Source organism: Homo sapiens, chromosome 16 (genome assembly GCF_000001405.40).
Source record: "Homo sapiens chromosome 16, GRCh38.p14 Primary Assembly".
NCBI classification, from domain to species: domain Eukaryota; kingdom Metazoa; phylum Chordata; class Mammalia; order Primates; family Hominidae; genus Homo; species Homo sapiens.
The window spans coordinates 32,243,354-32,365,249 of NC_000016.10; the positions used below are offsets into that span (position 1 = coordinate 32,243,354).

At 44.1% G+C, this 121,896-nt stretch overlaps 2 protein-coding genes, 1 long non-coding RNA gene and 2 pseudogenes across 11 annotated transcripts, besides 1 other annotated feature; 1 reads left to right on the plus strand and 4 right to left on the minus strand.

The window, feature by feature from the left end:
• The first annotated feature begins 9,932 nt into the window (after nt 1–9,932).
• On the plus strand, nt 9,933–12,575 carry TP53TG3D (TP53 target 3D). Of its 8 annotated transcripts, none has more exons than NR_158188.2 (4): nt 9,933–10,362; nt 10,468–10,634; nt 11,041–11,330; nt 11,538–12,575. NR_158188.2 is itself a non-coding variant. In XM_017023637.3 (3 exons), the coding sequence occupies exons 1-2, from the start codon at nt 10,001–10,003 to the stop codon at nt 10,502–10,504; spliced, it is 399 nt and encodes a 132-aa protein (XP_016879126.1). In that variant the 5' UTR covers nt 9,933–10,000; the 3' UTR covers nt 10,505–10,634; nt 11,546–12,575. The 8 variants fall into 8 exon arrangements, 3 of the variants coding, with proteins under 3 accessions (XP_016879126.1, XP_016879123.1, NP_001230651.1); NR_158190.2 differs by having other exon boundaries at nt 11,546–12,575; NR_158189.2 differs by lacking the exon at nt 11,041–11,330.
• An 8,100-nt stretch (nt 12,576–20,675) lies between these two features.
• Nucleotides 20,676–37,122, minus strand: LOC100507221 (uncharacterized). The gene is made up of 5 exons (XM_035861134.1): nt 37,106–37,122; nt 36,217–36,293; nt 35,400–36,120; nt 35,080–35,361; nt 20,676–20,856 (listed from the first exon to the last, which is right to left on the minus strand). The coding sequence occupies exons 3-5, from the start codon at nt 36,065–36,067 to the stop codon at nt 20,676–20,678; spliced, it is 1,131 nt and encodes a 376-aa protein (XP_035717027.1). The 5' UTR covers nt 36,068–36,120; nt 36,217–36,293; nt 37,106–37,122.
• A 9,071-nt stretch (nt 37,123–46,193) lies between these two features.
• On the minus strand, nt 46,194–46,628 carry LOC390705 (protein phosphatase 2 regulatory subunit B''beta pseudogene; annotated as a pseudogene). The gene has a single exon (NR_033866.1). The product of NR_033866.1 is annotated as a protein phosphatase 2 regulatory subunit B''beta pseudogene (transcript).
• Nucleotides 46,629–73,713: 27,085 nt separating this feature from the next.
• Nucleotides 73,714–106,012, minus strand: LOC105371191 (translation initiation factor IF-2). Its single transcript, XR_005647012.2, has 7 exons — nt 105,960–106,012; nt 105,618–105,853; nt 105,358–105,549; nt 100,026–100,192; nt 99,035–99,162; nt 80,426–80,532; nt 73,714–75,242 (listed from the first exon to the last, which is right to left on the minus strand). It is a non-coding gene; the product is annotated as a translation initiation factor IF-2 (long non-coding RNA).
• Nucleotides 105,295–105,794: an enhancer, noted in NCBI's record as "H3K4me1 hESC enhancer chr16:32359969-32360468 (GRCh37/hg19 assembly coordinates)". NCBI's record gives its function as "activates a minimal SCP1, AML or CMV promoter by ChIP-STARR-seq in naive H9 embryonic stem cells {active_cell/tissue: H9 hESC(naive)}" and the evidence as "EXISTENCE:reporter gene assay evidence [ECO:0000049][PMID:30033119]".
• Nucleotides 113,628–120,342, minus strand: CHEK2P7 (CHEK2 pseudogene 7; annotated as a pseudogene).

Sequence of the window (121,896 nt, forward strand, 5' to 3'; positions counted from 1 at the left end):
CACTCTGCTCCACCAGCTTCTTGTGGGAGGCTGGATATTATCCAGGCCTGCCCGTAGTCATCCGGAGGCATAAACCCCTCCTTGTGGTGCTGTGCTTCAGTGGTCACGCTCCTTGTCCACTTTCACGTTCCTCCCATTCTCCTGGTTCCTCTTTGAAGTTCTTAGTAGATAGCGGTAGAAGGAATAGTGAAAGTCTTAAAGTCTTTGATCTTTCTTATAAATGCATAGAAGAAAACACTGATGTATGCTGCCTTCCCTCTCTGCTTTGGCTGCCTAAAAGGGAAGGGCCTCCTGTCCCATGATCACATGACTTGCTTGACTTTATCAATCACCTGGACGACTCACCCTCCTTACCCTGCCCCCTTGTCTTGTATGCAATAAATATCAGCGTGCCCAGCCATTCGGGGCCACTACTGGTCTCTGCGTCTTGGTGGTAGTGGTCCCCCAGGCCCAGCTGTTTTCTCTTTATCAGAAAGCTTACTACATTTGAGGTAGACCCATTTTCCTGCTTTTTTCTTGTTACTTCTGCTTTTAATGTCATGTTAAAAAAATTATCAAGACAAATGTCATGATTTTTACCTTATATTTTAAGACTTTTATAGCGATCTTACTTACATTTAAGTGTTTAAGATAGTTTTCTATATGGTGCAAGTGAAAAGTCCAATTTTATTTTCTTCCATTTTGATACTCAATTTTAGAACACTATTCTGTTCTTCCCTGTTGTTCGGTCATGGCAGCCTGATTGAAGATTATTTGATGATATTCATAAAGGTTTATTTCTGGGTTCTCTATTCTGTTCCATCATCTATTTGTCTTTCTGCTTGTATTGCTATAGCTTTATAATATATTTTGGAATCAGGAAGTGTGATACCTCTAACTTTGTTCTTCTCCACAGCTACTTTGGCTACTCATTGTCCCTTGAGATTCCATATGAATTTTAAGACTTAATATTTCTGAAAAAAATGTAACATTGGGATTTTGATAGAAAATACTTTGAATTTGTGCTTCACTGTGAGTAGTATTGACATCTTAATAATATTAAATTTTTTGACCCTTGAACAAGAAGTCAAGAGTGTTCTGTTTTAAGTTTCACATATTTTTTCATTTGCCAGTTTCCTTCTTCTTGTGATTTGCAGCTGAGGTCTTTTTACGCTGCCCATGCTGGTCTCCAACTTTTGGGCTTAAGCTATTCTCCCTCCTCAGCCTCCTGATGTGTTTCAATTACATGGATGAGCCACTGCACCTGGCCTCTTTATTGTTTTTCTGATATTTTTAGGATTTGAAGGTAATTTTTGAAAAGATTGATAAATATGTATCTCTTTAGAAAGTTTTTCACTATTAATGTAGTCAAAACCACATAAAATTTACCATCTTAAATATTTTAAGTACATAGTTAAATAATATTAAATATATTCACATTGTTATGCAACATATCTCTAGAATGTTTTTATGTTGCAAAACTAAAATTCAATAGCCATGAAACAACAACTACCCTTTTATCTCCTCCCCTGAGGCTCTGACTGATACTATTCTACTTTCTGTTTCTAAGAGTTTAACTATTTTAGATATTTAACTGGAATCACACAGTGTCCTTTTATGACTCATTTATTTTATTTACATAATGTCCTCCAGATTTATCCTTAGTGTAAAAATAATCAGATCTCCTGCTTTTAAAAAACTGGATAATATTCCATTATTTGTATATTCCAATTTGTCTTTATTCACTGATTCATTGAGGGACATTTGGGTTGCTTCCACCTATCAGCTGTTGTGAATAATGTTGTGCAATGAATATGGATATACAAATAACTCTTCATTTGGCCATATATATGACAGTTTATTTCTGTGCTCTATTCTGTTCCATTTGTCTGTGTGTCTGCCTTTATGTCAGTACTAAATAGTTTGGTTACTGTAATCTTGTAATACATTATAAAGTCAAGGAGTGTGATGCCTCCAATATTATTTCTTTTTTTGAAGGTTGTTTGGCTCCTGAGAGTCACTTTAGATTCCATATAAGTTTTAGAAATGTTTTTTGTATTTCTGCCAAGTGAAATGACAGTTAAAATTTGATAGAGATCTCATTGAATCTGTAGATCATTTTGGGTAGTGTGGACATCTTCACAATATTGTCTTCCAACCCTTGAACGAGAGCATGCAGAAGAGTGTGTTGTTTAATTTCCACATATTTGTAGATTTTCCATATTTCTTCTGCTATTGATTTCTAATTTTATTCCCTTGTAATAAAAAATGATTGTAATATTTTAATCTTTTTTTTGAAACAGAGTTTTGCTCTGTTGCTCAGGCTGGAGCACAGCGGCTCAATCATGGCTAACCAGAGCCTCGATCTCCCAGGCTCAAGCAATCCTCCCCCGTCAGCCTCCTGAGTAGCTGGACGCACAGGCATGTGCCATTATGCCCAGCTAATTTTTAAATTTTATATTTTCTAAAGAGAGGGTCTCTTTATGTTGCCCAGGCTGGCGCCGAACTCCTAAACTCACTAATCCTCCCACCTCAGCCTCCCAAAATGCTGGAATTATAAGAATGAGCCACAATGCCTAGCCCATATTTTAACATTTTAAAATTTGGTAAAACTTGTTTTGTGTCCTAGTAGGTTATCTACTCAGGAGAATGTTTCATGACCTATTGGAAAAAGTGTGTATTCTGATATTGTTGTGTGAAGTGTTTTTTTTTCTTTTTTTTCACTTCTATTTGTAGCCTACACAGACCTATTGGACTGAACAAAGCAGGGTGAATGCAGGAATAAAAGACAAGAGACAAAGGGGTATATTTGGAAAAAGGGGTCAGGGGCATCTTGCCTCTAGTGAACAAGGTACCTGAGCTTTACACAGCCCTCCATATTTATTAGGTAAGAGAGATAGTGAGAAGCGGGGGGTGGTTTTCCACCAGCAGCTTGATTCACAGCTGACTCGAGAGACTACATTCTTAGAACAATAGGCACTGGATTTCTCAGTAGATAACTTCAAGGAGCCTGGTGCCAGGGAATGAGGCCCTCAGCAAACCTTTTGGTGGCAGGGCAGTGTGAGTTTGCCCACATCCTGCATTCATGATAAACAGTTTGCTGTTTGATCATATAGCCTCCAGTGGAATGCTGAGTTGGTCATGTCCCATGGGCCTTCAGCTTCCTGAATCTATTCACTGTGATGAGTGTTTTCTATATGTCTGTTCGGTTTACAGAGTTTGCTACTGATAGTCGGATAATTATGTCTCTTACTATTTTTGCATAGCTATTTCTTTCTTCATCTGGGTCGATCTTAGCTTTATACATTTGGAAACCCCGATGTGAAGTGTACATATATTTATTATTAACACAGCTTCCCCAGTGAATCAACACTTGTATCATTATATACTATCTTTATTTGTCCTTTAATTCAGTTTTGACTTAATGTGTATTTTGCATAATTATGACCCCTCTTGCTCTCATTTGATTGCAATCTTCCTAGAAGATATTTTTCATACTTGCACTTTTAGCCTATCTGTGTGCTTAGATCTAAAGTGAGTTTCTTATAGACAGCAGAAAACAAATCGTTTTTTCTTTCAATCTCTTTAGCCAATTTACACATTTCTGTTGGAAATTTTACTCTATGTATATATTCATTTTAATTGTGAAAAGAATGGACTACTTCCATTTTGTTAATAGTTCTATTTGTTTCTTGTAGGTATTTTCTCCTCTTTTCTGCTCTTACTGCCTTCCTTTTTATTTAATTGATTTTTATAGTGACATATTTCTATTTAATTTGCCAAGGCCAAGTTGCAAGATAAAAAGTTTGCCTTTAATCTAGTCTCTCCACATCAGATCAAGCCTATGGACAGATCTAAAAACATGAGGTTTCCCTCTTCGGGGGCCCCACTTTTTGGACTGCTGTATGATCTCTGGAGGATTGATGAGTCCACACCAAGCAAAAGTGGACAGCAGTGTTCTACCTGTGAACACTTGTTTCTTGTAGGCCCTACTGTCTCTCAGGGCACCACCTCTCTTATCCTTTAAACAGGAGTGATATTGGCAGAGAAGGGGCATTCACTCCTATCTGGCAGAAAAGGAGGATTCAGGCCCTTTAACCTCCCTAAGGTCAGAAAAGTCAGAGCCCTCAGAGATGCACTTGCAATGTGGCAGCCACTGGGCACAGGGGCTACTGAGCAACTGTATTGTGCCCAGCATGAACTAAGATATGCTGGGGAGAAATACAAGAAAATATTTAAATATTTAGTAACATATACAAATGTGCATAAAAATATATAATGCTGGGTTAAAGAAACATATGTCTATGTGTGTGTACGTATATATGTACACATATATATGTTTCTTTAATTATTTCATTCTGATTATATGTTAAAATATTTTGGATATATTGAGCTATGTTGTTAACATCAATTTCACTCATTTTTCTTTTTCTTTATGCTGCTACTAGTAAATTCTAATTGTCACATGTGGCTCACATTTTACTTCTATTGCACATTGGTGCAATAGAGGATTGCCTAATTTCAAAGCTCAGTTTGCCTCAAAAGCCAAGAGGCCAGAAAGATTGTAAAATCTAAAAATTAAAAATAATTGTAATTGGTTGGGCATGGTGGCTCATGCCTGTTATGCTAGCACTTTGGGAGGCCGAGGCAGGCGGATCACTTGACCTCGGTTCGAAACCAGCCTGGTCAACATGGTGAAACCATGTCTCTACTAAAAATACAAAAATTAGCTGGGCAACATGGTGGGTGCCTGTATCCCAGCTACCTGGGAGGCTGAGGCAGAAGAATCACTTGAACCTGGCAGGCGGAGGTTGCAGTGAGCCAATATCTCATCACTGTACTCGAGCCTGGGTGACAGAGTGAGACTCTGTCTCAAAAAAATGTAAATAAAAATAAAAATAATTGTTATTATTTTGTTTCTATTTTGAATAATACACACACACACCCCTCCCCCTTCACACACACACAAATAAGGCAGAGAAAGAAAGAGAGAATCTTGTTCTGTCACCCAGGCTGCAGTGCAGTGGCCTGATCTCAGCTCACTGCAGCCTCTACCTCCCAGGCTTAAGTGACCCTCCCACCTCTGCCTCCCAAGTAGCTGGGACCACAGACACGTGTGACCATGCCTGGCTAATTTTTTCATTTTTTTGTAGAAAAGTTTTGATGTGGGGCCCTCACATTCTGTTGCCCAGGCTGGTCCCAAACGCCTGGATTCAAGAGCTCCTGTCCCCTCAGCCTACCAAAGTGCTGGTATTAAAGGTGAGATCCACTATGCCTGGCCACATATATACAACTTATAAATAAAAATAACCTTATATACAAGGTTAAATGCAAATATCCCACAGTGAAGGCCGGGCTTCAGCATAAGGAGGAAGTCCTGCCTGAAAAAGGCTGCGGCTTGGAACATTTTACCCTGTTGTCATCTGGCTATGAGTTGGCTCACATCTTCTCTCATTCAGAACCTGAAGGGGTGGGGCCTGGGGCCGTATTATCCAATCACTAGTGCTGGGGTAAAAACTGTCTTAAAACTATTCTTTTAATGCTTAGCAATACTAATTTTTAGTGAGAAACTTAAGATTACTTAATTTAACATAACCAGACTTTAAGATTTTAAATTACTAAAAAAAAAAAAAAAGAAACTTAAAACGATGACAGAGTTACTTCCTCTAATGTTTTTTGGTGAGGGTTTCAAATACCTATGTCATATATTGAAACCTACAGTTCTATAAGCCCTACCCTTAAATCAAAACAACCCTGATGCTATTGTGAACAGGTACTTAGCATAAATCCTACCCTTAGGCAAATTTATATAGTGATTTCAATTGTCCTTCACATTCCCTTTCCTGTGATAAGTGTCTGGGTTTAGGGGGTCACAGTGTGAGGTTCCACCATCTTCAGCTATCTGAGACATAGCTTCTATTAATAAATGTTCCTCTTAAATGTTTCTTTCTGAGAAACTTGATTTGTCAGCCTCATTCTTCAAACTCTCAGCTCCTTTGGCCTTTAAAGGTAGGTATATATATATATATATATATATATATATATATATATATATATACTCACAAGAAAACACCCTCATATATATAGTCTGTCAATTTCTCAAACATTGTTATGTGGTTCATGACTGTAATGTGTGCCACATGTAGTTTTGTACATGAATAGTATATTTTTTATAGCTACTTTCTATTACACATCACTAAAATACATGTTCAGTAAGTGCTCACTTAACATCATTGATAGGTCCCTGGAAACTGACTTTAAGTGAAACAAAATACTATATGCCATGGAAAATTAACTCTTGTTTATATCAATTAGCCAATGGTAAAATTGGTTTTATTATATAGTACATTGTTTTACTTAAAGTCACAGTTTCTGAGAATCTATCAAAAAAGGGAGAACATACTGTCATTAGTATTACAGTATATGGTACATTATAGCATTACACTATTATAGTATGTTATTGTAGTCTTAGCAATTGGTAGTATAATGTGTTTCAGTTTCTCCCAAGGTCACAGAATTATCCAGACCAACCAATAACAACTTCCTGTGGGAACCAGGTGCATCTCACCCTCTTGATACTACAAAGCCTTCCCCAACACCCCCTGTTTGTTCTCTCTGCTCCCAAGTGCAATCCCTGTGTGGGTCTGTATACCTTATATAATTTCCTTCTTCCATGATTATATGTAACGAATAACTGCTGTCAATCTCATTTGTCCAATGATTGGTGCCATGGTTTTAACTGTTCCAGTAGTACAAGGGTGGTAATTTATCCCTCACCAATGGGGTAAAGGGGAGGCTAATCAAACAATTCACAATACAAACTGGATTAACCAACTATGACTGAGGACATCGGCTCAACTTTAACTGCTTTTGGCCTACTGATTTCATGATACATTAAAAGTCACCTCAGTCAGAGCCACCAGTTTCTGGTGGGCTTTTGCTTTGGTCTAAATAGCCATTTGTGGCCTTTATCATGAGTTGCCTTCCCTGACCACATTAAAGCACACTCATCACCTAGACATATATGGTCAGTTGACTCTGCTGCAGCCTGATGTGTCATCATATTTAGCCTTTGTTTGGCATGCAGCTTGCAAGACACTTGCCTTTCAAGGCAGTGAAAACACAGAACCTTAATCAGTGAGTACTTCAGTCCTGATTACCAAGAGTCAGGCTATATCCCTGTGGTCACTTCATCTGGTCTGCTTACCATTACTAAATGCCCGGGTAGTCATATGAACATTGCTTATTATTGCACACTCTCAGGAAAGGCCCAGGGATGGTTTTTTGTAAAATTGCAAAAAACAAAAAGGACTTTTACTTTGGAGAGAATTATGCACGTCACTCAGTTGCTCTAACAAGTGCTACCGTCATGGGAGCAAGAACAGTGACCTTGTCTTTCCTGAGCTGCCGCTTCCTTTGCTCCTGTCACATGCACTCTCACGATGAGGGGCTCATTCCTTGTGCCTTATGGTTCAGGCACTGATGAGAAATAAAAAAGAGAAAGATAACTTAATATTAGTCCCTCCCAAAACTTACTGGGTAATTCTCTCATCCTAAATCCCCTACTCATCGTGTAGGCTTTTAGCACTGCTGCTTACCAGTATGCTAAAGGTGCAGACTTAGGATCAGAAGTTTGATGAACTCAAACAAAAAGACCACAATGCATATGGGTGCTAATCCCAGTGAAATGGAGTGGCAGTAAACACCTTCAACCAAAGAGAAAACAGATCACAAATAAACAAATAATGACACAACTCAAGAAACTAGAGGAGGAAGAACTTATCCCAACGTTCCCAGATAATAAAATTAGTAAAAAAAATCGGAGCAGAAATGAATACACTGAAGATTAGAAAAACAATAGAAAATGTAGAAAAATTGTAAGAGCTTGTTTTATGAAAACATGAAGTTGACATATCTTTAGCTAGACTAAGAAATAAATGCTTAAATAAATAAAATCAGAATTAAAGGGAATACATTACAACTGGTAAAACAGAAATAAAAAAAGGTCATAAGACTGCTATGTACACAGACTCCTATGTACAATGATATCCCACCAAATGGGATAAGGGAGAAGACATGAATATATTTCTAGACAAGTACCACCCACCAAGACTGAAGCATAAAGAAATAGAAAATATGAATAGATCAGTAATGGGTAAGGAGTTTAGATCTGATGACTTTGTTGCTGAATTCTACTAAACATTTAAAAAGAACCAAATCTTTGAAAAAATTGAAGGAGGAGGAATACTTCCAAACTCATTTTATGAAGCCAGCATTACACTGATACAAAAACCAGAGATGGACATTACAAGAAAAACAATTACAGGCCAATATCCCTGATGAACATAGATGAAAAATCATCCACAACGTAGTTGCAAATGAAATTCAAAAGCACTTTAAAAGGATCATTTATTATGATCAAGTTGGATTTATTCCTGGGATGCAATAATATTTTAATATGTGGAAATCAATAAATGCCATACTCCTTATTTACACAACAAAAAGATTAAAAATCATGACTTTTTTATGCATGCCTAAAATTATTTTGACAAAATTTAAAATCCATTCCAAATAAAATCTATAACAAATTAGGTATAGAAAGAATATACCTCAAAATAAAGAGATATGTTCTTTATAAGCTATAGGACAATCCCATGGTTAACATTATTGTCAATGGTGAAATTTTGGAATTATTTTTAAGATTTATTATAAGAAAAAGATGCCCACTCTCACTACTTCTTTCAACACCGTATTGGAAATCCTGCTCAGAATCTAAGACAAGAGAAAAAAGAGCATTTAAATAAGAAACAACAAGTTCTTCTATTCATGGAGATTAACGCTCAGGTTTTTGCAGATTAGATTTAACAGCATGAAATCTGGTACCATCCAGGAATCAAAGGATATAGGACTTTAGGGCATCAATTATTAAGAGGCTATAGGAAAGCAGAAATGCTCCTGGATGTTTCCATTGTCCACACACAAAATTTCAACAGACCAGCCCCAGGAAGTAAAGGCACATTCCTGACTACTGTTAGTTGATGAGCTTTTCACCAAAAGCAGAGATGTGAGACCTGGCAGGTTTCAAAGACCCCTCAAGTGCTCCATACCTTGAAATTCACTTCCACAAAGCTAGAACACCATCTGTTCCTGAGGGATCAGGTTATCGTCTGTTTCTTTTAGGCACTGGCCAGTCAGGCTTTAGTGGACACGAAGCCACAGATTTTTAGTGTAAAATGCCTAATCTATCATAATCTTTAGGTAGATATTTGGAGGCCTGCACACTTAAATGGGTTGGTGAAATGTCATACCAGACACATGGCTGGGAATTGGGTTTTTCTCCTCCGCTCTTAGCAGCACCTTTGTAACCCAGTGATTACCCCCCTCATGGCTCCACGGCCACATCCGCAAAAAGGGTACTGGTGAACGTGACATTTTCACGAAGCCACAGCCCATGGTCACTCCCTGCAAAGCTCTGAACTTGCGCATTCCCAGGCCAGGCCGTGGTTGTCTTTCCAAGGCGGCTCAGCTTGTGCTTTGCTTGGAGAGAGCGGAGGGCAGCAGCACAGTGACAGCGTCTGGGACCTCAGACCAGTTTCCACAGCCACTTATGAAAGCAGACGGCTCCATGGGCTGGAGGAGGTGGGACGCTCTGGAAAGAACTCGGGTGCGAGTGGGAAAGAAAATCGAGCTGAGCAGCGGGAAGTCGAAGTCGCGTGAGTGAGGACCAGACACTCTCGATTTAGGCAAAGGCGGGGTGCACTTCCCAACAACACATCCTCCTCACTGGCGAGACCAGGCCTGCCCTTCAAGTTCCTCTCCTGATTTAATCCCCTTGGCGAGGGTTTGGCATGAAATCAATGGCCAGCAAGCTTGGTAAACGAAGCCGCCTACACCGCCCTCCCCCTCCCTGCACGGCCGCGCCCCGCCTCCGCTCCTGTCTCAATCTGGGATTGTCCTCCTGTAGCCCCACCATCCACCGTGGGGAACGGTGGAGAGACTACAACTCCCAGTATGCACCGCGATGCGCGCCTCACCCTGCATCTCCCAGCCCGCAGCCAGCTGGCATCCTAGACCCTCTGCCCTGCGACCAACAGCCGGGAGCGGACCAGACACCAGAACTCCCGGAACGGTTGAAGACGGTTCCGCTCCCTGTCCCGCCTTTCGCAGCCCAGCAGTTTCGCCCTGCGGAGAGGAGCCTTGCTGTTTCCAAATCTCTCCTGCTGAAGAGACATTGGAGCTAGGGCGGCTAGTTTCACCTGGTAATTGTGACACCCTGTCTCCTCGAGCTGCAGGCTTTTATGCTTGTCATGTTCGAAGTTTGATACCTTGCAGATCAACAAAGGGTCGGTGGCCTCTCACTGCCTCCGCGGCAGGGTTGTCAAGGTAACGCTCCTCAGACAAGGGTGGGGCGCGGCCCGCCCCTTTTCTCACCCCGCCTCCTCCTCAGCCCCACCCTCCTTCGCTCCTCCTCTTGTCACTCCCTTTCAGACATGCGCAGTGCGGCCCGTCCCTAGGGCTGGGTTAAGGGCCGCGGATGTGGCAGTTCTCAGGCCTCTTGGGATCGCCTCAAGAAGCCCCCTCACGAGTGTCTCGATTTCCTGTCAGCCAACAAAGGGCCGTTCGCCTTTCATGGCCTCCACAGCAGCGTTGCCGTGGTAACGATCCTCCGCCGGACGTTGGCCGCACCGCGCCCCTATTCTTGCCCATCTCCCGCTCCGCCCCGTCCCTTCTCGCTCCTCCCTCTTGTCACACCCGTTCAGACATGGGTAGTGTAGCCCGTCCCTAGCGGCGGGATAAAAGTCCTGCCCTTTCACACATGCGCAGTGCACCCATTCCTAGGGGTGGGGCTAAGGGGCCTGCCCTTTCGGAAATGCGCAGTGCAGCCCGTCCCTAGGTGTAGGGTAATGGCGGCCGACCTGGCAGGTCTCAGGCTCCTTGGGATCCCCTCGAGAAGCCCGTTCATGAGTGTCTGAAACTGTCACTTGACTGCCAGAAGTGAAAACATCGTGTCCCTAGTCACCTGCCATTTGCCTTTTCAAAACCATTTCCTCTGTTCTCTAGGCTGTCACAAATTCTCTGCACCCCAGGAGTGCCGCTTGGACCCCCGGGCTCGCTGCGTGGTCCATATCTAGGTCGGGCCTCTCACGGAGACTTTCCCACCAGTGTAATAAAGAGGAGAAAACGTCACAGCGGAAGGGCCTGACCCTGCTGCATCCACTAAGGAAACAGCTACGGGGATGGGACCCTGGAAGCTGCTGTGGGAGCCTCATCCACCGCTTCTCTGACCCCACCCAGGCTGCTTCCCAGGCCTCAGGGTCTTAGTGTGGACCTCCGGGCCGTGATTAATGCAGGTCAGCAGGACCAGAGCGCCCCTTGGTCCCTCCCAACACATGAGGGTAGTTTGTGTGGTGAGGTCAGGGATAGTGTCTGCGCTTCTACCCTGAATAGGGCTCCCTTGGAAAATAATATCTCTTTTTAAATACCCCCTTGGACCACTTTTAATAGTTTTCTGATAGAACTAAACAGTGATCATTCTCTTAATTCATGTTTCCATTAAGTTTTTCAGGTTAAGTACTGCACGACTACTCGCTTCTGAAACTGATAGACACTGCCTCAGCTCCGTGCAGGGCAGACGCACAAGAGCAGAATCTCCGTGGGACATCTCTCTGGAGCATCAATATTACTGCAGTATTTGGAAGAAACAAATTTAAATAAGTTCTAAGGTAAAGAATGGAACATTTAAGACAAGTCTGGAAAGTCATCTGCCTTTAATAACTGTCGTTTGTCCTTAACGTCAGACTTTCTCCAAGACAAAAACTCTAAGAACTTATTTCCATTCTTACAAATAGTAAAAATGATAAATCATATCAAGTCAATTGAAAGTCCTGCCTGCTGCTTTCCTAAATCACAATATGGCCTTGGTATGGTTTTATTTGTACTTTTGTGGGGGATTCGTGGATCTTTAGATTAAAAAAAAAAATAGGTTTTTGAACAATTTTTGCAAGTTTGCAGCTGTTAGTTATTGATTTATTTTTGCAACCCATCTAATTCTTCTGTCTCTCTCCTCTCCTCAGGCTCAATAATTCCATGGGTCTCTAAGGCTGTGTTTATTTTCTTTAAATTTTGTTGATTTACTTTTATACTCCATTTGATTTTTTCTATCTCTCACCTTTTCTCAGACTCAGTCATCCCACAGGTCTGTAAGGCTCTGTTCATTTTCTTTAAACTTTTTTTTTTCCTCTCCTCAGATTGGATAAATTATATTGCTATGTCTCTGTTTCTGAACTATAGAAAAGCTCAAAATTACTATTTTTATTTCTCATTTTTTATATGGCTATTTTTTCTCTGCTGATGTTTCACATCTATTCATTTATGAGAATATTTTCCTTTGCCCTCATGAGCGTGTTTATAATAGCTGCCTTCAAATTCTTGTCTGCCGTTTACATCTTGGACATCTTGGAGATGGCTACTGCCTGCTTTTTATCTTGTGTATTTATTACATTTTCACGTGTCTTCACGCATCTCTTGAATTGGAAATTGTGCCCTGGAGACTGTATACAAGACTGGATTAAAAAGACTGGATTCTGTTTTGTCCCTGTGAAGAGTGTTGTTTTTAAAAGATGGTGTTAAATGGGCTGGATTCTATCTTCAATACTTATCTCTCCTATGGAAGTCATAGCCAAAATATGCATTCAGTTTTTATATACACATATTTCATGTATGTATTGTATATAGAAATGTTTCTATAATGATATATAATAATTTACCCAGGATTCATCATTTTTCTGTGTGAGAGTGTTAGTTCAGTTAGCTACTTCATCATTAGTGGAAGCCAGAACCTCAGTTTTGATTTTTGAGTGTAATATAAAAAATTACACAGTATGGATACTTTTACATCAATTTTTAATGCAATATTATATTTGTGATATTTATGCTGTTACAGATATCTACAGTTTGTTCATTTAAAAAAGTCCTTTTTTACATTGTGGTAAAATATACATAAAATTAACCATTTTAACAATTTTTAAAAGTGCAGGACAGAGGAATTAATCATACTCACATTGTTCTACAACCATCATCCACATTCATAGGGAAATTTGTTCATTTTGCAAAACTCAAACTCTGTTCCCGTTACCTTCCTTTTGGCCTCTAGGAACTACTCTTCTACTTTGAGTTTCTATGAATGGAACTACTGTAAGTACCTCATATGAGTGGAATCATACAATGTAGTAAAGAAATCACGAGGAAGAATAATACACACTGTATAACATGCTTATTAATTTAAATAAACAGAGATCAGTAGTACATGGTGATTATAGAGAAAGACAGATAAAAAAGAAAAAGCAGTTAGAAGGGTGTGTAAAATTTATCACTATGGTGTCTCAAGTTTTAGAGCAGTGAGGCCCCGGCCCCAGACACATTACTGGTCATGGTGAAGCTGGGAGCCCAGTGCAGCTGTCTGACTCCCAAAGCCAACACTCAGGCCAAATGTCACTGAGCCCTGAGGCACTCTGCCCCTGCCAGCCCAGGCACTCAATGGCCCTGAGATTCACCATGGCCTGTTCTTGGTCTTGAGGGTGTTGCTGGCCTGCTGGAATAGGGGCCCGTCTGACAAAACAAGTAGGAGGAGCTTCAGAAAATAGTGGCAGCTGTGAGGCTACCAGGAGCCACACCTCAGGCTTCCCACTGCCTGCCCAGGGTCCCCATGCAGCAGGCCTAATGTTGACCAGGGAGCTATGGCCCCAGGTTCTCTGAAGCTGGCCACAAGATAGAGTCTTCTCCTAGTCTTTGCTAATCTGCTAGGCCCTCATCTTTTATTCTGACTGTGCAGCTTCATGCACTGGAACCAAACCCCAAATTCCTCCTCAGTCAGAAGATGACAATTATCTCTTGTCACTGAAGCAGCTGCATTTCCTGGAGGACTTTGATCTGGAGACAGAAGGAAGGGCAGGATTCTGACAGGTCCTGGGTGGAAGATGACAAAGGGAACTTGTGGGGGTGTGAAGGGGTAGGGACAATTTCTAGGGCCTTTCTTTTAAGGGGTCCTACCCTCCCCTCCAATCCCATGTAGCCCCAACCTGTTCTCAAGAGTTGGATATAAACAGTCCCTCCTCTAGGAGTTTATCATTGATTCTATTCCCCTAATCAAACCCTCCATTGGGATGGGTCTCCTGCTTCTCTGTGTATCAAACCTTCCCAATAAATCTAAGATGCAGAGGATGGAGCCAAGGAGTGTCTTCCTCAGGGTGGTGTCTGACTTTCACATCCCCACCCTCCCTCAAAGCGACAGCGCCAGCTGCTCACCTTCTTCCTTTATTAGTGTTGATTATATGTTCTTAGGAGGTAGACAGCCAAGATTCATGAGAAAGGCTTCCTGACACAGGACTAGACCTCATCCCTTATACTTCCTATGCTGCACCACCACCAGGGCCACCAGGGTCAGAGCATGTGCATAAAACAGGACTTAGACCTGCATCAGGTTCTGGGCTCCACAGAAGGGACACTGAGGCTCAGTGACCTTTCTCCCTGATTCTCTGTGATGATAGACAGGGAGACAAAGGCCTTGGAAACAAAGAAGTTACTCAACAATTTAGGACCTGCCTGTCTTAGGAGGGGCCCAATTTCTCTCTTCTGCAATGGGTACCAGCTAAGGCAGAGGCTGAGACTTAGCTCTGCAGCTTTACTACTCAAGGAACAGGAAATGGTGTCTTTGCTGGAGGCTCCGTCACTCATAGATAAGACGGAACTGACACTGCCATTTACAGGGGCATCTGGTAGGCTCTCAGGAAAGGGGTTTGCTGAGTGCTGCAGTCTCAGGATTCAGTCCAGGACTCTGTCCTCGCAAGCTTCAGGATCCTGGTCCCCACCCTGCCTGCCTGCCCCAGTCTCACTCACATCTATATAATCCTCTATGGCAATTTCCAGCATCTGCAGGTTGTTGAGAAGTGTGCCCGGGGTGGGGGGTGGGGGGGAGGGGAGTGGGGGCACAGCAGCCTGTGTTATCAAGGTGGTAGCAGTGATGAGCACCAATTCTCAGCTAACTGCACAAGACCTCTCCTTTGAACTCTCACCAACCTATTTCTCCTTGACCCCCGTACCCAAGTCTCTCACTCAGAGCATCCAAGGACCTTTCACCTCCTTGCCCAAAATCTTTCCCTCCTCTTTCCACAGCTGACCTCCAAAGACGCTAAGCACTTCTTAGTTACCTCTATGGTGTGATTTTAATAAATCACAAAGTCAGATCGTCCCCACCCTCACTCTTCGTCTAATCTACTCTGAGCCTAGCTCTCCCAGGCCCTTTCTCTAGTCTCTCTAATGAAGGCATTCCAAGCATTGTGGCCACAGGAGGGCAGGGCTGGAGGAGGAAGACACCCAGGTCTCTTGATGTGGAGAACTCCAGCTGGGAGGGAGGAGCCCTGTCCTTGACTCTCTGGAGCCCCTCCCTACCATAGGCCAATTCACCTGCTGCTGCAGCCCCATCTGGACTCTTTAAAAAGGTTCCTACCTAGTAGAGTCAGAAACAGGGTCAGTGAGACTGTGCCTGTCTCACAGTTACACTCCAGCCCCAGCGACCTCAGATCTTGGATAACTGCCTGAGTCAGCCGGTGTAATGCTCCCACCAGCTCCAGTGAGTCCTGATTCTAGATTTACTCCCAGCTTTAACACTCACTGTGTGTGTAACCTTGGGCATGCAGCCAGGCCTTCCTGAAACTGTTTTTTCATCTAGGAAGTGTGATGAGAACAACACCTTCCTCACAGTACCTCCTGAGGACTCAGTTGCATGTGGCTATCACCATTGTTCTCACCATCATCCCTCTCAGGAAGAGGTGGGCACAAGAATTCTGAAGTTTCCTTCATCCTTTGCCCCTTATCATGACCCTGTGAGGCCTGCACAACAGGCTTTCTGCATTTTCCAGTTGAGGAGACAGGCCCAAAGAGGGTGTTGACTTGCCCAGGAGCCCACAGGAGAGGCTGTCTTCTCCTCCCACCTGAAGAGTCTGCCCTACCTGGCTTCACACCACACACCAGCACCATCACTGACCAGGGTCCCATCCTCTGGACTCTGGGATAGATGTTCACATCCCAATCCAGGCCCAGCTGTGGTGGAAAGAAACCTGGTATCTTGGGAGGCCTGGTTGAGCAGTGCCAGCTTGTCCCAGCTTCACTGGAATTGCTATCCCACAAATTGGGTTTGAGGCTATGAAGAAGACTTCACCTCTTCGATGATCCACCGAGAGAGATTCCCACACAGAGCTCTCTCTTTATCCACTCCCTGCAGTTGGCCTGCCAGTGAAATCACACCTGTGCAGTAGTCAGGCCTCCTGGCCCACCCGCCAGCTGCCAGCCTCCAGTGTCTCTGATACCCATGGGTAATCATGCCTTCCTTGGCAAGGCTGCTGAGATTCAGAAGGACCTAAACAGATCTTTGGCTCAGATGGGTTGCTTCAGCCTTGTGTCCTTGGCCATCTTCCCTTGCCTTCCGAAGGGCCCTGCCAGCCTCACTGTACCAAGCCCTGACCCTAGTGGTCTCTCCGTGGGGACCACATCTCACCCACCCTCCATTGCCAGGGCTCCTGCTCAGCTCTTCTCACTTTCCCAGGACAAGCCTGGCTTCACAGACACATCTAGATCCAGCGCTTTTCTCTTCGTGGTGTTCAAAGAAAGAGTATTATTTTTTCTCTAACTTGACCTATAACCTACTTATTTTGAAGATATCCAGGCTGCAGGAGATCTCTACCCATCTACCCAGAAGGCATCAGCCCTTGCTTCAGTACCTTCTCATTCCACTCTGTCACTAAATGTTTATGACCTCAAGAAAATTTGAAGAAGCATAAGCAAGTGCAATTCCATTGGTACCAGGGCTGTAAGGGTGGGGCCAGATGGGTGAACCTCACTGGGGATAAATAGAAATTGTGTACAAGATGGACATTTCAAGGTTGGTTTCAAGAAACACAGGGAAAGCTAACTTTCATAGGTGACAGTATGCACAAGTTAAGCTTCCTAACAGCCACAAGTTCACAGGTTCTTCTATCTAAATGTGGCAATGTGTGACGATGTCTGAATGGCCATAATACACATACATAGAGTAATTTATAGCATTCATTTTTGTATTAGAAATTGTGCATTTCAGCCACAAGTTTTTTGTACATGATGGATAGTCCCACATTGCTTGAAGATTGGAAGAGAGAGCACTTTATGAAATGTCCTTTTGGACACATTTTCATTGACGTTTCTATGTCCCAAGAGGCAATGAGACAAGTCATGATAAACTGGCCGTGTCTTCTGGGGTTACACCTGAACTTCTCGGTGTCAGGACCGAGGAAATCAAGGACACAGATATGCCAAAGGTGAGGTTAGAGCAAAAGTTTAATGGGTGAGAAAAAGAGAACAGCTCTCTGCTGCAGAGAGGGATCCAGAAAAAAAGAGTTGCCATTCTGCAGTGAAATACAAGTGTTTTTATAGATGAGCTAGTGGGAGGGGGTATGTTATCCACATAGGGCATGAAAAACTGGTTAGGACCAGGTGTGTCATCTGCTTAGAGCATGAATCTCTGGCAGCTCACACCCCAACCTTTTATTATGCAGGCAGATTCTCAGCCTGAGCTACTCCAAGTTGCTTATCTCTTTTCTACTGTGCATATGCTACAAAGAGGGGTGGGGCCCCCCATGTTGGATATGTCTGGCCCAAGGTGGTCATTTCTACCCATGCAGCTGCAGGCATCCCTGCCCACACAAGCTTCCAGCTTCCTTTTGTATGATTGCAGCCCAATTTTCCAGGCTGCTCTTTGTTAAAGAGAAGTGAATTCCTGGGTTGCTTTCTGTTAGAAGGGACGTTCTGTTGAGAACTCTTTGCTCTATCTGCCTAGCTAGTTTCTTTCTACATCTGCTCTCAATGACAATTATTCAGTTTTAATGGGGTCCTGGGGGTGGGAACAGATAAATTTGAGACCACAAAGTACCTTAGAATAAGAATTCACCCTTTAGTCAGCTTTAGTGTGAGTTGCACATCTATTATAATATTGGCTTCATGCACTACTGAATATAACAAGAAGGGAAAATGTGTATCTTTTAAAAATCTAGATGACAAATGGACTTTCCACAGATTCTTTGTGTGTTCCTGATTTAGAATTTGTTCATTCCACTGTAGTTTGTTTTCATTGAAATCACCAACTGATGAGGAAGCCTAGGCTGGCAAGCAGGACACTGTGGATTATTTGCAGGAAAGGTGTTTTTGTGGGGACCCTAAAGGGTCAGGCACTGCAGCCCACAGGAAAGCCTCAGCCATGATTCTCTGTGGCACTGCTCTGGTGGGGTAAGGCAGCCATGCAAAGCTCTGATTCCCTGTCCTGAAGGGTGACATTGGCCGGGCAAGCTCCAGCCTTCAGGAAAAAAGGACAGACAAGGGAGTGCTTCACGTTCCGGCCTTGTCATGAGCTCCACCGGCAGCCTGCAGCGGGGCACAGCTTCTAGGTGCCTGGTCAGCTCTGGTCCTTCAGGAGGTGAAAATGACTTTTCTCCTGGATTCTCTGCCCTGTTGGCTGGGCCTGGGAAGGACTCAAGGTCTGCATGGCAGTTTCTGAGTCTCCAGCACCCAGCTGTCTCATTGTGATGATGACAGGGAGAATGACCAGAAGTACCGGGGTGGGGAAAACGAAGAGCCAGCAGGAGAAGGCGAGCTTCCAGAAAGCCCCACCACAAATGCTTAGTGCCTGGGTAGGCACGGGGATCGCTGGGTTTTGCCTGGGAGCAAGTCCATAGGCCCTGCTGGAGATTGCCAAGATAACCACCCCCTGCCAGAGGTCACCAGGGATTGCCTGAAAACCTTCGGAAATGATGCATGCCCCTATTGCTCAAAAACTGGAAGAAGCTGCAGCCTCAGCAGGCTATCCAGGCCACTGAGTGGGGCAGCGGGCCTACACTGAGTGGACTCCTGCATTGGCAGTAGGCAGCTCTCCTGACCCATCCACCAGCTGTCTGCTTCCAGTGAGCAAGATCTTCAAGGCTGATCAGACCTCCAGTTGGCAGGGCTGATGAGATTCAGTGCGACCTGGTCAGATCTTTGGCCCAGATGAGCCACTTGAGTTTCAGTGTCCTGGGCCAACTTTCCTGGCCTTCAGAGGGCCCCTGCCAGCCTGAGTGAGCCAGGCTTGGCTGCATCTTCCTGGGAGCCCCATCTCACCTGCCCTCCATCCCCAGGACTCCTGCTCAGCACTTCTTACTTTCCCAGGACAAGCCTGGCTCCAACAGACATCTCTAGATGCTGTGTTTCTCTTTGTGGTGAGCAAAGAAACAGAATGAGTTCCATTTTTTAATTTTTTTCTAATTTTACCTATAACTTATTTATTGTAAAAAGGTTTGGGCTGCAGGAGACCTGACCCACCCACGCAGGAGGCCTCAGTAGCCTCCCAATCCACCCTGTTACTAAATATTTCCACTCCTAACAATATAGGGGGAAGCAGGAGCAAGTGCAGTTTCACTGCACCAGTGCTGTGAGGATGGGGCCAGAAGGGTCCTACCCAGTAGGATTCAATAGGAATTATATAGAAATAAACATCTCAATGTTTGTTTGGACGGATTGACATGGAGAAATTTAATTTTGATAGGTTCTAGTACACAGAAGTTAAGCTTCCTAACAGCCATGAGTTTACAGCTTCCTCTTTCTGAATTTGGCAGTGTTTTTGATGTCCAAATTGCCACGATGTCTACACATATTTACAATAGTTTATATTATTCATTTTGTATTACTAATTGTGCACTTTGGCCAACAGTGTTTCATACATCATGGTTGGTTTCCAACCTCGCTTGAAAATTGGAAGTGACAGCCCTTTATGGAATGTTGCTTTTGACACTCTTCCATTTAAGGCTCTGTGTCCCCACAGTGTTACGAAGACAAATAGTCATCACTCTTCCATTTTGAGGGGGCCAGGGTAAGCAGATGCAATTTGAGAATACAAAGTACCTTGGAAACAGAATCATCTTTCAATCAGTTTTAGTGTGAATTTCATTTACATTAGAATAGTCTGTTCATGCACTCATAAGATTTCAGGGAGGGACAATTGTCACCTTTGAAGAATCAAAGTGACCAATGGGCTTCCCTCAGTATTTTGTTTATTTGTTTCTGGAACTTAGTCATGCCATTGTAGATCGTTTCTTTTGGAATCACTGGGTGATGAGAAACCCCAGGCTGGAGAGCTGGACACCGTGGAGTCCCTGCGGGAGAAGTGTTATTAGGGTGGCCTAACTTGGAAGGCACTACAGCCTGTGGGAAAGCAGCATCCAAGATTCTCTCTGGCGTGGCCGGGTGCTGGGTGAGGTAGTCAGCCCAACAGCTTATTCTGTGTCTGGAATGGTGACTCCCAGCCTGGGCATGGCTTCAGTTTCCAGGAAACAGGCACGGGCCAGGGAGCGCCTTACCTGTTTACTGCTGCGATGTGTGGGGCCTGTATCCGCCACTGGGCACGCCACCTCTTCAAGTAGGGTCCTGTGCATTCCTTTTGGAGGCTTCAAAAGACTTTCCTCTCTGACTCCCGGCGTCTTCACCTGGACAATGTAGGATCCCAGATCTGTGTGTTTCCCAAGTGTCTATAGCGCCAGGTGCCCCATTGTGACAGGGAAGATGACCAAATTAAGTGATTAGGGCCGTTTGAAAAAAAAGCAGGAGAGATGCTGTATGGAGGAGGCCTGACATGACTGCCTCTAGCCTGCGGCTGCTTGTGCTATGCGCAGGCAGGACTGGTCTCTTCCAGGGTGATGTGATCCGCTGTGCTGAAGATTCTCACCATTTCCTTCCTTTCCCCATCGGGGCACCTGGGTAACCAGCTGAAGCAGTAGTTCCCCATCCGGAACAAAGACTGCAGACCCTCGCATGGGCTCCAGCCTGCAGGACACAAGCGTGAGCCTTGGAGGACCCCACATACCTAGGTGGTTGTGGGCTAGACCTGTGGCCTTCACTGGGTTCTTGACTCATTCCTGGAGTGTGAGGGTTTTGTTCTTTTTTAACTGGAGGTGGCAGATGACTGTCCTTCTGGACTTCCTATATGCTCACCTGACCCCTGCGGGACCTGAGATCATTGGAGTTCCCAGGTCTTTATGGTATCACGCCCCCATTGTGACAACAAGAAGGATGACCAAAAGTATGCCGGTGGTTGAGGAAGAGAAAAAAGAGGAGTGGAGTTGCAGGGAGGAGGCTCGACAAGATCACCTCCAGCCTGGGGCAGCTGGATTGGCAAGTCAGAGGCTGGCTCCTGCCTGGGCAAGACAATAAGCCATGATGAACAATGCCATTATCCTCCTTTTCAGTTGGGGGTACCTGGGCATATCTGAAAACCTTGAAAAAGTGTTTGCATTTTCAGAGCTTAAGAAAAGGAAGAAGCAGCAGCTACAGTGGGTTTTTCATGCCTTCTAGTGGCATTGAAGAACCTGCACTGAATGCCACCTGGAAAACAGCCTGGACCTGCACCTTTGGGCCGGGGCACCCATGGGAGCTCAGCCCTTGCCGCCTCAACCCTTTTTGGATTCTTTTCTCCCCAGACTGTCCCAGAGTTCAGGTCTTCTCGTCTCTTGTCTGCCCAGTGAAGGTACAAGGGTGGAAAGGTGAGGGTGTGGAGTCAGGAGCTTTGTTCCACTGCTGGGCATAGTGAGAAGTCAAAAGAGAGGTTATGATCTCATTGTGCTTGAAGGGGAGAGGCCAAAGCCTAAGACATTCTGCCTTTTTAGGGGAATTACCTTTCAAGGCTTATTTGGTCTTCACTAGCCTTTACATCTGAGGATGAAGGAGTTGAGGCTCTGTTACATGGATGTCTAAAGAGATCATAACTCTCACATTGAATGACACAGAGACTGATAGCTCTAGCACAGTACCTAGGTAATGTGACTCTCTTTTGCTACGTGTGCCCTTCCTACATAAGGAAATGTGACATACCACTGGGCCAAGCACCCAGGAAATGTGACTCTCCCGCCTGTGCCCTGCCTGTATTGGGCAATGTTGTGACACATCTCAGAGCTGAGCACCTAGGTGATGTAACTCCTTTTTTGGGAGCTGTCAATGGAAGGGATTGTGACATATGTTTGGCCAATCACCCAGATGATGTGACTCTCTTGCCTATAACTCAAATTGGGGAGAAATTATATCTTGACAATATTGAGATTTTATGTTCATGCACATTAAATGTCTTTCTATTTATTAAGATCTTCTGTGATCTTTCATGGCTCTTTCATTAGAAATTTGTAGTTTTCATTGTATATAGATCTGTGTGTCACAAAGGTCTATATGACAAAACTGAGACAAAGACAAACTGACGGATTCTTCCAGTTTTTGTGGATGGCTCTGGGCTGGGGCATTCCTTTAACACACATGCATACTGTTGAAAACTTTGCTTCAGTCTTCACTTTCTGCTGAGCTGAGCCTGAAGGTCAGCCAGTGCTGAAAATGAGGGTCTTCTTGGGTCTTTAAGAAAATGTGTTTTTCGTGGTTATGCACAGAGTGCTTTGTCAATTTGCCAGCATACCTGGGTGCTTTTTAATAGCCTAATTTGTAAAACAAAACAAAATCTCACGTTAGCTTTTTATTCTTGGCTTTATGTGACCTATTGCATGTGTCATCTGTAATCTGTTCTCCAGGGGGCTGCTGGCTTTCAGTTTCCTTAAAATACTCCCAAGTAACTCGTGCCAATTTTTTAAACTGATTTTTTTCTGACTTAGAGAAAAAAGAGAGCCTTGTTTCAGACCTTTGGATAGCCCTAATACAGATTTTAATGTAACAACACAATACTTTGCAAGTAAGACCTCCTCTTTTCCCTCTGGAACCACTGAGCAGAGGCCCATACTGGCAACTCAGGATGTTGTTTTTAAGACTGCCATCGAGTAAGGGAAGGATTTGGGCAAGGACGTGTAAAAAGTCCACGAGGCTTTTCTCCTGTTCTTCATTGTTTTTCTTGATTTTGTATTTACATGGTTGCTGTACAACTTGATGGTTTTCAACAGGTTTTACAACATCGTTTCTGACAGTTCTGCTTGTTTTTCCCTGTTTCTGTGGAGGAGCAGGTGTTTGGAGCTGTACATTCTTGCCATTTTGCTGATTTTACTCTCTCTGGGCTCTCAGTTGTACTTCGTTGATCTAAATGACTTTCCTTGTGTCATTACTACACCATCTTGATTAAGGTTGCTTTGAGGCAAATTTTGAAGTTGTAATTTGTGAGTCCTCTTATTTGGCATCTTTTTAAAGATTTTTAAAGATATTCTTAGTCCCTTTTAATTTTATATGAATTTCAGCATCAATGCTTCAGTTTTTACATGGTAGTCACCTTGAATTCTAATTGTACTGAATCTAATTGTACTGGATGTAGACTGTTTGGGGAGTTATTGTCATCATAATGTATTAAACCTACTGATTCATAAACATGGAATGGTTTCTCATTTATTTAGATCTTCAACCTCTTTCGATAAGGTTTGTAGTTTTCAGATTACAAGTTTCTTTCACATTTTTAAAAATTTATTTCTATGTATTTATTATTTAATTGCTATTGTAAATGGATTTGTTTTTGCCTCAACTGCATTATTAGATATTTCGTTGCAAGTGTATAGAAGTATAATTGATTTTTGTATAATAATTTTGTACCACTGACTTTGGTGAATACATGATCTTGGTTGCTTCCAAGTTTTGTGAAAACTACAATTAATATTACTGTAAACTTTTTTGTGCAGGTTTTTGTGTGGACTTACATTTTCAATTCATTTGAGTAAGCTAACCTTTAGGAATTTGTTTGGAGTTCAGAAGACACCACCCTGCCACATAGGATCGAGTTAAGAAAAACTCATTTTGTGCAAATCAAGTTTATGTGGGCCTATGATGAGGTTCATGGAAAAGCACTGTGTATAGTTGTGTGAATTTGAGCCCAGTGATTTATTATGTATTAATCTTGCCCTGTGTAGCAGATGTTCTAGGAGGTGCTGCAATGACTAAAACAAAACAAATAATTCTGCCCACTTGAAGCTGATATTCTAGGAAAGAATAAATATATAATACAAGTAAAATAAACAATGTGTAAGATAGTGGTTACTGCTAATGTGGGAGGAGAGTGTGGTAAAGAGAGCAGAGGTCTAAACTGGGTGTCTCTCTGAGCATTTATTTGTGTGTTTCAGCTGCTAACTCTGACAGTTAGCAAGCTTGTGTGTCTTTGTCTGCATGTATCCACCTTTACGTGCAGTGAAAAGTCTGCTTTTGTATTTATGCCTGGGTGCTATGTGTGTATTTGCTTTGAAATCACTAATACTTTTATGTTCTTGCCTAATTTCCTAGCTAACAGCTTTTTTTTACCATGTTGAATAGATGTCGTGAGAACAGACATCTTTGTCTTATTTCTGATCTTAGGTAGAAAGCATTTTGTCTTTTAACATCAAGTATGATGTTAGCTGTGGGGTTTTTATAGATGTCTTACAATATCTTTTCTATTTCCAGTTTATTTAATGTTTTTATCATGAAGAGTGTTGAAGATTTTCAAACCTTTTTACTTTGTATTTTCCCTATATTAATACCTTGCCAGATGTATTATTAGAGTATTGTTATGGAGTATGTTCTATTATTCAGAGTTGTCCTGTTACTCTATTGATAGTGTCCTCTGAGAGACAAATTCACTATTGATGAAGTCATGTATCTATTTGGTTGTTGACTGAGCTTGCATCATATGCAAGAAATTATTCCCACATCTAATGGTATGAATATTTTGCCCTATCTTTTTTTTAATAGTTGTTCAGGTTTAAGTTTTTCTTTTAGGTTTTCGATGCATTTCGATTTCATTTTGTATACAGTGTAAGGTATAAGTCCAATTTTATACTTCATTATGTGAATATCTAGTTTTCCAAGCAAATTTTTTTTTTCTGAAGACTTTCTTTTCCCACTGAATAACCCTGGCAACTTGTTAAACTATTTTATCATATATGTGAGGATACCTTTCTGGGCTCTATTTTATTTCATTTGTTTGTAGTCTCTATCCCAGTACCACACTGTTTTGAGTAACATGACTGTGAGTAACTTTTGACGTTAGGAAATTTCTCATTATGAAATTAGAGCTTTGAACATTTTTTTCTCTTTTTTTTGCGATCGTTTTGACTATTCTTGGTTCCTTGAGATTTCACTTGAATTTTAGAATGTTAGTTTCTGTTTCCATTTAAAAAAAGTTATTGGGCTTTTGATTGGGATTGCACTGCATTTATAGATAATTTTAGGAGAAATTGCCACATTAGTACTTTTAAGAGAGTTTCCAAGATGGCTTACTGGATGCAGCCAGGAAGTGTTGCTCCCAAAGAGAAAGACCACAATTTTGACTACATCAACATAGTTTGAATAGATATTTGGAGAGAAAATGCATAGTGTGGATGGAGAAAAGGTGCGTTTTCTAAGACTGAAGAGCAAGGAAGCTGGGGTGCCCTTATGGGGTGCCTGAACGCTATGACTGCTTTTTGGCCCTGAGTGGCATCTGGGGAAGAAGTGAGTAAAGGGACTGGGAGGCTGCTCACTCTCGCTGCAGACCACTGGGATCCTGGCTGCAGGAAGCTCCACACCCCCATGGACATGTGAGTTGGCAAGGAGCTCTCCCTGGAGAGTAGATGGAGATGGAGCTGTAGCAGGCACAGAGCCAGGACTTTTTATCATGGGTCAGATCTGGTGGAGCTCAACCATAAAGTCCCACCTCCGTGGCTGCCTATCTCTCTCAGAGGCTTTGGCCCCAGCTAAACTGCAGGGAGAAAGCAAGGCCTGCTTACCCGCAGGATTGGGACATGTCTATCCTGTAGGCATGCCTGTCCACCAGCCTCTTACATGGCCCCTGCCTGGCTTCCTGGGAGAAGCATGTATACATTGTAGTTTCTGCTACCCAACCTGGATGCTTGGCTCCACCTGAATGCATTCTGGCGGCCCAGAAATCCCTCAGATCCCTCACCACACTTGGAACCTGGCCCTAAGCATCAGGAAGAGGGAGTCATAAGCAAGTCGTGGCACTCCAGTGCTGTGGCCTGTGGTTCAGGAGTGCCAAGCTGGGATCTGTGCTGGGCAGTTGAATGGGGGAGGAACCCACACTCTTCAGAAACTGAGAGGCCAGATTCACACAGGTTCACAGGCTGGCGTGGGCCCTAGGCACACCTCCTTCCACAGGGCTGTTATGGTAAAGATGCAGGGTATTTTTCTAGAAGACATCTCCCTGAGGGAGCCCCACAGCTTGAAACACCTAACAACAATGACAATAATGATAATGATAGTAATAGGCCGGGCGCGGTGGCTCACGCCTGTAATCCCAGCACTTTGGGAGGAGGAGGCGGGCGGATCACGAGGTCAGGAGATCGAGACCATCCTGGATAACACGGTGAAACCCCGTCTCTACTAAAAATACAAAAAAATAGTCGGGTGTGGTGGCGGGCGCCTGTAGTCCCAGCTAGCCGGGAGGCTGAGGCAGGAGAATGGCATCAACCGAGGAGGCGGAGCTTGCAGTGAGCCGAGATCCTGCCACTGCACTCCAGTCTCTGGGCGACAGAGCGAGACTCCGTCTCAAAAAAAAAAAAAAAAAAAAGGAGATAATGATAGTAATAATAATGGGCATAGTGCCAGTGATTGGAAGTGAGTCTCTCAAGACTCATGAACAGACCTGTACCACAGAACATAGTTGCAAATAAAGAAGATACACAAAGGAACTGCATGGTAAAGAACCTATCTACATCCCACTGCTCTCAAGTGCTATCTACTGGATCGCAGTAGAGATTACACCACCAAAAATCACTTTACTAATTCTTCCCCTGTGAAACCAAGAGCAAGAATTCAACAACAAAGACACTGTACAGAGTCCTAGTCCTCTGAAAACCTTCAAAAAAAGAAAGCCAATAGACTATACTCAATTTATGCCCCAATTAGAGGTATACCAGTTCTCTCAGATGAGAAAGAATTGGCTCAAAATCTCTGGCAATGCAAAAAGCCAGAGTGTCTCCTTCAAGAGAGCCCACTAGTGCCCCAGTGATGGTTTTTAACAGTCTGAATTGTCTAAAATGACAGACATGGAAAAAAGAGCAGGGAAACTCATTTAAATTGAGAAGAAAGTTGAAACTTAACCCAAGGAAGCCAAGCAATCCGGTTAAATGATTCAAAACCTGAAAGATAAAATAGCAATCTTAAAAAATATCTAAACTAAAAAATTCTTGAGCTGAAAGATTTACTGTGAGGATTTTATAATAAAATCAGAAGTATTTCCAGCAGAATAGACTAAACTGAGAAAAGAATCTCAGAGCTCACTGTTTTATTGAATCAACATAGTCAGACAAAAATAAAGATAAAAGAATTAAGAAAAATCAACATCCCCATTGAGAAATATGAGATTACTTAGAGAACAAATCTACAATTTATCAACATTTCTGAGAGAGAAGGAAAGAGAATAGGCAAGTTGGAAAATATGTATGAAGATATAGTTCATGAAAGTACCTCTAATCTCACTAGCGAGGTTGCCATTCAAATCCAAGAGAACCCCAGTCAGCCCCTAGTCAGATACAATAATATATGACAGTCTGTATTAGTCAGTTCTCACATTGCTATAAAGAAATACTTGACACTGGGTAATTTATAATGAAAAGAAGTTTGGTTGGCTCACAGTTCTGCAGGCTGCAGCGGAAGCATGCAGCATCAGCTTGGCTTATGGGGAGCCCTCAGGAAACTAACAACCATGGCAGAAGGAAGAGGGGGGCAAGTCATCTTACATGGAAGAACAGGAGCAACACAGAGAGCGAGGAGGTGCTACCCATTCTTAAACAGCCAGATCTCATGAGAACGTTATCGCGAGACAGCACAAGGGGCTGGTGTTAAACCATTCACAAGGATCTATCCCCATTATCCAATCACCTCTCAGCAGGCCCCACCTCCAACATTGAAGATTACAGTTCCACATGTGATTGGGGCAGAATCACAGATCCAAACCATATTGCTATTTCCATGTCACATAGTCATCAGATTCACCAAAGTCAGTGCAAAAAAAAATTTAAGATCAGTTAGAGAGAAAGGGCAGGTTACTCACAGAGTGAATTCCATCAGACTAGCAGCAGACCTCTCAGCAGACTCCTTGCAACCAGAAGAGGTTAGGGGCCTATCTGCAGAGTTTTTAAAGGAAAAAAAAATTAACCAATAATTTTATATCCCTCTAAACTAAGCTTCATAGGTGAAAGAGGAAAAAAAAATTCCTTTGACAAGCAAATGCTGACGTGATACATTTAAACTAGACCAGCCTTACAAGAGGTCTTTAAGGTAGTGCTAAACATGGATTCAAGTGAATGATATCTGCTACCAAAAAAGCTCACTTAAGCACATAGCCCACAGGCACTATAAAGCAATAATGCAATCAACTCTACATAACAACCAGCTAACAACATGATGGTGAATTCAAAATCACACATATCAATACTCACCTAACATGTAAGTAAGCTAAACACCACAGTTAAAAGACACAAAGTGGCATCCTGGATAAAAAGACAGTACCCATCCATCTGTTGCTTTCAAGACACACCCTTTGCCTCAGAGTAAAAGGGTGGAGCGTATTCTACCATGCAAACGAAACAAAAACAAGCAGCAGTCACTATTCTTATATTAGATAAAACAAATTTAAACCAAAAAAAAAAAACACTAAGAGGGACAAGAAGAGCATTTTGATAAAGGGTGCAATCTAACAAGAAGCCTTAACTATCTTAAATATATATGTGATTACCACTGGAGCATCCAAATTCATAAAATGACTTCTTCTTTGCCTACCAATGAAAAGAAGAATAACAAGGGCATATTGATAAAGGATAAAATCCTGTGAGAAGCCTTAAATATCTTAAATATATATACACTTAATATTGGAGCACCCAGATTTACAAAATGACTTTTTCTTTCCCCACAAAAAGGCTTAGACAACATCACAATAGTAGTAAGAGTCTTCAACACCCTACTTACAGCATTAGACATATCACTGAGGCCAAAAAAAAAAAAAAAAAAAACTAACAGGAAAACTCTGGAGTTAAACTCCACACTTGACCAATTGGACCTAATAGACATCTATTGAAAACTCCATCGAACAACCACAGAATGTACATTTTTCTCATCTGCACAAAAAAAAATTCTAAGATCAACCACGTGCTCAGTGATAAATAAAGCCTGAATAGATTAAGGAAAAATGAAATCTCACCAAGCACACTGTTGGAGCACAGTACAATAAAAAATACAAATGCATACCAAGATCTCTCAAAACTACAGAAATACATGAAAATTAAACAACTTACTCCTGAATAAATCCTTTGTAAACATCAAAGTAAGGCAGAAATATAAAAATTACTTGAAATTGATAGAAATAGGAACACAACTTACCAAAATTTCTAAGATGCAGCCAAAGCAGTGTTAAGAGAAAACTTTATAGCCCTAAATGCCTTTATCAAGAAGTTAGAAATGTCTCAAATTAACGATGTAACTTTGCACCTAAAGGAACTTGAAAAAAAGAACCAACCAACCCCAAAGCTAGCATGAGAGAAGACATAACAGCAATTAGAGAAGAATTTAATGAAGTTGAGATGCAAAAATGTATACAACAGTCCAAGAAAACAAAAAATTGGTTCTTCAAAAAAAATTGATAAGCTCCTAGCCAAATTAACAAATATAAAAAAGAAAGAGAAGATCCAAATAAGCACAATAAAAATGACAGGTTATATTAGAATGGATCAGATAGAGATACAAAAGATCCTCAGCGAGTACTATGAACAGCTCTGCACGCAAATTAGAAAATCTGGAGAAAATGAATAAATTCCAGGAAGCACACAGTCTCCCAAGATGGAATCAGAAAGAGATCAAAACTCTAAGTAGACTAATATCAACTTCTGACATTGAGTCAGTACTAAAGAACCTACCAACAACAACAACAACAACAAAAAGGCCTGAAACAGGTAGATTGGCTGCTGAGTTTTACCAGACATACTAAGAAGAAATGATATCAATCCTACTAAAATTATTTCAAAATATCGAGGCGGTGGGGCTCCTTCCTAACTCATTCTTTGAAACCAGCAGTAGCATGATATGAAAATCTGGCAGAGACACTGTGAAAAAACAAAACTTCAGACCAAGATCCCTCATGAACAGAAAATGTAAAAATCCTCAACAAAATACTAGCAAACCAAATTCAGCACCACATCAGAAAGGTAATACACCATGGTCAAGTAGGCTTTATTCCTGGGATGCAAGCTGGTTCAACATATGCAAACCAATAAATGTGATTCACCAGCTAAATAGAATCAAAAGTAAAAACCATATGATTTTCTAAACAGATACACAAAGGTCTTCTTAATAAAATCCAACACTACTTCATGGTAAAAATCCTCAATAGACTAGGCATCCAAGGAACATACCTTAAAATAATAAGAGTCATCTATGGGAAACCCACAGTCAACATCATACTCAAAAGGTTAAAAACTTAAAACTATTTCTATGAGAACTGAAACAAGACAAGGATGCTCACTCACAGCACTCCTATTCAGCTTAGTACTGGAAGTCCTATGCAGAGCAATCAGGCAAGAGAAAGAAAAAGTAACGAAACAGGAAAAGAAGTCAAACTATCTCTCTTCGCTGAAAATATGATCCTATGCCTAGAAAATCCTAGAGATTCTGCCAGAAGGCTCCTAGAATTAATAACTTTAGTATAGTCTCAGGATACAAAATCAGTGTAAACAGTACTGATTATGGTGAAATAAGTAGCATTTCCATACACCAACAATGTCCAGGCCAAGAGTGAAATCAAGAACACAATTCCACTTAAAATAGCCACAAAAAAGAGAAATACCTAGGAATACAGATAACCAAGGAAATGAAAGATCTCTTCAAGGAGAACTACAAAACACTGCTGAAAGTCACACACCTACAACCATATGATATTTGACAAGGCTGGCAAGAACAAGCAATGGGGAAAGGACTCCCTAGTCAATACATTCTGGGATAACTGGCTTGCCATAGGCAGAAGATTGAACCTAGACCTTTACCTTGCAACATGCCCCAAAATTAAATTTAAATGGATTAAAAATTTAAGTGTAAGACCTCAAACTATAAAAATTCTGGAAGATAACCTAGGAAATACTTTTTTGACATCAGCCTTGGCAAGTCGTTTTTGGCTAAGTCCCCAAAAGCAATTGCAACCAAAACAAAAATAGACAAGTAGGACTTAATTTGACTAAATAGCTTCTGCACAGCAAAATAAACTATCAACAGGGGAAAGAGGCATCCTCCAGAATGGGAGGAGATATTCACAAACTATGAGTCTAACAAAAGCCTAATATCCAGACTCTATAGGGAACTCAAATCAACAAGCCAAAAAAAAAAAACCATTAAAAAATAAAAAATGGGCAAATGAGATGAACAGATATGCCTGAACAGAAGATATACAAGTGGCCAACAAACATGAAAAATTGCTCAGCATCAGTAATTATCAGATAAATGCAAATCAGAACCACAATGAGGTACCATCTCATGTTAGTCAGAATGGCTATTACTAAAAAGTCAATAAATAACATGTTGGCAAGGCTGTGCAGAAAAGGAAACACTTTACGTCACTGGCAGGATTGTAAATTAGTTCAGCAATCGTGGAGAGCAGTCTCGAGATTTCTGAAAGAACTTAAAACAGAACTACCAATTTACCCAGCAATCCTACAACTGGGTATATACCCAAAAGAAAATAAATCATTCTACCAAAAAGACATATGCACTTGAATGCATCACTGTGCTATTCACAATAGCAAAGATGTGGGATCAATCCAGATGCCCATCAATGGTATATTGGATAAAGAAAACCTGGTATGTATACACCATGGAATACTACACAGCTGTGAAATATAATGAAATCATGTCCTTGGTATGAACATAGGTGGAACCAGAGGCCATAATTTCAAGCAAATTAATGCAGAAACAGAAAGCCAAATACTGCATGTTCTTACTTATAAGAGCTAAACATTGAGCATATATGGACATAAATATGGGAACAGTAAACACGGTGGACTACTAAAGTGTGCAGAGGGGAGGGCAAGTTAATATACTACATATTGGTTGCTGTGCTCACTACCTATGTGCTCCAAACCTGAGCATTATACAATATTCCTACATAACAAATCTGTGCCTGTAACCCCTGAATCTAAAATAAAAGTTGAAATTTTTTAAAAAGTCTTTTCACCTATGAACAGAAGATACTGTTCCATTTATTTGTACCTTTGATTTCTTACAGCAGCATTTTGAAAGTTTTTATTGTACAAATAGTTTGTCATCCTGGTTAAATTGATTCCAGAGCATTTTATTCTTTTTAATACTGTTGTTCATGGTATTGTTTTCTTAATTTCCTTTTCAGATTAATCATTATTGGTGTGCATCAATGCAACTGAGTTTTGTAAGTTAATTTTGTATCCTGCAACATTACTTAATTTGTTTAAACTGTTTTGAGGTGTTTTTCTGTTTGTACAATCTTCAGAATTGTGTGCATACATGATTACTGTGAACAGAGATATTTCTATTTTATTCTTTTTAACATATGCATTTTTGTCTTTATTTTATTTTTGTTATTGCTTAAGCTAAAGTTTTATATACTCTGTTGAGTGGAAGTGGTAAAAAAGAGGAACTATTTTTAGTTCCTGATATTAAGGGAAAACATTTTTTGTATTTCACTGTTGATTATGTTGTGTGTTTGTACCATGAATGAGTAATATCTTGTAGAATGCTTTTTCTGTGTAAATTGAGATATTGTGGTGTTTAACAGTACTAATGCGGTATATTATGATTATTTGTTTATTTATTTATTATTTATTTATTTTTAGAGACAGGATATTATGATGTTGTTTAGACTGCTCTTGAACTCCTGGACTGAAGTGAACCTATCACCTTAGCATCCTGGGTAACTGGGATTACAGGCACAAGCCACTGTGCCTGGCTACATTTATTGATATTTATATGTTAAAGCATCTTTGCACTTCAGTAATAACTCTCAATTAGTCTTGGTAGATAACCCTCTTATTATTCTGCTAAATATATTTTGCTAATATTTATTTTATAGTTTTTATATTATTTATAAAGAACATTTTTCTTCAACTTTCTTTTCTTGTAGTGCTTTTGTTCATTTTTTATGTCACTGTAATTTTGGCCTACCTCATAGAATAAATTTGGAAGTGTTTCTGCATCTTCAGGTTTTTGCAAGAGTTTGAGGATAATTGGTAATTAATTCTTAAAATGTTTGATAGATTCAGCAGCATAACAGTTTTGTACTTTTTTTTTCTGGAGGGGTGATTTTTGCATCAATCTGCAACTATAGGTCTGTTCAGATTTTCTATTTGTTCATGACTCAGTGTCAGTACATTGTGTATTTCTACATATACATGTGTCGACTTTATCAACATTATTCAATTTCCTTGTGGTCTCTTAGAGACTTATTTAACAAGATCTGAGGCATACAGTTCTTTCAGTTGTATTCTGCTACCATGTATTTATTCTGCTGTTGATGTAGTGGTTATGTGAGAGCTTAGGCAAAGCACTCTATTGACTTATGCATTAGCCTCATTAAAACAAATCAAAACAAAACAGTGTATCCCTAGGCTGTGAATTTCATGAGGACTTCTCACTCTTTACCTCTCTTAACTGGATCAAGAAGGTTAGAGGGGGATGGAATTGGGCATTTCTCTTACTCCAGGAAGTCTGGCTCTGGTAAAATCTCAGTTGGTTAGGCTTTTGATACATAGTTTATATTGAAGATAGGAATGTTAAAAAGAAAATTTTCTGGGAATAGTTAAAAATGGCTACATTTCCCTTCCTCCTACTGGAATCAAGAAGCATTTTTTCTATCATCTTCCCTGTAAAAGCCATGTCATGTTTCTGAAAGTAAAGTTCATAAATTTGTATACCCTGAAAATGTTAATTCTCAAACTTTTAGCCATTCATCAACAATGGTTTGTTTTCTTACAACTGTATTTGTTCCCATAGGGGTTTCTTGTGGTTTACTAACCAAGTAAGTTATAATTCTCTGGATGTGTGTGTCCTTCTGTCCAATTTGGGATGGTGATTTGCCCTGTGAACTTATTTTTCTGATACATGTTAGGAGAATTGCTGGCCTATGTTTCCCTTTTTACTTTCGCTGATGCGAATGTCACCTTCTACGTCCTTACTTGCCAGGCTGACCAAAAGGAACTATCTTCATTTTTTGATGGTTGTCTCTATTTTTAATCCTAAACCGTGTGTGTGTGTGTGTGTGTGTGTGTGTGTGTGTGTGTGTATAAAATAATACAGTAAGAGGAAACCTGGGTGGTCCCTTTTCTGGTACCAGCAGCAGATTGAAACCATTCAAACCCCTGTCCATGGGAATAAATTCTCACCCTAGCATGCCACCTACCCTCAATAAAAATCCAGGCCTGGCTCCTTTTCTTGCACATTCAAGCCATGTCAGATCACCTTGAAAGGCCTTCCTACTTACCTCACAAATGTAATTTATGTGAGTAGTAATTTCTTACCCTCTTAAAGCCACATCTTTGCAAGTGACTAACAATTGGTGCCATGAGCAGACTGTTCAGACATTGCCCACCAACCTGAGGATCTGTCTTCTCTTGCTAAGTTGCTCTGCTGCTTAATGTCTGGCATGTACTTTGACCTGCTGCTTCCGGAGGAGTTAGTGCTTTGAGCTGTGCCGCTCTGTTTATTGTTCTGCCAAATTTGTGAACTAAAAACTCAGACTTCCACATTACAGGGGGAAATGACACAAATCGTGGGGTTTGATTCAAACATAATAAATCTTTAAATTTTTATCATGCAATATAGTCACAAACGAATGAATAAAACATTTATCATAAGTTTTAGTGATAATAATGAAAACATTCTTAGAATCATCAAGATTTATTACATATATTTATAATATATATAATTAATATATAATATATAAATATATTTTATTATATATATTTATAATATATAATATATTATATAATATAAATATATATAATAAAATATATATTATATATATTAATTATATTTATATATATAATTATATATATAAATATATATATTTATAATATTTTATATATATATATTTTTTGCCCCCGCCGCCGCATATTTTTGCCCCCGACGCCGAGGCTTTTTGCGGCTTTTTGCCCCCGCCGCCGCCCCTTTTTGCCGCCGCAGATTTTTGCTCCCGCCACCGCGGCTTCTTGCCCCCGCCGCCGCGGCTTTTTGCGGCTTTTTGCCCCTGCGGCATTTTGCTCCCGCCGCCGCCGGTTTTTGCCGCCGTGGCTTTTTGCCCCCGCCACCGAGGCTTTTTGTCCCCGCCGCCCCAGCTTTTTGCCCCCGCCGCCGCCGCTTTTTGCCACCGCTGCCGCGGCTCTGAGGGCGGGAGCAGCACACTCGGCTGCCGGCTCTACCGGCGTCCTTGTTCAGGCGGCGCCGGGGGGCGCTCCTGGTCCAGCTCTCCCGGCTCGGGGGTTCCTTGCCTAGGCGCCCGCGCCCCGGGCTCCCCGCCTTGGCCGCTGCGGCCTGCATAGAGCGGCGCTGCGCGTAGCGGCCAGGGGAGAGAAGAAGGAGGGCGGTGGCGGGGGTGATGTGGCGGCCTCTTTGGGAGGCGCAGGGGCCGCAGCCAGCCAGACGCTGCAGCAGTGTGGGCAGCTCCAGAAGCTTGTGGGCAGCTCCAGAAGCTTATCCGCATCTCCATTGGCAGCCTGCGCCGGTTGCGCAACAAGTGCGCTGTGTCCAAGGACCTCACCCAGCAGGAGATACGGACCCTGGAGGTAAGGGGGTCGTGGACCCAGGCTGGGCTCGAGGAGCGGCCCAGACACCTCCCTCCGTGCCCAAGTTCACTCCTGGCCGAGTTGCATCCTTGAGCCCCAGTCGCCCCGTTGGAGGCTTCCCCTCCCTCCTGCACTCGCTGATGCGGCAGCCGGAGGACCCGGGACCAGCCCTCACCTTGGGCAGGATCTGTGGGGCGGGTGCGTCGTGGGAACTGGCAGGGAGGCTTGAGGGGCCCATGGGCGAGGTGGGCTGCGAGCGGACATCCCCTTACCCCCTGAATTTCCATCTGGTCCAGCCCTCTCATCTTGTGGGTGAGGAAACCGAAGGCCTGAGGGAGAACTGACTTGCCTGGAACCCCTGTTAAGGAGAATTAACAAAGTGTGGTTATTAAAGGAGCACTGAGTTGGGAGTGAGACCTGGAGGCCCACACCCTTGGTTAAGACATAATACCACCTTGAGTCTGGCCTGTTGACTGAGGGTGAGCCACTCCATCCTCATCTGATTGTGGGGTCTTGACCTCAAGGGGTTGCCTGAAGGAAGAAGCACATGGGTTTGCTTTCCTAGCTCTGTCCAGTACCTTAGGGACCCTGAGGACTGGAGAGATTCTTGGAGAGCCATCTGGTGTATATCATGGGTGGGCCTTTTTTGAAGGTCAGTCTGCCCAGTGGGCTGGCTCAGCCCCAATGAACTGTCTTGAATCTTTGGAGTTGTCTGGGTACTTTTAAGGGCTTCTCATCCTTGCACCAAAAGATCCCCTGGAAATTAGGTGGGAAAACCTTAACTTTTGTGGGGCCTTGTGTTTGTCTTAAAAGTTCATGCACATGGCCAGATGTGGTGGCTCACACCTGTTATCCTGTCCTGGATCCCTTGAGTCAAGGAGTTTGAGACTAACCTGGACAATATAGTGAGACCCTGTCTCTACAAAAAATAAAATATTAGCCAGGGGTGGTTGTGCACATCTGTAGTCCCAGCTACTACTGTGGCTGAGGTGGGAGGAGCACTTGAGCCTGCACTGAGCTGTGATCTCACCAGTGTACTCCAGCCTGGGCCACAGAGCAAGACCCTGACTCAAAAAAAAAAAACCAACAAGAAAAATACTTGAAGATTTTTGCATTCTGTCCCACTACCCATTGGTTGTCATGTGAAGATAATGTCAGAAATTCTTTACAATTGCTTCCAGAAGGAGTAGCCTTTTGATCTAGTGCACAGGTGTCTTTTGGCTTCTCAGGGTCACATTGGAAGAAGAATGCTCCTGGGCCACATATAAAATACACTAATGCTAACGATAGCTGATGAGCTTAAAAAAAAAAAAAGGTTTGTGCATAATTTTCATGATACCCACCACCACAGATAGGTGGAAAAGTCCTTGTAGTCAAAGGGTTGGACGCGGCTGACCTAGTGTCTTGTCATCCGTTTTGGCTTCCTCCCTGATTCCAGAATGCAGGTATAGATGTAGAGACGTGCTCTCAGGACAGCTGTTGAGATAAAAAATTCTTTGTCATTTATTCCCAAGCACAGCTGTTTGTCATTTGCATTGAAAAAGTCTCCATTCAAACTGCTGTCACATATAAAATCTATTTATGTAAGTCTGTATTTTTCTGTAGTCTTGGCCTTTTGGGCAGTAGTGTGTTTTAACCGAGCAAACTGTCCTTCCAAATAATGAAGTCGAAGTCAGCCTACCTGCTTGCCATTTTTCTTCCCCTTCCATTTTTCTAACTTCAGGATAATTGTAAGAATGAATTAAACTTTATGTTGAAGGCCGGGCACAGTGTCTCAGGCCTGTAATCCCAGCACTTTGGGAGGCGGAGAGGGATGTATCACTTGAGCTCAGGAGTTGAAGACCAGCCTGGGCAACATACTGAGACTCCGTCTTGTATAATTAAATTAAAATGTTTAAAAAGAAGAGAAAAAGACCTGTGTTTAAATTTTAAAAAAGGGGAAATTGTAATGCAAAATGTGGACTATGCCAGCTATGATTGGGAAAAATAATTTTTCCTACAGCATTATCTGTAGACTTGTATTAGCAGCATACTGGTCATAAGCGTTTTGCTTTCCTCAAACATGATGAGGTAAGCTACTTTAAAGTGTGGTAGGGCTGTCTTCCACGTGGCTCCTGGTGGTGTTGAGTCCCAATTTAGCCAATTAATTTGGGTTTAGTTTTGATGTGGATAAGGGAGACCAGCTTCATTCATGGTGCACACACAGTTTTGCCAATAAGGGAAAAAAAAAGCAACCTGAATGTTCCTACTCATTAGATGCTATCTGGAGAGCTCCTACCCCACCCCCACCAAGGCCCAGACCCTTAAAAAGACTCAGTGCAGCCTTTCTGTATCTCATACTGTATTCTGCAAGATGCTCCTGTGAAAGAAAGTTGTGCTGCATCAGCCGTCTCCCTCCTGAAGATCCCTGCGGATGAGGATTTGTGTTTTAAAGGTTCTGAGAAGTCCTGCAATGACAGTCCTCAAACTTATTTGTCCAGGGGATCTTTTCTTCCACTGAACGTAGTTGGGGAGACACGGCCTTAAGCCTTGAGCAGAGAAAGAGACAAGAAGCTGTTGGCTCACTTACAACCAAGTGTTGTGTTTATGTGTTAGGTTTTCATGAAAGTGAGGTGCTGTTTGAGGTTCTAAATCAAATTGGGTGGTTGAGGAGAGCCTGGTATCCCTGTAGACTTAGCCAGCCATGAGAGGTTGCCTTTTGTTGAAGGAGGTATTTTACAAAGGGAAGTAGGATGTCTCCTGGGCATCACATTAGCACTTAAATATATGTATCACTGAAATGAAATGAAATGATGAAATGAAATGATGAAATGGTGAAATGAAATAATGAAATGAAAGGAAATGATGAAATGAAGAAATGAACTGATGAAATGAAATGATAAAATGATGAAATGAAATGAAATGATGAGATGAATTGAAATGGTGAAATGATGAAATTAAATGATGAAATGATGAAATGATGAAATGAAATGATGAAATGATGAAATGATGAAATGAAATGATGAAATGATGAAATGGAATGATGAAATGATGAAATGGTGAAATGAGATGAGGAAATGAAATGACGAAGTGAAATGATGAAATGAAATGAAATGATAAAATGATGAAATGAAATGAAAAGATGAAATGATGAAGAAATATGAAATGATGAAATGAAATGAGGAAATGAAGTGAAATGATGAAATGATGAAATAATAAAATGAAATGAAATGATGAATTGATGAAATGAAATGATGAAATGAAATGATGAGATGAAAAGATGAAATGAAATGATTAAATGAAATGATGAGATGGAAAGATGAAACGAAATGATGAGATGAAATGATGAGATGAAATGATGAAGTGAGGAGATGAAGTGAAATGATGAAATGAAATGATGAAATGATGAAGTGAAATGATGACATGAAATGATGAAATGAAATAATGAAAGGATGAAATGATGAGATGAAATGATGAAAGGAAATGAAATGAAATGATGAAATGAGGAAATGAAATGAAATGATGAAGTGAAATGATGAAATAATGAAACTAAATGAAAAGATGAAATGATGAAATGAAATGATGAAATGATATGAAATGATGAAATAAAGTGAAATGATGAAATGATGAAATGAAATTAAAAGAAATGATAAAATGAAATGATGAAATTATATGAAATAATGAAATGATGAAGTGAAGTGAAATGATGAAATGATGAAATGATGAAATAATGAAATGAAATGAAATGATAAATTGATGAATTGATAAAATGAAATGAAATGAAATGACGAGATGAAAAGATGAAATGAAATGATGAAATGAAATGACGAGATGAAAAGATGAAATGATGAGATGAAATGAAATGACTAGATGAAATCATGAGATGAAATGGTGTAATGATGAGATGAAGTGAAATGATGAGATGAAATGAAATCATGAGATGAAATGATGAAATGATGAAATGAATGAAATGAAATGAGATGAAATGATGAGATGAAATGATGAAATGAAAGGAAATGATGAAATGATGAAACAAAATGAAATGAAGAAATGAAATGATGAAAGGAAATGATAAAATGATGAAATGAGATGAAATGTAATGGTGAAATGAGGAAATGAAATGAAATGATGAAATGAAATGATGAGATGAAATGAAATGAAATGATGAAATGGTGAAATGGAATGATGAAATGATGAAATGATGAAGTGATGAAATGGTGCAATGAAATGAGGAAATGAAATGAAGAAATGAAATGATGAAGTGAAATGATGAAATGAAATGAAATGATGAAATGATGAAATGAAATGAAAAGATGAAATGAAGAAATGATACGAAATGATGAAATGAAATGAAGTGAAATGAAATGATGAAATGATGAAATGAAATGATGAGATGAAAAGATAAAATGAAATAAAATGATTAAGTGAGATGACGAGATGAAAAGATGAAATGAAATGATATGAAATGAAATGATGAGATGAAATGAAATCATGAGATAAAATGATGAAATGATGAGATGAAGTGAAATGATGAAATGAAATGATGAGATGAAATGATGAGATGAAATAATGAAATGAAAGAATGAAATGAAAGGATGAAATGATGAGATGAAATGAAAGGATGAAATGAAATGATGAAATGAGGAAATGAAATGATGAAACGAAATGATGAAGTGGAATGATGAAATTATGAAATGAAATTAAAAGATGAAATGATGAAATGATATGAAATGAAATGAAATGATGAAATGAAGTGAAATGATGAAATTAAATGATGAAATGAAATGATGAAATAAATGAACTGAAATGATGATGAAATGAAATGATGAAATGAAATGACGAGATGAAAAGACAAAATGAAATGAAATGATGAAATGACGAGATGAAAACATGAAATGATGGGATGTAATGAAATGATGAGATGAAATCATGAGATGAAATGATGAGATGAAGTGAAATGATGAGATGAAATGAAATCATGAGATGAAATGAAATGATGAAATGCAATGATGAAATGAATGAAATGAAATGATGAAATGATGAAATGACATGAAAAGATGAAATGATGAAATGAAATGATATGAAATGATGAAATAAAGTGAAATGATGAAATGAAATTAAAAGAAATGATAAAATGAAATGATGAAATTATATGAAATGATGAAATGAAGTGAAATGACGAAATGATGAAATAAATGAAATGATGAAATGATGAATTGATGAAATGATGAAATGAAGTGAAATGACGAGATGAAAAGATGAAACGGTGAAATGAAATGAAGAGATGAAAAGTTGAAATGAAATGATGAGATGAAATGAAATGACTAGATGAAATCATGAGATGAAATGGTGTAATGATGAGATGAAGTGAAATGAGATGAAATGAAATCATGAGATGAAATGATGAAATGAATGAAATGAAATGAGATGAAATGATGAGATGAAATGATGATGAGATGAAATGATGAAACGAAATGATGAGATGAAATGATGAGATGAAATGATGAAATGAAATGATGAAATGAAAGGAAATGATGAAATGATGAAACGAAATGAAGAAATGAATAAATGAAATGATGAAATGAAATGATAAAATGAAATGATGAGATGAAATGTAATGGTGAAATGAGGAAATGAAATGATGAAATGAAATGATGAGATGAAATGAAATGATGAAATGATGAAATGGAATGATGAAATGAAATGATGAAATGATGAAGTGATGAAATGGTGCAATGAAATGAGGAAATGAAATGAAGAAATGAAGTGAAATCATGAAATGAAATGAAATGATGAAAAGATGAAATGATGAAATGAAATGATATAAAATGATGAAATGAAATGATGAGATGAAGTGAAATGATGAAATGATGAAATAATGAAATGAAATGATGAAATGAATCGATGAAATGAAATGATGAAATGATGAGATGAAAAGATAAAATGAAATAAAATGATTAAATGAAATGATGAGATGAAAAGATGAAATGATGAGATGAAATGAAATCATGAGATGAAATGAAACCATGAGATAAAATGATGAAATGATGAGATGAAGTGAAATGATGAAATGAAATGATGAGATGAAATGATGAAATGAAAGAATGAAATGAAAGGATGAAATGATGAGATGAAATGAAAGGATGAAATGAAATGAAATGATGAAATGAAATGAAATGAAATGATGAAGTGGAATGATGAAGTGGAATGATGAAATTATGGCCTGGCTGGCTGGCTGGCATGGCTGGCTGGATGGCTTTGGCTGGGTGGCTTGGCTGGCTTGGCTGGCTTGGTTGGCTGGCAGGCTTGGCTGGCTGGCTGGCTTGGCTGGCTTGGTTGGCTGTGTGGCTTGGCTGGCTTGGCTGGCTGGCTGGCTTTGGCTGGGTGGCTTGGCTGGCTTGGCTGGCTTGGTTGGCTGGCAGGCTTGGCTGGCTGGCTGGCTTGGCTGGCTTGGTTGGCTGTGTGGCTTGGCTGGCTTGGCTGGCTGGCTGGCTGGGGTGGCTCTGTGGCTTGGCTGGCTGGGCTGCCTGGGTGGCTTGGCTGGCTTGGCTGGCTGGCTGGCTGGGTGGCTTGGATGGCTTGGCTCGCTGGGTGGCTTGGCTGGCTTGGGTGGCTCTGTGGCTTGGCTGGCTGGGCTGCCTGGGTGGCTTGGCTGGCTGGCTGGCTTCGCTGGCTGGGTGGCTGGCTGGTTTGTCTGGCTGGGTGGCTTGGCTGGCTTGGCCGGCTGCGTGGCTTGGGTGGCTTGGGTGGCTTGGATGGCTTGGCTGGCTTGGCTGGCTATGTGGCTTGGCTGGCTTGGCGGCTTGGGTGGCTTGGCTCGCTTTGGTGGCTTTGCTGGCTGGCTTGGCTGGCTTGGCTGGCTTGCCTGGCTGGCTGGCTTGGCTGGCTTGGCCGGCTTGGCTGCCTGGCTGGTTTGGCTGGCTTGCTTGGCTGCCTGGCTGGCTGGCTTGGCTGACTGTGTGGCTTGGCTGACTGTGTGGCTTGGCTGTCTTGGCTGTCTTGGCTGGCTGGCTTGTCTGGCTGGCTGGCTGTCTTGGCTGGCTTGGCTGGGTGGCTTGGCTGGCTGGGTCGCTTGGCTGGCTTGGCTGGCTGGCTGGCTTGGCTGGCTTGGCTGGCTGGCTGGCTTTGACTGGGTGGCTTGGCTGGCTTGCCTGGCTGGGTTGGTTGGCTGGCTTGGATGGCTTGGCCGGCTGGGTGGCTTGGCTGGCTTGGCTGGCTGGGCCGGCCTAGCTGGCTTGGCTGGCTGGCTGGCTTGTTTGTCTTGGCTTGGCTTGGCGTGTGCGGCAGCCGAGGCTGGGGCTGTGACTTCTACAGAGGTTGGTGCGACGGGGGGCATCCCTGCCCTCCCAGGGTCTGCCTGTGGGTCATGGGGAACATGGTTCGAGGCCCCTCCTGTAGCCACACAGCAGTGTGTTGCTGCGTGAGTGGTCTTGTCTGCAGGCTTTAGACTCAGCCGGGTCGTTTGTGCCACGTGGGGTCTGCGCCGCCCCAGGGGCCGCATCTCTTTCAGCCACAGGATGTGCATCTTAGGGTTGCAGCAGATGGGGCTCCTGTGCCATGTGGGGTCCAACCCCTTGGCCTGAGCAAGGCGGCCAGTGGGCATTGTGCTGGTGACGACCTCCGGCCTCTGTTCCTTCCCTGGCTCTGAGTCATAAAGGCCTCCCAGTCCCACCTGGGAGCCGTGTCTCCTCTAGGAACTGCTGGGCATGGCTGGGTCCGGTCTGCCTCATTCCTGCATCTGATGCCCAGCAGTTCTTCCCCAACTCCCCCATTCTCTATCTCCCCCTTCTCCTCCATCTCCTCCATCTCCCCCGTCCCCTCCGTCTTGCCCGTCTCCATTTCCTCCAACTCCCCCTTCTCCATGTCATGGCTGTCTAGGCTCCATCCCTCCGCAGGCTCGGTCCCCCCTTGTTCTGGGCAGGGCTCTGGGTGCCGGTCTGGTGCCAGTGCTGGGAGCCTGTGGTGCCCGTCACCCCTGCTCCACCTTGAGGAGCTGTGTCCTGTCCCACGAGGAGGTGCCCCGGGACCTCAGGGCTGCAAGCCATGGCTGGGTCCGGCTCTGCCTCATTCCTGTATCTGATGCCCCCCAGTTCTCCCCCATTTCCCCCTTCTCCATCTCCTCTGTGTCTCCCGTCTCATGGCTGTCCAAGCCCCATCCTCCACCCAGGCTGGGTCCCCTCATTCTGGGAAGCCCATCTTGCCATGCCCATCCCTGCCGCCCCTCAGGACAGCGCTCTGGATGCCGGTCTGGTGCCAGTGCTGGGAGCCTGTGGTGCCCGTCACCCCTGCTGCACCTTGAGGAGCTGTGTCCTGTCCCACAAGGAGGTGCCCGGGGACCTCAGGGCCATGGCTGGCATCGTTGCTGTGGAGTGGCTGTCACCTTTCATGGTCATCCTGCAACAGAGCTCCTGCTGCTTCTGGGTGAACCTGGGGCTGCCCCCGTGAACACTCTTGGGTCTGACATGAAGGGACCCGTGAACACTCTTGGGTCTGACATGAAGGGACCATGTGAGGGAGGGGTGGGGTGGGCTGGGTCCCTGCATGGGGATCGCCAAGGGGTGATGGCCACGAAATGCCGGGGACCCAAGGTTGTCATTCACAGAGGGTGAGGTGGGGATGCCAGAGGCGCCTCTGCCTGGAACACCCTGGCTTCTGTCCTAGCAGGATGCTGGACGCTGGCCACGGTGAGGGTGATGCAGGTGCTTTTCTTGTGGGGTCCCTGGCCCACCTCACACGTGAGCTCTCAGGGAAATGGACCCCCAGAACACGTGGAGGGCAGGACCGCTGGGCTCTGGGTCTCCCCGCAGTGCTGCCGTCCACGAGGACCCCCCACTTCTCCAGCAAAGGTGTGGGTGTGCATGCCCGGCCCTGGCACAGCCCAGAGCATCTGGGGCCGTGGCTGGGGAAGGACGGGGTGCTTGGGGAATGCAGTGGGTATGGGGATGTCGGAGGACACTCGGGTTGTGCAGGAGCCTCACCAGGGATGTGGGTGGGGGACGCTGTCTTTCGTTTCACAGCCCCAGGGAGGCTTCTGATGTCTCAGCCTTGAACCCTAATTGGGGGGCTCCTAGTGTCAGTGTGGGAAGCTGAGGGTCCCAGTCAGAGGTGAACCCCTCACTTCTGGCCCCTCACTCCCATGACCATGGGCTCCAGCTCATAGGTGTGTGTGAGGGGTGTCCTGAGGTGGTGTGGGGCAGACATGCTCTCCCAGATGGGCTCCCCGGAGCTTGGGGCAGGGTGGGGCCTGCAGGCTGTGGCTCCCAGTGTCACTTCCCTGCAGCAGCCACAGTCAGACTCTCCGGCCCTGCACCTGTCCTGTTGTTGGGGACCCTGACCCTTCGCAGACCCAGGTGGGGGCATCCGGGAATTCAGGGGAGCACCTGGTGACAGAGGACACCTTGGGGGCAGCAGCCATTTCCCTGGGAGGTGCGGCCAGTCTACCCACTGCCTGGAGCCCGCACCGTCTCTCCTCAGGGGTCATGGGACCACCCTGTGCATCCACCTCCTTCACAGCCACAGCTGCCAGTAGATTAACGGGGCGTGTGTGCTGCTCTTGGGGTGGTCCCGGCCCGGCCCGGCCCTGCCCTCCCCACCAAGTGCCCAGGGCCGCCCTGCCCGCCTGTGCCCTGCCCTGTAGATGCTGCCACCTCCCTTTCCTGGGGGAGCATTTTGTCTTGTGTGAGGACGGGGTCATTCCCATGGTCACCACCTGTGACCCTCCCCTGCCTGCAGAGGGAACAGAGCTGGGCCTGGGCTTATCCATGTCGGGTGCCCCTGGGGGACCTGGGGGCTCGTGGCCTCCCCTGCACACAGGGCTCCTCCTGGCGGGGCCTCCGAACACCCTCATTTAGGTGTCGCTGCACGTGGCTCCCAGGTGTGGACGTCCCCACTCTGGCGAGGGCTCCTTCCTTCTGGGGTCGTTTGTGGAATGTGGCCTGGGTCCATGGCTCTGGGAGGGAACAGCCCAAGGGTGGGGACCCCTGGCTGGGGAGGAGGCCCCGCAGAGAGGCCCAGACTGTATCCCGATGCATCTGGCGTGGCCGCGGTCCCCCTCCAGCGCCGACGTTTGTAAATTCTGAAAGGAGCCATGCTGTGGCTGAGGGAGCCAAGCCCGTGACTGAAAAATCCTCCAAACATTCATTCAAAAATACAAGTGTGATCGCCAGAAACGCTTTTGTACATTTACACAAAACATTCATACAGGCCATGGCGGAGGCTCCTGTCTAGGACTGGCAAGGCGCCCGGGAGCCGCCGGTCACCCTTGTGCCTACACAGACCCTTTCCAGAAAGATGCAGGCCCTGGAACTGAGGCCGGGTCAAGTCGGGAATGGCAAGTGCCAGAGGGTGTCAGTGTGGGAACCTGTCCTGTTCACGAGCGGCCCTACATGTCCCCCGGGCACAGAGCTCTAGGCAGGTCCAGCCACGAACCCACAGCGGCAATCAACACGCTTCTGTGAATAAATAAAAATTTATCATTCCATGCAAACACACTCATTTTCCACAAAAGACAACAGTTTTTACACAAGCGGCGGTGTCCCAGTGGTGGCCGTGGCACGTGTGGAGCGGCCCCGCAGCGGCGTTCTCATGGGTGGCGTCACAGTGGCTCCAGGTCCTCATCCCCGCATGCATACTCGTACAGGTCCACGGCGCCCAGGGGTGAGGGCACCTCGAAGAAGGGCCTCTGGGCCAGCGGGGACTGCAGCGCACTCAGCTTCTGCTCCACAGGTCTGAGCTCGGCCTCGAACCTGCAACGAGGGGATGGTGAAGACGTGGACAGCGGCGTGGAGCAGGCCCTGGGCCCTGTTTTCCGAGAAATGCAGGCTGCTCCGCAGCCAACCTCCAGCACGAGAAAGTCCCCTGAGCCGACCTTGAGCTCCAGCCGCTGACCCCGCAACAGGCTCCTGGCTGAGAAAGCCGGCTCCACCAACGCTCCCGGGGGAGGGGCCAGCGGTGCAGGTGAAAACCCACCCAGGACGGGACGGAGCCCCAGGCATGAGGTGCACAGAGAGGAACCGGGCGGGCTCATCTTTTCCCCAAAGCGACACGACGGTGACTCTCAGAGGGCAGCCTCTGAGCTGCAAGGGGCCTGTGTTTACACAACTGGGTCATGGTGTCTACACAGGATTGGAGAACAAACGGGACCACAGTTTGGACAAATTCTCCCAAAGCACAGAAGCTCCTAGTGGAGGCCACCACTTCCATTCTGACCAGAACACACAGCAGTGCGAGGACTGGACGCGCACCTTCCGTTAAGGTCTCGGCAGTGACATCGGGCGCTACTCCGGGGAAACCAGCGCGGCCACCGACAACACAGTCTCATAGAGATCCTGCAGGGACACCTCTGCTTTCCAAGATGCCCCCCACAGCCTGGCACTGAGCTCCCACTGCCGGAGCAGGCATGGACACGGTGAAGGCAGTCAACCCCAGTGTGGTGCTGGCCACTGGTCAGGTGTGGAGCAGAGGTGACAGACGGTGGTGGGGACAGGTGCATACCCATCCAGGCTATGTCTGGGGGACACAGCTGCCTCAGGGTGTCTGGCAGGAGAAGGCAGACTGGGAAGTTCTGGGGGAGTGGGGACCCAGAGGTGGGCTGCCAGGTCAGAGCCACTGTGCAAATAACTGATCACAAGGAGGACAGACACACAGGACAGATGGCCCAGGGTAAGAAATTTCCTCAGGAAAGGCTCTGGTAGAGGAATCACAGTTAGATGAACCAAAGCTTCAAATTCTACATTTTCATACATATATATATATATATATATATACACACACACATATACACAACTTTAGCAATAAAAAACAAGTAGACTTTAATACTCGTATACTTTATAATTCATTTTGGAACTGCCTCATTCTCCCTTTAGCTGGTCACTGTGCACCTCGTGTTCTCAGTCTCTCCACCAAAAAAAAAATTTCCTCAGGAAAGGCTCTGAGAGAGGAATCGTAGTTAGATGAACTAAAGCTTCAAATTCTACATATATATATATATATATTTAGCAGTAAAAACAAGTAGACTTTAATACTCTTATACTTTATAATTCATTTAGGAAAAGAAGGAACACCTTTGCAGCTACTCCTGCTAAGTTACCAAGAGTTTTTTCAATACTAATCTTCACAATTCATATTCAAATACTAAGAATCCCTAATCCCTTTTAAAATACATTTGTATTTCCAATAATTTGATATAGGCTCTCAAAAAGTCATTACATTTTGAGGGTAAAATCGAAACAACCTAAACATTAATGCCAAGTAATGAATATAATAGTTCACACATATTAAACAGTTAATTCATATGTGTAATACATTGTTACATATATACTTATACACAAAAACAAACATGTATGTGTATAAAATCTCAACAAATCCGATAAGAATTATTAGAACTAGTAATTAGACACTGTTGTTCTACTTCTGTAACCCATGATCTTAAACCATTATAGAATAAACCTTAAAAGCAATCATTATTTTCAAAGACAATTTTGAAACTTGCCTTGTGCGAGTTAGTAAATAACTGTGCTCCTTGGTTTCCTCATCTGTTACATGGGTAGAACCTACACTGTTACATAAAGATTAGAGCAGTTAATAGATAGAATATTTTAGTATTTATAGATCTAGAATATAAAAAGGAATTAATAAGTTTTAAGGAGAAAAAATAAGGGAAAAATAGTCTCATTTTCAAGCCTACTAAACATAAAATGTTTCTTACATTTAATTTATACATGCAGGGTAGGTCACTATACTAAAAATAAAGCACATTTAATTTGAAATTTTAGAAAGGGTAGATTGTTCTTATTTAGAGAATTGCAATACATTTTAATTTGTGAGCAGGAGGTCATGGTGTTATTTAGAAACAGTGACAAGAAACTTTTTTTGGCTATTATAAATGGAAATGGAAAAAAAGAAAGAAAAGCCAAGAGTAGTCATTTGACTCCAAGAAGTAGTTTTTAAAAACTATTTCATTTGATTATCAGCTTCAGTTTCAAACGTTATATATCTGATAAACAAAACACAAAGGAAAAGCTTGATAATTAACAAAAAACTCTATAGTATTTCCTTTTTTTCATCTTTTTCCAGGTCAGACTCTTGCAAGCACTGGGAAATTAGTGTTTATTTAAGATTTAATGACAATGTTAATGCCACTGTCAATCTGTATTCTTTATCTAGAAAGGCAAATCTGATTTACATTAACCTGAACACCTTAATAACTAATTAAAATCAGCCTTCTGGCTAAGTTCTTAGACATTTATTCTGTTTAACTCAGCAACAAAATATTATTAGTCACTTTCTTTTGAGAAAGGTGAGTCTAATTTATTGGTACTATTAGGGCATTTTATAATCTGCAACCTAATTAGCCTTAACAAAGTATTTTGTACTCAGCATGACTCAAATATTTTACTGAACTTACTGAAAAAGAATGCTGCCATTGCATTTCCACTCTAATATACTGCAGTGATTTTGTGTTTGCACATATTTGTCCATGTCATATGTTTGCTTGAAAGAATGTAAAACAAAGAATGCATATAGATTATTAAAGAAATCCTCCCAAATTTGTTCACATATATTAGATCCTAAAACTAAATAGGTGCTTTTTTCTGAATTGAAATAGATTAACAGAACATATTAACTGAAATAACTGTCCTATTATTTATAATTCTTACCAGACACATGCAATTGAGCCTATGACTGAGGATGAAGACTCTATAAAGGACATCGCTCAAGTATACAATATGATTTTCTTTAATTTTGATCTGAAAGACTTGTTAATAGAAAGACTGAAGTTCTGTCAAACAAATTGATTACATTTCTACTGGATTTCGGAAATACGTAGCATCTGTGATAAATTAAAGTACTTAATCATCACTTATTGTCTTTAGTGTACAATTTATTATATCTCTATTTTTATACCCCTCAAAGTATTTGCAAAATTAATAGAACTTTCTTAAGAATACAGTGACTGTCCTCAAAATCCACTTAAAATTGGTAGCCTCAAATTTATATTTCATCTACTCTTCCAAAATAATTATTGTATTGTTGGTTTTAAATCTAACATCTCACTATTTTCTATTTTATCATATGCTTTTCTGATGCATTTTTTTTTCTGCTTTATGTTGATTTTTATGATCTTTTTTTTCTTTATTAGGTTTTAGGTGTAACTCTTTTTATTTTTGTAGTTACTTCATAGTTCATAATATGCAGCTTTAACTTATCACAGTCTACCTTCAAATGATATTACATCACTCAGACTGATTTGTGAGTACAGAGAGACTGGGCAGGGACATATATGATGAATCAGAAGCACCTGACTCTTTTAAAAGGCTCACTAATCTTAGTAAAATAAACCCATACAGAAAATTCTTTTATTTTAAGGTGAGTAAACATGCACACACATGGCCCTTCAAGGTCATTCTGTCAGTCAGCCTTAATCCAACCCATGAGATACCAATTTGCTAGTTTATGATCATTGCCATAGAACAGTTTTTTTTATTTTAAATTCTAAGTTTAAACTGAAGATTCAATGGAGGTGGAACTAGTTTTCTTTTTGAGCAAGAAAATAACTCAATTAAATGTACTATGTCTCAAAATATGCAGTATACACACCATCATGAAAACGAGACAAGAGTAAATAAATTATGACATCTAGAAAATTAGGTAAGACACTGTTCAATAATGAGGCAAAATAGGATGTGGATGTCACCTACGCTATCAAATAGAAATGTGGGGTTTCATCGAATAAATCTGAGGTTGAGTGTATAGAACATTATTTCAAATATGTCTTGATTTGTATTTAAACTTATATCCTATAAAATCATGCAGAATATGAGGAGTCATTATCTAATTTTAAGTAGGAAAAATATGAATCAGTACTAATAATAAAAACTAATAATTTACTCAATGCCAGGCAATGTTTCTAGTGTTTTACATTTTCAGAAAACAATTATAACTGTGAAGAAAACAATTCTTCACTTTTCAAGAAAGAAAACCAAAGTAATGAGAAACTAAGTAAGTGGCCCACCCAAGGTCGTATAGTTAAGAAATGACTAAGTTGTAGACCTTATAGACCTTAACATGTTTTATTTGTTTGCTTGTTTTGAGATGGCATCTCACTCTGTCGCCCAGGCTGGAGTGCAGTGGCACGATCTCGGCTCACTGCAAGCTCTGCCTCCTGGGTTCATGCCATTCTCCTGCCTCAGTCTCCCAAGTAGCTGGGACTACAGGCGTCCACCACCATTCTCGGCTAATTTTTTTGTGTTTTTAGTAGAGACAGGGTTTCACCATATTAGCCAGGATGGTCTCGATCTCCTGACCTCGTGATCCATCTGCCTCGGCCTCCCAAAGTGCTGGGATTACAGGCATGAGCCACCACACCCAAGAGACCTTAACATGTTTTTAAGTAAAATGTATTATTTTTCATGTATAATGTTTGCTCTGTCTCTCATATATACATAAAAATATAATCATGAAGAGAATTATAATAGCCAACTTTATATTTCAGAGATATTGGCTTGGCATTGCTTTCAGCAGGTATTTTGACATTAGCCTCTGGAGTGGAGTTGGGGACAGGTTGATTTCAATGTTTCAAAAATATATGAGAACTGTGAACCTATGTTAGTGGATTGCCTATTCGTGACTTCTAGTTGAACACTATCAAAATTGACAACTAAAAAAAAAATGAAATGAGAGAAAATGTTTATAGCACTTAAGAGGATAAATTAGTTTCTTTATGTCTAGATTTTATATTAAATAAAGAGCTTTCAGGAAAAGTAAATGACAGTTAATGATTTTGATTATAATCAGTCAGATTTTTTCCATATTTGAGCAAAAATTGTAATTGACTTATCCACTGCTTTCAGTGTAGATTAGCTGAATCATCTAACTTATGTCATCTCTTATAAAAATATTGATTGAGATGAAAAATGAATAAATGATTTATCTTAAAACAGTTCTATGTTGATAATATAAAAAATACTGACAGTTTCATCTAAAATATGTTTGGATAAGCTACATTATATATGATTCAGATTCATATCTTATGTATAATTTTTATATGATATTTGATTTGGTTCATACACAAAGGAACAAATGTTTCTATGTAAGAAAGTTATTTTGCTTATTACAGAATTTAAAACTAAAATGATTCTTCCACGATGGCCATTTAACAATTTAAATTTAGGAAACATCTGGCATGTTCAACTGAGTATTTACTTTGCATAATTGTGTTCCATATCTTAATGCATTCCCTTTAGCAGTTTCTTTCAGCAAGCAACACATGTAAACTTGTTTCTCGCTAAATATTTTTTATTTAGCAAAGTTTTAGACCTAGAGATTTAAAGAAAAATTGCAAAGATGTTACAAAGATGAACTCTTGAACCGAATCTTTTATTTTTAAGCATGCAAAATGGTGTGGTTTTTTAAAACCCTGAAGACATAAATGTACAACTGAGAACCCAAAGAAAATTGGACTGTTTTGTTTTGTGATTTGATGTCTGAAAAATAAAATCCTTTAGTTTCCTTTCATTTTTCCTGAGAGAATATAAACTGTGTTGTGATGTCAAACTCATTCTGAGTTTAGATGCCCCATGGGCAAATCGTTTCATCTAATTAAAACAAAATGAAGACAAATCTCTTACACATAAATCTTTGATGGTGGGAAATGTAGCTTCATGTTTTTAAAGCCTTCACAGAAGACAAAGTACCTCTCAATCTTGTAACTCTACTTTTTATAGCTACCTAATTATTAAGGCATATTTGATATACTGTAATCAATTTATATTTGTGTTTTGTTTAATAATTGGGATCCTTTGGACTGTTTGCTGCAAATATCCTATATTTAAAAAAAAAACTTTGTCTAAATATATCATGTAGAAAAATATTTATACCTAAAAATATAAACTCCATTAACAAAAATTGTTCAGCAAAACTCTATTAATTCAATACACTGTATGGTTAATTTTTGTAGCCAATTTTTCCTTTTCTTCTCTCTAATGATGTGATGTTCTTCAATGTCTTCTGAAAACTTGAGCATAGGAAGTTGGAAGTGTATAAAGCAAAACAAATAGTAAGGAGATAATTTAGAATGCTAATTTTTGAAGGGGAAATATAAATTTTACAACTCTTAGATTGCATTTTAAATTTATATTATCTGTATTTAAGTATTTAAGTTGATTTTCACCAGTGTGTTAGTGTGTTTGTGTTGTTGTAAAACAAATAACTAAGACTGGGTCATTTATAAAGAAAATAGATTTATTTGGCCCTTGGTTCTGCAGATTGTACACAATGCATAGTGTCAGCATCTGCTTGTGGTGAGGGCCTCAGGAAGATTACAATCATGGCAGAATTTGAAGGGGAGCCAGCATGTCATAGGGCAAGAGAGGGAGCAAGAGAGAGAGAGGGAAGGTGCCACACTCTTAAACAACTAGATCTCCTGTAAACTCTTTACCACTTATTACCCAAGGGAGGGAACCAAACCATTCATGAGGGATTTGCCCCCATGACCTAATACCTCCCACTAGGCCTCACATCCAACAATACAGGTCACATTTTAATATGAGATTTGGAGGGGATAAAACATCCAAACCATATCAACTGTTCACTGCTAACTACTAAATCAAAGAATTAATTTTTTACAGGCAATGTATTTTTTTTCTTCATTCAAAAGAAAAATACTTGACTGGACCTTATGAGGAGAAAATGTTAATCTCTTGCAGTTTTTAATTAAATAAAATAATTTGAGGCTATTTTTGCAAATTAAGGCCATTGAGAAGGACTCTAGACTGTAAAAAGATTCCAGACATTTTCTATAAACATATTTCATTATATATATATATATATATATATATATATATATATAGTTGTTATCATAGTAGATTTACACCATTGCCATCTGGAAGTAATTCCCTTATTCAACACAGAAGGATTTCTCATCCTTCTCCTAAATATTTTCTTCTAGCTCAGAGTGCCTGTGGCCAAAAACAAGAGATTTTAAAACAACAACAAAAACAAAAAATTCTGCTATCCCCATATGGGTTATCTTTCTTTTGTAGTCTTCTTTTTACTTGAGTTAAAATATTTCCTTTGAATTCAGACTGACAAAGATATTGAAGGACATCGAATGTCGTTTAGAGCACTGTTCCTGCGCCTGTTTTCACTAGATCAATAGTGGAGGTGACTGGAGATATTGGAAGAAAGAAATAAACTAGGGTAGCTCATATCACCCATTCCATGTTTTTTGTCTTTAGGATGTCCCAGCCTGCAGTGAAAATGAATTCTGTTCTGCCTCTGCTATGCGGTAAATTTAGCAATAAAGTTTCTGCTCTGTGCCCTGTACTGGAGTGTAGTGTAGGAAAATCCCTGTTGCTAAGCACCACGCCAACAACACCATGAGCTACAGAGCTCACATGTTTATTTCATTATGCTTTACTTCTGTTTTTTTTTTTTTTTTTTTTGTTGTTGTTTTGAGATGGAGTCTGGCTCTGTAGCCCAGGCTGGAGTGCCATGGCGCGATCTCGGCTCACTGCGAGCTCCGCCTACCTGGTTCACGCCATTCTCCTGCCTCAGCCTCCGAAGTAGCTGGGACTACAGGCGCCCACCACCACGCCCAGCTAATTTTGTATATTTTTATTAGAGACGGGGTTTCACCGTGTTAGCCAGAATGGTCTCGATCTCCTGAGCTCATGATCCACCTGCCTCGGCCTCCCAAAGTTCATTATGCTTTATTTCTATGTCTATCTTGAATTGTTTCATATTCAGAGAAAACAGGAAGGTAAGTTGTTAACATTCTTCATTGCAACAAATTTTTAGAACTAATTCTATATTGAGGAATGTCTTACATTTTAACCAAAACCTTTTGATAAATTACAAAGTTGCTGAATATATCTAGATCTAAATCTTAAACTATATCTATAGCTATTATATAGATGTATATGATTTATCAAGAGCTATTATCTGGAATATATACTTGATTCCTTTTACAATTTTCATAATGTAACCAGAAAATGACCCTTGAGATCCTTGAGAGTGATTATATAAACATACCCTTGATTTGCTATCTCCAGCCTAATTATCACAGTTAAAATTTTGGTATCAAAAATGGAGCAAAGATAATAAGACTTGTAAAGCAGCAGACCTTACAAAATGTTAAAAACAATTTTATTTACATAGTGCATCCACACAGACCTAATTATATGTATTAAACCTAATGTTTAACATTATTAGCAAGTCAGAGAATTTAGAAAAATCAGACATAATTTTAGATAAAATAAATATTAATACTAGTCATTAATATAATCCCTGTTTGATAAAATGACTATATGAAAATAACTGCCCTCAAATTATTTTCAGCTCACATATTTTTAATGAAAGGAGATGGTGGCTGGAGGCAGTGGCTCACGCCTATAATGACAACACTTTGGGAGGCCAAGGCCGCGGATCACTTGAGATCAGGAGTTCAAGACCAACCTGGCCAACCTGGTGAAACTTTATCTGTACTAAAAATACAAAAGTTAGCTGGTTGTGGTGGTGGGCGTAATCCTAGCTACTCAGGAGGCTAAGGCAGGAGAATCACTTGAACACAGGAGGTGGAGGTTGTAGTGAGCCAAGATGGTGCTACTGCACTCCAACCTTTGTGAGAGATCAAAACTCTGTCTCAATGAATAAATAAACAAGGAGATGGTATGGAATCATTATTAATTTTGGGCCCCTCATGTTAGCTAATATGTTTAAACCTAGGTCAAGATAGAAACTGACCCAGATTATTACCATGTTTCAGTGCATAATATTTTAAAATAATTCAACACTGACACATAATACTATGCTATTCCACTTAGATATAAAAAAATGGTAAGAGAAGTCTCATGTTCTTGTCCCGGCATGGTCACTTACACCTGTAATCCTAGCACTTTGGGAAGCCAAGTGGGGAGGATCCCTTGAGGCCAGGAGTTTGAAACCAGACTAGGCAACACAGTGAGACCTATCTCTACAGAAAATTTAAAAACTAGCTGGGCATTGTGGCAAGCACCTGTAGTCCCAGCTACTGGGGAGGCTGAGGAGGGAGAATTGCTTTGCTCAGGAGTTCCAGGCTACAGTGAGCTATGATCACATCACTGCACCCCAGCCTGCGTAATACAGTGAGACCCTGTCTCTTAAACAAACAAAAAATAATCCCAGAACTCTAATGTTCTTATATGATATAGGACTTTTAAAAATTAGCCAGGCATGGTGGCGCATGCCTGTAGTCCCAGCTACTTGGAAGGCTGAGGCACGAGAATCACTTGAGCCTTGGAGGTGGAGGTTGCAGTGAGCCGAGATCATGCCACTATACTCCAGCCTGGATGATAGAGCGAAACTGTCTCAAAATAAATAAATAAATGAATGAAAGTACACCGAAAGTTTTAACTTAACAAATTTTATTTATGCCTCACATTGATGGAGTGATAAAAACAAATAAGTAATACTAATGAACGTATAGGATATTTTACAATTTTTTTAAAAATTAGAACTTTATGTATACAAAGTAATTTAATTTTTTTTTTGTTTTTTTGAGATGGAGTCTCGGTCTATCACCAGGCTGGAGTGCAGTGGTGCGATCTCAGCTTGCTGCAACCTTTGCCTCCTGGGTTCAAGCAATTCTCCTGCCTCAGCCTCTCCAGTAGCTGGGACTACAGGCACGCAGCACCACACCCGGCTAATTTTTTGTATTTTTAGTAGAGATGGGGTTTCACCATGTTGGCCAGGATTGTCTCGATCTCTTGACCTCATGATCCACCCGCCTCGGCCTCCCAATGTGCTGAGATTACAGGTGTGAACCACCATGCTCGGCTGCAAAGTGATTTAAATTTATCAACAATTTTATCTTAACGCAAAATTTTTGTCATTTGTGATATTTTCCAATAGCTTATCCGAATTCCTTAGGATCAGATTTCAAAATAAGATTTCCAAGTCAGATTCTTTGAAATTACAATCCAAAAATATTTAGATTTTAGAAAGGTAATGTGGTAAATATTCTGCCTATTATGGAATAACTCTAGTGGCAAATCATATGAATAATCACATGAACTGGGATCAATAAGACTATAAATACCCCTGGTCAGGTGCAGTGGCTCACACCTGTAATCCTAGCACTTGGTGAGGTTAAGGTGGGTGGATCACAAGGTCAGAAGATCGAGACCATCCTGGCTAACACAGTGAAACTCTGTCTCTACTAAAAATACAAAAAATTAGCTGGGCATGGTGGCAGGCACATGTAGTCCCAGCTACTCGGGAGGCTGAGGCAGGAGAATGAATGGCGTGAACCCAGGAGGTGTAGCTTGCAGTGAGCCAAGATTGAGCCACTGCACTCCAGCATGGGTGACAGAGCAAGACTCCGTATCAAAAAAAAAAAAAAAATTAGCTGGGTGTGGGCAGGTGCCTGTCATCCCAGCTACACGGGAGGCTGAGGCAAGAGAATTACTTGAAAACAAGAATTGGATGTTGCAGTGAGCCAAGATCATGCCATTGCACTCCAGCCTGGGCAAGAGCAAAAACTCTGTTTAAAAAAAAAAAAAAAAAAAAAAAAAAACTATAAATACCCCTACATCAGCATAGATCAGATTTTCCAAAACTTAGGTTTAGGTATTCATAACTGTTGAATTTTGTAATTCCACATGAAGAATTGTAGATCTGCATATATTTTCAAATACTAATATTTATAATTACATAGTTTATAATTTATAAGTCCAATTTTTGGTTATTTTCATTATTAATACTTTTCCAGTCATCTACCCTTTCTAAAAGAGAATACAAAATGCTTCTTTTCCTTTTTTTTTGTTTTCAAGGCTAGAACCAAGATGGGGCAAAGGCCGGGGCAGATCTAGGGCACAAGCAGGGCAGGCTAGGGCAGGGCAATGGCAGGGCCAGCCATGGCAGGGCACAGGTGGGGCAGGGTCAGTGCCACGGCTGGGGCAGGACAAGGACGAGGACCGGGGTCCAGGCCAGGGCAAGGGTATGGCCAGGGCAGAGGTAGGGCCAGAGCCAGGGTCTGGGCAGGACCAAGGCAGGTCCATTGCAGGGCCAGGGTTCAGACCAGGGCCAGAGTAGGGCTGGGACAGGGCCAGGGCCAGGACCTGGAAAGGGCAATGTCAGGACAAGGGCCATGGCAGGACCAGCAACGGGGCTAGGGCCAGGACAGGGACAGGGAGAGGGTCAGGGCTAGGGCCAGAATAGCATACCAGGGTAGAGCCAGGCCAAATTAGGGCCAGGACAGGGTCAGGACCAGGGCTGGGTCAGTGTATGGCCTTAAGTATTGAAGGGCCAGGGCCAGGGTCCATGCCAGTGCCAGCGCCGGTCTAGGGCAGAGGCAGGGCTATGGCCAGGTCTAGGACAAGGCTGGGGCAGGGCCAAGTTCTGGGTCAGGGTCAGCACAAGACCAGGACAGAGCCAGGAGAGGGACAAGGCTGTGGTCGGGCCAGGTTAACTCAGGGACAAGACACCTGAAAATCCACTTCAGGGCCAGGGTCAGGGCAGCACCAGTTCAGGGCCAGGGCCAAGACAGGGCCAGGGCCAGAGCTGTCAGGGTTATTGGCAGGGCAAGGGCCATGGCAGGACCAGGGTCAGGAGCAGGGGTCAATGCCAGGCCAAGGCCACAGATAGGACCAGGTCTGTGCTAGGGCCAGTGTGAGAGCCAAGGCAGGGTCAGGGCAGGGCCAAAGGGAGGGCAGGGCCAGGGCAGGGTGGAGCAGGCCCAGGGTAGCACAGGGTTAAGGTAGGGCACGACCAACCAGGGCAGGTCTATGGCTGGGGCTGTGGCAGGGCCACGTCCAGGGCAGGGCCAGAGCCAGGGCAGGGCCAAGACAGTGGCAGCTCCAGGGCAGGGCCAGGGTTAGGACCACGGACATTTCCAAGGCCAGTGCCAGGGCAAGGGCAAGGGCAGGGCAGGGCCAGGTTCATCTAAGAACCAGGGACAAAGCCAGGCCCACAGCAGGGCCAGGACAAGCACCTGGCAGGGCTAGCATCTGGGACAGGGCCATGGCAGGGCCAGGGCCACAAGCAGGTCTGTGCTATGGCCAGGTCCAACACAGTGCCCAAGTAAGGCTAGGGTGAAGGTCAAGGTAGGGCCAGGGCAGGGTCAAAGCCAGGCTAGGGCCAAGGCAGGGGCAGGGCCGGAAGGCAGGGCCAGGAAAGCATAGGGCCAAGGCAGGGCAGGGCCAGGCCAGTGCCAAGACCTGGGCAGGGCCAGGGAACAGCCAGGGCAGGGCCAGGGCCAGGGCCATGGCCATGGCCTGGGCAGGTCCAGGTTTGGGGCAGGAGCAAAACAAGGGCAAGGACAGTGCAGGATCTTGGCACAGCCAGGGTCCAGGATAGTGTCAGGGCAGGGCCAAGGCAGGGTCTGGGCCATGGTAAGACCAGCAACAGGGCTGGGGCTAGGCCAGTGACAGGACCAGAGTCAGAGCAAGGGCCAGAGCAGTGCAAGGCCAGGGTAGGGCCAGGCATTTCAGGGTCAGGGCCAGGGGAGAACCAGGACAAGGTCTCAAGCAGGGAAGGGCCAGGGCCAGGGCCAGGGCCAGGACAGGTCCAGGGCAGGGCCATGACAGGGTCAGGGGCTGCGTTAGGGCAAGGGCAGGGCCAGAGCAAGGTAAGGGTCAGGGCCAAGGCTGGGGTAGGGACAGGGCAAGAAATATGTCAGGACCAGGGGCAATGCCAAGGCCAAGGCTGGGCCAGGGCTGAGCCAGGCCAGAGTCAGGGCAGGGCAGGGCAGGGCATGGTATGACCAGTGCAGGACAGGACAAGAGCCGGTCCACAGAGAGAGCAGGGCTGATGCCAAGAAAAAGCCACGCTAGTGTCAAGGCTGAGGAAGTGTCAGAGCATATCCAGGGCAGGGCTGGGTCCAGGGCCAGAATCGAGCCAGGGCACAGCCAAGGCAGGGTAGGGCAGGGAAATAGCAGCAGGGCCTAGCGAAGACTAGGGTGAGGGCTAAGGTAAGGCCAGGGCAGGGTCAAAGGCAGAGTAGGGCCAGGGCAGCATGATGACACATCCAGAGCACAGCAGGGCAGGGTGATGGCAAGACCAGGGGCAGACCACTGCCAGCTCAGGGCCAGGGAAAGGCCAGTGCAGGGCCAGGAAAGGGTCTGGGTCTGGGTCAGGGCCAGGAACAAGGCAGAGGAGGGCCAGGGCCATGGCAGAGTCAGGGCAGGTCCTTGACAGGACCAGGTTCCAGGCCAGGGCCAGGGCAGCAGCAGGGGCAGGGCCTGGATAAGGGTAGGGCCAGGGATATGCCAGGACCAGGGCTAGGGCCAGGGACAGGCCATAGTGAGGGCAGGGCAAAAGCCAAGGCAGGGTCAGGGCAGGTCCAGGGAGCGGCCAGCACCAAGCGGGGCCAAGGCACAACCATTGGGTAAGGCAGGGCAATGGCACCACTGGGCCATGACAGGGCAAGGTCAGTGCCAGGAGAGGGCAGAACAGGCAGGCCCATGGTGGGGCCAGGGCAGGGATGGGCCAAAGCAGGGCCAGGACATGTCCAAGGCCAGGTCAGGGCCAGAACAGGAGCAGGACCATGACCATTGGCAGGGCCAGTGCCACGACAGGACAAGGGTCAGGACAAGGGGCAGGGCCAGAGCCAGGGCCAGAGCCAAGGTCAGGCCAGTGCAGGTTCAGGGCAGGGCCAGTGTCAGGGCAAGACCAGGGCAGGGACAGGGTATCACAGGGCCAAGACAGGGTCAGGATGGGACCAGAGCAGGACTTGGCCGAAACAGTCCAGGTAATAGTAGGGCAGGTACACGGCAAGGCAGGGCAGTACAGGGCCAGATCCATGGCAGGGGCAGGACAAAGCCAGGCCTATTGCCAATGCACCAGTCCTCCCTACAAGGCTCCTACCACCTGGCCACTGCTGCAGCCCGTCCATCACTGCAAGCCTGACCCCCAACCCTGGCTGCAGCCGCCTGCCCTCCTAGCGCGGCCGCTCTCCTACCGCTCCGGCGCACTGCAGTCTCCGTTGCTGCCACCCACCTGCAGCGAGGCGAGCCATGGTGTCGCAGGCTCTAGGTGTCTCCTCCTCCTCCTGGCATGGAGCAGCTGGGCGGGCAAAGCCAGAAAAGCCTAGAGGAAGATGTGAGGGGCGGAAGGGTTAGAGCCTCAACTTGTCATGCTGGCCACTGGGTGGCAGGGGCCAGTTTCAGCAAAGGCACTCACACCCACCCTCCAAAGTCCAGCCTCTCCTTTTGGTCCAAGCTGGCCCGGAACTGGAGTCTGGGGTGGGTGCTGGAGATACCACAGCACCCAGCTCCCCACTCCACAGGAATCATTGGGCCCACTGGGGCTGCACTCCTCGGGGAGCAGGAGAAGCAGAAAAATTCAGACCCAGCCAACCCTCCGCACCTAGGTGCCAATTCCTGTTCCAGACGCCTCCACACACAGGGCCCTGTCCCCCGTGGTGTCCCCAGGGGTGCCTGGCAGCCTCTGAGGCACAGACCCAGAGTGCACAGGCCCAGGAACCACGGTGGGTGTGGGGGCTCTGCCATGCTCAGGATTCCCACGCAAACGCTGCATGCCTGCTGCACTCCAGTATGACCAAGAGTGGGTCGCCCTCTGGAATGTGGAGTCAGGGAGAGGAGAACCACTCCTTCCTTGGATGCCAACTCTCCTGACCGCCGTCAGCAGTGCAGCCACTGATAGCACCGAACTCGCCCCCCCTCCACGGCTAGTCCTGCCCTCAATAGCGCCCCCCACCTCCGTCCCCCAATGCCACCAGTAGCGTATACCCTATAGTGCCCTAACGTGTCCTCCTCCATGGGCATTGCAGCCCCAGAAAGTGCCCATAACCCACCCTCCCTGCCGTGGGAAGTGCAGCCCTGTACAGTGCTACCAACCAGTACCCCTAATGCAGGCAATGACACCCTGCATAGCGCCCCCAACCCACCCCACACTGCAAAAGGTGCAGCCCTGGATAGCCCCTGTCCTACCACTCTGGTCGTGCTGCACACTCTGTCACCGCCACCACCAACCACAGTGAGGCAAGCCAGTGGTCCACAAGCTCTAGCACCCAGCAGCCAGGCATGGAGCAGCTCTCACCGATGGCCAGCTCCTACCACTCTGACCACGCTGCTGTCTCCCTGGCCATCTTCTTTGACTACAAAGGAATAAAACTAGGTATCAGTAAGAAGAGTAATTTTGGAAACAATACAATCACATGGAAGTTAAACACTACCCTCCTGAATAAATGACTAGCGGGTCAATGAAGATACTAAGACAGAAATTCAAAAATTTCATGAAACAAAGGGTAATGAAAACACAGTATACCAAAACTTGTTACGCAGAAAACAGTACAAAGGCAGAGATTTACACTATAAGTGCCTACCATCCAAACAAAAGAAAAACTTCAAATAAACAATACATCTTAAAGAACTAGTAAAGTAAGAACAAACTAAACCGAAATTAAGAAAATAACTAAGATCGTAGCAGAAATAAAATTGAAATAAGAAACACACAAGATTAAATGAAAAGTTGGTTTTCTGGAAAGCTAAACAAAATTGACAAACTTTTAACCAGGCTAACTAAGAAAAAAGAGACAAGATTCAAATAAAATCAACAGATTAAAAAAAAGGAGACACTACAACTAATAACTTCAGAAATTCAAAGGATCATAACTGGCTATTACATGCCAATAAATTGGAAAGCCTAGTAGAAATTGGCAAATTCCTAGATGCATAAAACCTACTTAGGTTGAATAATGAAAATATCCAAGACCAGAACAGATTGGTAACAAGTAATGAGATTGAAGCCATCAGAAAAAGTCTCCCAGTAAAGAAAAGCCCAGGAACTGATGTCTTCACTGCTGATGGCTTCACACCAAACAATTTAAAGACCTTGTACGAATCCTACTCAAACTATTTTGAAAAACAGGAGGGAATACTTCCAAACTTATTCTATGAGACCATTATTACTGTGATACCAAAATCAGACAAAGGCATCAAAGAAGGAAACTACAGGCCAGTATCTCTAATATTGATGCAAAAATCCTCAACGGAATACCAGTGAATCAAATTCAGTAATACATTAAAAAGATAATTCATCATGATCAAGTGGAATGTATCCCTGGGATGCAAGGGTCACTCAACATACAATGTGATGCATCATATCAACTAAATAAATGACAAAAACAGTATGATCATGTCAACTGAAACTGAAAAAGCATTCGATGAAATTCAACATCCCTTCATGCTATTAATCCTCAAATAAACGGGTACAGAAGAAACATACCACAACATAATAAAAACTACAGGAAAGACACCCACAGCTAGAATCATATGGAGGGAGGTCCAGGCTGCAGTGATCTGTGATCCCACCAATGCACTCCAGCCTGGGCAACAGAGTGAAACCCTGTCTTAAAAAAATATGTAAAAAGAGGTATGAGCCTCTTTTATAGGTGCAGTGACTCACATCTGTAATGCTAACACTTTCTGGGAGTCTGAGGTGAGAGGATCTCTTGAGGCCAGGAGTTCAATATCAGCCTGGGCAACATAGCGAGACCCTTCATCTACAAAAAAATTTAAATATTTGCCAGGTGTGGTTGCATGTGCCTGTATTCTTAAACAATTATCAGATGACCCAGATAGTCTATTCCTTAGGGATATACCCAAGGGAAATGAAAATATACATCCACACTAAAATTTGTACACAAATGTTCATAGCAGCATTGTTCATAATAGCCAAAAATTGGAAAAAAAACTCAAGTGCCTATCAACAGAGGAACTGATAAAATATGGTATATCCATTCAAAAGATTACTCAGCATTAGAAAAGAGTGAAGTGCTGATATACGCTACAGCATGGATAAACCTTGAAAACACTGTGCCAAGTGAAATAAGTCAATCACAAAAGACCATATGTAGTAAGATTTCATTCTGTGAAATCTCCAGAAGAGCTAAACTCAGAGACAGAAAGTAAGCTAGTTATTGCCAGGGACGAGAGGAAAAGGGAATAAGGATGACTGCTAATGGGTATGGGATTTCTTGTGGACTGATGAAAATGGTCTGAAAGTATCTAGACACCTGTCTTGTTTGTGTGATTCTGTGAACATATTATAAACCATAAAATTCTGCACTCAAGGGGTTGATTTCATGGTAGGTGAATTTATCTCATTTATCTTTATCTCAATAAAGCTTTCTAAAGAAACTTTAAAAAGACATCTGTATAACCTACAAAAATAACACACTGAGAGACTAAAATGCCTAATTTTTCCATTTTTCTTCTTCAGCGCAATCTGAAGTCAAAAAGTCTTTCCTTCCTATGTATGCATATTTTGTCCAGTGAAACAAGAAACTCTATTAATTTTTTTATTAGAAATAAAAAAAAGCCATGTGTGCTGGCTCACAGCTGTGCTTCCAGCTACTCAGAAGGCTGAGGCAGAAGGATCACTTGAGGCCAAGACTGGGAGTTCAAGACCAGCTGAGGCAACATAGCTAGATCCTGTCTTTAAAAATATTTTTTAGGCCAGGCACGGGGGCTCACGCCTGTAATCCCAGCACTTTGGGAGGCCAAGGAGGGCAGATCATTTGAGATCAGGAGTTCAAAACCAGCCTGGACAACATGGTGAAACCCCATCTCTACTAAAAATATAAAAATTAGCCAGATGTGGTGGTGGGCACCTGTAGTCCCAGCTACTTGGGAGGCTAAGGCAGGAGAATTGCTTGAGCCAGGAGGGTGGAGGCTGCAGTGAGGCCAAGATCATGCCAATGCACTCCAGCCTGGGTGACAGAGCAAGACTCTGTCTCAGGAAAAAAAAAAAAAAAAAATATATATATATATATATATATATGTATATACACACACACACACATATACATATATATGTATATATATATTTTTAAGTTAAAACCCTCCTGAAATGAAATAAAATAAAATTCGACTTAATTAAAAAATAGTTCCTGAAATATTAATTTTCAAACAATTCTATTTTAGCTTTGACTCTGAACAAAATATAAACGTCAATTTCAAAATATCACAAAGATTGGCTGGGGGCAGTGGCTCATGCCTGTAATTCCAGCACTTTGGGAGGACGAATCAGGTGGATAATTAGAGGCCAGGAGTTCCAGAGCAGCCTGGCCAACATAGGGAAACCCAGTCTCTACTAAAAAAATACAACAAAAATTACCCGGGTCTAGTAACCCCAGCTACTCAGGAGGCCGAGGCATTAGAATCGCTGGAATCTGGGAGGTGGAGGTTGTAGTGAGTGGAGATCATGCCACAGCACTCCAACCTGGGCGACAGACTGAGTCTGTCTCAAAAAAATAAAAATAAGGCCAGGTGCCGTGGTTCACGCCTGTAATCCCAGCACTTTGGGAGGCCAAGGTGGGCAGATCACTTGAGGTCAAGGAGTTTGGGACCAGCCTGGGCAACATAGTGAAACCTCCTCTCTACTGAAAATACATAAATTAGCTGGGCATCGTGGCACACACTTGTAATGCCAGCTACACCAGAGGCTGAGGCAGGGGAATCGTTTGAATTCGGGAGGTGGAGGTTGCAGTGACCTGAGATTGTGCTACTGCACTCCAGCCTGGACGACAGAGTGAGACTCCATCTCAAAAAAAAAGAAAAAAAAAGAAAAATTTAAATTTAAAATTTAAAAAAATCACAAAGACTACAAATACTCAGGTTTAAGCAAATTCCCGCCTTTCTCGAATTAACAGTAATTCATATTTGCTTTGTCAAAAATGTTGATATTTACCTGCCTCAACAGAATGAAATCCTAAAAGCCTAGTGTTCTCAAATGATGAAGAGAAAGACACATGCATATTTTAATTTAGAATTTTGATTCAGAATTAATTTTAATCTAGCTGGAGTATACATAATCGTTTATGTATTTATTTACTTATTTAAGAGACTGGGTTTCACTGTGTTATCCAGGATGGAATGCAGTGGCACAAGTTGGCTCACTGCAACTTGTACGTCCTGAGCTCAAGCGATCCTCCCACCTCAGTCTCCAGAGTAGCTGGGACTTCAAGTGCACGCTACCACACCCAGCTAATTTTTGCGGAGACGAACCTCGCTATGTTTCCCACACTGGTCTCTAAGTCCTTGGCTCACTACAGCCTCAAGCCCCTGGGCTCAAGCAATCTGCCTCCCAAAGTGATGAGATTACAGGAGTGAGCCACCGCAATCGGCCTAGTGGATAGTGTATACTAAGCAACATATACCCTGCTTTTGCCTAGAACATACTGAAAACATGGCATTAAAACAATCACAAAAGTTGGGAGCTGAGAAAAATCATATACTGTAAAACAAATCTGACAGATATTAATCTCAGGAAGCTCCTGAAAATGTCTCAAGAACTCCTATGCTGCACTCTCCCTAATAATTTAGACTTTCTACAGATATTTTCTGATCATCTACCGTGTGTCAGGCACCATGCCAGGTACCAAGATGCCATGGTGAGGAATACACAAAACCGGCTCCTGCTTGCAGGACACCTACTCTCTCAAACAGTGCTTGCCAAGCTCGACTGATCACAACTTGGGAGCTTGTTTAAGTTCCAAATCGGCTTCCCTGCTTAGGTGAGCCACAATCCGTGGCATTTTTATCAGGTGCTCCCAATGATTCCTACGCTCTAACGGGTTTGGGAGGAAAGGGTGGGGGTTAGCTCGAGAGCCCAGACCCATCCCGTCCAGCGGGGGCCCCACCTCTAAAGTCCATGTCGCTCAGCATCCTTCCCCCTGACTAGTGGCCCAAACACAGCAGGAAGCTGAGGTGGGTGGAACGCTTTCCAAAACAGCACTCTGTGATGAGCCACCGACAGACTTGCTCACCTCCGGGGACGAAGAGCTCCCTCCTCACAAACCCCACCCAGGAAAGGTAGCACCTGAGCCTCCCGGGCTGCACTGACACCTGTCTCCCCGCGGGTGCCGCCTACTGCTCCAGTGGACTCCAGTCCCCAGGTTCCGACCCACGGGGACTGGGGAGAGTGGGGGAGGCGCCGCGAGCATTAGGCGCCGACTGTATACCGACACCCCCTCTCCGGTGTGCGCAGGCCAACACCCATACACACCCTCACACACCCACACCCACTCTAGTGGAAACTGAGGCAGGCAGGCTTTGGACCAGGTCCCGCCGCCTGAAGGCTCGCAGCTGGGATGGAACCCGGACTGCGAGACGCCTTCCGCCTCACAGGCGCTCCTCAGCCTCAGGCCCGGCCTGGCTCCCACCGCCGGAGTTTCACAAAGAAAGTCTCCCGGCCCGAGCCCCTCACGCACTCACCGGCACCGACGCCGGCGGCGACTCGGGCTCCCGCCGCCTTCAGCTCCTTGTGGTGGTTGGCCCTTGGGTGGGCTCCGGCGCCAGCGGCGGCGATTGCTCCATATCCACGGGGTCCGGGCCGCATCCGCCTCGATCTAACGGTCCCGCCAGCTAGGCGCGCGCGCCGGTTCCGCGCGCCATGTTCCCGCCGTGCTGCGCACCGCCCAGGTGACCCTCGCTGCCCGCTAACCGCGCGCGCGCCCCCGCGGGCCCACACATGAACCGCGCACGCGCGCGTTAGCCGCACCCCCTCCCCGTGCGCCCCGCCTCACGCCCTCTAGAGCTGGCGGCTGTTCCCAATGCCTTGCCCACCCCTGCCGGGCCCGTCGGACTCGGCGGGTGAGTGCGTGGTTCCCCGCTCCGCACCGCCGCCTGCCTCTCTGCAGACCACCCCGGACCCAACCCCTCAGCCACTTCCCCACACTGCCCCTTTCGCTTCCCCCACCACGCGGGGCCTAGGAAGAGGGTCTGGGCCAAGAGGAACTTCCCCGCAAGAAGTACCGAGCTAAGGACGCTACTAAGGGGGCGGGATCGCCACCGTGGAGGTGTGCGAGCACATGCCTGCGTCAGGGAGACAGCCAGAGTCAACGGAGAAGCTGAGTTCAAGTCCCACATCTCCACTAACCCTTGCGTGTTAGGGTCAGGGCTTCGGGACTTGTTTCTCCTAAATCTTTTTTTTTTTTTTTTTTTTTTTGAGACAGTCTCGCTCTGTCACCCAGGCTGGAGTGCTGTGGCGCGATCTCGGCTCACTGCAAGCTCCGCCTCCTGGGTTCACGCCATTCTCCTGCCTCAGTCTCCCGAGCAGCTGAGAATACAGGCGCCTGCCACCACGCCTGCTAATTTTTGTATTTTTAGTAGAGACAGGGTTTCACGGTGTTAGCCAGGATAGTCTCCATCTCCTGACCTCGTGATCCTCCCACCTCAGCCTCCCAAAGTGCTGAGATTACAGGCGTGAGCCAGCACGCTCAGCCTGTTTCTCCTAAATCTAAAGACTCAATATAATAATCAAGAGAACGCCTCAGCACCGCGCCTAGCACTTAGTAGGTAGTGATCAAGAGAGAAGACCTCTTAAGTGGTTTTAATGGTTAAGGACCACAGGTTCTCAAGAAAGGGAAATCTCAATTCAAGTCCCACCTCCATCTCTTGGAAACTGAGAAACCTTGAACTAGTCACTCAGAGGAGCCAAAGATCCTTGATTTCTACATGTGCAAAAGGGGAGTGTGGCAGTAGCACTGCAGAGGGTTGACTGAGCTTTCAGGGTGATGATGACTATATGATCATGCCTCTCTTAATCATGGGATGGTTCTGAGAAATGCCTCCTTAGGTGACTGCAGCATTGTGCAAACAGCAAAGTGCATTTACCCAAACCTTGTATAGCCTACTACACACCTAGGCTGTATGGCGTAGCCTATTGCTCCTAGGCTACACACCCTTACAGCCTGATACTTTACTGAATATACCATAAGCAGTTGTAACACAATGTAAGTACTTGTGTACCTGAACATAGAGAAAATACAGTAAGAATAGAGTATAAGAGATTTTAAAATGGTACTCCTGTATAGGGCACTTACCATGAAATGAGCTTGCAGGACTGGAAGATGCTGTGGATGAGTCAGTGAGTGTGAAGGCATAGGACCTTACTGTACACTACTGTAGACTTTATAAACACCATATGCTTAGGCTACACCAAAAATTTTTAAAGCTTTTCTTCAATAAATTCACCTTAGCTTACTGAAATGTATCTTAAAAAATTTTGCCGGTCATGGTGTCTCACACCTGCAATCCCAGCACTTTGGGAGGCCAAGGCAGGAAGATCATTTGAGGTCGGGAATTCAAGACCATCCTGGCCAACGTAGTGAAACACTCATGTCTACTAAAAATACAAAACTTAGCCAGGCATGGTGGTGTGCACCTGTAATCCCAGCTACTCAGGAGACTGACACAGGAGAATCACTTGAACCCAGGAGGTGGAGGTTGCAGTGAGCCGAGATCGTGCCACTGCACTCCCGCCTGGGCAATTACACGCATGGAGATGTCATCTCCTGTGATAAGAATGCCTTCTTCTTCCAGAATACTTCCTGAAGGACCTACCTGAGGCTGTTTTATAGTTAACTATTTTTTAATGTAAGTAGAAGACATACATTCTAAAATTATGAAAAACACTAAATACACCAGGGCTGGGCACAGTGTCTCATGTGGGTAATCCCAGCACTTCAGGAGGCTGAGGCGGGCAGATGATTTGAGGTCAGGAGTTTGAGACCAGCCTGGGCAGTGTGGTGAAACCCCATCTCTGCTAAAAATACAAAGATTAGCTGGCCGTGGTGGTGGGTGCCTGTATTCCCTGCTACTCAGGAGGCTGAGGCAGAAGAATCGCTTCAACCTGTGAGGCAGAAGTTGCAGTGAGCCAAGATCGCGCCACTGCACTCCAGCCTGTGCAACAGAGCAAGACTCTGTCTCAAAAAAATAAAATAAACCAGTAACATAGTTGTTCATTATCAAGTATTATATATTGTATGTAATTGTACATGCTATGCTTTTATAGAACTGGCAGCACAGATTTGTTTACACCAGCATCACCAGAAACACAGAAATGCATTACCCTAACATTACAATGGCTATGTCACTGAGCAATAGGAATTTTTCAGCTCCATAATCGTCTTATGGTACCAGTGACTTACATGTGGTTTGTCATTGACTAAAATGTCATTATACAACACATGACTGCATATCCCAGGGCCCAATGCCTGGCACACACAAAGCTGAGTTTCACTGGTGTAATTCCCACCCTATCCATCCAAGAATCCTAAAAGTTTAATGAAAGGGGCTCTGCTCCCAAAACCCTGTGGTATAAGTAGCTGGGAGGAGTTCGCCCGACTTGGGGCTGCAAGGACTCTTTCTTCCCACCTGTTTGCTTTCCTTTCTCTCCCCCAAACTTCTCTGAAAACCCTAAAGTTGGCAGAAAAATGGAGAATGTTTTCCCTACTAACAAAAAGAATCTTCAAGAGTCTCTTGGGATTTGTAAATGGTTGCATTTACTAGTCTGTTTTTTTTGTTTTGTTTCTTTGTTTTTGTTTTTGTTTTTTTTTTGAGATGGAGTCTTGCTCTGTCACCTAGGCTGGAGTGCAGTGGCACGATCTCAGCTCACTGCAACCTCCGCCTCCCAGATGCAAGCAATTCTCCTGCCTCAGCCTCCTGAGTAGCTGGGATTAAAGGCACGCACCACCACGCCTGGCTAATTTTTTTGTATTTTTAGTAGAGACAGGATTTCACCATGTTGGTCAGGCTGATCTCAAACTCCTGACCTCATGATCCACCTGCCTTGGCCTCCCAAAGTACTGGGATTACAGGCATGAACCACTGCACCCAGCCTTCTAGTTTGGTATTTTTCTTATTCAAGTAACAAGGAAAAAAAAAATAACTCCACCAAGAGTAAAACAGAAAAAAGGAACAAAACTGATAGCATGACTGAAAAGGCCTGGGGTGGTACCTCACTTCAGGCATAGCTGGATACAGGCACTTATACAAGATAAGTCTCTCTAATCTCTCACTGCTTGCTTCCCTTTGATTACTTCATTCTCACGCAATTCTTTCCACATAGTGGCCTGAGCAGCTCCTAACTCACATCTGCGCAAGAAAGCAGAGGCTGTTCCCCAATAGTTCCAGCCAAAGTCCCAGGACTGACTTTCACTGGACCCGTTTGGGCCACATGCCCCTGCCTGAGCCAACCACCACATCCAGCCTGGCCAGACCTGGCTTTCATGAAGCTCCTTCAGGAAGCGGTTGGGGTCATCCCCTCCAGAAGGACATGGGGAAAACCAGAAAGTGGGAGGAGGGATGCTTCCTTCTGGAAAATAGGGATGCAATTACCACAAGAGGTATCAGGTACAGGGCTGGCACAAACAAGAGCTATCCACGGCACCATCATGTAGGCATGCAGCAGGTCCACCATGAAGCAACCTGGCTGCTCCGCAAAACGGAGTCACAGTTAATTCAGCCAATGAGAAATATCCCTCTACTTGGGTTCCCACCATTCACCCCAGGCCTGGCACGTCCCAAATTTCCTTGGTCAAAGGCAAGCAAATTACCCGCCTTTTATGCTGCACAAAAAGCTGAAAAGATTGTCTTACTTCTCTGGCTCAAGAACTTTCTATGACTCCCTCTGGCTACTTATGTGGCTCCCCCACCCTTAATGATAGAAGCCAACATTCATGAATCCCTTACCACATGCCAGGTACCTAATGGACCTGCCTCCTCCAAACAGCATAGAAGAGGTTGGTACTCTTACTGCACCTATTTTATAAATATGGAAACAAAGGCTCAGCAATTTGAGGTAATTTACCCAGAGACAAAGTTAGGAAGTGCAGAGTTCAGATTAGCACAATATTGTTCCCGCCATTACCATCCCAGCTCCATTTGTTCATGTTTCAAAGTCTTACACCCACCTCTAGCTAGGGGCCAGTGGGAACCGCTCCACGGCAGAAGAAGCCTCTAGGAACCCCTTCAGCTTCTGCAGTGGTGGGGCTGGGGAGTAGGTGCAAAAGATACTTAGCTTTACCATCCTCTCCCATGACTTTTTTTTTTTTTTTTTGAGATAGATTCTCACTCTGTCACCCAGGCTAGAGTGCAGTGGTGCGATCTCAGCTCACTGCAACCTCTGCTTCCTGGGTTCAAGCAATTCTCATGCCACAGCCTCTGGAGTAGCTGGGATTACAGGTGCCCACCACCACACCTGGCTAATTTTTGTATTTTTAGTAGAGATGTGGTTTCACTATGTTGGCCAGGCTAGTCTCAAACTCTGGACCTCAAGTGATCCACCCACCTCAGCCTCCCAAAGTGCTGGGATTGCTAAGCCACCATGCCTGGCCCCATCTCCCATAACTTAATGGGATAGGGAAAAGAATTCCTCCAAGATAAAATTAAAGTGAGGTTAGGAAAGGAAGTAGGTGTTTGTTAGCCTTAAGTCAGCAGCTGATTTCTCCCATTGGTGAGTCAATTAGTTTTCTATGGCTGCTGTAACAAATTACCACGATCTGATTGGCTTACAACAACACAGACTTAATATCTTATTGTTCTATAGGTCAGAAGCCTCAAATCAGTTTCACTTGGCTAAAGTCAAGTTGTAAAGTACTGATTTCTTCAGGAGGCTCTGAAGGGAAAACCCATTTTCTTGCCTTTTTCTGCTTTTAGTGGTTACCTATATTCCCTGGATTGTGGCCCTTTCCTCCATTTTTAATGCACACCACTCCAATCTCTGCACAGTGCTATGGTTTGAATGTGTTCCCCAAAGTTCATGTGTTGGAAATTTAATCCCCAATGCAAGTGTTGAGAGGTGGGACTTTTAAGAGGAGATTAGGTCATGAAAGATCTGCCCTCATTAATAGAGTAATGATGTTATCTCAGCAGAGGGTTAATTATCATGCGGATGGGTTCCTAATAAAAGGATTGAGTTCAGCCCCCTTTCTCTCTTGATGTGATACCTTCCATCATGGGATGACACAGCAAGAAGACCCTCACCAGAAGCAGGCCCTTTGATCTTGACCTTCCCAGCCTCCAGAACTGTAAGAAATAAACTTGTTCTTTATAAATTACCCAGTCTCAGATATTGCATAGCAATACAAAAAAGACTAAGACACTCAGTCACCATCGCATTGGAATCTCCCCTGACTGCTGAGTCCCTCTTAAAAGAGCACTGTAGGCTGGATGTGGTGGCTCATGCCTGTAATCCCAGCACTTTGGGAGGTCAAGGTGGGCAGATCACGAGGTCAGGAGTTCGAGACTAGCCTGGCCAACATGGTGAAACCCCATCTCTACTGGAAAAACAAAAATTAGCTGGACATGTTGGCGAGCACCTGTAATCCAGCTACTCGGGAGGCTGAGGCAAGAGAATCGCTTGAATCTTCGGAGGTGGAGTTGCAGTGAGGCAAGATTGTGCCATTGCACTCCAGCCTGGGCACCAAGAGCAAGAAACTCCGTCTCAAAAAAAAAAAAAAAAAAGCACTGTGATGGGACACTGGGCCCACAGGCAACATAGGATAAGTTCCCATCTCAAGATGCTTAATCACATCTGCAAAGTCCCTTTTGTCATGGAAAGGAACATAGTCACAGATTCTGGGGATTAAGTTGAGGACACTTTGGAGGGGCCATTATTCAGCCTATCATGGAAGATATCATGAGAGGGAGTTAATACAAAATGCTCTGGAAACAGAGAAGGGCGGCCGGGCATGGTAGCTCATGCCTCTAATCCCAGTACTTTGGGAGGGAGGCGGGCAGATTGCCTGAGGTCAGGGGTTCAAGAACAGCCTGACCAACATGGTGAAATCCCATCTGTACTAAAAATACAAAAATTAGCTGGGCATGGTGGCAGGTGCCTGTAATCCCAGCTACTCGAGAGGCTGAGTCAGGAGAATCGCTTGAACCCAGGAGGCGGAGGTTGCAGTGAGCTGAGATTGCACCATTGCAGTCCAGCCTGGGTGACAAGCATGAGACTTCATCTCAATCAAAAAAGAAAAAAAAGAAAAGAAACGGGTTCCGTTGGCCAAAAGGGGGTCTGCTAAGTCGGGTGGGGGGCTTAGGATTTTATTTTTAGTTCTCAAGGGAGATAAAATAATTTAATCCATTGGCCCCTGTGACTGTGGGACTAACATGGCTATGATCTGTCGGACAGACTTCAGGCTGGCACCCAGGCAAAATTGTATGCTGTAGTAAATGCATCATGCACATTTGTAACAACACGTACATAACAATGTCACAAAATACTTTCATGGTGACACCTAGATTAGTGTTTTATTGAATAGCTGATGATATAAACTGGCTCATTTGGTGCCAAGACTGACCATCACCACCATACCAAGGTCATCACCGATCAGAGGCCTAACCCAAGGAGGGGGTCATGTGCAGGCCCAGCGGTAGGGAGGAAAGATGCCGCAGAGGAGACGGATGCCCACAGAGGCCCCTGAGCGGATACCATGCTCACTAAGTGGTAAGTATAGACTCAATGTAGGCTGTAAGCTCTCCCCCTGTGCAAATGGGACCCCATCCACTTGAGAGTCAAGGGTCTGTTTGGGTGGCAGGGTTAGCTACTTCTGAAGGTAGAAAGGAAAATAAGCCACCAAATTGGTACCTTTCTGTGAAATGGACATCGTGCTCAGAATCTCCATTTTCCCCACAACCTGGAGGAATAAGTACTGTCATCTGCATTTTATAGCTGAGGAATCTGACTGAACAAAATTGAATTACTCGCCTAAGCAATTAGCAATTAACCAAGTCTTTCTGACTCAGAAACCCAGCTGTTGCCTGTTCATATCCAGCCCCCTGTATTGGTGTCAAGATCTGGCCTGTTCTCAATGCAGCAAGATCCAGGCAGATCACACTGGACTCCCAGCACTGAATCTGGCTCAAGGGGACATCAAATTTGACTGGGTCATGGGGCTCAGGAGCATCACTCTCAAAAATAGCAGTACAGGAAGAGGCGATGGCCCTAAACAGCACTTGCAGGCAGATCCCATGTTAATTGTAAGGGTCAGGACTCTCTCACTTTTCTGTCTCTCTCTCTGTCTCTCCTCTAGGGCTGACCCCACATTGGACACCACTGCTTCCATGTCCATCACACACCACAGCTGCCTTTTCTTCTGCCTGCTTATGGGAAAGTCCCCTCCTCTCCTCCGTTTTCTTCTCTTCCTGCCCTATCACACCGTGCACTTCTCCCTTTCCTTAAAGAACCACCATCAACTTTAGGAGGAGGGAAAGGGGTGGCTCTGGCAGGAAAAGCCAGAATCCCCTCTAGCCAACAGAGAGAGAGAGGAATGGCTGCATGTTTTCTCCCTCAATCCAAGGCACTGGGTCTTGGCTGAGTTGCAGGTTCCAAGCTGCTCTCCTGCTGTGTCGGTGAGTTCTGGTCAACCTGCAACCTCCTGACGTGGCCACTGCAGTTCATCGAGTCTTCAGGGACTCCCCATGGCCTAGAGTACTTTGCCTTGCTTACACGGGAGAGGAGAATGGATTTATAGAGAACATCATCTAAATCCAACTTGACCATTGTGTGGCCACACTTGCTAGATTGCTATAGTCTAAATCTAGCATTGTAGAAAGACGGGGGAGCTTGGAGCTGCACAAACCCAGGTCTGGAAATGGCTCCTTACCTTGGAAGGTGAATGATCCTGGCAGGACTTAGCCTCCCTGGGCCTCAGTTTCTTTATCTGTTTCATGGGAATGAGGATCTCTGCTGGTTGGTTGGGTGATGCGGGGGCTGTGTGAAAACAGCTTGTCAATACAAGCCGAAATAGAAATATTTCTCCACAGAGTATGAAGGTCAAATGAGAGAATACATTTAAATTAAATGGAAAATTAAAATGGCAAAAAAGGCAAAGCTGTATTCAAAGTTCCGAGCTTCTCTATAAGGAGCTTTTTGACTATGTAAGAATCCTGTACTCGTTCCCCCTAAATACAAAAAAAAAAAAAAAAGTTGAAGGAGGCAGAAGGGAGAGTGATGCACGATGGGCGAGGACTTCACCTGCTGTTGCTGGCTTTGAGGATAGAGAAAGAAGGCCACAAACCTAGAAGCTGGAGCCCCTAGAAGCTAGAAAAGGCAGGGAGCCGATTCATCCCTTAAGCCTCCAGAAGGGACATAGCCCCGCTGGCACCTTGATTTTAGCCCAGTGAGATCCTCTTAGGAATTTTGGCAACCAGAACTATAAGACAGAAATGGAAGCCACTGAGTCTGTAGCTGTTTGTTGCAGCAGCAATAGAAAACTAATGCAGAGCCCAAGAAATCACTGGTGATGAGATGGGGAAAGTGGGCTCAGGAGGTCTGGATCTGTGATGAGATGGGGAAAGTGGGCTCAGGAGGTCTGGATCTGTGATGAGATGGGGGAAGTGGGCTCAGGAGGTCTGGATCTGAGGTGCGGATCTGGAGTGGAAGGGGAATTCATTTGTTCATTGTCTATCCTTTTGCATTGATTGAGTTTTTTTCTATATATATGTGTGAATTTTCACAATAACAGTTTTTTCCAAAATAAAATAAAAGAACAAAAGGGGCTTTTTGCAACCCAAATCCTATCTATGTCTGAGTCCACTTGTATTGAATGAGTCTTTCTGCTAACGTCCTTATATTTGGGTGACAATCTGAATGGCAGTGACCAATCAGAGCAGAGGCAAACCTTGGAGTGGGCAGGGCATCCTGAGGGCCCTGATTCCTGCCATGAGTCATAACTCTTTAGGTGCCAGACCATGGGGAGGTCCAGGGGTTGCAGGGGAGGGCTGTGCATCTGCAATGACTCTCAGGGGGCTCCTGGTGGTGGCAATTGGTGAATCTGCACAGTGGTGTTTCAATATTGTCACAACCCTGCTGTCTCTCATGCTCTCAAAAAGCATTCCTCTTACCTGTGACAGACTTCCTACACCTAACAGCTTGCAAAAGTGTTCCAGGTTAATGAGAATAATCTCTCGGAGCCATACCTCCCTGCTTGGGGTCTCAGTTTCCCCAACTGTCTCCAGACAAGTTAGGCTAGAAGGCCCCTGAGCCTCAGCCCCTCTATACCCCTCCTGTCACCCAGACCTGATCTGGGTCTTGCACCCTGGGTGCAGCATGACAGGGGTGGGCAGGGGCTGGCTCTGGGCCAGAGGACCCTTTCTGATGGACTTCAGCTGTTGGCCTTGCATGGGAGACAGATCAACCGCACAAGAGTCATACGGTGAGTAGCCGTGGGCAAATCCATCCCCCTCGTCTTAGATTTATGGGGAGACAGACAAAGAGGAGACACTCCAGGAAGACCTGCAGGTGGGAGTACCAGGTTGAAACCAAGGACACCTTCCTGGAGGAGCTGCTGCTTGAGCCAGCTCTGAGAACAGGTGGGGACAGGACTGGAGAGGAGGAGGGGGTCCCCTATGAGCAAAGACTGGCCACCACCCCACCTAACACCCCCACAGGGCCCCTGTGGCATCCCTGTCCAGTCCCTGTCACCACCCAGTTTTTCCCTCTGGACCCAGGAATTCAAAGTAAGCAAGGAGGTCCGCTGCTCCAGTTGGCTGCAAATAATTACAACCTTAAGCCCAAGCAGCACTTTGGGTCCTGGTTTGGGACCATGAAGCGACTCGGTGAGACTGAGAGGTAAGGCCAGGGCAGGAATTGGGACAGTAGGATTGAACTCTCCCTGGGGGCCAGCCTCAGAAAGCCTGTGGCCATAGCCTCTTGGCCAACATCAGATCCTGTGGTCTGGCAATGCCTGGGGTACCCAGACCTCACTCTGGACAGGCCCTGGGAGGGGGCCCTGGTGAGATTCCTGGCAGCCTCACAGCCACTCTTCTGTCCGTAGCTACAACCTATCATGCCAGCTGGAGGCTCCATCCCAGTTGGCTGGGAGCACAAAGGCCAGGAAGATAGACATCACCCACCACAGGGGCCAGTCGGGGCCTGAGCCAGGGCGGGCAGAGGTTGGCTGCCTTGGGATATGGGTGGGCTCAGGGAGTCAGACAGCAAGGGACTAGCCTCCCATCCTACTCCTGACCAGACCTGTGACTGGGGAGAGTCACCTTACTTCTCTGGGCCTCAGTTTCCCCCTCTGTGGAGTGACGCTAAATGATCTCTCTGGAGACGGGGATCAATAGGGCACTGGTGATTGACCAGGCACTCAGCACATGCCTGGAACACACAGTGCAGGACTGTGGTGGGGAGGTGGCCTGAGATCCTGGGGAGTCACCCATGTGTGCCTGCCCTTCCGACCAGCCACCAGGCCCTCAGGGCAGAGCCCACTACCAGCAGCAGCTCACACCCCGAGACCAGCTCAGAGGCGGCCCCTACCTCAGCAGCAGGGACATCACGGACACTTTAAGCTGGTACTAGGGTGGCTTCTCCAGCTCCCACGTGGAGAGGGGTCCCAGCTGAGTCCCACTCACGTGGAGTCTCATGCCCATGAAAGCGCCATTCACCACTGGCCAGGCTCATGAGGCCGCATGAGGGGGGTCACTGGGGAGGAGATATCGGGGGAACAGAGAGGATGGCTGAATTTTTGTATAATAGGCAGTGCAAGTGTTTACCGTTTGGGAGGGGAAAGGTTTGTTATTATTAGCAATGCTACACTTGAATATTATACTAAAATCCAGTCTCTCTATAACCTGGGAGTTGCTCTTTTGTTCTTTCTTTTCCTGTCTTAATTAAAATGAGATGCAGACTCTCACGGTCCACAGTCAATTAAGAAATCTTGCACGGCCATCAGGTTATGTCTTGGAGAGCAGAGTTTCAGTACCATCAGCCTGGCAAGGAGCTGGGCCTGCTCCTCAGAGCTCCCGGGACTGCGAGATTTGGCGTGTTCACAGGGCACCGTCACAGCCTCTGAAACATGCTGTCTTTAAAGACTTTTGCCGTGGCTCACTCACTCACAGTGGGACACGGTGGCTCACTCCTGTAATCCCAGCACTTTGGGAGGCAGAAGCGGGTGGCTCACTTGAGGTCAGGAGTTAAGAGACCAACATGGCCAACATGGCAAAACCCCATCTCTACTAAAAATACAAAAAATTAGCCAGGTGTGGTGTCAGGTGCCTGTAATTCCAGCTACTCAGGAGGCTGAGGTAGGAGAATTGCTTGAACCCAGGAGGCGGAGGTTGCAATGAGCAGAGGTCACACCACTGCACTCCAGTCTGGGCAACAAGAGCAAAACTTCATCTCAAAATAAAAAAACAAAACAAAACACAAAGACATTTGCAAGGACCATGTCCTCACCCAGAATGGTGCCTGCCTTTCTACAGTTTTTCAGGAAGAGGAAACATTTTCTGCTTCTCTCGCTGAGGTTTTTTTTAACCACCCATTAGGAACCTATAGATTTCAGGATCGAACACTGGGATTCCCTCAGCACTAAAGGAGGAAAATTGCAAACAGAGCTGGAAGTGCAATGTGGAAAGGTCAGGCTGAGGAAGGTTCTTAGCCAGTAGACCAAGGGCAGGAAGGACACTGCCTCCTCAGTCTCCCACTAGGGAACTTGTGATTCTTGTCCCCTGATGTCAGAATTCCTTGTCATGTTTGTTTTGTCTCCAAGGGAAGGGTTTGAATTTCAGAATTTAAGGCTAGAGTGGGCCTCGTGCAGTTAACATTAACCCTCTCTCTCCTTCGCTGGCCGAGGTGAGGTCCAGGACCATGTAGTTCTGACGTCCACTCTCTCGGGGGATCACCAGTTCACCCATCTCACCCGGCAAGCTGGGCCCTAGTTTGGCGACAGGCATCTTCCACCCACCTGGGAGGCAGGGTTCAACACTCTGCCTCTGACCTTGTTTCCTTCTTCTGCCACCTGCTTAGGCAACCAGAAGGGGTTGTCCAGCCAGCACCTGGGCTTTAGCGCTCCTCAACCAGGTGGAGGAAGTTTCAGGCACCTGGCTCCTCAGGTGTCTGCCATCCAGGTGCTCTTCAGGCTTGCCCAGCAGAGCTCTCTTGATCCAGCTAGAACTGGCCAGAACTGACTCACTCAGGAATGTGTAGACTTTGGCATCAGGGGCTGCTTTAATTTGCACAATTTCCAAATACCTCTTTTTTCTTCTTTTTCTGATGAGTCATCTCCCTAGACTTGCATTTTAAAGAGATAGATAGTTATCAGGTTCCAGAGAAGACGTGGTAGAACATTTATATCTCAAAGACACAGAGCTGAGACTTCAGGTTGAGATATGATAATTTGCCTAAACCAAAAAGGAAGGTGTAGGTAAAGTTCTAGTCAAGACAGGATGGCCAGGAAAAACACCTTAAACCAAAGGATGGCTTGCTTTGCTGATTTAAGCCAATGGCTTCTTTATCATAAGACTTCCCAGTGATTTAGTCCTCCCTCTCTTCCAGTGCACAGAGACATACCCCTCCTTACAAATTAAAAATGTTCTTTATAGATGGAAATTTATTTTACAAAAATGTTTCAAAATAACCAGATGAAAATCATCCTTATGCCAGAAAGACTTTATTTTTTTATTACTAGAAATGAAACACTAAGTATTTGTTGTATTGACATACTTAGGCTTAGACCTATGTTTAACAAGAAAGCCTTAATAATAGCACTGTGGTTAGACTCTAGCCTATTTTTCCAAACCATCATTTTATTATTAAGGAAACAAAGGATCAAATACCTTTCATTCATCTGATATGATCCTTTAAAACACATTCCACCAATAAGTCCTATTTGGAACAGCTGAAAATCTTTTAATAAAACTTTTTAAAGATGAACTCATGGCTTAGTGTAAATTTCACAAGCTTAATTAGGTCAAGTGGAAGGAACTCAGATGAGTAGTTGCCCAATCAGAGCCCATTATTTGTAAGTCATCAGCCCCCTCCATGACCTTAAAACTCCACTCTGACCTAATTATTGCAAACCTATACACAACAAAGTGAAAGGATTAATTTTCATTCATCAACCTCTCAATCCCAGATTTTCAAAGAAAAAAACCTGTGTAAGGAATACTTACCAAAACCAGACAGGAAAATTAGAGCCTGCATACTTAAGAGTCAAATTTGTTCCACTACAGCCAGGTCGCATACAGTTACATCATTTGGTTCTTCATACACTCTAGAACTGACCAGGACAGAGTTTAGCATAGAAAAACTGTAAGAAATAGGTTCTGAAACATAGAAATTGCAAAGTTCAAAAGGCTATGAAAAAAACGAATGTAAATGAGACTTCCCTCCCTTTGTTTTAAATAAATAGACCCATCAGAGAAATGCAAATCAAAACCACAATGAGATACCATCTCACACCAGTTAGAATGGCGATCATTAAAAAGTCAGGAAACAACAGGTGCTGCCGAGGATGTGGAGAAATAGGAACACTTTTACACTGTTGGTGGGACTGTAAACTAGTTCAACCATTGTGGAAGACAGTGTGGCCATTCCTCAGGGATCTAGAACTAGAAATACCATTTGACCCAGCCATCCCACTACTGGGTATATACCCAAAGGATTATAAATCATGCTGCTATAAAGACACATGCACACGTATGTTTATTGTGGCACTACTCACAATAGCAAAGACTTGGAACAAACCCAAATGTCCAAAAACGATAGACTGGATTAAGAAAATGTGGCACATATACACCATGGAATACTATGCAGCCATAAAAAATGATGAGTTCATATCCTTTGCAGGGACATGGATGAAGCTGGAAACCATCATTCTTAGCAAACTATCACAAGGACAAAAAACCAAACACCGCATGTTCTCACTCATAGATGGGAATTGAACAATGAGAACACTTGGACACAGGAAGGGGAACATCACACACCAGGGCCTGTTGTGGGGTGGGGGGAGGGGGGAGGGATAGCATTAGGAGATATGCCTAATATAAATGATGAGTTAATGGGTGCAGCACACCAACATGGCACATGTATTCATATGCAACAAACCTGCACATTGTGCATGTGTACCCTAGAATTTAAAGTATAATAAAAAAATAAAAAAAGAAAGAAATAGATGTTCTGTAAAAATATACACAATTTTTACAGACAAATACATTTATAAGTTGTTTTTATCTTAAAAATTGGGGATATTTCATATTTATAACTAATTATTGAGCCTTAAGTTTTCTTGGCCATTTCTAGGCTAATAAACTAAGAATCATGTAAACTAAGCCAAAGTAGAATAGTCATAAAAGTCCTGAACACTTCAACTTCCTATTCTTCAAGAAGTATACTTGGCAAATCTCATTTGAGAGAGGAAAAGCTTTCCTCCACCCTCTGTTTTACAGCGCTGAGGCTTCTCATCACATTTCTATGACTTGTAGCTTAATCCATGTTACATGGTCACTGGCATTATTAGTGCTTCTCTTTTAACACTGTAGGAATTAATCAATTTGGTGGTGTATTTAATTAATTCTATCACTAGAGGATTGTAAAATTACATATATGAATACCTCACTTTAGAGGCCACTTAATTTTTTTCCAAGGGGATATTTGACTATATTTCACTTGTGTCTTAATGATTTTATAATTTAAACCCTAAATTATAAATCTAGAATTTAGAAAGTATATTTCCTCACTGGATTACATTTTTGGAAATATTATTTTATATGTGCACAAATATTACAAAATCACCGTAGACACCTGAAAACTATATTATCTTTTAAAGGCAATATTCTACATTAAACTGCTATAACAAAATTGTTTGGTGCATTTTTTCTAGTACATTTTGTATATATTACATGTTTAACCTTTTTTTTATCCAGCAAATAATTTTTGAGTATCCACTAAGTGCTAGGTTCTGCATGACTAACTGAATTTAAAGAGTGAAATAACAGACATGGTCTCAGACAATACAAATTAACATTAGGTCACCTATTTATATATTTTTAAATGGTAATTATGAAAACTTTTTGAGATTTTTAACTAGATAACATTATAATAACACACTTGATGTTGTTAATATTTGCCAGTGAGCAAAAAAGAAAATAAAAAGATGGTTTTATTCAATATACACTTTAAAATTGCAGGAAATAGTCAAGTTTCTCTGCTTTGCAGTTGAATGTCTATGTGTTTTTCTCTGCAACTTGGCTTTTGTGGAGTGAGAGAAACAATTATTCTTCCAGCCCAATGAAGGCAGAAGAGTAACAATAAATCTAATATTTTAAATGCTTATCAAAAGGTAGTAAACATATTATTTCAGAATACTGAGATCAATAAGTTGACCTAGAAAAAAAGCCAAACTGACAGTATTACTGAATAAGGAAAGGCCCAAAGAGACAAAATACTTATTATTTTGTAACCTCGATATGACACAACTTACCCTAACTATAAAGACCCTAAATTACCAAGATGGGTGCTTATAATATGGAGAGTAAAAAAAGTCATTTCACTTTTAGCTTTTTTATTTCTCTCAGAATAAAAAGTGTATAAGGAGTTGATAAAGAAGTTGATACTATAAGTTAGTACTACAATGACAGCACTTTTCAAGAAAAGACTTTTTTCTCTCTTACAAATATCATGTTAGCAGTATTTGTTTTCTCCAGAAATAATGAGGAAATAAAAACATAAGTATGTGGGTAATTAGTGTAGTTTCTTAAAGAAATGAGTTAGGCAACAGGCTAATAATGTATACTTCGCTGGCTTTTGAATGCCAACAATCATATTCTTTATAAGGCACAGGGAAGATTTTTCTAAAGAACAAGTATGTGAACCTGAAAAGTAATCACCACTTGGTAGTGACAATATGGATAGGGTGAAGGGCGTCACCAAGAAGCAATGAAAAGATACATTTGCAGTTAAATTTGAAAACCATGATGTTTAATACATATAGTAATAAAGAATACTTTCTCCTGTTTCAAAATTATTTTAGAATTTAAGATAGAAGCTAAAATACCTAGGGATAATGATATGACTATCGAAAATTAAAAATTAAAGGACATTTTGAGTATTAGAAGTTAAGAATGAGAACTTATTACCCAATGAACAGGGGATAATTCATTATGCTCCATATCCATTGAATTAAAAGACAGGCCCGGCCGGGCGCGGTGGCTCACGCCTGTAATCCCAGCACTTTGGGAGGCCGAGGCAGGCGGATCACGAGGTCAGGAGATCGAGACCATCCCGGCTAAAACGGTGAAACCCCGTCTCTACTAAAAATAGAAAAAATTAGCCGGGCGTAGTGGCGGGCGCCTGTAGTCCCAGCTACTTGGGAGGCTGAGGCAGGAGAATGGCGTGAACCCGGGAGGCGGAGCTTGCAGTGAGCCGAGATCCCGCCACTGCACTCCAGCCTGGGCGACAGAGCGAGACTCCGTCTCAAAAAAAAAAAAAAAAAAAAAAAGACAGGCCCATTACCTGGATAATTTGAAAGTTTAATTTTATTTAAAAGTCTTGTTTCATTCATCAAGCTAAAGGATTAGCTCCCAGAAATATTCTAGGATTGCATATCCCCAACTCTGTAGGAAGTATAGAAAGAATGTTATAAGGGCCACCACCTAAACATTATTATGTAAATAATTTAGTACCATTCCATTTGCCTTTGTAGATTTAAAAATGTAAATGGCTTTCTCATATTAGGAAACATCATTTTTCAAAACCCAGATAAACGTAGTATATTGCAAGAGAATAATTATTTTCTTTATTAAAAAAGAAATACTGGATGCTAAGTCCAAAAGACATAAATTATTTTATACTAATAACTACCAACATTTTATTCATTAAAATATAAAGGTCAAAGATTTTAAAATGATCTTTAAATGATTAATAACATGTTGATCTTTTTCTTCTTTCTGTAAACCTTTTTGAGTCTTAAAAATACTAAACTATACAAGCAATATTAAATAGTATATAAACTTGGATTAAAATATTCAAATTTACTAGAATGTGGACATTGGAAAGAATGAAAATAAACAGAAGCATAAAGCAGCAGATATAAAATTACGAAAGCAACTAAGAGTGTTTAAAGTACATATTCATCTGTAGTCTAATGTCTACCATAAACAATGACTCTTCTCAGTAAAACACAAGTCGTTCATGAAGGGAAAAAGCATGTTGTATTAGAGAATATTCAACATAACTTTTTTAGTACTAACTTGTGCCTGGAGTATTATTGGCTTTTCTATTATGAACTTATGCACTTGATATTTTTTTTCATAAAGATTGTATGTACAACTCCATTCAAAAGCAGTTTTTGGTGGTTTTTTTTTTTTTTTTTTTTTTTTGAGACAGAGTTTTGCTCTTTTCACCCAGGCTGGAGTGCAATGGTGCGAACTTGGCTCACAGCAACCTAGCAACCTTTGCCTCCCAGGTTCAGGTGATTGTCTTGCCTCAGCCTCCTGAGTGGTTAGGACTACAAGCATGTACCACCATGCCTGGCTAATTTTGTGTTTTCAGTAGAGACATGGTTTTGCCATGTTGACCAGGCTGGTCTTGAACTCCTGACCTGAGGTAATCCGCCCACCTTGGCCTCCCAAAGTGCTGGGTATGGGCAAGAGCCACCATACCCGGCCTCAAAAGCAGTTTTTAAAAGCAAACACAATATAACACCAAAGTTGAAAAATCCAGGCTCACCCAAGGATGCCAGGTTTAATAAATTATTTATAGAACACTGCATCAAAAATAAGACAATAACCCAAAATATACCATTAAAGATGTATCCACTCCTACAACTAGAGATAATTAATCTATCTGGTAGCAAATGATACTTCAATCAGTTTCAGCATGTCTGAAATCTTTAAGGACAAAAGTGATAAAACATGACTTCATTCTTCATTAGACTCTTAGAACACTTGAAGGAAGATAATTTCTGAAGCACAAAGAGGTAAAGAGGTGTAATCTCTCAAAAAGATATTCAGTGTTCAAAATCCAAGAGTGCAATATCAGGCTGGGTGCGGTGGCTTATGCCTGTAATCCCAGCACTTTGGGAGACCATGGTGGGTGGATCACCTGAGGTCAGGAGTTCGAGACCAGCCTGGACAACAGGGTGAAACTCTGACTGTACTAAAAATACAAAAATTAGCCAGGCATGGTGGTGTGCACCTGTAGTCCTAGCTACTTGGGGGGCTGAGACAGGAGAATCGCTTGAACCTGGGAGGTGGAGGTTGCAGATCATGCCACCTCACTCCAGCATCAGTAACAGAATGAGATTCCATCTCAAAAAAAAAAAAAAAAAGAGTGTAATATCATATCGGTATACACAGATAATACACTGAATGAAAGAAATAGAATAATTTGAAGAGGTATCTTGATGAACGAGGAGTCATTAGAAAGGTTGTATTCATGTCTTTGAAGCAACTTTGCAATGTGAGAAATTAATACTTTGACTACTATACTAAAAGTTTATTGCTAACATGTATTGAGTTATTAACGTGTGTTAGGCAGAGTACCATATAATTTGCAAGTGTTATCTCATTTATTGTAGGTAAAATGTAATTTCGAACTCTGGGAGTATAAACGAATTAGATAGAATAAAATTCTATTTAAATTGCTATCAGTAAATCGGTATCTAGGAACAGGGTGATACAGTGCCCAAGTTTTCTATTCTTACTAAACGTTGTGTTTCATTTTCAATGTTTTCTTGGATATTGCTCTTTTTTGGCGACTTTGATTTTTTTTATTTTAGAAAACTAATAAATTGACTCTTCTTGGTACTGACTCTTGGGTTTTATAGAAGAAAAAGTAATTAAATTCTGTACATTTACCTTTACCTCATTTTTTCTCTTTTAAATTTACTTTGACATATAATAAATGTACATGTTATGGGGTACAGAGTGATATTTTGATATATTTATGCAATGCATAAAGATCAAGTCACAGTCATTATCACATCCATTACCTAAATCATGTATTATTTCTTTTCAGTGAGAATATTCAAAATCTTTTATTTTAGTTATTTGAAAACACACAATAAATTCCCGTTAACTACAGTCACCCAACAGTGCTGTAGAGAACTAGAACTTCTTCCTTCTCTCCACCTGTAATTTTGTATGTATTAACCACATTTTTCTTATACTCTTCTTTCTCCTACTCTTTCCAGGATATGGTAACCAAAACTCTACTATCTACTTCTACGAGATTAAAAATTTTAGCTTCCATACATAAGTGAGAACACGTAGTTATGTGGTGTTTATGTTTCTATGCCAGGCTTATTTCACCTAACATAGTGCCCTCCACTTGCATTCTTGTTGCCACAAATAACAGGATTTTGTTCTTTATTATGACTAAATAATATTCCATTATATATGTATGTCACATTTCTTTATCCATTCATCTGTTGATGGACACTTTTGTTGATTCCATATCTTGGCTATTGTGAATAGTGTTGTAATAAACATGCAGGTGCAGGTAACTCTTTGATATACTGATTTTCTTTCCTTTGGATATATACTGAAAACCATATGATCAAATTAATAAACACAATAAAAGCATTTGGCAAAATTAAATATTCTTACATGACAAAAAACCTCTTAACAATTTAGTATAGAAAATATATGCCTTAACACAGAAGGACATAAAGGACAAATCTACAGCTAAGATCATACTGAGTGTGGAAAAGGTGAAAGATTTTACTGTGAACAAGAAAAAGATTTTACTGTAACAAGAAAAGGATGCCTATTTTCACCAATCATATTTCACATAGTGAAAGTCTTAGCCAGGACAATTAGGTGAGAGAAAGAAATACAGGATATCTGAATTGGAAAGGAGACAGTCAAATTGTCCTTGTTTAAAGACAATGTGATCTTATACACGGAAAAAAATAAGATGCTACCAAAAGCTTCTTAGGGTGATACATGAAATTAATAAAGTTGCAGGATATAAATCAACATACAAAAATCAGTAGCATTTCTATATATTGATAGTAAACTAGCTGAAACAAGAAATTAAGAAAGCAATTCCTTTTACAATAGCTACAAAAATGTACTTAGAAATAAATTTAACCAAGGAAGTAAAAGATTTCTACAACAAAAATGACGAATATTAATGAAAGAAATTAAAGAAAACACAAAAAAGACATCCACGTTTATAGATTGAAATAACTAATATTCTTAAAATGACCCACTATCCTATGTAATTTACAAATTTAGTACAATCACTAGCTTGTATTTTTAAAAGCACCTTTGCTGCATATTCTTAAGATATTCAATGACAATGCCTGGATTTATGTTTGAGGTATTATTATATCTATTTTATATTGGGCACAATATAATGTTATCAGAGGTAACGGTTTTGATTGGTCCTAGGTCATACAGTAATATATACATTGTGATTTATAGACGTTATCTTTTAATACTCAGGCATTTAGAAAGTTCATTTAGACAAAGTTATAAAAACTTGCCTTCCTTTCTGCCTATATCACCTAAAAATCCTAATTTAAGAGGTAATAACATTTTTTATTTGATATACAATTTATCAACACAATAAAAATCTAACAATTATCATGTGCAGAGTGTGAAAATCTCATCAGATTAAGGAACGCAAAGACATCTTTTTCATATTTCGAATGTAAAACTCTTTTGGAAACTTATTTTTAGAAACAGTTAAAAACACTTTTTCATTAGTTTTTCATGTAAAATTGTGACAACCAGCATGAAATAACTGTCATCACAGAAGCATGGTATATTTGATTCCAAAACATATTCTTTGTAAGTTTTAATATATTTATGTATTATTTATACTTAGATTGTAACCCATAATGTAGATATTATTTTTCCTTCAACTCTTAAGAATATTCTTAAATAATAAAATTAAAATGAATTGTAATTTTTGTTGGTTGGGAAAAAGAATAGACACACACGTGACAGTGCATCACTTCACCTCATCATTTCATCTCATCATTTCATCTCATTTCATCATTTCATCTCATCATTTCATCTCATTTTATCTCATCATATCATCTCATCATTTCATCAAATCTCATCTCATTTCCATTTCATTTTCATTATTTCATTTCACTATTTCATTTAATTTCATCTAATTTCATTATGTCACTTCATATCATCTCATTTCATCTCATCATTTTTCATATCATTTTTCATCTCATCATTTCATCTCAATTCATTTCATCTCATCATTTCATCTCATCTCATCATTTCCTCCTTTCAACATTTCATCTCATCATTTCTTCTCATCTCATTTCAATTTCATTATTTCATTTCATCTCATTTCATTATTTCACCTAATCTCATTATTTCATCTCATCTCATCTCAATTCATCTCATCTCATTTCATCTCATCATTTCATCTCATCATTTTTCATCTCATTTAATCTCATTTCATTTCGTCTCATCATTTCAGCTCATCATTTCATCTCACCACATCTCTTCATTTCATCATTTCATCTCATCTCATCTTTCAATTTCATTTCAATATCATTTCCTCATTTCATCTCATTTCATTATTTCATTATTTCATTTCATCTCATTTCAATTCATCTCATTTCATCTCATCATTTTTATCTCATCATTTCATCTCATCATATCTCATCATTTCATCATTTCATCTCATTTCTTCTCATCATTTCATCTCATCAGTTTAACTCATTTCGTCTCATCTCAATTTCATTATTTCATTTCATTTCACTTTATTTCATTTCATCTCATCTCATCATTTCATCTCATCTTACCTCATTTCATCTCATCATTTCATCATTTCATCTCATTTCATCTCATCTCACCTCATCTCATTTCATCTCATCTCATCATTTCATCTCATCCTTTCATTTCATCTCCTTTCACCTCATCTCACCTCAGCATTTCATCATTTCATCTCATTTCATCTCATCTCACCTCATCTCATTTCATCTCATCTCATCATTTCATCTCATCCTTTCATTTCATCTCCTTTCACCTCATCTCACCTCAGCATTTCATCATTTCATCTCATCATTTCTTATTTCATCTCATTTTATCTCATTTCATCTCATTTCAATTTCCTTCATTATTTCATTTCATCTCATTCATTTCATCTCATTTCATTACATCTCATCATTACATCTCATCTCATCTCATCATTTCATCTCATCATTGCATCTCATCATTCATCTCATCATTTCATCTCATCTCATCATTTCCATTTCCATTTCATTATTTCATTTCATCATTTAATTTCATCATCTCATTTAATTTCACCTCATTTCATTATTTCATTTCATTATGTCATTTCATTTCATCTCATTACATTTCATCTAATTTCATTTCATCTAATTTCATCTCATTTCATCTCTTTTCATCTCATCATTTCATCTCATCATCTCATCAACTCATTTCATCTTATCATTTCATCATTTCATCTCATCTTATATCTTCTCATCTCATTTCAATTTCATTTCATTATTTCATTTCATTATTTCATGTCATGTCATCTCATCATTTCATCTCATCACATCTCATCATTTCATCATTTTATTTCATTTCATCTTATTATTTCATCTCATCTCATTTCAATTTTATTTCAATTTCATTTTATTTCATTATTTCATATCATTTCATCTCATTATTTCATTATTTCATTTCATTTCATCTCATCATTTCATCTCATCATTTCATCTCATCGTCTCCTCTTATCTCATTTCATCTCATTCACCTCATCATTTCATCTCATTATTTTATCTCACCATTTCATTTCATCTCATCTCATCATTTCATCTCATTTCATCATTACATCTTATTTCATCTCATTTTATGTCATTTCATGTCATCATTTCATCACATCTCGTCTCATCTCATCTTTTCATCTCATCATTTCATCTCATTTCAACTCATTGCATCTCATCTCATGATTTCCATTTCATCATTCCATTTCATCATTTCATTTCATTATTTCATTTCATTATGTCATTTCATCTCATCACATTTCATCTCATCTCATCATTTCATCTTTCATCTCATTATTTCATCTGATTTCATGTCATCATATCATGTCATCATTTCATCTTTCATCACATCTCATCATTTAATCTCATTTCATCTCATCATTTCATCTCATCTCATCATTTCTTATTTCATCTCATTTTATCTCATCATTTCATCTCATCTCATCTCAATTCAATTTCCTTTCATTATTTCATTTCATCTCATTCATTTCATCTCATTTCATTACATCTCATCATTACATCTCACCTCATCATTTCATCTCATCATTGCATCTCATCATTCATCTCATCATTTCATCTCATCTCATCATTTCCATTTCATTTCCATTTCATTATTTCATCACTTAATTTCATCATCTCATTTAATTTCACCTCATTTCATTATTTCATTTCATTTTTTCATTTCATTATGTCATTTCATTTCATCTCATTACATTTCATCTAATTTCATTTCATCTAATTTCATCTCATCATTTCATCTCATCATCTCATCAACTCATTTCATCTTATCATTTCATCATTTCATCTCATCATTTCATCTCATCTCATATCTTCTCATCTCAATTTCATTTCATTATTTCATTTCATTATTTCATGTCATGTCATCTCATCATTTCATCTCATCACATCTCATCATTTCATCATTTTATTTCATCATTTCATCTTATTTCATCTCATCTCATTTCAATTTTATTTCAATTTCATTTTATTTCATTATTTCATATCATTCATCTCATTATTTCATTTCATTTCATTTCATCTCATCATTTCATCTCATCATCTCCTCTTATCATTCATCTGATCATTTCATATCATCATTTCATATCATCACTTTATCTCACCATTTCATCTCATCTCATCATTTCATCTCATTTCATTCATTACATCTTATTTCATCTCATTTTATGTCATTTCATGTCATCATTTCATCACATCTCGTCTCCTCATCTTTTCATCTCATCATTTCATCTCATTTCATCTCATCATTTCAACTCATTGCATCTCATCTCATCATTTCCATTTCATTATTCCATTTCATCATTTCATTTCATTATTTCATTTCATTATGTCATTTCATCTCATCACATTTCATCTCATCTCATTTCATCTCATCATTTCATCTCATCATTTCATCTCATTATTTCATCTGATTTCATGTCATCATTTCATCTCATTTCATCACATCTCATCATTTAATCTCATCATTTAATCTCATTTCATCTCATCATTTCATCATTTCATCTCATCATTTCTTCTCATCTCATCATTGCCATTTCATTATTTCATCATTACATTTCATAATTTCCTTTCATTATTTGATTTCATCTCATTTCATTATTTCATCTCATTTTTCATCTCATTTCATCTCATCATTTCGTCTTATCATCTCATCTTATTTCATCATTTCATCTTATCGTTCATCTCATTTCATCTCATCATTTTATCTCATTATATCATCTCATCTCATCTCAATTTCATTATTTCATATCATTTCATTTCATTATTTCATTTCATTTCTTCTCATCATTTCATCTCGTTTCATCTCATCATTTCATCCATCATCTCATTTCATGTCATCTCATCTCCTTTCAATTTCTTTTCAATTTTGTCATTTTATCTCATCATTTCATCTCATCATTTCTACTCATCATTTCATCTCAAAATTTCATCTCATCATTTCATCTCATCATTTCATCATTTCATCTCATCATTTCATCTCATCTCAAGTAACCTTATCACTTCATCTAAGTGAAATGATGTAATGGAATCATGAAATGAAATGGATAGGATGCCCTCAGTGATGTTAAATTTAAAAATTGTTTTCATGTATTCATTTTTATATTTATATGTATTTATATTTATATTTACTTATATTTCTTTTTACTTATTTTTATTTATATTTTTACTTATTTATTGGTAGACAAGGTCCTGTTCTGTGGCCTAGGCTGGAATGCAGTGGTGCATTCACAGTTCACTGCAGCCTCAAGCAAACCTCCCACCTTAGCCTCCCAGGTAGCTGGGACCCCAGGTGCGCACCACCACACCTGGTTAATATTTTATTATTTGTAGAGATGGAGTCTTGCTATGCTGCCCAGGCTGGTCTCAAACTCCTGGGCTCAAGCAATCCTCCTGCCTTCGCAACCCAAAATGCTGGGATCACAGATATGAGCCACAGTGCCCATCCTATTTATTTACTTATTTATTTATTTAATAAAGAAAAGGTCTCAATATGTTGCCCAGGCTGGTCAACTCCTGGACTCAAATGATTCTCCAAACTTGGCCTCTCAAAATGTTGGGATTACAGGTATGAGCCACCATGCCTGGCCTAAAAATAGTATTATATTTTTGCATTATATAATTTTCAATTAAGTAATATGAATATTCTGTACAGGAAATATGCCCTTAATTACATAGGAATAAACATTTGTTACACTGAGAAAAAATCTAATAGAGCTAAAAATAAAAATTAGTTTGGAGAGGTCATTAGATACTCATACATTCTTACGTTTATATATTCTTTCATATATTCATATATTCTTTTAACAGTATCAATGGTTTGGAGTTATGTGTACAAAACCATGACCTACATGTAATACAACTAATAACAAGCACTTACAATTCAAGGCATATTATATACAAAGCTTTAACTTCTCATCTTCAGATTTTGTTTTTTTTCTTTCTGTTTTGGCAGATACTATGAACACAACATTCAACTCACAGACACTATGGAGCCCTTACTAAGCATAAAGTACTGTGAAAGGCCAGGGCTAGGACAGAACTGAGACAGGGCCAGGGATAGGACAGAACCGGGGCAGGGTCATGGCCAGAGAAAAACCAGGGGCAGGGTCACAGCCAGGGACATAAGAGGACCAAGGCCAGGGCCAGAAGTAGGGCAGAACCAGGGCCAGGGCAGGGACATGGCAGGGGCAGGGCCAGGGCCATGGCAGGATCAGGGCCAGCAGAAGGCCAGGGCAGGGCTAGGGTAGCACAGGGCCAAGGCAGGGCAGGGTCAGTGTAGAGCAAGAAACGGGCCAGGGTATGGCAGGGCAGGGACAGGGAGGTCCAGGGCCAGAGTCAGGTCCAGGACATGGACAGGGCAGGGCCAGAAACATGGCAGGACCAGAAAGGGGAAAGGGCAAGGGCAAGGCCAGAGAAGGACCACAGTAAAAACATGGCCAGGGAGGGTCCAGGGCAAGGGCAAGGCCATGGCAGAACCAGAGCCAGGGCAGTCCAAAGGCAGGGCCAGGGCAGGGCCAGTGTAGGGTGAGGGTAGGGCCAGGGCAAGTTCAGGGCCAGGGCAGGACTAAGATAGCACAGGGCCAAGGCCAAGGCCCTGTACTAAGATAGCACAGGGCCAGGGCAGGGCCAAAGGAGGGGCCAGGGCCAAGCATGGCCAGTGTGCGGCCTGGGGATTGTCAGGGCCAGGGCCAGGGTCAAGGCTGAGCCAGGAACAGGGCCAGAGCAAGGGCAGGGCCAGGGAGAAGGCAGAACCAGAGAGGATCCAGAGAAAGGGCAGGGCCAGGGCAGAACCAGGACCAGGATAAGGCAAAGCCAAGGCCAGGGCAGGGCAAGGCCAGGGCAGGGCAAGACCAGGGAAGGGCAAGGCCAGGGTAGAAATGGCCAGTGTACGGCCAGGCCAGGGTAGGAAAAGGCCACGGTAGGGCCAAGGCCAAGGCGGGGCAGGGCTAGGGTAGCACAGGTCATGGCCAAAAACAGGGCAGGGCCATAGCAGTGGCAGGACTAGCAACAGGGCCAGGGTAAGCGCTGGACCAGAGCATGGTGGGGACAATACAGGGCCAGGACAGATGATGGCAAGGCAGGTCCAGGGTCATTTCATGGACTCGGTAGGCCTGGGGTCAGGCCAGGGCAGGGAAAGGGCAAGGCCAGGGAGAAGGCAGGGCCAGGGCCAAGGCACTGCCAGGGCAGGGCAGGACCAGTGCAGGGTGAGGGAAAGGCCAGGGCATGGAAGGGCAGGGCAGGACCAAGGAAGGGCCAGGAGAATGCCACGGCAGGGTCAAGGCCAGAACAAGGGTACGGGTGGGGTCAGAAATATGGTAGGGCAAGGGCTGGGCCCAGGCTGGGACATGCAGGGCAGAGCATGGCCTGTGCAAGGCAGGGCCAGAGCCAGGCCATAGAGATGGGAGGGCAACACCAAGGCAGAGTCAGGGTAGATCCAGGGCTGAGCAGAGTCAGGGCAGGTCCAGAGTCGAGGCAGAGCTAGGGCCCAAGCAGGGCCATGGCAGCACCAGGGCAGAAAAGGGCAGGGCAATGCAGGACTGGGCCATGGCAGTGCCTGGTCAACTCTGGGGCAGGGCCAGAAGCAGGACAGGGCCAGGGCCAATGCTCAGACCAGGGACAGGGCATGACAGGAAGTGCCAGAGCAGGGCTGGGCCAACGTTGGGACAGGGCAAATCAGACCAGGACACCTCCAAGTCCAGCTCTGGCCCTGCCTTGGCCCTGGCCCCTTCCTGACCTGACCTTGTCCCTGGCCCTGCCCTATCCATGCCCTGTGTGTTTGACCAGTGTTTTATAACCAGAATCCTATAAGAAACTTAAATCAGCTCTTTTTGTGCATTTTTAGTAGAGATGGGGTTTCACAATGTTGCCCAGGCTGGTTCCAAACTCCTGAGCTCAAGCCATTTGCCTGCCTTGGCCTCCCAAAGTGCTGGGATTACAGGAGTAATCTGGCCAAGTATTTAACTTCTTTATGCCTGTTTCCTACATTTGGAAAATGGGGATGCTTTAAGTACCTAGCACCTAGAATTATTGTGAGAATCAATGCCTCACATATTTACATATTGATAAAATTGTACTCATAGAACACTACTGGAAGCAAAGATAGTATTAGTTAAAATTTAGTGATTATTTACTGCAAATATTATTACTATTACAAACAACATAGTATAGACATTATTACCACTACTATAGTTATCTTAAAAATCTAAAATAAAAATTTTATGTGATAGCCTAATGTAATCTCTCCTGCTCTGCCCCGGCTCAGCCCTAGTGCCGGCTCTGCCCCTAGTCCTACCACATCACTGGCCCTGACCCTTCCCTGGTCCTGCCGCTGCCCCGGCCCTTCCCATCTTCAGGCCTTACCATGGCCCTACCCTGGTCCTGACCCTGGCCCTACCCCAGAGAAGGGGTATGGCAGAGCCAGGGAAGGGCCGGGGCAAATAAGGGACAGGACACATCCAAATCCAGGAAAGGGCCAGGGCCATGACAGAGCCAGGGCGAGTCCTTGGCAGGGCCAAGTTCCAGGCCAGGGCCAGGAAAGGGTCATGGCAGGGTCACTGTACGGCCAAGGTCCAGGCCAAAGCCAAGGCAGGGGCAGGGGCAGGCCTGCATAAGGGCAGGACCAGAGCCAGTGATACGGCAGGGCCAGGGCTGTGCCAGGACAGAACAAGAGCAGAGCAGGGCAGGACCAGAGCCAGGCCATAGAGAGAGTAGGGCAAATGCCAAGCCAAGGCCAGGGTAGTGCCAGGGCTGAGGCAAGGTCAGGGAAGGTCCAGGGCTGAGTCAAGGCTGGAACCAAGACAGGGGCAAAGGCCGGGGCAGATCTAGGGCACAAGCAGGGCAGGCTAGGGCAGGCCAATGGCAAGACCAGGCCATGGCAGGGCCAGCCCAGGATAGAACAGGGCACAGGCAGGGCGGGGCCGGGGCCACGGCTGGGGCAGGACAAGGACCAGTACTGGGGTCCAGGCCAGGGCAAAGGTATAGCCAGGGCAGAGGTAGGGCCAGAACCAGGGTCTGGGTAGGACCAAGGAGGGTCCATTGCAGGGCCAGGGTTCAGACCAGGGCCAGAACAGGGCTGGGACAGGGCCAGGGCCAGGACCAGGAAAGGGCAATGTCAGGATAAGAGCCATGGCAGGACCAGCAATGGGGCTAGGGCCAGGACAGGGACAGGGTCAGGGCTAGGGCCAGAATAGCATGCCAGGGTAGAGCCAGGCCAAATTAGGGCCAGGACAGGGTCAGGACCAGGGCTGGGACAGGGTATGGCCTTAAGTAGCAAAGGGCCAGGGCCAGGGTCCATGCCAGTGACAGCGCTGGTCCAGGGCAGAGGCAGGGCCATGGCCAGGTCAAGGACAAGGCTGGGGCAGGGCCAAGGTCTGGGTCAGGGTCAGCACGAGACCAGGACAGAGCCAGGAGAGGGACAGGGCCATGGTAGGGCCAGGTTAAATCAGGGACAAGACACCTGCAAATCCAATTCAGGGCCGGGGTCAGGGCAGGGCCAGTTCAGGGCCAGGGCCAAGACAGGGCCAGGGCCAGGGCTGTCAGGGTCATTGGCAGGGCAAGGGCCATGGCAGGAGTAGGGTCAGGAGCAGGGGTCAATGCCAGGCCAACGCCACAGATAGGACCAGGTATGTGCTAGGGCCAAGGCGGGGTCAGGGCAGGGCCAAAGGGAGGGCAGGGCCAGGGCAGGTCTATGGCTGGGGCCGGGGCAGGGCCAGGGCCGGGGCAGGGCCACGACAGTGGCAGCTCCAGGACAGGGCCAGGGTTAGGACCACGGACATGTCCAAGGCCAGTGCCAGGGCAAGGACAAGGGCAGGGGCAGGGCCAGGGTCATCTAAGAACCAGGGACAAAGCCAGGCCCAGAGCAGGGCCAGGACAGGTACCTGGCAGGGCTAGGGTCTGGGGCAGGGCCATGGCAGGGCCAGGGCCACAACCAGGTCTGCGCTATGGCCAGGTACAACACAGTGCCCAGGTAAGGCTAGGATGAAGGCCAAGGTAGGGCCAGGGCAGGGTCAAAGCCAGGCTAGGGCCAAGGCAGGACCAGGGCCGTCAAGGAAGGGCCAGGAAAGCATAGGGCCAAGGCAGGGCAGGGCCAGGCCAGTGCCAAGACCTGGGCAGGGCCAGGGAACAGCCAGGGGAGGGCCAGGGCCAGGGCCTGGGCAGGACCAGGTTTGGGGCAGGAGCAAAACAAGGGCAAGGACAGTGCAGGATCTTGGCACAGCCAGGGTCCAGGACAGTGTCAGGGCAGGGCCAAGGCAGGGTCTGGGCCATGATAAGACCAGCAACAGGGCTGGGGCTAGGCCAGTGACAGGACCAGAGTCAGGGCAAGGGCCAGAGCAGTGCAAGGCCAGGGTAGGGCCAGGCATTTCAGGGTCAGGGCCAGAGGAGAACCAGGGCAAGGTCTCAAGCAGGGAAGGGCCAGGGCCAGGCCAGGGCCAGGACAGGGCCAGGACAGGTCCAGGGCAGGGCCATGACAGGGCCAGGGGCTGTGTTAGGGCAAGGGCAGGGCCAGAGCAAGGTAAGGGTCAGGGCCAAGGCCAGGGTAGGGACAGGGCAAGAAATATGGCAGGACCAGGGGCAATGCCAAGGCCAAGGCTGGGCCAGGGCTGAGCCAGGGCTGAGTCAGGGCAGGGCAGGGCAGGGCATGGTATGGCCAGTGCAGGACAGGACAAGAGCCGGTCCACAGAGAGAGCAGGACTGATGCCAAGAAAGAGCCAGGCTAGTGCCAAGGCTGAGGCAGTGTCAGAACATGTCCAGGGCAGGGCCGGGCCCAGGGCCAGAACTGAGCCAGGGCACAGCCAAGGCAGGGTACGGCAGGGAAATAGCATGGCCGGGTCAGTACTGGGACAGGGCAGAGCAGGGCAAGGCAATGGTAGGGGCAGGGCAGGGACAGGCCAATGCAGAGCCATGTTACGCCGGGGCCAGGACACCTCCAAGTCCACTTCAGGGCCAGGGCTATGGCAGGACAAAGACCAGGGCCAGGGTCAGGGCCAGGTCTGTGCTAGGGCCAGCTCCAGAGCAGGGCCTAGCGAAGACTAGGGTGAGGGCCAAGGTAAGGCCAGGGCAGGGTCAAAGGCAGAGTAGGGCCAGGGCAGGGTGATGACACATCCAGAGCACAGCAGGGCAGGGTGATGGCCAGACCAGGGGCAGACCACTGCCAGCTCAGGGCCAGGGAAAGGCCAGTGCAGAGCCAGGAGAGGGTCAGGGCCAGGAACAAGGCAGAGCAGGGCCAGGGCCATGGCAGAGTCAGGGCAGGTCCTTGACAGGACCAGGTTCCAGGCCAGGGCCAGGGCAGCAGCAGGGGCAGGGCCTGGATAAGGGCAGGGCCAGGGGTATGGCAGGACCAGGGCTAGGGCCAGGGCCAGGCCGTAGTGAGGGCAGGGCAAAAGTCGAGGCAGGGTCTGGGCAGGTCCAGGGAGTGGCCAGCACCAAGCGGGGCCGAGGTACAACCAGTGCAGGGTAAAGCAGGGCAATGGCACCACTGGGCCATGACAGGGCAAGGTCAGTGCCAGGAGAAGGCAGAAAAGGCAGGCCCATGGTAGGGCCAGGGCAGGGATGGGCCAAAGCAAGACCAGGACATGTCCAAGGCCAGGTCAGGGCCAGAACAGGAGTAGGACCATGACCACTGGCAGGGCCAGTGCCATGACATGACCAGGGTCAGGACAAGGGGTAGGGCCAGAGCCAGGGCCAGAGCCAAGGTCAGGCCAGTGCAGGTTCAGGGCAGGGCCAGTGCCGGTTCAGGGCAGGGCCAGTGCCAGGGCAAGACCAGGGCAGGGACAGGGTAGCACAGGGCCAAGACAGGGTCAGGATGGGACCAGAGCAGGACAGGGCCGAGACAGTCCATGTAACAGTAGGGCAGGTACAGGGCAATGCAGGGCAAAGCCAGGCCCATTGCCAATGCACCAGCCTTCCCTACAAGGCTCCTACCACCTGGCCACTGCTGCAGCCCGTCCATCGCTGTAAGCCTGAGCCCCAACCCTGGCTGCAGCCGCCTGCCCTCCTAGCGCGGCCGCTCTCCTACCGCTCTGGCGCACTGCAGTCTCTGTCGCTGCCACCCACCCGCAGTGAGGCAAGTCGTGGTGTCGCAGGCTCTAGGTGTCTCCTCCTCCTCCTGGCATGGAGCAGCTGGGTGGGCAAAGCCAGAAAAGCCTAGAGGAAGATGTGAGGGGTGGAAGGGTTAGAGCCTCAACTTGTCATGCTGGCCACTGGGTGGCAGGGGCCAGTTTCAGCAAAGGCACTCACACCCACCCTCCAAAGTCCAGCCTCTCCTTTTGGTCCAAGCTGGCCAGGAACTGGGGTCTGGGGAGGGTGCTGGAGACACCACAGCACCCAGCTCCCCACTCCACAGGAACCATTGGGCCCACCGGGGCTGCACTCCTCGGGGAGCAGGAGAAGCAGAAAAATTCAGACCCAGCCAGCCCTCTGCACCCAGGTGCCAATTCCTGTTCCAGACGCCTCCACACACAGGGCCCTGTCCCCCGTGGTGTCCCCAGGGGTGCCTGGCAGCCTCTGAGGCACAGACCCAGAGTGCACAGGCCCAGGAACCATGGTGGGTGTGGGGGCTCTGCCGTGCTCAGGATTCCCACGCAAATGCTGCGTGCCTGCCGCATTCCAGTATGACCAAGAGTGGGTCGCCCTCTGGAGTGTGGAGTCAGGGAGAGGAGAACCACTCCTTCCTTGGATGCCAACTCTGCTGACCACTGCCAGCAGTGCAGCCCCTGATAGCACTGAACTCGCCCCCACTCCACGGCTAGTCCTGCCCTCAATAGCGCCCCCCACCTCCATCCCCCAATGCCGCCAGTAGCGTATACCTGATAGTGCCCTAACCTGTCCTCCTCCATGGGCATTGCAGCCCCAGAAAGTGCCCATAACCCACCCTCCCTGCCATGGGAAGTGCAGCCCTGTACAGTGCTACCAACCAGTACCCCTAATGCAGGCAATGACACCCTGGATAGCACCCCCAACCCACCCCACACTGTGAAAGGTGCAGCCCTGGATAGCCCCTGTCCTACCACTCTGGTCGTGCTGCAGTCTCTGTCACCGCCACCACCAACCATAGTGAGGCAAGCCAGTGGGCCACAGGCTCTAGCACTCAGCAGCCAGACATGGAGCAGCTCTCGCCGATGACCAGCTCCTACCACTCTGACCACGCTGCTATCTCCGTGGCCATCTTCTTTGACTACAAAGGAATAAAACTAGATATCAATAAGAAGAGTAATTTTGGAAACAATACAATCACATGGAAGTTAAACACTACCCACCTGAATAAATGACTAGCGGGTCAATGAAGATACTAAGACAGAAATTCAAAAATTTCATGAAACAAAGGGTAACGAAAACACAGTATACCAAAACTTGTTATGCAGAAAGCAGTACAAAGGCAGAGATTTACAGCTATAAGTGCCTACCATCCAAACAAAAGAAAAACTTCAAATAAACAATACATCTTAAATAACTAGTAAAGTAAGAACAAACTAAACCAAAAATAAGAAAAATAAATAAGATCATAGCAGAAATAAAATTGAAAGAAAAAACACACAAGATGAAATGAAAAGTTGGTTTTCTGGAAAGCAAAACAAAATTGACAAACTTTTAACCAGGCTAACTAAGAAAAAAGAGACAAGATTCAAATAAATAAAATCAACAGATTAAAAAAGGCAGACATTACAACTAATACTTCAGAAATTCAAAGGATCATAACTGGCTATTATATGCCAATAAATTGGAAAGCCTAGTAGAAATTGGCAAATTCCTAGATGCATACAACCTACTTAGGTTGAACAATGAAAACATCCAAGACCAGAACAGATTGGTAACAAGTAATGAGATTGAAGCCATCAGAAAAAGTCTCCCAGTAAAGAAAAGCCCAGGAACTGATGTCTTCACTGCTGATGGCTTCACACCAAACAATTTAATGACCTAGTACAAATCCTACTCAAACTATTTTGAAAAACAGGAGGGAATACTTCCAAACTTGTTCTATGAGACCATTATTACTGTGATACCAAAATCAGACAAAGGCATCAAAGAAGGAAACTACAGGCCAGTATCTCGAATATTGATGCAAAAATCCTCAACGAAATACCAGTGAATCAAATTCAGTAAAACATTAAAAAGATAATTCATCATGATCAAGTGGGATGTATCCCTGGGATGCAAGGGTCACTCAACATACAATGTGATACATCATATCAACCAAATAAACGACAAAAACAGTATGATCATGTCAACTGAAACTGAAAAAGCATTTGATGAAATTCAATATCCCTTCATGCTATTAATCCTCAAATAAACGGGTACAGAAGAAACATACCACAACATAATAGAAACTACAGGAAAGACACCCAAAGCTAGAATCATATGGAGAGAGGTCCAGGCTGCAGTGGGCTGTGATCCCACCACTGCACTCCAGCCTGGGCAACAGAGTGAAAGCCTGTCTCAAAAAAAAAAAATACATAAAAAGAGGTATGAGCCCCTTTTATAGGTGCAGTGACTCACATCTGTAATGCTAACACTTTCTGGGAGGCTGAGGTGAGAGGATCTCTTGAGGCCAGGAGTTCAAGATCAGCCTGGGCAAAATAGCGAGACCCTTTATCTACAAAAAAATTTTAAATATTTGCCAGGTGTGGTGGCACGTGCCTGTAGTCTCAAACAATTATCATATGACCCGGATAGTGTATTCCTTAGGGATATACCCAAGGGAAATGAAAATATACATCCACACTAAAATTTGTACACAAATGTTCATAGCAGCATTGTTCATAATAGCCAAAAATTGGAAAAAAAACTCAAGTGCCTATCAACAGAGGAACTGATAAAATATGGTATATCCATTCAAAAGATTACTCAGCATTAGAAAAGAGTGAAGTGCTGATATACGCTACAGCATGGATAAACCTTGAAAACACTGTGCCAAGTGAAATAAGTCAATCACAAAAGACCATATGTAGTAAGATTTCATTCTGTGAAATCTCCAGAACAGCTAAACTCAGAGACAGAAAGTAAGCTAGTTATTGCCAGGGACTAGGGGAAAAGGGAATAAGGATGACTGCTAATGGGTATGGGATTTCTTGTGGACTGATGAAAATGGTCTGAAAGTATCTAGATACCTGTCTTGTTTGTGCGATTCTGTGAACATATTATAAACCACAAAATTCTGCACTCAAGGGGTTGATTTCATGGTAGGTGCATTTATCTCATTTATCTTTATCTCAATAAAGCTTTTTAAAGACACTTTAAAAAGACATATCTGTATAAGCTACAAAAATAACACACTGAGACTAAAATGCTTAATTTTTCCATTTTTCTTCTTCAGCACAATCTCAAGTCCAAAAGTCTTTCCTTCCTATATATGCATATTTTGTCCAGTGAAACAAGAAACTCTATTAACTTTTTTATTAGAAATAAAAAAAAGCCATGTGTGCTGGCTCACAGCTGTGCTTCCAGCTATTCAGAAGGCTGAGGAAGAAGGATCACTTGAGGCCAAGACTGGGAGTTCAAGACCAGCTGAGGCAACATAGCTAGATCCTGCCTTTAAAAATATTTTTTAGGCCAGGCACGGGGGCTCACGCCTGTAATCCCAGCACTTTGGGAGGCCAAGGAGGGCAGATCATTTGAGATCAGGAGTTCAAAACCAGCCTGGACAACATGGTGAAACCCCATCTCTTCTAAAAATATAAAAATTAGCCAGGTGTAGTGGTGGGCACCTGTAGTTCCAGCTACTTGGGAGGCTGAGGCAGGAGAATTGCTTGAGCCGGGAGGGTGGAGGCTGCAGTGAGGCCAAGATCATTCCACTGCACTCCACCCTGGGTGACAGAGCAAGACTCTGTCTCAGGAAAAAAAAAAAAAAAAAAATATATATATATATATATATATATATGTATATACACACATATACGCATATATGCGTATATGTATATACGCATATATGTGTGTATGTATATATATATTTTTTAGGTTAAAACCCTACTGAAATGAAACTAATAAAATAAAATTCAACTTAATTAAAAAATAGTTCCTGAAATATTAATTTTCAAACAATTCTATTTTAGCTTTGACTCTGAATAAAATATAAACGTCAATTTCAAAATATCACAAAGATTGGCTGGGGGCAGTGGCTCATGCCTGTAATTCCAGCACTTTGGGAGGACGAGGCAGGTGGATCACTAGAGGCCAGGAGTTCCAGAGCAGCCTGGTCAACATAGGGAAACCCAGTCTCTACGAAAAAAATACAACAAAAATTACCCGGGTCTAGTAACCCCAGCTACTCAGGAGGCTGAGGCATTAGAATCGCTGGAATCTGGGAGGTGGAGGTTGCAGTGAGTGGAGATCATGCCACAGCACTCCAACCTGGGCGACAGACTGAGAGTCTGTCTCAAAAAAATAAAAATAAGGCCAGGTGCTGTGGCTCACACCTGTAATCCCAGCACTTTGGGAGGCCAAGGTGGGCAGATCACTTGAGGTCAAGGAGTTTGGGACCAGCCTGGGCAACACAGTGAAACCTCCTCTCTACTAAAAATACATAAATTAGCTGGGCGTGGTGGCACACACTTGTAATGCCAGCTACACCAGAGGCTGAGGCAGGGGAATTGTTTGAATTCGGGAGGTGCAGGTTGTAGTGACCTGAGATTGTGCTACTGCACTCCAGCCTGGACGACAGAGTGAGACTCCATCTCAAAAAAAATAGAAAAAAAAAAGAAAATTTAAATTTAAAATTTAAAAAAGTCACAGAGACTACAAATACTCAGGTTTAAGCAAATTCCCACCTTTCTTGAATTAACAGTAATTCATATTTGCTTTGTCAAAAATGTAGATATTTACCTGCCTCAACGGAATGAAATCCTAAAAGCCTAGTGTTCTCAAATGATGAAGACAAAGAAACATGCATATTTTAATTTAGAATTTTGATTCAGAATTAATTTTAACCTAGCTGGAGTATACATAATCATCTATGTATTTATTTACTTATTTAAGAGACTGGGTTTCGCTGTGTTATCCAGGATGGAATGCAGTGGCACAACCTTGGCTCACTGCAACTTGTACTTCCTGAGCTCAAGCGATCCTCCCACCTCAGTCTCCAGAGTAGCTGGGACTGCAAGTGCACGTTACCACACCCAGCTAATTTTTGCGGAGACGAGCCTCACTATGTTTCCCACACTGGTCTCTAACTCCTTGGCTCACTACAGCCTCAAGCCCCTGGGCTCAAGCAATCTGCCTCCCAAAGTGCTGAGATTACAGGAGTGAGCCACCACAACCGGCCTAGTCGATAGTGTATACTAAGCAACATATACCCTGCTTTTGCCTAGAACATACTGAAAACATGGCATTAAAAACAATCACAAAAGTTGGGAGCTGAGAAAAATATACTGTAAAACAAATCTGACAGATATTAATCTCAAGAAGCTCCTGAAAATGTCTCAAGAACTCCTATGCTGCACTCTCCCTAATAATTTAGACTTTCTACAGATATTTTCTGATCATCTACCATGTGCCAGGCACCATGCCAGGTACCAAGATGCCATGGTGAGGTATACACAAAACCGGCTCCTGCTTGCGGGAAGCCTACTCTCTCAAACAGTGCTTGCCAAGCTCGACTGATCACAACTTGGGAGCTTGTTTAAGTTCCAAATCGGCTTCCCTGCTTAGGTGAGCCACAATCCGTGGCATTTTTATCAGGTGCTCCCAATGATTCCTACGCTCTAACGGGTTTGGGAGGAAAGGGTGGGGGTAAGCTCGAGAGCCCAGACCCATCCCGTCCAGCGGGGGCCCCACCTCTAAAGTCCATGTCGCTCAGCATCCTTCCCCCTGACTAGTGGCCCAAACACAGCACGAAGCTGAGGTGGGTGGAACGCTGTCCAAAACAGCGCTCTGTGATGAGCCACCGACAGACTTGCTCGCCTCTGGGAACGAAGAGCTCACTCCTCACAAACCCCACCAGGGAAAGGTAGCACCTGAGCCTCCCGGGCTGCGCGGACACCTGTCTCCCCGCGGGTGCCGCCTACTACTCCGGTGGACTCCAGTCCCCAGGTTCCGCCCCACGGGGACTGGGGGGAGGGGGGAGGCGCCGCGCGCATTAGGCGCTGACAGTATACCGACCCCCCCTCCGGTGTGCACAGGCCAACACCCATACACACCCTCACACACCCGCACACACTCCCGTGGAAACTGAGGCAGGCAGGCGGCGGACCAGGTCCCGCCGCCTGACGGCTAGCGGCTGGGATGGAACCCGGACTGCCAGACGCCTTCCGCCTCACAGGCACTCCTCAGCCGCTGAGGCCCGGCCCGGCTCCCACCGCCGGAGTTTCACAAAGAAAGTCTCCCGGCCCGAGCCCCTCACGCACTCACCGGCGCCGACGCCCGCGGCGACTGGGGCTCCCACCTCCTTCAGCTCCTTGCGGGGGTCGGCCCTGGGGTCGGCTTGGGCGCCGGCAGCGGCGACTGCTCCACATCCACCGGGTCCGGGCCGCGTCCGCCTCGAGCTAACGGTCCCGCCAGCTAGGCGCGCGCGCCAGTTCCGGGCGCCATGTTCCCGCCGTGCTGCTCGCCGCCGAGGCGACCCTCACTGCCCCCCAGCCGCGCGCGCCCCCGCGGGCCCACACACGAACCGCGCACGCGCGCGTTCGCCGCGCCCCCCTCCCTCCCCGCGCGCCCCGCCTCGCCCCTCTGGAGCTGGCCGCTGTTCCCAGTGTCTCGCCCACCCCCGCCGGGCCCGTCCGACTCCGCGGGTGAGCGCGTGGTTCCCGGCTGGGCACCGCCGCCTGCCTCTCTGCAGACCACCCCGGACCCGACCCCTCGGCCACTTCCCCACACTGCCCCTTTCGCTTCCCCCACCACGTGGGGCCTAGGAAGAGGGTCTGGGCCAAGAGGAGCTTCCCTGCAAGAAGTGCCCAGCTAAGGACGCTACTAAGGGGGCGGGATCGCCACCGTGGAGGTGTGCAAGCAGGTGCCTGCGTCCCGGAGACAGCCGACTCAACGGAGAAGCTGAGTTGAAGTCCCACATCTCCACTAACACTTGCGTGTTAGGGTCAGGGCTTCGGAACTTGTTTCTCCTAAATCTTTTTTTTTTTTTTTGAGACAGTCTCGCTCTGTCACCGAGGCTGGAGTGCTGTGACGCGATCTCGGCTCACTGCAAGCTCCACCTCCCGGGTTCACGCCATTCTCCTGCCTCAGCCTCCCGAGCAGCTGAGACTACAGGCGCCTGCCACCACCTGCTGATTTTTGTATTTTTAGTAGAGGTGGGGTTTCACCGTGTTAGCCAGGATGGTCTCCATCTCCTGACCTCGTGATCCTCCCACCTTGGCCTCCCAAAGTGCTGAGATTACAGGCGTGAGCCAGCGCGCTCGGCCTGTTTCTCCGAAATCTAAAGACTCAATATCATAATCAAGAGAACGCCTCAGCACCGCGCCTAGCACTTAGTAGGTAGTGATCAAGAGAGAAGATCTCTTAAGTGGTTTTAATGGTTAAGGACCACAGGTTCTCAAGAAAGGGAAATCTCAATTCAAGTCCCGCCTCCATCTCTTGGAAACTGAGAAACCTTGAACAAGTCACTCAGAGGAGCCAAAGATCCTTGATTTCTACATGTGCAAAAGGGGAGTGTGGCAGTAGCACTGCACAGGGTTGACTGAGCTTTCAGGGAGATGATGACTGTACGATCATGCCTCTCTTAATCACGGGATGGTTCTGAGACATGCCTCCTTAGGTGACTGCAGCATTGTGCAAACAGCAAAGTGCATTTGCACAAACCTTGTATAGCCTTGTATAGCCTACTAAACACCTAGGCTGTATGGCCTATTGCTCCTAGGCTACACACCTGTACAGCCTGATACTTTACTGAATGTACCATAAGCAGTTGTAACGCAATGTAAGTACTTGTGTACCTGAACATAGAGAAGGTACAATAAGAATAGAGTATAAGAGAATTTAAAATGGTACTCCTGTATAGGGCACTTACCACGAAAGGAGCTTGCAGGACTGGAAGATGCTGTGGATGAGTCAATGAGTGTGAAGGCATAGGACCTTACTGTACACTACTGTAGACTTTATAAACACCATATGCTTAGGCTACACCAAAATTTTTTAAAGCTTTTCTTCAATAAATTCACCTTAGCTTACTGAAATGTATCTTAAAAATTTTGCCAGTCGTGGTGTCTCACGCCTGTAATCCCAGCACTTTGGGAGGCCGAGGCAGGCAGATCATTTGAGGTCAGGAGTTCAAGACCATCCTGGCCAACGTGGTGAAACCCTCATCTCTACTAAAAATACAAAACTTAGCCAGGCATGGTGGTGTGCACCTGCAATCCCAGCTACTCAGGAGACTGACGCAGGAGAATCGCTTGAACCTAGGAGGCGGAGGTTGCAGTGAGCCGAGATCGTGCCACTGCACTCCCGCCTGGGCAATTACATGCATGGAGATGTCCTCTCCTGTGATAACAATGCCTTCTTCTTCCAGAATACTTCCTGAAGGACCTGCCTGAGGCTGTTTTATAGTTAATTATTTTTTAATGTAAGTAGAAGACATACATTCTAAAATTATGAAAAACACTAAATACACCAGGGCTGGGCACAGTGTCTCATGTGGGTAATCCCAGCACTTCAGGTGGCTGAGGTGGGAAGATCATTTGAGGTCAGGAGTTTGAGACCAGCCTGGGCAGTGTGGTGAAACCCCATCTCTGCTAAAAATACAAAGATTAGCTGGCCGTGGTGGTGGGTGCCTGTATTCCCTGCTACTCAGGAGGCTGAGGCAGAAGAATCGCTTCAACCTGTGAGGCAGAAGTTGCAGTGAGCCAAGATTGCGCCACTGCACTCCAGCCTGTGCGACAGAGCAAGACTCTGTCTCAAAAACATAAAATAAACCAGTAACATAGTTGTTCATTATCAAGTATTATATATTGTATGTAATTGTACATGCTATGCTTTTATAGAACTGGCAGCACAGATTTGTTTACACCAGCATCACCAGAAACACAGAAATGCATTACCCTAACATTACAATGGCTATGTCACTAAGCAATAGGAATTTTTCAGCTCCATAATCGTCTTATGGTACCAGTGACTTACATGTGGTTTGTCATTGACTAAAATGTCATTATACAACACATGACTGCATATCCCAGGGCCCAATGCCTGGCACACACAAAGCTGAGTTTCACTGGTGTAATTCCCACCCTATCCATCCAAGAATCCTGAAAGTTTAATGAAAGGGGCTCTGCTCCCAAAACCCTGTGGTATAAGTAGCTGGGAGGAGTTCGCCCAACTTGGGGTTGCAAGGACTCTTTCTTCCCACCTCTTTGCTTTCCTTTCTCTCCCCCAAACTTCTCTGAAAACCCTAAAGTTGGCAGAAAAATGGAGAATGTTTTCCCTACTAACAAAAAGAATCTTCAAGAGTCTCTTGGGATTTGTAAATGGTTGCATTTACTAGTCTGGTTTTTTTTTGTTTTGTTTTTTTGTTTTTGTTTTTGTTTTTTTTGAGATGGAGTCTTGCTCTGTCACCTAGGCTGGAGTGCAGTGGCACGATCTCGGCTCACTGCAACCTCCGCCTCCCAGATGCAAGCAATTCTCTTGCCTCAGCCTCCTGAGTAGCTGGGATTAAAGGCACGCACCACCACGCCTGGCTAATTTTTTTGTATTTTTAGTAGAGACAGGATTTCACCATGTTGGTCAGGCTGATCTCAAACTCCTGACCTCATGATCCACCTGCCTTGGCCTTCCAAAGTACTGGGATTACAGGCGTGAGCCACTGCACCCAGCCTTCTAGTTTCGTATTTTTCTTATTCAAGTAACAAGGAAAAAATAAATAACTCCACCAAGAGGAAAACAGAAAAAAGGAACAAAACTGATAGCATGACTGAAAAGGCCTGGGGTGGTACCTCACTTCAGGCATAGCTGGATACAGGCACTTATACAAGATAAGTCTCTCTAATCTCTCTGTGCTTGCTTCCCTTTGATTACTTCATTCTCATGCAATTCTTTCCACATAGTGGCCTGAGCAGCTCCTAACTCACATCTGCGCAAGAAAGCAGAGGCTGTTCCCCAATAGTCCCAGCCAAAGTCCCAGGACTGACTTTCACTGGACCCGTTTGGGCCACATGCCCTGCCTGAGCCAATCACCACATCCAGCCTGGCCAGACCTGGCTTTCATGAAGCCCCTTCAGGAAGCAGTTGGGGTCATCCCCTCCAGAAGGACATGGGGAAAACCAGAAAGTGGGAGGAGGGATGCTTCCTTCTGAAAAATAGGGATGCAATTACCACAAGAGGTATCAGACACAGGGCTGGCACAAACAAGAGCTATCCACGGCACCATCATGTAGGCATGCAGCTGGTCCACCATGAAGCAACCTGGCTGCTCCGCAAAATGGAATCACAGTTAATTCAGCCAATGAGAAATATCCCTCTACTTGGGTTCCCACCATTCACCCCAGGCCTGGCACGTCCCACATTTCCTTGGTCAAAGGCAAGCAAATTACCCGCCTTTTATGCTGCACAAAAAGCTGAAAAGATTATCTTACTTCTCTGGCTCAAGAACTTTCTATGACTCCCTCTGGCTACTTATGTGGCTCCCCCACCCTTAATGATAGAAGCCAACATTCATGAATCCCCTACCACATGCCAGGTACCTTATGACCTGCCTCCTCCAAACAGCATAGAAGAGGTTGGTACTCTTACCGCACCCATTTTATTAATATGGAAACAAAGGCTCAGCAATTTGAGGTAATTTACCAAGAGCCAAAGTTAGGAAGTGCAGAGTTCAGATTAGCACAATATTGTTCCCGCCATTGCCATCCCAGCTCCATTTGTTCATGTTTCAAAGTCCTACACCCACCTCTAGCTAGGGGCCAGTGGGAACAGCTCCATGGCAGAAGAAGCCTCTAGGAACCCCTTCAGCTTCTGCAGTGGTGGGGCTGGGGAGTAGGTGCAAAAGATACTTAGCTTTACCATCCTCTCCCATAACATTTTTTTTTTTTTTTGAGATGGAGTCTCACTCTGTCACACAAGCTGGAGTGCAGTGGTGCGATCTCAGCTCACTGCAACCTCTGCCTCCTAGGTTCAAGCAATTCTCATGCCACAGCCTCTGGAGTAGCTGGGATTACAGGTGCCCACCACCACACCTGGCTAATTTTTGTATTTTTAGTAAAGATGGGGTTTCACTATGTTGTCCAGGCTAGTCTCAAACTCCAGACCTCAAGTGATCCACCCGCCTCAGCCTCCCAAAGTGCTGGGATTGCTAAGCCACCATGCCTGGCCCCATCTCCCATAACTTAATGGGGTAGGGAAAAGAATTCCTCCAAGATAAAATTAAAGTGACGTTAGGAAAGGAAGTAGATGTTTGGTAACCTTCAATCAGCAGCTGATTTCTCCCATTGGTGAGTCAGTTAGTTTTCTATGGCCGCTGTAACAAATTACCACGAACTGATTGGCTTACAACAACACAGACTTAATATCTTATTGTTCTATAGTTCAGAAGCCTCAAATCAGTTTCACTTGGCTAAAGTCAAGTTGTAAAGGACTGATTCCTTCAGGAGGTTCTGAAGGGAAAACCCGTTTTCTTGCCTTTTTCTGCTTTTAGTGGTTACCTATATTCCCTGGATTGTGGCCCTTTCCTCCATTTTTAAAGCGTATCACTCCAATCTCTGCACAGTGCTATGGTTTGAATGTGTCCCCCAAAGTTCATGTGTTGGAAATTTAATCCCCAATGCAACACTGTTGAGAGGTGGGACCTTTAAGAGGAGATTAGGTCATGAAAGATCTTCCCTCATTAATAGAGTAATAATGTTATCTCAGCAGAGGGTTAATTATCATGGGGATGGGTTCCTAATAAAAGTATTGAGTTCAGCCCCCTTTCTCTCTTGATGTGATACCTTCCATCATGGGATGACACAGCAAGAAGACCCTCACCAGAAGCAGGCCCCTTGATCTTGACCTTCCCAGCCTCCAGAACTCTAAGAAATAAACCTGTTCTTTATAAATTACCCAGCCTCAGATATTGCATAGCAATACAAAAAAGACTAAGACACTCAGTCACCATCGCATTGCCATCTCCCCTGACTGCTGAGTCCCTCTTAAAAGAGCACTGTAGGCTGGATGTGGTGGCTCACGCCTATAATCCCAGCACTTTGGGATGCCAAGGTGGGCAGATCACGAGGTCAGGAGTTCGAGACTAGCCTGGCCAACATGGTGAAACCCCATCTCTACTGGAAAAACAAAAATTAGCTGGACATGTTGGCGAGCACCTGTAATCCAGCTGCTCGGAAGGCTGAGGCAAGAGAATCGCTTGAACCTTGGGAGGTGGAGTTGCAGTGATCCGAGATTGCATCATTGCACTCCAGCCTGGGCACCAAGAGCAAAAAACTCCATCTCAAAAAAAAAAAAAAAAAGCACTGTGATGGGACACTGGGCCCACAGGCAACATAGGATAAGTTCCCATCTCAAGATGCTTAATCACATCTGCAAAGTCCCTTTTGTCATGGAAAGGAACATAGTCACAGATTCCGGGGATTAAGTTGAGGACACTTTGGAGGGGCCATTATTCAGCCTGCCATGGAAGATATCATGAGAGGGAGTTAATACAAAATGCTCTGGAAACAGAGAAGGGCGGCCGGGCATGGTAGCTCATGCCTCTAATCCCAGTACTTTGGGAGGGAGGTGGGTGGATTGCCTGAGGTCAGGGGTTCAAGACCAGTCTGACCAACATGGTGAAAACCCATCTCTACTAAAAATACAAAAATTAGCTGGGCATGGTGGCAGGTGGCTGTAATCCCAGCTACTCAGGAGGCTGAGTCAGGAGAATCGCTTGAACCCAGGAGGCGTAGGTTGCAGTGAGCTGAGATTGCACCATTGCACTCCAGCCTGGGTGACAAGCATAAGATGATTGTCACCTTCATCTCGATTAAAAAAAGAAAAAAGAAAAAAGCAACAGAGAAAAGCTGGCTAACTCTCCACAGTGGGAAAAATGTCCCAGGAAACCACAGCCTCCACATTAAATATTCAAATGAGCTAAAACCCATCTAATTGGCAATCTCAGTCTTATTCCTTTAAACATGCAAACCACCTAAATTCCCAACAAACCCCCTACACCTGGCCAGCCAAGTCTCAGAATGCTTATATACCCTTTAATAGAAATTTTCAACCACCATCCCCATTTCCTAAGGAAATGGCTGTGTGCCCTCGAGCCTGCCTTGACTGAATCACCAGTGGCCTTTGAACCACGGCACTCAATTCATGGCATGGCCAGTGAGCTACAAAGTGTCCTAGCATCGACCAAGCAAAGTTATAAAAGCAGATTCAGTGGACAATAAGGAACATTAGCTTTAGAGTCAAAAAGACCTGGGTTGGGTCCCAGCTCTGCCATTTACCAGCTGCGCGACATCAGAAAAGTTACCTTCATCCTCCAACTTTGGTTTCCTCACCTGTGACATGACAGTGGCTAGAGGACCTCATAGAATCACTGTGAGGACAAGAGCAGCCAAGGGTAAGTCTTTGCACAGGGCCTCCCCGGTCATTATTGGGTCATCAAGACATAACCGTGCCTTATCTCCACTTCAAAAACCCAAACAGCTCTCAAAAATGAGTCATTGTAGCTCATTTGGAAGAAAAGACTGATATGAATCAATATGCAACTACCTATAATCTTTCTCTATCCCTCTTACTGTGAATATTTGCTGTGGAAATATTAACATGTTTGGTCTCCACTGGGGTAGGACTCCACATGTGTAGGACTCCACTGGGGTGCTACACATACACATAGTAGATATGCCTTACCACCTTCCGAAAATTGGGTAATTAAATTTCACAACTTATCTAGCCCAAAGGTTTCAGAGACTGTAGACCTGTATCTTTATGAGGGCAAGGATGAGAATATAACCTGGCCTGTTATTATGCACCAAGGTACCTGCTGTTCTCATGAAGATGTCAGCAGCCAGCCAGCCAGTCTCTACAAACTCCACCCCCAACCTCGCTATGCTCCTTTCCCTGGAACTTTCCAAGGGGCCCTTAGAATTTGCATTCAGCTCTCACAGGCTGAGACCAGGGTGACATCCTGGGAAACCTGCCTAGTGATAGCCAAGGTGTAGCTCCAGATGAAAGGCACACAACAACTTTAAATATAAAAAAACCATTCAGGCTAGGCATAGTGGCTCACGTGTGTAATCCCAGCACTTTAAGAGACCGAGGCAGGCGGATCACCTGAGGTCAGAAGTTCAAGACCAGGCTGGCCAACGTGGCAAAACCCTGTCTCTACAAAAAAATATAAAAATTAGCTTGGCATGGTGGCGCATACCTGTAATCCCAGCTACTCAGGAGGCTGAGGCACGAGAATCGCTTGAACCTGGGAAGCAGAGGTTGCAGTGAGCCAAGCTTGCACCACTACACTTCAGGCTGGGCAACAGAGTGAGACTCCGTCTCAAATAAATAAATAATAAAGCCATTCAACTAAAGAACCGATTATCAAGCAGAAGCACAAAGCCCAGGTTCCATCAGGTTTTTTATTGTACATCAGTGACTGTGAAAAAACAATTATTTCCATAATTAATATACAAACTATAAAAAAACAGACTCAAAGAAAAGAAAGATGACAGAGTGAAAGAAGGTACATTTCTTTCATGTTCAAACCACGGAGTTCACAACACAGCAGCACACACAGCCAGGCGCTTTGTGGTCTCGGCACCCTCGGCTTCCCCTTCACGAGGCCGCTTTTGACTAGTAGAAGGCTGAAAATAAAGGAAAATGGAGAAATATTCAAAAGAAAATCACTGGCTTCTTTAAGATTATCAAAGTTCCTCAATGTACTTCCAGTAAAGTGGGGGCATTTGATGTGAAATTCTAGTACCAAAAATTACTGGTTTTCATCATTGACAACTGAGTCCTCATCACAGCCCACAACTCAGACATGCTTATCTAATGGATATTTCTCTCCCTTATGGCTTCTGACCTCTGAATGATGTATACTGAAAGCAAGTAGCATAACCAACTTCCTCTTGATCATCCTCTTCTAAATATCAAGTTTAAAAGGACTACAATACCTCTCAGTTGAAGCCCCAAGTCTTGGTCTTTTGCGGGAAGACAACCTTTGTGCCTTAGTTGTTTTCCCATATACAAAATTGGGAGGAAGGCTGGGTGTGGTGACTCACACCTGTAATCCAAGCACTTTGGGAAGCCGAGGTGGGTAGGTCACTTCAGGTCAAAAGTTCGAGACAAGCCTGACCAACATGGCAAAACCCCATCTCACCTAAAAATACAAAAATTAACTGGGCACAGTGGCAGACACCTGTAGTCCCAGACACTCAGGAGACTGAGGCAGGAGAACTGCTTGAACCCAGGAGGCAGAGGTTGCAGTGAGCTGAGATTGCACCACTGCACTCTGGCCTGAGTGACAGACTAAGAGTCTGTCTCAAGAAAATAAAAATCGGGGGGGGGAGAAAACAGTGGGAAAAAGGACAGCTACCATTCAACAACAACAACAACAACAAAAAAGCAGGACTGGAATTAACTTATACTCACAAAGAACTTTAAAGAACAAAATTGTAATCAAGGAATCAACTACTGACCCAAATTTTAATTTTCCAACAAATTTATATTTGAGCCTCTAATAGAGTCTTTTGAAATTGCCTTGCAGGTGACCTTTTGGATGACAATCCCTAGCTGTGCTTATCTGTCTATTATGTGTTAGATATTAAACATATCCTGCAATTTTAAATCTAAGGGTGCTGGAGTGAATCAAGTTCAAACAGAGTTTCTACTACATTATAACTGAAACAATGTTAAGCAATTGCTACTCAGGAAAATCTTGAATTTCATCATCTTTGCTAATCAGCTCCTTAAGCCCAGACTATATTTAGTGATCATCAGGAATACGAATACCTGGGCTAGAACCTGAGATAGAGCTGTGGATTCATTTTCCTCAGACAGAAGATCTTGAAACTTTCTCTTCATGTCTTCATTCTGTGAGGGAATTAAAAACATAAGTAGCTGTGTCTGAAGGATAATAAACTCCTAGAATGACAGGGCTAGCATGCCCCTGTGGAAAGAGGGAGGAAAAGATGTCCTTCCAAGAATCATCCCCTTGATGAAGCTCCCACAGCGAAGGCATTATGTGTTGCCCCCCTCTACCTTCCCAGAGGAGTCCAATTAGCAGTCAATGCTCCATCAATCCTGGCTGACTCACATCCACATGCCTAAAAGCTCTCAGTGGGTCAATCACAGCCTCCAGCAGTCAAGAGTTTCTGAATTAACATCCCAGATCCTGAGAAAGGTGACAATCAGGGGGCCAGGGGCTGGGCCTGACTCCGTGCAGCTCCTCAAATCCTTCCGGGACCACTCTCCACCTGCTGCCCCTGCCATGAATGAGGCCAGTCACCCAGGCTGTCCTAACAACCAGCCCAGCACCCTAGGAAAATTCACCCAGCAGATGCCATACAAATTTTCAGAAGTACTTAAGGCCACAATATCCCAGAGCTCAGGTCTAATGAGAAAGGGAGACAATAAACATAACAAAGCATTACAGCTGTTTCATGCTGCAGGAGCGGGAGATGAGGAGGGCACAGACAGTGTGTATACGAGTAGCTCCCACCTCTCTGGATGCTTACTTCTGCAGGGTTCAAGGATTTGCATTAGGAAACCCTGAGAGGTGGTCTGGTGCAGCTCTCCCCATCTTCAGCAAGGTGAAAGGAACATCTATAAATAGGAATGTGGCCTTTGAGTGTTGGCCAGAAGCCCAGCTCAGCCACTCACAGGTGGCATGTGTGGAATACAGACCCAGAGTTATCTGATTCCAATGCCTCATGTACTTTCCCACCCAACTCCAGCCCCTCCTCCCACTGAGCCAAGCATACCACAGTGGGGAAAGGGAGAGGATACAGCAAAGTCCTCCACCATTTGGCAATTTGATGGATATGGAACTTTTACAACACTAGGTTGGGCATGGTGGCTCATGCCTATAATCCCAGCACTTTGGGAGGACAAAGTGGGAGAATTGCTTGAGGCCAGGAATTTGAGACCAGCCTGGGCAATATAGTGGGACTTTGTCACTACAAAAAAAAAAAATTAAAAATTAGGCCAGGCACGGAGGCTCACGCCTGTAATCCCAGCACTTTGGGAGGCCAAGGCGGGCAAATCACCTGAGGTCAGAAGTTTGAGATCAGCCTGGCTAACATGGTGAAACCCCGTCTCTACTAAAAATACAAAATTAGCCAGGTGTGGTAGTGCATGCCTGTAATCCCAGCTACTCAGGAGGCTGAGGCAGGAGAACCACTTGAATTCGAGAGGCGGAGGTTGCAGTAAGACAGGATCACACCACTGCACTCCAGCCTGGACAAAAGACTACGACTCTGTCTCAAAAAAAAAAAAAAATTAAATTAGCCAGACATGGTGGCATGCACCTGTAGTCTCAGCTACTTGGGAGGCTGGGGCAGGAGGATCACTTGAGCCTGAAAGTCATGGTGCAGTGATCATGCCGCTGCACTCCAGCCTAGGTGAGACAGCAAGACCCTGAGGAAGGAAGAAAGGAAAGAAGCAAGGAATTTAAAAGGGGGGGGATGAAAGAGGGGAGGGGGAAGGAAGGAGGAAGAAAGAAAGAAGGAAAGAAGGACCAGGCACAGTGGCTCACGCCTGTAATCCCAGCACTTTGGGAGGCCAAGGCGGGCAAATCACCTGAGGTCAGAAGTTTGAGATCAGCCTGGCTAACATGGTGAAACCCCGTCTCTACTAAAAATACAAAATTAGCCAGGTGTGGTAGTGCATGCCTGTAATCCCAGCTACTCAGGAGGCTGAGGCAGGAGAATCACTTGAATTCGAGAGGCGGAGGTTGCAGTAAGACAGGATCACACCACTGCACTCCAGCCTGGGCAAAAGACTACGACTCTGCCTCAAAAAAAAAAAAAAAAAAAAATTTAAATTAGCCAGACACGGTGGCATGCACCTGTAGTCTCAGCTACCTGGGAGGCTGGGGCAGGAGGATCACTTGAGCCTGAAAGTCATGGTGCAGTGATCATGCCACTGCACTCCAGCCTAGGTGAGAGAGCAAGACCCTGAGGAAGGAAGGAAGGAAAGAAGCAAGGAAGGAAAAAGGGAGGGGGGATGAAAGAGGGGAGGGGAAAGGAATGGAGGAGAGGGGAGGGGGAAGGAAAGAGGAAGAAAGAAAGAAGGAAAGGAGGACCAGGCACAGTGGTTCACACCTGTAATCCCAGCACTTTGGGAGGCCAAGGCAGGGCAGATCACTTGAGGTCACTCTGTTTTGAGTTACTCAGTGTAGCTCCCCATTGCCATTTGACAGCAGCAAGCTCATCTGGATTCCTCTCCGCACCCTCTCACAGCCTTACTTAGGATCTCAATTATCTTGCAGTGTCACTCTCAAAAGTCCATCTCTTGGAAGCCCTTCAGTGAAGCCAAACAGAGTGGTCACAAGCCTAATCAGGCCTATATTTAAAACAAGTAATCAGGACAGGCGCAGTGGCTCATGCCTGGAATCCCAGCACTTTGGGAGGCCAAGGTGGGTGGATCACCTGAGGTCAGGAGTTTGAGACTAGTCTGACCAACATGGTGAAACCCCATCTCTACTAAAAATACAAAAATGGGCTGGGCATTGTGGCAGGCACCTGTAATCCCAGCCACTTGGGAGTCTGATGCAGGAGAATCACTTGAACCCAGAGGTGGAGGTTGCAGTGAGTTGAGATCACACCATTGCACTCCAGCCTGGTAGGCAAAAGCGAGACTCCATCTCAAAAAAGGCAATAAATAAATAAACATTGATTTTCTTCATGATGTCTACAATTATTCCAAAATATTAAATTAGCCAGGAACAGTGGCTCGTGCCTATTATCCAAGCACTTTATGAGGCTGAGGCGGGAGGATCCCTTAAGGCCAGGAGGTCGAGGCTGCCGTGAGCTATAATTGCACCAGTGCACTCCAGTTTGGGCAACAGAAGAAGACCTTGTCTCCAACAATAAATAAAATAAAAATTAAATTATAATATCCCTTGAAAGCAAACAGAAGTAATCCTCTATTTCAGGCAGTAAATACGAGGCAGACAGTAGATGTAAGGGATGCTCCCAAAACTGGGCACTCTGTTAATGACAAAACAGAGACCAGAATCCACATTCCCAACACTCAGTCCAGCGCCAGACCCACAAAACCATTTGGTTTTTGTGAAAACACTGAATTTTCCCAAAATAAAACCCAAACTATCACTAACAGATGTTTTAGATGGTCAGTCTTCATCCTCGTCTTCATTCAATGCTCATTCCTCCTTTTACTGCAAAAACAAAAGGTGGCTAGAAGAGTATTCCAGGGAGATCCTGCAACAGAGATGAACTACACCTTCTCCTTGGTTGTTAATAAGTTTTCTTTGAGATGAAGAAGTACAAGAAAAATGGGCTGTGCTTGCTCATAAATTTCAGGCAGATGCAAACCCTGTTCCCAGGCTCAACAGGCCAGCTCTGTTTTTTTTGCTGGAGATGAACACAGCTCCTGTACCTCTACATTTAGACCCAAGAGTTTCCCTATTAGGACACATGAAAAGAGCCAAAAGACATGTTTCTCTTTTTCATCAAAATTAAAATCCCCACATGCAAAGGCACCCTTTGTTTCCAAACCCCTTTCCTCCAGGGTCCCACTGTTTCAAATCTGTGTGGTCTATTAAATGCTAAATCATCTGACAGATTTCTTCTGGGGAGACTATAGTTTCCAGCGCAACATCCAAAACACATATATCTGTCTTTTTTTTTTTTTTTAAGTTTTTCTTGTTCTCAACCTGAGCTGGCCTGAGCAAAACTGTTAGGTGTAGAGTATTAGAACAGAGAATGGGGACAGTCTTCCCAGAGTCCCAGAAGTACGGGGCTGAGGCTGGATTGCCCAAGGAGTTCCTGGACCAGTAATCCCCAGAGAAACAGCATTTAGCTCAAGTAACAGCCTTTAGCTCAAGCTACGAGTTCTGTCCCCCATCTCCACAGAAAACGGATTGATACAGTTTGGCTTTATGTCCCTACCCAAATCTCATCTCAAATTGTATTATCCTGGTGGTGAGAAAGGGAACTGTTGAGAGGTGATTGTCTCATGGGGGCAGTTCCCCCCAGGCTATTCTCATGATAGTGAGTTCTCATGAGATCTGACAGTTTCATAAAAGGCTCTTCGCCCTTCACTTCCTTCACAAGCTCTCTCACCTGCTGCCATTAAGACACGCCTTCTTCCCCTTCCACCATGATTGTAAGTTTCCTGAGGCCTCCCCAGCCATGTGGAGCTGTGAGTCAATTAAACCTCCTTTCTTTATAAATTACCCAGTCTTGGGCAGTTCTTTATAGCAGTGTGAGAACAGACTAATACACAGACCAAAAGAAAATTAATAGAAAGGGGCATGGCTGTGTTGAATGGAACTGCTCATTACAGAAGACCAGACATCTATCAGAACACCTGCCCAATGCCGTAGCTAATTCCAAAACTAAAGATTAATCCAGCAAAGCCAAAACGTACTTCCAACTCTTGGCAGTTCCAAATGAGGTCAGCATTTAATAATGGCAGCCCCAACCCCTAGCAGGAGCAGAGCAGTAACACAGATGAAAAGTGCAGGTGACGGCCTTCACTAAGGACACATTTACTCACCTGAATGAACAAGCAGTGGGACCCTTTATACCCAGTCACTTGGGCTCAAGAAATAGCTGGATTCTCCCCATGGAGGCTGCCCTCCTCCCCCTCCCCCACTTCCCCGATTTAAGGTTGAAGATGGTTGGAATGCACCGCACCTATGAAGACCAGTGGACATGGCTGGGGTTAGAGCCAGAACAAGCCCTCAAAAGAACACAGGCCATACTGGAGACTTGGGACAGCCAAGTGGAACCAGAACAGGACATAAAGTGAGCTTGTACATCCAACAGCCATGAGTAACATCGAAAAGGTTGTAGCCTAGCCAACACGGCGAAACCCCATCTCTACAAAAAATACAAAAAGTAGTTGGGCTTGGTAGCATGCACCTTTAATCCCAGCTGCTTGGGAGGCTGAGGCAGGAGAATCACTTGAACCCAGGGGGCAGAGGTTGCAGTGAGCTGAGATCATGCCACTGCACTCCAGCCAGGGTGACAGAATGAGAACCTGTCTGAAAAAAGAAAAAAAAAAGACAGGTTGTAACCCATCCTCCAAGATACCCCCCATACATCTAAAACAATTAGATTAAACAGACTAAACATGTTTCTGTCCTCTGTCTCATGTCTCTCAGGCAGCAGGGCTTCCCATGTATTTTATGCTAGCAGGCACTGTCCCACACCCTCCTGAAGCCACGGTGTCTTAAGGCTTCTTCTGTCATAAAACGTGCCTTTGGATCCACTACCAACAACTTCTTGACAAGGTCCAGAGCTAAAGCAACAATTGGGCAAATCACAGTGAAAAGTATAAATATATTATCAGTAATAGTATGCCAGAATTAACAGGTCACCATCCAGAAAGAGCAGAGAGGGTCTGAGATCATCAGGGAGTCAGCAGACAGGGCCCCCTAATCTTCCTCATTCTCTGTATTCAGAGTACTGTGAGAAGGCCAGGAATGATAATGACACTCCCTGTCTCCTGCTGCTGGGACATCATTCACGACCTCTTCACCGCCTGTTCCCTCTCCTGTTGCTAGACTCAAGGTCAAACTAATTAAAGCTAAACTTCTACCCAATTCTAAGATACTTGGGATGCACAGCAAACTCTCCCTGACAGATGGATGGGTGAGAGTTACTCAGCCAGGGAGAGGCTCCCTGGAACTGCAGACTTGTCAGAAATAAAACTTGACTACTCCAGCAAGCAACAAATGCACGCTGGCCTGTAAATTACAACATAATTATTCCTTAAATATTCTGACATTTAACACAATCACCTATGTTATGTTATTTAACATTCAAGACCTAGAATATTATATAGGCTAGTGAATATTATCCTTCATCTCTGGAGTATGAAAAGGAGCGTAACTGGTGAAATTGCTGGTTTTTTGTTATCTGACTAAGTGTATTAACCAAATCCAGTGAACGTTTCTGTCTGCATCGTATTCAAGATCTTTGCAGCTTTTGACGCCAATGATCACTCTCTTATTGAAACACTTGTCTTTTTTTTTTCTAATTCTGAGGCACTACTTACTGGTTTTCTTCTTCCCTCACTGCTTCTTCCTTTCTTGTCTTCCATATTCCATTCTTCTTTTCCTAACTTCTAAATATGAAATATCACTCAGGACTTAGACCTGAGCCTTTTCCTCTTTTCCTTTTATATAGTTTGTCTATGTGGTCTCTTCAATATCCAAGATATCATATTTATGCATGCAACATTCTAATTCAAACATTATCTGGCCAGGCACAGTAGTTCACGCCTGTAATCCCAGCACTTTGGGGGCTGAGGCGGGCAGATCACCTGAGGTTGGGTGTTTAAACCAGCCTGGCCAACATGGTGAAACCCCATCTCTACTAAAAAATACAAAATTAACCAGACATCATGACATGCACCTGTAGTCCCAGCTACTCAAGAGGCTTAGGCAGGAGAATCGCTTGAACCCAGGAGGCAGAGGTCGCAGTGAGCCAAGATTGTGCCACTGCACTCCAGCCTCAAAATATAAATATATATATATATATAAAATCATTATAGATATAGTTGAAGCTTCCTATGTACTATTTTCCAACCTCATTCCTCTCCTTTTCCTGGAGGTACCAGCTATGCAGATAAAAGCAGAAATTAATGTCAGTAGCAGTGTGTTCATCATGTGTCTATGCCTTCATGACAAAGGAAGTTTAAAAACTTGTGTTCCTGGCTTCTGCATTGGGAAAGTAGTATTAATAATGTTAGAAATTCTCCAAACATGGGGTGACTTATTAAAACCTGCTCAGGCCAGGTGCCATGACTGATGCCTGTAATCCCAACACTTCGGGGCACCAAGGTGGAAGA

What these genes read in the sequence shown, in the direction of transcription:
- LOC100507221 (XM_035861134.1), bottom strand. Translation starts at nt 36,067, where the DNA reads ATGAGAGGGCTGGACCAGATGGAAATTCAGGGGGTAAGGGGATGTCCG. An exon ending in CCGCCTGAACAAGGACGCCG is followed by an intron (nt 35,362 to 35,399) that starts GTAGAGCCGGCA and finishes TCCCGCCCTCAG; the next exon opens with AGCCGCGGCAGCGGTGGCAA. An exon ending in AAAAATATGCGGCGGCGGGG is followed by an intron (nt 20,857 to 35,079) that starts GCAAAAAATATA and finishes TGTGTCCTGCAG; the next exon opens with GCTGGAGCCCATGCGAGGGT.
- TP53TG3D (XM_017023634.3), top strand. Translation starts at nt 10,001, where the DNA reads ATGCGCGCCTCACCCTGCATCTCCCAGCCCGCAGCCAGCTGGCATCCT. An exon ending in TCCGCGGCAGGGTTGTCAAG is followed by an intron (nt 10,363 to 11,040) that starts GTAACGCTCCTC and finishes TCTGTTCTCTAG; the next exon opens with GCTGTCACAAATTCTCTGCA.